Source organism: Musca domestica, unplaced genomic scaffold, assembly GCF_030504385.1.
Source record: "Musca domestica strain aabys unplaced genomic scaffold, Musca_domestica.polishedcontigs.V.1.1 35, whole genome shotgun sequence".
Classification (NCBI taxonomy): domain Eukaryota; kingdom Metazoa; phylum Arthropoda; class Insecta; order Diptera; family Muscidae; genus Musca; species Musca domestica.
Window position 1 is genome coordinate 1821816 of NW_026712315.1, and position 142538 is coordinate 1964353.

The 142538-nt window shown below is 36.3% G+C and overlaps 15 protein-coding genes across 28 annotated transcripts in view; 9 read left to right on the top strand and 6 right to left on the bottom strand.

Moving 5' to 3' along the window:
- Window positions 1-2650: 2650 nt before the first annotated feature.
- LOC101898139 (uncharacterized) lies at window positions 2651-4501 on the bottom strand. The gene is made up of 4 exons (XM_005182133.4): window positions 4399-4501; window positions 3177-3250; window positions 2929-3115; window positions 2651-2858 (listed from the first exon to the last, which is right to left on the bottom strand). Exons 2-4 carry the CDS (start codon window positions 3228-3230, stop codon window positions 2692-2694), a joined length of 408 nt encoding a protein of 135 aa, XP_005182190.1. The 5' UTR covers window positions 3231-3250; window positions 4399-4501; the 3' UTR covers window positions 2651-2691.
- On the bottom strand, window positions 3328-4508 carry LOC101898427 (G patch domain and ankyrin repeat-containing protein 1 homolog). The gene has a single exon (XM_005182135.4). It carries the CDS (start codon window positions 4366-4368, stop codon window positions 3328-3330), a length of 1041 nt encoding a protein of 346 aa, XP_005182192.1. The 5' UTR covers window positions 4369-4508.
- A 1315-nt stretch (window positions 4509-5823) lies between these two features.
- LOC101888862 (RNA-directed DNA polymerase from mobile element jockey) lies at window positions 5824-11509 on the top strand. Of its 8 annotated transcripts, none has more exons than XM_059125858.1 (4): window positions 5824-5938; window positions 6122-6506; window positions 6567-7649; window positions 8175-11383. In XM_059125858.1, exons 2-4 carry the CDS (start codon window positions 6272-6274, stop codon window positions 11375-11377), a joined length of 4521 nt encoding a protein of 1506 aa, XP_058981841.1. In that variant the 5' UTR covers window positions 5824-5938; window positions 6122-6271; the 3' UTR covers window positions 11378-11383. The 8 variants fall into 8 exon arrangements, with proteins under 8 accessions (XP_058981841.1, XP_058981846.1, XP_058981839.1 ...); XM_059125863.1 differs by lacking the exon at window positions 5824-5938 and having other exon boundaries at window positions 5961-6506; window positions 8175-10357; window positions 10437-10634; XM_059125860.1 differs by lacking the exon at window positions 5824-5938 and having other exon boundaries at window positions 5966-6506; window positions 8175-11024; window positions 11114-11270.
- A 34-nt stretch (window positions 11510-11543) lies between these two features.
- LOC101897104 (peptidyl-alpha-hydroxyglycine alpha-amidating lyase 1) lies at window positions 11544-23660 on the top strand. Its single transcript, XM_005182128.4, has 6 exons — window positions 11544-11878; window positions 14249-14459; window positions 14573-14813; window positions 17244-17746; window positions 19119-19607; window positions 22954-23660. Exons 1-6 carry the CDS (start codon window positions 11759-11761, stop codon window positions 23145-23147), a joined length of 1758 nt encoding a protein of 585 aa, XP_005182185.1. The 5' UTR covers window positions 11544-11758; the 3' UTR covers window positions 23148-23660.
- Window positions 23661-24997: 1337 nt separating this feature from the next.
- On the bottom strand, window positions 24998-35549 carry LOC101896818 (probable peroxisomal acyl-coenzyme A oxidase 1). Its single transcript, XM_005182126.4, has 7 exons — window positions 34750-35549; window positions 28944-29103; window positions 28591-28883; window positions 27613-28525; window positions 27432-27537; window positions 25528-25680; window positions 24998-25463 (listed from the first exon to the last, which is right to left on the bottom strand). Exons 1-7 carry the CDS (start codon window positions 34868-34870, stop codon window positions 25203-25205), a joined length of 2007 nt encoding a protein of 668 aa, XP_005182183.1. The 5' UTR covers window positions 34871-35549; the 3' UTR covers window positions 24998-25202.
- Window positions 35550-35782: 233 nt separating this feature from the next.
- Window positions 35783-38187, top strand: LOC101896639 (methyltransferase-like protein 25B). The gene is made up of 5 exons (XM_005182125.4): window positions 35783-36219; window positions 36278-36481; window positions 36545-37353; window positions 37616-37806; window positions 37870-38187. The coding sequence occupies exons 1-5, from the start codon at window positions 36130-36132 to the stop codon at window positions 37950-37952; spliced, it is 1377 nt and encodes a 458-aa protein (XP_005182182.1). The 5' UTR covers window positions 35783-36129; the 3' UTR covers window positions 37953-38187.
- On the bottom strand, window positions 38050-40192 carry LOC101896224 (zinc carboxypeptidase). Of its 2 annotated transcripts, none has more exons than XM_005182123.4 (3): window positions 40045-40192; window positions 39261-39664; window positions 38050-39201 (listed from the first exon to the last, which is right to left on the bottom strand). In XM_005182123.4, the coding sequence occupies exons 2-3, from the start codon at window positions 39627-39629 to the stop codon at window positions 38209-38211; spliced, it is 1362 nt and encodes a 453-aa protein (XP_005182180.1). In that variant the 5' UTR covers window positions 39630-39664; window positions 40045-40192; the 3' UTR covers window positions 38050-38208. The 2 variants fall into 2 exon arrangements, with proteins under 2 accessions (XP_005182180.1, XP_058981819.1); XM_059125836.1 differs by lacking the exon at window positions 40045-40192 and adding an exon at window positions 39749-39934.
- Window positions 40193-42873: 2681 nt separating this feature from the next.
- On the top strand, window positions 42874-51456 carry LOC101889063 (probable peroxisomal acyl-coenzyme A oxidase 1). Of its 3 annotated transcripts, none has more exons than XM_005182171.4 (9): window positions 42874-43016; window positions 43104-43287; window positions 46120-46285; window positions 46348-46640; window positions 46697-47102; window positions 47161-47655; window positions 50667-50772; window positions 50854-51009; window positions 51073-51456. In XM_005182171.4, the coding sequence occupies exons 1-9, from the start codon at window positions 42984-42986 to the stop codon at window positions 51331-51333; spliced, it is 2100 nt and encodes a 699-aa protein (XP_005182228.2). In that variant the 5' UTR covers window positions 42874-42983; the 3' UTR covers window positions 51334-51456. The 3 variants fall into 3 exon arrangements, with proteins under 3 accessions (XP_005182228.2, XP_011291949.1, XP_058981818.1); XM_011293647.3 differs by having other exon boundaries at window positions 42884-42976; XM_059125835.1 differs by having other exon boundaries at window positions 42913-43020.
- Window positions 51457-56992: 5536 nt separating this feature from the next.
- On the top strand, window positions 56993-63467 carry LOC101888884 (probable peroxisomal acyl-coenzyme A oxidase 1). Its single transcript, XM_020036278.2, has 7 exons — window positions 56993-57161; window positions 58997-59156; window positions 59217-59509; window positions 59579-60491; window positions 60552-60657; window positions 62980-63135; window positions 63196-63467. The coding sequence occupies exons 1-7, from the start codon at window positions 57029-57031 to the stop codon at window positions 63454-63456; spliced, it is 2022 nt and encodes a 673-aa protein (XP_019891837.2). The 5' UTR covers window positions 56993-57028; the 3' UTR covers window positions 63457-63467.
- Window positions 63468-66551: 3084 nt separating this feature from the next.
- Window positions 66552-73364, bottom strand: LOC101896065 (probable peroxisomal acyl-coenzyme A oxidase 1). Its single transcript, XM_005182121.4, has 8 exons — window positions 73125-73364; window positions 69306-69465; window positions 68453-68745; window positions 67980-68385; window positions 67411-67917; window positions 67203-67308; window positions 66956-67111; window positions 66552-66896 (listed from the first exon to the last, which is right to left on the bottom strand). Exons 1-8 carry the CDS (start codon window positions 73252-73254, stop codon window positions 66636-66638), a joined length of 2019 nt encoding a protein of 672 aa, XP_005182178.1. The 5' UTR covers window positions 73255-73364; the 3' UTR covers window positions 66552-66635.
- A 2228-nt stretch (window positions 73365-75592) lies between these two features.
- LOC101895898 (probable peroxisomal acyl-coenzyme A oxidase 1) lies at window positions 75593-92392 on the top strand. The gene is made up of 8 exons (XM_005182120.4): window positions 75593-75812; window positions 86687-86846; window positions 90245-90537; window positions 90650-91055; window positions 91119-91625; window positions 91696-91801; window positions 91872-92027; window positions 92090-92392. Exons 1-8 carry the CDS (start codon window positions 75689-75691, stop codon window positions 92348-92350), a joined length of 2013 nt encoding a protein of 670 aa, XP_005182177.1. The 5' UTR covers window positions 75593-75688; the 3' UTR covers window positions 92351-92392.
- A 2436-nt stretch (window positions 92393-94828) lies between these two features.
- LOC101895722 (probable peroxisomal acyl-coenzyme A oxidase 1) lies at window positions 94829-105293 on the top strand. Its single transcript, XM_005182119.4, has 7 exons — window positions 94829-95153; window positions 100782-100944; window positions 101013-101305; window positions 101372-101777; window positions 101837-102343; window positions 102413-102518; window positions 104747-105293. Exons 1-7 carry the CDS (start codon window positions 95021-95023, stop codon window positions 105161-105163), a joined length of 2025 nt encoding a protein of 674 aa, XP_005182176.1. The 5' UTR covers window positions 94829-95020; the 3' UTR covers window positions 105164-105293.
- Window positions 105294-107149: 1856 nt separating this feature from the next.
- Window positions 107150-113873, top strand: LOC101888703 (probable peroxisomal acyl-coenzyme A oxidase 1). The gene is made up of 7 exons (XM_005182169.3): window positions 107150-107336; window positions 111652-111808; window positions 111867-112159; window positions 112219-112624; window positions 112697-113203; window positions 113262-113526; window positions 113589-113873. The coding sequence occupies exons 2-7, from the start codon at window positions 111714-111716 to the stop codon at window positions 113871-113873; spliced, it is 1851 nt and encodes a 616-aa protein (XP_005182226.3). The 5' UTR covers window positions 107150-107336; window positions 111652-111713.
- Window positions 113874-116682: 2809 nt separating this feature from the next.
- Window positions 116683-133232, top strand: LOC101895545 (probable peroxisomal acyl-coenzyme A oxidase 1). Its single transcript, XM_005182118.4, has 7 exons — window positions 116683-116957; window positions 129289-129445; window positions 129510-129802; window positions 129877-130282; window positions 130349-130855; window positions 130921-131185; window positions 132773-133232. The coding sequence occupies exons 1-7, from the start codon at window positions 116822-116824 to the stop codon at window positions 133046-133048; spliced, it is 2040 nt and encodes a 679-aa protein (XP_005182175.1). The 5' UTR covers window positions 116683-116821; the 3' UTR covers window positions 133049-133232.
- Window positions 133233-138830: 5598 nt separating this feature from the next.
- LOC101895370 (syndecan) overlaps window positions 138831-142538 on the bottom strand; it is a 577194-nt gene continuing 573486 nt past the window's right edge. For all 4 annotated transcript variants that reach the window (XM_059125753.1, XM_059125754.1, XM_059125755.1 and 1 more), the window contains one exon: window positions 138831-142538. This exon is cut by the window's right edge and continues 1139 nt beyond it. The gene's annotated coding sequence lies outside the window, so the exon portion shown is untranslated.

The following is a 142538-nucleotide window of genomic DNA, read 5'->3' on the forward strand; positions in this document are numbered from 1 at the left end:
GGTTGTGTATGCATGCCGTGGTGAATTCAATGCGAGTGTGGTGTAATAATTGAATGGCGCTGGCAAGTTTTTCACTTAGTTTTGTATTTTATTTTTCTTTAATGGACAACGACGACGTAAGCGCACGTTTTTTTCTATGTTGTTGTTTTTACGTTTTCTTTTTTATTCTTTTCTCAATTCTCCACTCCACTCAAATACACTGAGAAATTCACTATTACATTTGGCCCCCTCGAATGTGTGGTAAACTTGGTGGCTCCTAATCAATGGGGCTTTTTAAACAACTAGTATTTTAAACATTTCCTGCTGAAATTTTCCAAAACCAACAAAATATGGCACTTTCAAGGAAATGCGTTTTATATTTTCTCAATGATTTTCAAAAAGAAAACAATTCTTTCACAATACAGAACTCTGCTCGTGATTAAGGTACTCGAGTAGTAATCTTTCAAAAGAAGAGATAACTGGGAAACATTTCACACATATGTATGTAGCCATGTAGGTGTGTAATAGGTATCTTGTAGATTTACAAATTGTAACAATTGTTGTTGTTGTTGCTCTTCCTATTTGATTTGTAGTAATCAACCACGCATTTTGTTATTGTTACTTTTTTATGTCGTTTAATCGAGCGTTTTGAAAACGTGTTTCATTAACATTTGTCTGTCTGTCCGTCTGAGCGAGCGAACGAACGAGATAAAATATATAAAACAAGAAATAACACCGAAACGAAACGTAGCTTATAAAACGTTTGTCACAATGCTAACGAGGGTCAGGGGCAGGTTTTGTTTTTGTTTTCTTTTTACTGTTTTTATTTTTTTTACGCGACACGACAGCGACGACGGCACTTGTCTTTTGCAAAGTTTGACAAACGACTGAAATCCGTAAAATGTTTTCTTAATTTACGCCAAGTCAAACAACAAAAGTCCCCCCAATCCCCACTATGGCCCATCGATGAGAAAGAACCATAGAGAATATCAACACACCACTGGCAGGCAGCTCCGCACTTACACACTCACAAAAATGCTTGGCCAACAGGCGGAGCCATATTCACCACATGCCAGCTAGTAAGCACAGAGCGAGAAAAGGTAGTTAACGTATTACCCCCCACCCCCATTCCGCTAAACCAAGTCAAGAGTCAGGTTTTATTACAAAATTTCACCTCACTTTCAAGTGACGTTGCAGCGAGATGAGTTGTGCATGATTGTTGGTTAAAGCGCGCGTGAATGTTTAATGGTGCCGCGTTTTTTTAAGGGAATCGTGAAACTTTCGATCATACTTTCCTGTGGGAACGAGTATTTAGTAGTGGTATCTCCCCAAAAGAAACAGGAACTTTTGTTTTAATACAACCTTTTTCTTTCAGAAGACTTTAAATGTGTAATTTATAAAAAAGCTTAAGACCCTTGTCAAAAAAAAATCGAAAATTATTCCCATAACTATCCAGAATGTCTCTCCATTGCAAATTAGATTTTCTCAAATAACACTAAGAGGTCTTCCAATAGAAAACCGAAAGAACTTCTAATGGGTGCCGTTTTGTAGACCAACAAACTCCCCATACTATTCCCATAGCAATCCAGAATGTCTCTCCATTTCAGATTAGATCTTCTCAAATAAGGCTAAGAGGCTTTTCAATAGAAAACCAAAAGAACTTCTAATGAGAGAGCAGGTGTCGTTTTTGTAGATCAGCAACCTCCCCATGGTATCAGGTTTTATAGATAACTTATTTTTATTAAAATTATTATTAAAATTTTTTCAAAGAATCTAATGCCTGGCTCTTTAGATATGAATGGAACCTATGGACATCACATAGAAAATCTGATGATACGGTCTTCTAATAGAAGTATATTTCCTAATGAAGAACATACGGTCTGGTATTTTCAATGACAAAAGCAGGTATTTTCAATGAAGGGCAGAAACTTTGGTCTTTTTAATGAAGAGCAAAAGATCTGGTCCCACCGTTGAAACATTTTTGGTCTCCCATAGAGCAAAAAATCTGGACAAGAAGGTCTAAAAATGTAATAGTGGACCATAAGTCCCTTATATAAAGAAATATCATAGAGGTGCCAAAAGCTTTCACATAGAAGACCAAAATGTCTTCTGATGGAAGACCAACGGTTCTACACATAGGATATTAAAGGGTCTTCTCATAGAAGACCCAAAGGACTTCTCAAAGAAGACCCAAAGGTCTTCTCGTAGAAGACCAAAACGGTCTTCTTATAGAAGACCAAAAGGTCTTCTTATAGAAGACCAATAGCTCTTTGAGAAGACGTGTTCGCCTCCTTTCATAAAAGAGCAAGTGGTCTTTTCATAGAAGACCAAAAGGTTTTCTCATAGAAGACCAAAATATCGTCTCATTAAAGGCCAATATATCTTCTCACTGAAGACTTAAAGGACATCTCATTTTCTAACCAAAAGATCTTCTCATAAGAGACCACAAGGAATTCTCAAAGTATTTAGAGATGGCCAAAAACGTCTTCTCGAGAAAACCAAGAGGTCTACCCAAAAAATCAACAACTTATTCTCAAAGAAGTCCGAAGAAGTTCTCATAGACTAAAAAGTCTACAATTAAAAGACCAAAAAGTCCTCCTACAGAAGGCCCATAGGTCTTAAATAAATTGATAAACTAAAACTTATAATTACATAAAATAATATAAAACATTTTTTTTATTAAATTTGAATTAATTCTATTTCACCTATTTTCTACAGCATTGGCAAATTTGCTTTGAGCGCACTAAACTCTTTGGGGTCCAACGGTTTCAGATGGGTGCCAGTATACGGATTGAAATGTTCCAAATCACGATGTTTGTTTACCAATATCTTTTGATCCGATTGTAGAATTTGTATTTCTCGCTCGATTTGTTGTTGATCTGGATATAGAAATTTCAAAAAATTAGTATTATTATTTCCATTTCAAATGATTCCCTAAGATAGGTAAACCTTTTTTCAACAATTCCAAAGCCTTTGCTCTGTCCATCTTAACCAACATGCTGCCAATTGTGGTCCACACTTTCTTTTCCGAGTTGTCAGTATTTTTCTCCAGCTCTCGTATGGCTTCACGATTTTGTTGACGGCGTTTGTCTAGGGCAACCAATTCTTGTTTGTTGACCAAAACTTTATCGGCCACCTAAAAAAGAGAACTCTGAATTTAAAGTAAACTCAAGTTTTCCAATAACATGGTCTCCCACCTCTTCCGTTGATTTCAAGATTTCCATACATTTTTGCTCCGTAGTTTTAGACATTTTGGTGGTTTAATTTATTCCTAAAATTTGTAATATTTTCATATGAAAAATGGTTATTGTTATAATTTGGGGCACACAATGGCATCCCACATGGCACCTAATTTAGTTCGTTTCTTAGACGCCTATCTCGCTTCCATTCCCTGATTTTTTCTCTTTTGATGTCATTGCGATTTCTGGGCTTCTTTTTATAATAGTCCGAGTTGTGGCGCTTTATAGCCCTCAGATCATAGGCCTGAAAATGACTGACTTTGGCTGGATCTTGTTCTATGCCCAGACCAGTACGTTGTTTACGTATAACTGTCTTGACGGGATACAAGCGACCCGTTTGTGTGGGCCCCAAACCACTTTCTTTGTCCCAACCTTGTTTTACCATCAATTGGAGGCCTTTATTCCGTGGTGGTATATTGAATTTTTGCAATTTATTACTAGTGGTTGGAGCTTTTACATTAAATTGATGAACAGTGGACGTTTCATGTTCACGTTTCGTGGTTTCGGCAAAGGTTCTTTTGCATATTTCACAATAAAATGGTTCAATGTCGTCGATTTCATCTTCACTGCTTGTGACAATCTCTTCTGGGGGATTTTCTAATATTTTTTCAATATGAAAATGTCCTTTTCTTCTGGCCATATCCATGGCAGTTTGCCCACTTTTATCCTTAAGGTTTTTATCAACTCCCAAGGAAATCAGAAATCTTACCGCCTGCTCATGGCCTTCGCAGGCTGCCATCATTAAGGCTGACCAGCCATAATTATCACAGACATTTATATTTTGATTTCTATAGTCGAGATTCTGTAGCTCTTCCACATTATTCTCCATTGCAAATCGATGATATTTTCCCACCTCAAAGGGGGTTCTTCTAACTAAGGGCTTAACCTCCTCTCTTTCGCTGATTTTTGATTCTGAGATGGTGTTGCAAACATGTTCCTTCCTTTGCCTCGTTTCTTCACATAACAACTCCTCATAGAATGCCTTAACTTCACTACCATCAACTCCGTGAATTTCATATTTTTCTTTGGTTCCTGTGTGCGTTCCATGCTGGGTCCCACGGGTACCTTCTTTGACAAATCGTTTCAATGGAATATGTAGTGTAGCTAAGGCTCGCCAGTTGGGATGCAATTGTTCACCCGTATGGTCCATATTAGTGTGGTGAAATTAAGTAAACTATACCCATCAATTCAATGAACTTGAGTTGTGTCGTTGGAGGCAACCAGACGTTGGCGAATGAAAGAACAAGCAAATGGTAGAAAGCGTAGCGAATCAAGGAAAAGGGAAAAGGCAAACGTATGTCCATTGTTGACGAATGAACAGAAGAAGCAACTGATATCATAACAGCTGGATAGGGTTCACACTGCGTGAGAAAAAAAGAAAAAGGTAGGATCACAGCCATTGGTAAAGTTATAAGGCAAGTGTGCAAGGTTTGGTTGGATGAAAATTTAGGGTGTAACCATGGTAGAAGAATACAGGTAGCCGGATCGAAACAGCTGCTGGGACAATGAACTGTCAAACCGATTTTGGAATGGAAAATGTTGAATGAAAAATTATTTAAATTTGTAAAATTTGTTGAAAAATTTATATTATAACAACAACCGATTTGCGTCGTATAAGAAATTATTTAAAAACATCCTTATTTTTGATAAAACATTGCAAAATGTTTTGTCAAAAATAAGTAATTTTTTATGTTTTCTTATACGACGCGAATCGGTGGTTGATATAATATGTATTTTTCAACATTTTTTACAAACTTCAATAATTTTTCATTCAACATTTTCCAACCCAACTTGTGACAAGTTGGTACAACTATTGGTGCGTCTGAGGGATAGTTGTACAACTTTTTCGATAGTTGGTTGAAGTTGGTTGGAAATATCAAAAAATTTTGATAATTTGTAAGTTGGGCCAACTGTTGGTGCGTGCGAGGGCAAGTTGTACCAACTTCAGTGTTTTCTTAATTTATGTCTTGACTTTGGTGAAGCAGCACATACATAAGCTGAGCGCTGAGCGCAAGAAGAGAAACGAAAACAAAACATAATCATAAGCTTTTTCTTTCTCTGCAGTTGTCTTTCTTCTTCTTCCTCTAAAATTATATTAATTCCAAGTAGCGCAAGAGCATCCGAGTTCATGTTGACGCTTCAAAAATACTTTGTAAATGAAAAGTTGTATGAAAAGTTGGTACGTGCGAGGAGACCGACCAACTTTTTCATACAACTTAAAAGTGACAAGTTGGGCCAACTGTTGGTGTGTCTGAGGGCAGCTTATTAATTCTTAATCTAAACGGTTGCAGTGTAAACCTAGTCTATGCGCGCCACTGTCATTGTTGTCAAAAACAGAAAAAAACGATTATTCGATTCATGTCGATAATCCAGCCAAAAGTCGATAGTCGACTTACATATTCCTAAGTGGAATTAACCAAAATCCCAAAGACGGGGGATATGCGCTGAATTTTTAGCAAATTCTTTTCTTCAAACCGAATTAAATGTGACGAAAAAGTGTATAGCACATTATCTTGGACAACGCCATCGCAGACGGTTGCTTTCGCAAGAGTAAAGAAGTGTGAATTTAAGTGCAAATATAATAAAAGTGACGCCATCGATTTTTTAAAAAAAACGCATTTATTAAAAAGAATTCGAAATTCATATATTCATATGAAAAACATTAATAAACTTATTTTAAAGCTTACGCTTTAAAAGAAAAACTTGTGAATTTTAATAAAGTGACGCTTCATAAAAATTACGCATTAAATGAAACATCGAATAAACTATACTTATTAAAATCAAAATACTTATTGTGACGAAAATACAAAAACTGACTATAAACTGTTTAAAAGTGTTATAAACTAACAACAAAAAATTTCTATTTTAAAAAACTTTCATTTTTTCAATTGTTTGAAAATAAGTTTTTGCTAACCTCGTGTTTGAATTTGTGAAACATCTTAACATTGGCGTCGCTGTACCGTTCATATAACGGGATCTCTGTGGCGTCAGTATACAGAAACTGACGTACAGAATAGCACAAAGCTAAATAGTGAAAACTACAAAACTACAACATGGAGGAGGACGTGGTCCTCCCTCCACCTCCTTTGTCGCCGCGTAGGCAAACCACCAAAATAGAAAAACCAAAAACAAACCGTAGCAGAAGTCGAAGTGGAAGTAGAGTGGACGATAACAAGAAGAAAAAATTGGAAGATGACGATCAACAGGGGAGGCTAGCGAAAAGTGATGACGCACCAATCAGTAGCCTTAGTGAATTCATCCCAAGTAATACAGGTAACATCTCTACAGGTAAGACCCCGCAATTAATGGTTAACAGGCCTAACAATTTTAATTTTTTTTATGATCAAGACCATAAAGGTCCCTATGTCGTGTATATTGACAAAATCAGTAAAGATAATGATCGAGTAGGAATAAATACAGTCAGTTTAACGCGAACTATATTCAATTTGAAAATTCAAGGTGTTTTGGATATAAGGAAAATTGGTTTCGGACGTAGTAAAATATTATTAAACAGTGCATCAAATGCTAATCTGCTGGCAGACAATAATACCCTAATCCAAATGGGTTACCAACCTAAAATTTTTTCGCATTTTGTTTCCAAAATTGGCATAATCTTTGGCATACCGGTAGATATTCCTGATGAGGAACTCTCCGCCGCTATAAGTTCCGAAATTCCTATAATAAAAATGATGAGAGTGACCAGGATGGTAGAAGGAACACGTTTGCCTACCCAAAGAGTTAAAATATGGTTCAAAGGTCTTAACCTACCACAAACTGTCAAAATCTATGAATTTCACAGAAAAGAGGTCAAGCATTTCATCCAATTTGGTAGATGCTATAGATGCTATAGACATGAACATACGGCGGAACACTGCAAACAAAAAATAGAGTCATGTAAACGTTGTTTTTCTCCTCATGAGAAAAATGAGCCTTGTGCTGAAAAAATAATCTGTATCAATTGTAAAGGTGATCACAGCCCATTGGAAAGAGGCTGTCCTGCCAGGCAAAGAGCGTACGAAACCAAAAGAATCATGACAATAGAAAACTTGTCCAAAAAAGAAGCTAGAGAGAGATATGCAGGTCATTTTAACTCATATAGCATACTCGATGAGGACATCGACAAAAATTTCCCAACACTAGAAAGGTCCAACAAAAATTCTAAACACCCCAGTGGCAACAACAACACCATTAATAATTACACTGAATCAGCTAACTTCATTCATGCTAGATCATCATATGCAAGAGTAGCGAAAGTTAACAAGAATAGAATTAGAGAGCAGGAAAATGCTAGAAAAAATATGAGGGAGTACAAGGATGCTTTGGAGGAAGGGGAAATTTACTCCTCCCCCAATGGGTCACAAATACGTAAAACCCAAGAAATTCTAGACACTGTGCTAAACAACATCAATGAACTAACATCCGAAAAAATAGGTAAATTAAACGAAGCACAATCAATAACACTTAAAAATATTAAAGATAAAATCTTAAACGAAATACTTAACATTGATGTACTTTTGGTTAATCCTAACAGGAAACCTAAAGAAACTACCAGTATTATCCAGGAGATTATCTCCTCCAATTCCAAATAATCTATTATGACGCTTAAAATACTGCAGTATAACATACAAAGTATAAACAAAATTGAAAATAAAATCATCCTTGAACTCTTTCTTGAGAAAGAAAAAATTGACATAGCTCTTCTAACCGAAACTTGGGTCAGAGATGAAACAAGTACCAATCTTTGCAACTACAATTTTTATGGAAAAAAAAGAGACGATGGCTACGGTGGTGTGGGCATCTATATCAAGCGCAAATTTAAATACTCACTCATTAATTTTGATAATGAACATGAGGTAATTGGAATCTCTATAATGAATATCAAAAATCCTTTCAATATTGTAGTTGTTTATATACCTCCTAATACTAATAGATCTAATTATATAGACATAATTACAGATGTTTTTCAGAAAATCAACTGTCTTAAACATCCTACCTTACTTGTGGGTGACTTCAACGCTAAATCCATTTCTTGGGGAAATACCCACACCGATCCCTTAGGGGATGTGCTTGCCAGGTTCGCGGATATTAACAACTTCTCATGTCTCAATACTGGAGAGCCCACTTTTGTTTTAAATAATACACGTTCAGCCATTGATATTGCTTTTTCCAACAGTACTTTCTTCAACTTTTCTTGGTCAGTCAGACAGAACAAAATTACAAATAGTAATCATCTACCTATCATTATTGAAACTTGCAACAAAGTAGCCATTAAAAATAGTAAAATACTGCATAAAGATAACCTCTACAATGATATCAAAGGTATTATTGTTGAGGACAACTTACAACAAACTAATATCAAAATAAACCAAGCCATAACCCGGAATACAATTGTGGTGGATTCGAATAACAAATATGTTCCCAAACCGTGGTGGAACGCCCAGGTGAATGATCTATATAATGAAAGAGCTGCACTCAGAGAAATCTATCAAAAAACCAACTTATTCACAGATGCCTGTAATTTAGCGAGAATAGAAAGGAAACTTTACAATCTTATAGCCAAATTAAAAAAGAAAAATCTTAAAAAGTTACAAAGCGACATATCTGGAAATGTTCCCATCAAAGAAGTATGGTCTAAAATGAAGAATGTCAAAAAATATCAGAAAATCAAGTCACCCAACAATACCTGGAGTGATGAACAGAACGAAAACTTTTTAAAACACATAACTAGTTCTTCACGTATCTGTTCCAAACCAACTTCTGTTGTTTTTGGAAATATTGGCACAAATAAACCGGAACTTCAAATAAGTGACATGGAAAGTTTTCTTGTCAAAAGGAACATAAATTCAGCTCCTGGACCAGATCGAATTTCATACAACATCATTAACAATCTGGATGCTTCTGAAAAAAATAAATATCTCAATGTGCTGTTGCAACCATGGAAAGATGGCTCATTTCCGAGTGAGTGGCGCAATATTAAAATAGCCCCTATACCCAAACGAAACAAAGATTTATCCGACGTTAAAAATTATAGACCGATTGCTCTCATGTGTGCCCCACAAAAAATACTTGAAGCTGCGATCAAACCTTTAATATTAGAACACATAGAGACTAAGAAAATAGTTCCAAAAAGTTCTTATGCCTTCTCCTTGGGTAAATCCACCACAAATTGTATAAATGACCTAGTTAACACCATTGAAATTCACAAGAAAAACAAAAATACTGTTGTTGGTGCCTGCATTGACATCGAGAAAGCTTTTGATAACACCGATATTGGTAAACTAGCATTAATCCTTTTTAAATCAGGACTCAACACCCATATCATAAAATGGATCTATGATGGCATGTCACAGAGAACATTACTATTGGGTAACAAATCCATATCAGTCTGCAATGGAATTCCTCAAGGCAGCGGTTTGAGTCCCATACTTTTCAACATCTACACGGCTTCGCTACACCAAATAATTGACGATAGCTGCAATCTATTTCAGTTTGCTGATGATTTCTTCATCATCTGCCATGACAAAAACATCAACAACGCCAAAACTACGCTGCAAAGCAAGATAAATGATTTTCAAGAATTATGCGATAAATTATCCTTACACTTCAACATGGAAAAAATTAATACTGTCCACTTTAGCAGGAAACCTCAACAACTAGGTATCATCATTAACAACATCAGACTAAATCAAACAAATTCAATCAAATATCTTGGGGTAACCATTACATCTAGTGGTTCAGCTAAAGTACATATGAATGAATCAACATCGGCTGTCAAATCTAGTTGCAAGTTCTTAAAAATTTTGAGTGGTTGCAAATTTGGTATCAATCCATCTAGAGCGTTGCATTTTTACAAAGCATTTGTCAGATCCAAAATCGAATATGGCGCATCATCCTTATCAAATTTAACAAAAGAATCTGAAAATAGACTCAAAACATGCATTCAAGAAAGTCTCAGAAAAGCCCTTGGACTCATAAGATCAACTCCTACCGCTATTATCTACAATTTATCATGTGAACTACCTCCTAGCTACAGATTTCAACTTGCTACTGCCAAGGAGCTTGCTAAATGCGTTGCTTTTAACCTTCCTGGTGCTGAAATCATAAGAAATAATACAAGCATAAATACCAGCTATGCCAAGGTATGGTCAAAATTTGAAAATATATTATCAGATATTGCTAGTACTAAAGTCCAGGGTTCAAATTCTTTGATAATTAAAGTTGACACTTTCTTTTTCAAGGGAACCAACTTTAAAAAAGCGGAAGCCAATCACGAAATAATTACCGCAATTGCCACTGAAAAAATTAATAATCTTAGGAATGCCGGATATGAGATTTTCTCCACTGACGGTTCAGTCAACAACAATGCCATTGGGGCTGCTTTCTACCATCTTAATACAAATACTACAATGTCTTTTTGCGCCTCAAAAAAACTATCTTCAATGTCAGCCGAAGTTCTAGCTTTTCTCAAAACAGCTGAGTATGCAGAAAACAATGAAATTCAAAAATTTGCCATTCTTACTGACAGCTTAAGTGGTATTCAGGCCATCAGCAACCAAAAGCATAGAAATTATTTGATTGATGCTTTTATAAACAAGATTAATAGTTTTGCCACTGACGTACAAATTCACTACATTCCTGGTCACTCCAACATTCCCATTAATGAAATCGTTGATATAGCTGCAAAAAACGCAATCCAGAATGGAACTAGTCTTGAAATTCCATGGCCCCTAGCGGATGCCATTAATCAAATATCGAATATACTCTGGGACGAATGGAGCAGCGAATATCATTTAATAGCTCAAAACGGTAATTCTCATTTTTATAAAATCTTTCCTTCTTTATCCAGAACACCTTGGTTTAAAAATTGTAAATTTAATTCCTTTTCTCAAAAACAGATAAATCGTGTACTTAGCGGCCATTGTTTTTGCAAGAATACACTAGCCAAAATGAATGTTGTTACATCTAAATTATGCCATGATTGCGGGGTTGATGAAACTGCTTCCCACATTATTTTTGAATGCAGTAAGTATAATACCAAACGGAGATGTTTCCTAACACTATGCGATTTCTTCACTGTTGAAGACTTCGTAAATTCACAAGGCTTAGAGCGTCTGAACATAGTAGCTAAATTCCTCAAAGAAGCTGAAATCGACATTTAAAATATTGCCAACACTGAACATGCCATTAAATCGTAGCAAAGCTACATACGGATACATGGCACTAAACCTTCTATCCCTATAGAAAGTGGGCCAACCAAAATAATACATAAAAAAAAAAAAAAAAAAAAAAAAAAAAAAGTGTATAGCAATAAACCAAAAATAACAATAAATGATTTTGCAGTGGTGAATTGTATTAAATATCATTCCCTTCTAAAAATTCCATATAAATAGTGTTTCCAAACAAAAGATTTAATATCAGCAACAACAAAAACCAGCCACATCTTACATTCATGAAGAATTAAAGAAAAAAAATAAAGAAAGGAACACACACACTCACGTACCCAGCTTAGCGATAACACGTAGCGTACGCCAGATACAATAATGTTAAGCTCAACTCATGCATCACGGTCATTATTTGGAGCAGTACTATATTTGGCCCTAACGTCTTTGCTGCTGCTATTTACCCTGACAATTGTACCAACGGTCAGAGCAACAGATGAGGTAAGTAGTGAAACAACTTGTATATGTTTTGTATGTATGTGAGTGCGTGCGTGAATGTTCCAAGTTGAATATTTGGTAGAATTGGAGTAGTGATTGGAGTCATGCTTCGAGTTGGGGCAAATTATTATTTTTAACAATTTAATATGGTATAGAACTTCAATTCGGTCGAAAATTCTAATTTTGCATTTACCCAAATGTTAACATATGTTTGCTAGTTGCTTGCATCCATTCATCCCATAGTGGTTGCCCGTGATTGTTTGTGTACACTTAAACACAAATCATTTATTTATTTATATTGTCCGTCTTGGTTTACGGTTTGTTTATCTTTTGTTTATGCCTCCTCTGTAACGTCATTTGTTTGGGCCCCGCTGGTTATCTCTTAGATATTGTATATCATAAACGAAAACTGAGGCAATTACACGAGGGGCGGTTGCGAAAGTTGCGCGATTCTTATCTGCGTAAACGTAAAAACTGTTTTTGGGAGAATCTAGTTATTGAAAGGGATAATTTTCAGATTCTTTCTTATTTTAAGATTGCCATTCTCTAGTTGGCTGCCGTTGAACCCCGAATTTAAAACATGAGATTTAATTATGGGCCTTACAAAAAGCACATAATACCTTTTATAGGACCTTCTTTAGATAAAATCCGCATTTAAAAGAATAAGGTCTCCTAGAGATCTTCTACATTTGATGAGCATTCTTTCTTGCACCCATAAAAGATCCTGTAATGATATTTCTTCCCAACCGACAAATAACCTCCCATTCTCTTTGTCCTAAATCTTCTGCCTATCTTCTTCTAAATCTTCTGCCTATATGGTTCTAAGATGTTCTTCGAAAAGAGAAAACCAAGAGAAGAATTACAAAGTGTATTCATACAGGGTGAGATAAAAAAACTGCAACCAAGTCAAAAGCCACCATTTTTACATTTTTTAAATTTTATTGAATCAAAGCAAAAAATGTCGGAAGCAGCATGAAATTTTAAAAAAAAGTTTTGAATTGTTCGAATTGGTCACCTTTGACACGAATTATGGCCTTCAAACGGTCAATGAAACCGTCACACGCTGCCCGAATGTTGCTCTGCGGTATTTTGGCCCATTCCCGGCGATGCGCTTGCTTGAGGTGATCGACATTTTGGTATTTTTAGTGTCAACCTTGCTTTCCAAAATATTTCAGACACAGACAACTAACCTCATATTGTAACCATTCTTCGGTGGCGCGTGCTGAGAGCGATGGTGCTGAGTCCTGCTGGAATGTCCAAGGTCTGCGATCAATATTTTTGCGTGGCTAAGGCTTTTATACACCCTCCAGAATATTTTCGCAATAATATTCGGCATTTATTCTGATGCCACGGTCGATTAATTCGAGCGGAAAGCGACCATCGGCTATTATGGCTGCCCACATCATCACCATGGGCGTCGCTTGAGTTCTGGTGACCAATCGAAGGTGCACATTTTCAGCTGACCTCTTTGGCAAGTAAACACGATAATTTTGTTTGTTTACAAACTGCTGACCAACGAAAAAAAAAACAAATTCGGCAGTTCACCACTTTCGGCCAAGCGAAGCTACTCTTTAGCTCTTTTGAATCTATTTTCTTTCTGTTGCGATGTAAATTCTTGCACTTTTTGAAATGGCTTTACTCCGAGCTCATTTTTCAATATTTGGCGAGTAGAATATTGCGATAAGTTCAGCTAACGAGCCATTATTCGGCCACTGCTACGCGGGTTTCGATCAACTCGCTTCTTTACTTTTCGAATCATTTCTGCTGATGTTGCTGTTTTCTTCCGTCCACTTCCTTGACGTCGGGCTAAGCTATCAGTATCACGGTAACGAGCGATGGTACGAGACACAAAAGATTAATTCACATTTAAATGCTGGAGTGCTCTAACGATAGCCACTTGTGGTTTTCCAGCCAAATATAAAGGAATCAAACCAAAATGCTTTTGTACCCTTGTAAATAATATTATGTGCTGTCACTGAAATAATTTTAACAGCTCTTGGATGAGTGGCTTGAAAATGACAGCTGTCTGAAGTTGGTTGCAGTTTTTTCATCTAACCCTCACAATATCTATATTTTAACCGATTGTAACATCTTCGAAACGTTTAACCTTTACAACATGCTCGCATTTTTGCCCTCTCATCTCCACTAACAAGATTTATATACTTCAAAACAGCAGTAAAAAGGTTATATAAATAACTTTGAAAACAAATCGTATTAATTTGCTTAATAAGCTTTCAACAATTATTGGTTTAGAGCAATAATATGATAATATTTACACGTTAACACTAATTGTTTGTAGACTTTTGTAAACACATTTGAAACTAATGCATATTTATTTAATCTCTATCTCTCTCTCTCTCTCTCTCCCTATAGAAGATCAACTTACAGCGCTATTTTCCTCTAGTAGCCGATGATCAATTGCTAAATAATGATAAACGATTCCTACAAATAATGCAGGGTGGAGGAGGAGTCAGCAGCAATGTCGGCGGTTTGAACAGTGCCAGCATTTCCTCAACCGATACCAGTTTATGGCCGGATAAACCCAAGATCAATGTTCAGCAAGAAATCAATAAGTTAAACATAAGTAAGTAGATCTGTGCAACGTTATTAATACGTCATTGCATTAATTTTATTTTTAGAATAATATTTTTAACGCGATGGAAATTCACAATCTTTTTGTTTGTTTTTAAATTGTAGCATATGTTTATCAATCATCATGGCCAAAAATGGATGTAAAATTGGGCTCGGTTACAGCTGTAAGTTTTGATAAAGACGGTCATATTGTATTGTTTCATCGTTGTGATCGCATTTGGGATCAAAATACATTTACGTTGGGTAATGTGTTTCGTCAACGCAACAAGGGACCCATACGTGATAGCACTGTTTTGGCATTGGATAGAGAAACTGGCAATTTAGCCTACGATTGGGGTAAAAATTTGTAAGTACCATTTAATTTAATGTATAATGTAAATTTGTTACTCGTCGAAAAAATAATTTTAGACCCTATCATGCATAAATATTCCGCATCAACTTTTATAGACAATGTTCACGTTTTTTATATCTTTGGCAATATCCCGTGGTTTCAGCCAGAGAAGGGATTATAGAAAGATTTGTATGTGCGCAAGCGATAAATGAATTGGACAATTTCTTAGAAATTTGCAGTGAGAATTTAAAATTAGACAAGAACAAAACAGAAGAACTAAAAACGGGCATGTAAAATATTTGGAATATGGCCAAATATATAGGCTATACCTATTTTGATTATTTTTGAAAGGTCTTAATCCACCCAAAAAGAACATGAAATCTCAAATTACAGCTTGTTTGGTTGGAAAATATAAGAACTAAAAACGGCCATGTAAACAATTTGGAATATGGCCAAATCCCTTAAACTTCGTTGTTCTGTGTTATAGGGGTTATACCTACAAAGAATCCGAAATCTTAAATTACAGCTGATTTGGTTGGTAATTGAGCAGGAACATTAAAAATATCAAAAATCAGGAGGTACTCTTATATGTGGACTATACCAAAAAGTGGACCTACATTGAATATTTTTGGGAAGGGGTTAAAATGCCCAATGAGAAGTCGAAATATAAAAATACAGCAAATTTGCTTGGGCATGGGACCAAAACAACTGAACTTCCAAAATTCACGAGGTAACGTTATTTGTGGCCATACCAAGAAGTGGATCTACATTAATTATTTTTTGCAAGTAGTGCCCTAAATCTGAAATGTCCTATACCACTTAGGTTAAAGGATACATGGTTGTTTTAACTCCACTTGGCGACCCGCTGGTCCATTGTGTTCATCCTTTCTGAAAAAGAATAAATGGGGATAAATGGAAAGAAGGTGAGGTAAGAAAATGGAGAAGAAGGATAGAGTTAGAAGATAGGGATAAGAAAACTATGATAGTTCAGCTTCGCCGTAATAGGCGTGTTGTCCTTAGTCATTTCAGTCTTCTGGCTAACTGAATCATAGCTGCTGGTTCACATTGAGAGAAGGAGGACAAACCGGGCAGAATTTGCAGTAGCCTCTGTCCGACTCCAAAGACAGTTGGACCTTGGCAGAGTAAGTGCTCTACCGTCTCGGATTCCTCCTCGTCCTGACAGAGACTACAGTATTCGGTATCGTCAAATATGTTACAATGGCTAACGATTTAAACCTTACCAGAGCATTTCTGCATTCCAAAACTGCCATGGACTTGATTGTAAAAGAAATAAGAGCCTTCAAGGCCGCCTGACTATGGACGTATATAGTCACCGGGCTTTCCTAAGAGCAAAGATTTCTGCCTAAAAACGCTGCAGTCGTCCAGTGATTCGAAACTTTGCCTAGGTGATATGTAATCACTGGTTATGGCCCGAAATCCTATGTTCTCCACATACTTAAGTATGACAGAGTGCCCAAAGGACTGACTCTGCCATTGACCTAGTTCATTGAGGACTCAAGGCACATCTTGCAGCTTGTTCCTCTACAAAGAGACTTAAAATTTTAAGTTGAGTAGGGTATGGAGTGCAGATTGGGGCATACTCTTAAACGCAGTCGTAATTAGTAACGATGCTGCTCTTTGAACTTTATCAACCCTTTTATTGAATGCCACAATACCACTTAATTTAATTTGAAATTAGGATCAAAACCTTTATATTATAGATATTGTTTTTTTTTTAGATATTGAGAATGCGAATATAAAGTTGGTATTTGGTTGATTATTTCTGAAGTCTTCAAAATACCGAAAATCAGAAGGTGGCTTTATTGGGGGCTAAAAAAGTGGACTTCCATGAGAAATCCTTTTGGTCTTCTATGAAAGAAGATGGTCTTGGGTCTTTTTGATATGGTCTACTATGAGACCAGAACTTCACCTTTTTTCAAAAAGGAAACGGCCTTTGCCTCCCCTATGTAAAGGAGAGAAATGCTCATATAGGTGGGCTATACCCAAACTTGGACAAATCTATTCCATTATCGATACCACAACTTCTTAAAAAATATCAATATCTGGATAAATTTTCAAAGTTTTATTTTTATTAGAGCGTCCTCTATCGCAATTTCAACATATAGACAGGGACACAGACATGCCTAGCTCGTCATAGAAACAATTAAATTGATCATGAATATATGTTTGTGTAAATTATGAGCTCTTCGAAGGATACTTCGAAGTATTGCAAGCGCAATTAAAAATGTATTTCCCGTTTCTCTACGAAAGTGAACGCGAAGGACAATTATTGGATACAAATTGATTATTTGAAAAAATCATTGGGTTTTGATGTAAGCTTTTTGATCAATGTACTAAGAGTATGTTGTATACACTCAACTCTATAGCGTTTTCTGTAACGTACATTCTACTAACTAAAAAAATTCTCCCCATCTTCATTTTCAGATTCTATATGCCACATGGTCTTACCATCGACCACGAGGATAATGTGTGGATAACCGATGTCGCTCTGCATCAGGTGTTTAAATTTGGACCACGTGGCTCCGATGATAAACCACTCATGAAATTGGGCACGGCATTTACACCGGGTTCGAATAAATCCACCTTTTGTAAGCCAACCTCTGTTGCTGTCTTGGAAAATGGTGATTTCTTTGTGGCCGATGGTTATTGTAATGCACGAATTTTGAAATATTCCAAAGATGGACAACGCATTCTGTCTTGGGGTCAGAATACTTTTTCGGGAACATCATTCGATGTGGCCCCACAAAATTTCTTCGCCATACCGCATGCATTGACATTGGTACCGGAACAGGAACTGGTGTGTACGGCAGATCGTGAAAATGGTCGTATTCAATGTTTCTTCTGGTCAAACGGCACTTTCCATTCGCAGTATCATTCACAATTGATTGGTGATCGTTTGTTTAGTATGGATTATACGCCAGCTCAAGGTGAGTAATGGAATTGAATTTAGACAAATATAATGCGGTGTTCAAGCACATATACAGTGTGAGATGAAAAAACTGCAACAAAGTAAAAGCGCAATAACTTACTTTTTTTTTTTTAATTTTATTGAATGAAAAAAATATTTCCGACATTGAATTTTAGAATAAGTTTAGATTTATTCGAATTGGTCACCTTTGGCACGAATTATGGCCTTCAAACCGCCAATGAAACAGTAACACGTTACCCGAATGTTGCTCTGCGGTATTTTGGCTCATTCCCGGCGAAGCGCTTGCTTGAGGTGATCGAGACTTTGGTATTTTTTAGTGTCAACCCTGCTTTCCAAAATACTCCAGATTGGTATCCAGAGATTTTAGTGGCCATTGTGCGCCGAAAATAAAGCGAGGAACCTCATTTTGTGACAATTCTTGGGTGGCGCGTACTGAGTGCGATGGCGCTGAATCCTGTCGGAATGTCCAAGGTCTGCGGCCAAAATGTTTGCGTGCCCAAGGCTTTAATACACCCTCCAGAATATTTTCGCTATAATTCGTCATTTATTCTGATGCCACGGTCGATTAATATGAGCAAAGAGCGACCATCGGCTGTTATGGCGGCCCACACCATCACCATGGCCGGTGCTTGAGTTCTGGTGGCCAATCGAAAGTGTACATTTTCAGCTGACCTCTTTGAGAACTTCTCCATTTTCGGCCAAGCGAAACGACTCTATAGCTCTTTTGAGGCTTTTTTCTTTCTGTTACAGTGTAAGTTATTGTACTTTTTGGAATTTCAATAGTTTTACCCCGAGCTCATTTTTCAGTATTTACCAAATGGAATATTGCAATATGTTCAGCTCACGAGCCATTTTTTGGCCGCTGCGACGCGGGTTTCGATCAAGTCGCCTCTTTACTTTTCTTTTTACATTTCTGCTGAATTTGCTGATTTCTTCCCTTCACTTCCTTGACGCCGGGCTACGCTATCAGCATAACGGCAACGGGCGATGGTATGTGACACAAAAGTTTTATTCACATTTTAATGCTGGAGTGCTCTAGCGATATCCACTCGTGGTTTTCCAGCCAAATATAAAGAAATCGCACTATCACGCTTGAATTCCATCGCGAATAACTTTTTTTCTGAAAAAATCTTACCAAAGTGCTTCTGTACGCTTGTAAACAATATAATGAGCTGTCACTGGAATAATTGTAACAGCTATCGGGCGAGTGGCTTGGAAATGACAGCAGTTTGAAGTTGTTTGCAGTTTTTTCATCTCACACTGTAATTTTATGAAAAAACTGAGTTTTTGTGAAGTTAACTTACTTTTTTCTTGCAAATGTTTCTCTATAAATAAATAAATTAAAATATTTAAAATTTATTTCATTACAGGTGGCCAATTTGTTGTGGTAAATGGTCCCACCGCTGAAATTGGCGTTAAAACCGAACAATATAACGAAGTACGTGGCTACATTATGGATTTCAAGACCACCAAAGTCATTGGCAAATTTGGTCCCAACGACTTGACATTTTCCAATCCTCATGATGTTGCTGTCACAATGGATGGCAATGAAATATATGTTGCCGAATTGAATCCCACCAAAATACACAAATTCCTGCATAAATCATTGGTTAAAACCGTATCGCTATCAGCAGCTAAACCCAAAGCCAATATAGAGGTTGATGATAAAACTCAAGGTGTAAATTTAACAGTTGCAGCCGGTCTGACAGCTGATGGTCGTATTGGTGTAATGACAGACAATGTGGCTGCGGAACATCATAAGCCAGGGGCCACAGCCATATTGGTGGCAACACTTATGCTTCTCTTTGCCTTTCTCACATTCGCCATGGCTTTACTGATAGCCCGAAGGCGTCGAAGAGGTAATGCTGGGGGTTTAAGTGTCGGTCAACCCAGTGAATTGGTCTATCGCAAATTGGTAGCCTCAGCACAAAATATTTCAGAAGATATACCTTAAAACACAATACAGCACATTGCTAACCATTTTTTTTTTTTTTGTATTGTATTGCATTGAATTTAATATTTAAAACTTTTGTGATTTTGTTTATTTAATAAGGCTGCTACTTAGACATGAAAGATCTATTCATATTTAATTTTTTTTTTGTATGTCCAACTAATTTTGTATTTAAAAGCTTTATATATTTGTATGTACTGGCTCGAATGTCTTCTGTTGTCCATTACGTATTGAGTGGTAACATCAATCTATTTTTTTCCTATCACAGTAGTAATTGTTCTAATTTCCATAGTCATTCCGTTTTATTTTGTCCCATTGGAGTATTGTGAAGTAATTTTTTTTTTTTCAAAAAAAGACTAAAAGAATTGCTATCACATACTACTGTATGGTCCACTGTATGCTACTTCCATAGTCTCTGATCTGTTTTTTTTTTTATAATTTATATACATTTGTATTTATAGTTTAAATTATATTTACATACTTTTTTTGTAATTATATTAAACAATTTATTTTATTTTTCACCTCAATTCTTCATTTTGTATACAACAATATTTTTTGTTTTAACAATAAATGTTTTATTTCCCTCCAACATTGTGTGTGTTTTTGTTTGTCTTTATTTCATCAGTGTTTTGTCTTTTGTTGTGTCCCTGAAATTTTCAAATGCCTGGATCATCCATCGCCATTATTTGGAACTTGTTAGGCTTACTAATCGGAGCATGCAAATGAAACTTTTGCACATTCAACTTTAGCAATGATCAAATCGTATTAACAATTAATTTCAAAATTACAAAATTAACTGAAGAACAAAGTATCGAAACATTTTTCCTTTGAACTTTATTTCACTTCATCTAATACTGATAACAATTTTGGAATATGCAAAATTTCAAGATCAAAATGTTATTTCCAATTTTATGCGGGTAAATATTTAAACTTTTGTGGGGAAGGTATGAGAAGGAGTGACATCAGATCTCTGGTAGAGAGAAACATTTTTAAATATACCAAATTTGAAAAGAATCGCTGACTTTTTTTTTTTGAAGTTATGAGACATAAATATTCAAAATTTTGACCCTTCATGGGGGAGGTACACGCCAGATCTTGTGTTAGTAAAAATATTGGTATGTGTAAAATTTAAAGAATTTGAAATTTTGATCCCTTGGTGGGGAAGGTGCCATAAAGAGTGAGTCTACAGGGTGAGATGAAAAAACTGCAACCAACTTCAGATTGCTGTCATTTCTAAGCCACTCATCCGACAGTTGTTAAAATTATTCCAGTGACAGCTCATTATATTGTTTACGAGCGTACAAAAGCATTTTGGTGAGAATTTTCCAGGAAAAAAAGTTATTCGTGATGGAATTCAAGCGTGATAGTGTAATTTCTTTAGGTTTGGCAAGTGGCTATGGGTAGAGCTCTCCAGCATTTAAATGTGAATAAATATTTTGTGTCTCGTACCATCGCTCGTTACCGTGGTACTGGTAGCGTAGCCCGACGTCAAGGAAGTGGACGGAAGAAAAAAACAACATCAGCAGAAATGGTTCGAAAAGTAAAGAAGCGTCTTGATCGAAACCCGCGTCGCAGGGCCGAAAAATGGCTCCTGAGCTCAACATATCGCAATATTCCATTCGGCAAATATTGAAAAATGAGCTCGGGGTAAAGCCATTGAAACTCCAAAAGTGCAAGAACTTACACTGCAACAGAAAGAAAATAGACTCAAGAGAGCTAAAGAGTTGCTTCGCTTGGCCGAAAGTGGTGAACTGCCGAATTTGGTTTTCTCCGATAAGAAAACATTTGTCCAACAGTTTGTAAACAAACAAAATGATCGTGTTTACTTGCCAAAGAGGTCAGCTGAAAATGTGCACCTTCGATTGGCCACCAGAATTCAAGTGGCGGCCATGGCGATGGTTTGGGCCGCCATATCAGCCGATGGTCGCTCTCCGCTTGTATTGATTGAACGTGGCATCAGAATAAATGCCGGATATTATCGCGAAAATATTCTGAAGGGTGTATTAAAGCATTGGGCACGCAAACATTTTGGCCGCAGACTCACTCAGCATGCGCAACCCAAGAATGGTTACAAAATGAGATTTCTTGCTTCATTTCCAGCGCACAATGTCCACCAAAATCTCCGGATACCAATCCGTTGGACTATTGTGTCTGGAGTATTTTGGAAAGCAGGGTTGACACTAAAAAATACCAAAGTGTCGATCACCTCAAACAAGCGCTAAGCCGGGAATGAGCCACAATACCGCAGAGCAACATTCGTGCAGCGTGTGACGGTTTCATTGGCCGTGTGAAGGCCATAATTTGTGCCAAAGGTGACCAATTCGAACAAATCTACACTTAATCTAAAATTTGATGCTATTACCGACATTTTTTTGCTTTCATTTAACAAAATCAAAAAAAAAAATGTAAAAATTATGGCGTTTGACTTTGTGGCAGTTTTTTTATCCCATCCTGTGTATATATCATCTTCACATCATATCTAGCGTCAAAGAATGTCGGGTGCATATTTCACGTTTTATGAGCGTTTTTGTTAATAAACATTTTTTCAAGGGGACAAAATTGAAGTTACCATAAGGAGTGAACCAATAAATCCCAACTTTACACCAGATCTTGTGTCGGGTTTGAAACGAATCGAAGGTATATTAAGCAAGTTATGAGCGTTTTGATTATTTAAAATGTTGATCCGTTGGTGGAAGAAGTACCACAAGGAGTAGATCAATATGGCAAACGCTAAATTTGATTTTTACGATGTGCCAAGTTCGAAAAGAACCGGGTGCTCGATTTGCTTTCTATTAAGGTTAGGGTTATTAAAAATCTTGATCCTTTCTAGTTCTATGGGGTACATTTTTTCGGTGAAAATTGACAATCCAAAAAGACCTGGGTTCTAAAACCGTTATTTTGATGAGGCACATTTTGGACATTTCAAATGTAGCCATGTGGCTGAGGGTCTAACAAGTCAGCCGTTGGATTGTAAAAAACACAGTGGATTTGAAAGGTTCGAGAGATATTTAAAAAAGTTCCAAACATTTTTTATAATGTCATTTGTAATCTCAAAAATATACAATCTAGCTCTTATCTATCTATCTAGCTCTTAAAACATATCCTTGGAAAGCAATCTACCTTCTGTCGTGGAAATATAGTTCTATTTGTATTACAAAAATAGCTAAAATATTTATCAACCCAAAAAAATACCTTTCAGTTATTTCAAAAATATTTAACCCACAAAAATACCTTTCTTATTTGCATCTTTCCAGGTTGCATGCCATTTGGTAACAATAATCGTCGCCATGCATGGGACTTTCCCGCCAAACCGGATGGCTTTAAATTGGGTGGTCTGCTCTTGGAACGCAACAAACGCAGTGGGTTTGAGAAACTCGATCAAAACGACAGCGATGAAGATGAATCTGAGACACAAACGAATGGCCTTAGCAGTGCACAATTTGCTTAGAATTAAAAAGGGAACGAAACGAACAAACAAATTCCATATGATGATGTATAGAATTATATAGTCCTTTACAAAAAGAGAAGAAGAACCAAACATTGAAGGCTAGCGATTATTTTTTTTTTTTAATTTAAACTTTTACCTTTTTGGAATCTATTGCTGTTTCTCGAAATCCTAATCTGATGGCAGAAGAAAAAATGAATTTATACCAGCGAATAGTAAAAACGAATAGGCTCGGCTTAGAATCAACTAATTGATACGATGGAAGTGTTTTGAGATCCACCACTTCCTGTATTTATTGCCAAAAACAAGACTATGATGACATTCCGTTGATTTTAAATGATTTCTTTTTTTTACAAACTAAACTAACGATCTCCAAATGTGTAAATAAATTATGTATAAACTGATTACAATTCTTTTATGTTAATTTTGAAAATTTATATTTCTATCTGATCCTATTATACAATTATGAAGAAAAGAAAATCCAATATTGAAAATAAACGCATTTAAGCTAAGAAATTTTTGGTGGGGTTTTCTTTCAAAGCAAGGAGACAAGAATAACAAGTAAAAAAGCCGAACACCCTCCACCATTTGGAAAAAAGTTGGAAATTAGAAAAAAAAAACAAGTTTAAAAGTATCAGTCGGTTCTGCCGGCAGACGTATACCTTCAGCCAATGTTCGATTATTAAAATATATTTTGACTTCTGTCATGATTATTCAAATTCTTGACCCTCTATGGAGTGGGTTCTGAAGGAATGGGTCAATATTGTCAATTTCATATCGGACCTAAATAAATATTGCGACGTGTCAGGTTTGGGGTTATATTGGTAACTTCATCATAAAATCCATATTCATAACAAGTTTGTGGATGAGAAAAATTTGCTATATTAAAATAGCAAATTGACAGAAAAAAAATATTGACAATTGTGACCATTTGTGGGTGAGGTACCAGAAGGCGTTCGCAGCTATGTATCATCCTCACAACAGATCTGGTGTAAGCAAAAATCTTTGTATGTGAGAAATTTGAAGAGAGTTGAATGCTTAATTGGCTTACTTTGAGCGTTTGGTTTCTCAAAATCTTGAACCCTATGTAGGGGATGTACCAGAAGAAATGGTCCGATCTCTTCCATCTTTATAACAGATCTTGTGTTGATAGAAATATTGAGATGTGCCACGTCTGAATGGAATTGGATGTTAATTTCGCGTTTTATGAGCTCCATGGATATTCATAATTTTGACCCCTTGTGGGGGAGGTACCAGAAGGAGGGGACAGGTATACCACATCTTCACAACAGATCTTTTGTTAGTAGAAATAATGGAATGTGTGAAATATAAAGAGAATCTGATGATTATTTTGGATTTTATAAACGCTTTGATTATTCAAAACTTTGACCCTTTGTGGGGGAGGTACCACAAGGAATGGTCCGATCTCTATTGTTTTTATAACAGTTCCTGTGCTAAGGAAAATATTCAGGTGTGCCAAGTCTAAATGGAATGTATATTCAAAATTTCGACCTTTTGTGGGGGAGGTGCCAGAAGGAGTGGACCGATATACTGCATCTTAACACCAGATCTTGAGTTTATAAAAATATTGGGATGTGTGAAATTTTAAGACAATCTGATTCTTATATCACAATTTATAAGAGTTGTAATTATTATTTATAAGAGTTGAAATTATTCAAAACTTTGACCTTCAAATTTATCTTTGTCTAGTCACTAAAATAGCATATAATATGCCTGATGAGCCGCTTAACCAAAGGCGAAACGCCTCACAGACTGGTTGATGCATGGGACTTTGCTAGATTTCAATTTCCAATGTCATCTTCTTTGGTCATTAAAAATTCCACACGAAAGCGTAAATTATCAAGGTTAAAAAAATGTATTTGGTGTATAAAAAAATAACAACCATTTTATAACAATGTTCAACAAATATTTACACTAATTTACAATGAATATTATAAAAACACTAACTACAAGAATACATACATACATAATACTATGTACAAAAATTACACGTTTTGGTACTTTTTAGAAAGAAACCAAAAAAAAAAAAAAAAACATTTACAAATTAGCCTTCATAAATGGTTTCAAGTACTTGTGGAATGATTGATTTACAGGTTCCTTATTCAATGGACTCTTTTTGGCTTCTTCGAACATTCTCTCATACACATTGCCATCGTAAACACCCAATGCCGAATCCAAAATACGATCGTGGATACCGAAGCCATCTACCATGGCCACAGCATTGGGACGCAGGCGTTTAAGACAGTTTTGTAAACGTAATTCCAAATTGCTGACATCACTGTCCGTAAGATCAATGAACTGAAGGAGAGATAAAAGAAATAAAAATATATATAATTTTTCATAAATAATTTGCTCTACTTACTCTCAAGAAATCGCCCAGACGATTCAGGCAAGCATCAACGAGATACAATTCCAAAATCACCATTAATACCTCGGCCAAGGCTTTGGAAACTTGTGTAGATAGTTTGGTTAATTCATAGAGGGCAGATGAGGCCAAGAAGGCACGACCATGGAGCTGCAATACATAAAGAGAAATACATAATTTTTTTTGATATAATAAAAAAAATTATGATCATTTTTTTCGAATTTTTAAATATTTCAAATTTAATTTTAATTTCTCAAAAATATATTGAAGATATATTTTTTCGATACAGTCAAAAAAAAAGACAGGTTGAGATGAAAAAATTGCAACCAAGTTCAGACTGCTGTCACTTCTAAGTCATTCGTCCGACATCTGTTAACATTATTCCAGTGACAGCTCATTACATTGTTTACAAGCGTACAAATGCATTTTCGGGAGAATTTTCCAGGAAAAAAGTTATTCGTGATGGAATTCAAGCGTGATAGTGTGATTTCCTTATATTTGGCTGGAAAACCACAAGTGGCAATCGTTAGAGCACTCCAGCATTTAAATGTAAATAAATCTTTAATGTCTTGTACCATCGCTCGTTACCGTAATACTGGTAGCGTTGATCGAAGTCAAGGAAGTTGATGGAAAAAATAGCAACATCTGCAGAAATCGTTCGAAAAGTAAGAAAGCGACTTGATCAAAACCCGCGTCGCAGTGGCCGAAAAATGGCTCGTGAGATGAACATATCGCAATATTCCATTCGGCAAATATTAAAAAATAAACTCGAGGTAAAGCCATTGAAATTCCAAAAAGTGCAAGAACATACACCGCAACGGAAAGAAAATGGACTCAAAAGAGCTAAAGAGTTGCTTCGCTTGGCCGAAATTGGTGAACTGCTGAATTTGGTTTTCTCCGATGAGAAAACATTCGTTGTCCAGCAGTTTGTAACAAACAAAACGATCGTGTTTACTTGCCAAAGAGGTCAGCTGAAAATGTGCACCTTCGGTTGGCCTCCAGAACTCAAACGAATATTATCGCGAAAACATTCTGGAGGGTGTATTAAAGCCATGGGCACGCAGACATTTTAGCCGCAGACCTTGGACATTCCAAGAGGACTCAGCACGCGCCTCCCAAGAATGGTTACAAAATGAGGTTCCTCGCTTCATTTCCAGCGCACAATGGCCACCAAAATCACCGGATACCATTCTGTTGGACTATTGTGTGTGGAGTATTTTGGAAAGCAAGGTTAGCACTAAAAAATTCCAAAGTGTCGATCACCTCAAGCAAGCGCTTCCCAGGGAATGGGCAAAAATACCGCAGAGCAACATTAGGGTAGCGTGTGACGGTTTCATTGGCCATTTGAAGGTCATTATTCGTGCCAAAGGTGACCAATTCGAACATATCTAAACTTATTCTAAAATTTGATGCTATTTCCGACATTTTTGTTTTCATTCATTCAAAAAAAAAAGGAAAAATTATGGCGTTTGACTTTGTTGCAGTTTTTTATCTCACCTAGTATATTGGAGATTTCTTTAAAATAATATGATATTTAGTGCCTTGATTTTTTTTTAAAGAATATTGTCTCAAGAAGTGTTTTTAGGAATATATCCTCAAGGACAATTCTAGCTATTGTCGTGTTTTTTTTTTTATGAAAATAATATTTTCTCAATGGCTATTAGATCTAATAATTTGGATTTTTATTTATTTTGTAAAATACCATTGTGCTTTTTTTAGAGTGTTTTACAGGGACTATCAGAACTATATTCGTGGAGCCAATGGTTGTCAATGGTAGACGAACTAATTTTTAACAATATTTAAGGTGCTATAATCTTCTTTTTTTAAGAATATTTTTCAAAGGTTTATAAGAGTATTAATTGTGTTTTTTTTTTTTTTTTTTCAAAAATAAGTCTACTTACATCAGCAGCTTGGGTTAATTCAATGCCACACATATTGGCGCTTACTTCAGGGCCATAGCCTTGTTTACGACGCTGTTCCATGCGTTCATAGGCAATGCGAACTTTGCTGTAAACAGAAGAGAAAATGTTTGTATTAATAATTAATGATTTTTGATTACGTCCCCTTTTCTTCAGAACTCACTTGGCAGCAACGAACTGGAAGGCTCGCACAATCGATTCCATCGAACCATCAAAATTACGGAACTCCTTTGTTTTGACAGCTTCATTGATGTACGCAACGGTCGGTACCAATTTAACACCGTTCAATGCCTGGCCATAGACCTTCACCAAATAGCGGGCAGTTTGCAATAACATTACCGTATTTTCACCTTCATAAGTACACACAGCCGTGGCCATACCATATAAGGTGGGGAAATTAGAACTATCCATGAAACCATGACCACCACAAGACAGACGACATGTCTCTACACCAGCAGCAGCATCTGCACTCACAATAGCCTTTAGACAACAAGATAACGCATGCATTTCGGGCAAACGATCCAATGCCCCCTTCTCCACCTCAGCTGTAATTGTGTTGTACATATTCCATATATTTTCACCGTTCGCTTTGAACACAATGGCCTTGGCTATGATGGGAAATACTTTAAGCTGTTGTGTCGTGTGATCCATAATTTGTGGTTCCGGTTCTTTGGGATCAATGGGACTTTGGCGACGTACGGCCGAATAACGACAGGCAATTGTTGAGGCTTTTGCCAATGCCATGGCAGCATCACGGACCAAGGCAACACGCACGAACATCATGGTGCCATAGGTTAAGACGGAATTTTTGGGTGGTACATATGTACCATCCGGCAGCACTTGTTGATTCTTCATCAACATGTGATTGAGGGGGATGCGCACATTTTTGAACCCCAAATAACCTTGGTTAACAGATTTCATACTCAATTTCGAGCCAATTTCACCAATATCAATGCCCGGCAAAGGCATGTGGGTTTCCTCGTCACGCACCTGGACAATGAAGGGAGCCAGGCCACGGAATTCGCCTTTGGTAAAGAGTTGAGCAACAACAACGGCATAATTGGCGGTTTGACCCACTAAAGAAAGGAATTATAGATATAAAAAAATATAAAATCAGGGAAGAAATTGTGCTATAACTTACATCCTCCAGGCCACCATTTGTATGATGTAATCGTGGGTGAGTTCAAAACAAATTCTTGTGTCTTTTCATCATAGTCCGCCCGGGTCTCTAGGCCACGCAAAAAAGTACCATGTCCCAATTCGGTTTGAGCATATGTACCAATGATGGAACAGTCCCATGCCTTTGACAACCATTCAACCTGTTGATCCATTGTGCCCTGGCCCATAATGGTCGGTACAAACATAACAAAATGCAATGCCATGGGATTGCCCTCCTTGAGCAAAGCGGTGCCCAGAGAACCGCCCAAGAGGGCACTGGAGAAAAGAAAGCAATTGAAAATAAGTATGAGATCTAAATTATTATTATTTACTCACTTATAGGTCTCGACATTGTCTTCACCATTGTTACGAATCTCACGTATCTTTTCGGCAATTCTTACCGATTTACGTATGGCATGCTCGTAAAGTTCCTTGTGTGACATATAAGAAATTGGCAGATCATCCTTCAGTTCGGGATCGTTGAGGAACATTTCCTCTGTAAAAAGAAACAAAATAGGATTTCAAAAATTCTGCATGTCATTGCAATTTTCTTAGATTTTTGAAAATATTTTTTAAAGAACATTTAGAATGATCATTATTGATTTGAAAATAATGTTTTGAAGGATCGTGAATTGTTTTTATCAACTACAGGGTGAGATGAAAAAACTGCAACCAACTTCAGACTGCTGTCATTCAAAGCCACTCGTCCGACAGCTGTTAAAATTTTTCAAAGGATATTCAGACACATAAACATGGCTTTTTTCAAAAATATTTGATAAGTATTTTCAAAGGGGTCTTTCGACTTAAAAACGAGGATGTCATGAGGAACATTTGCAAAAGATCTTCCAAAGTATAAAAGTAGATTTTTAAAGGAATTTCCGACCCATAAACGAAGACTTTTAAGAGGAATATTCAAAGGAACTTTAGGAATATTTTTTAAAAAGACTTTTTAAGAAAAAATCAAAAGATCTTAGGACTAGCAGCAGTGAAACCTGTCGAGGCTCCTAAAAAGGAGACGACTGTGGAAAGCATATGCTTACCGGAAAAGGTGGCGTCGAAGGAGACGGAAACCAATTCGGAGGAAGGCAAGGCTTCGACGAAGTCATCAGAACCGCAGATCCTGAAAAAAATACGAGAAAGACGTAGTCTGCTTTGAAATATTGTGACTTTGCCATCCCCACCTACCGCAAAGGTGTCAAATGGAAAGAAACAAAAGGGTAGGGCAAAGTGTGACAAGTAGGTGGTCACGAACAAAATTAGGCGCCAAAGGCGACAAAACTCCCCTCACGGTACAACCTTCCGTATGGTATGCTTCGGTCGCGATGAAAAATTACTGTAGGAAATGAAGAACTGTGAGAAATAAAGAGAATAAAGAAAGAAAGTTTTTTTTTTCACCCTCCACCATAGTACAGAGGTTATATTAAGTTTGTCATTCCGTTTGTAACAACATTTGAAGTTCATAATGGATCCTTCAGCCTATGACAGGAAATTGTCTGTGCAAGTCTACATCTTCGTATAGCCCGCATATAACCGTACCTCCAGATATTCAGTATTTTGATAATTTAAGCGACATTATTCACCGGAATTGTTTCAAATTCGGTATTTGAAGTTCGTAATGGATGCTTCAGCCTATGACAGAAATTTGTCTGTGCAAGTCCACGTCCGCGTATAGCCCTCATATAACAGTACCTGCCGATATTCCTTATTTTATTTTTTTCAAGTTTCCCTTTTGCATATTGTAATGGCTTATGACAAAAGTTGCCTATGCAGGTCCACGTCGTGGCATAGAACCTAATATAAAAGCTACATTCGTTGTTTTTAAAATTTTAACCGAATTTTTTAACGGATTTTTTTTTTTTGGAAATTGCCAAATGTTTTCCAAATAGGCCTGGAACTTACAGCTTTTTTACTTGTTTGTTTGTTTTTTTTTTTTAATATTTTTATAAATATTTAAAAAGTGGATTTTTAGAAATATGATTTTTTAAATACTTGCAACCTATATAACTTTTATTTTTTTCAATATTTTATAAACGTCGATTTTTCAGAAAACATTTAAAGCGAGTTTTTAATATTCAATATTATTATTATTAAATATTCAATATTTTAAATATTTTGGATTTGTGTGCTTTTTTTGAATATTTTCAACCCAATAAAGTGGATTTTTAGTAGTTTATAAACGATCTTCAGAGACATGATACAATTAATTCCTTCCTTTGCAACCTACATTCAAAGGACCATCAGAGGGAGCATTTGGAAACACCGCGGAATCGATAGTGAAAAGATAAAAGCAACAACCCACAATCATTAAAAAAGATACATTTTTAGTTGAAGCTCCCCCACCCCACCATCTATGTTTCTTTACAAATTTTTATGGCCCACATAACGAACATTTACATGAGATACATTTTAAGTTAAGTTTTAAGTCATTGTCGACTGACCTTTGCATTAACTGCGAGTCGTAAAACAAAAACAAAACATTCCAACATTAATCGGGCTTTAGAACTTAACATCACACAGGCCAACAAACAGATGTGGTGTAATTAAACTATAGACAAGTTTAAGCACACTGTCCATACAGCACTACCTAAACACAGGCAGGGTCTAAACCGAGGGCTAATAAAGTTATAAGTTAATAGTTTGTTATTTAAATATGTATATACATTTCTATTCTATTGTTTTGTCGGATTGTGGCTGGTGAACTTTGTTTTGTCCAGACAACAATGAACAGAAATTGTTGAGGAAAAAAACTGTTGACTCATGCGCTACGATTATCGCCAACCAGCAAATGCAATTTGGGAACAAGTTTTTTTTTCTCATCATCATCATTTTTATGAAGAATAAAAACAATAAAATATTTAAATGAATATATTATGGAATTTTTCGCATTATTTTTACCATTTCTTCTATAATTAAAAGCAAACTACATACTTTGCACATCGTGTGTTTGCATTGGATGCCGCCAAAAGCACACACACAAAGCAAAAACAATCCTACTTAAAATTTAAACTTTACCCACGGTGTATAGATCGATTTGATTATCTTTGAAGTACAAGATTTATAAGCTTATCAGGAAGCATATAGAAATATTTCAGGAACATGTATGCAGTATATAAAGCCTACGTGTTAAACTAAACTAAATTTCTTGATCTCTATTGGTGTTAATTTTTGCTTGATCAGCCACACGCCATAAAAATACTACATTTTTCAAAATAAAATATCAATTTTTTATTTGGTTTCTTAGCCCTCATGGGGTGATGGTTGTACTTAACCCATACCAGCTACTGAGATAAGATTAGAACATGTATAATAATACCTCCTGGATTTGATAGTTTTATCGTTTAATCAAAGCCAATGTTTTTTTGAACGTTTGACGACAATTTCCAATTGCTATTGTTTGGAAACAAAGAAAATTATATACATGTGCATTTTATAATTGTTAATGCTTGCTAATTTGCACGTATACAGGTTTGAAATATTGCAACTACTTGGAATAATGACAATCTTAAAATTAGGTTTGGAAGGAAGAATGCTCACAACAATTATGAAGATACCATGATGACAATCTGACTATACTTGGTTGAATACTCAAATATGAAACTTTTAGGAAAAGAATACAAATAGGGTATGAAGGTGGATAAGAGGACAATCAAGATAATCAAAAATAAATTTTGTAATCGTTTCGATGATCTCAAGGGACGAAAATTAAACAAAAACACATAATTCTGGACCATATATTTATATATGTCATACCATCGTTATTGAATTCTAGCTTGAAAGCAAGGGATTTACTGTACATACTGTTCTTATTCAATTTAGACAGCCATACATTCGGACCGGTTTTGACATCCTTTAGGCAATGTTTAATCATTTTTGTTAACCCTAATTTACCAAAGATTAAGGCGTTCTAAATACTTTATCAGGGGGTGGGACTATTCTACCAAAGGACTACGAATCGATTATGTGTTCTTCCTATATTGTGGGCTTGTCAAACGTAACCAACGAATGTCTTGTTTCTTCTTCTTGGTTAGCTTTGCGGACTAGTGTGGCGGCTTGCAAATATAAGTTCAACGCAGTGGAAGAACATCCAGAGTGGAAGAACATCCAACTGTCAGGATACTGCCCTGAGAACTGCGACAGGGTACCACCTTATGACGCCAGTGGACCATCTACATGAGGAGGCGAATGTCCTTTTGGTACCTCAGCATAACCGTATGTTTTCATTGAAGTACCTGTTTGGGTGTTATTGTGGGGCTCATTCAAGCCACCATATGGGCATGATCTGGAGAGAAGGTCAGGCATGTCTAAGTGGCACTCATACTCATTACAATTCCAGTAAGAATGCGATTCTCGGAGTCCACCATCATGATGCAGGCGATATAGTCCCGCACAATATGCTGCACCAAACCTACCCCACTCACCCCATAAAAAAGGTCACTGGTTTCAGCTTTTTAAATTAGACGAATATTTGAACCTGGAGTTAGAAGCGGGTTATCAGAAATCGAACAAAACATATGAACCTGTTATAGCAACAACAAAGCCTTTTTTGGTGGGAAATGATTTCGTAAATCCTGGTCTTTGGACAAATAAAAGGCACATCTCACAAACAATCTTGAAAGAATTTCTTAGTACTTATAATTGGATTTCTTTGTGTAGTTTGAGGGACGAAAGGTACATTGACGCATGAAGAATCCCGGCATGAAAAGAAAAGCGTGGCTAAATGTTGACGAAAATATACATTCATTGGTGGCCCTATACACAGATAGTGTTATTCTTTGGCATTTATTTTCTTCCAACAAAAAAGGAGAGTATGCCATTCTGGGATGTAACCGTCATCCGAATGAATAGGTCTGAACGTGCATGGTAAATTTATATAAGAGAATTCCATCGAATGATGTTATCTACTCACACCGCTGAAAGTTACCCTCCCACTTAGACACGAAAAGGCTCTTGTGTCAAAGAAGAAAAATCTGTGCTTCAGAAACAAGAATGGGGGGAGATCTAATAGGGGCTTTTACACTAAGCCTATCGGCCGGACTTCATACCTTTTCGCCATTTTTGTATAGCACGGTTTGATATTAGGAAGCCCTAAAAGGAAGCCTTAATGATTCGATTCTACGGGACTATTTTAAATGGATAATCAATTTTCTCCTATTTTTTAAAAAAACACATCTATGACAAATTCGAAAGACTTATCTTAAAAATGCAATACTTTTAAACAAATAGATATAATCAAAGATCGTAAAACCATTTATATAATTCAAACTAAAAAGTATTTTTTTATGCCATTGCTTAAAAAATGGGCCACATATTTCCATAGACACTTTCATTTTCAATCGGCTGCCTATTTTAATATTTACATATATCGAACAAATGACATGTGTTAGGAACTGGAAAGTCCGTTGATCCCAGTTTTTTGAATAATTAAAAAATATAACAAAATAATTATTCAATTAAAACACGCGTCTTTAAAAAGTCAACGGTATAAGCGAATGGAAACAGGTTACAATTTGACATTAAAGTGGGATTATTTTATGTTTTTAATCCAAGTCTTTGAATATCGGAGGATTTGTGTCAAATTTCCTTTAGCGAGGCGGAGAGGGCTAAGTTCAATACGTTACTACGCAAGTTTATTTGATTATTGTTTTGTCCCTCTATTATTAAAACAAAAATTATTCAAATATATATACATTCGTTCGAAATTGATGATCCATTAATTCAAGTAATGAACTTTACAAAATGCACTTATCTCTGGTCCTAATTCGAAATCGACTTTTCCGTTTTATATTGCCAATTTTATACAAATACAAAAATTTGCCAGTCACTTGCAATTATCTGCAAATCAGCAATATATTTTAATAGCAAACACTTGATTCTATACGAAAACAATTACAATTGCTTAAAGGCGTTTTAAATACTGCTTAATGCTTGGCAAAACTTATCGACAAATAAAAAAAAAAAATAATAAAAGCAAATCCATAAAAATTTCGGTCAAGTACAAATTGGGGGACAAACTATTATTATGGTTTTTGAATAACAACGAGAATATTTCTATTATCATATTTTGAACAAAGGATCCTTATGATACGATTAGTAAAAGGTCAAAAAGATCGTCAATATCACAGTTACAATTTTAAATATTTACCCAAAGCCAGAATTTGTTCATATTTTTTTTGGCCACCCTTCCACCAAACAGTGAACTCCTCTGGAACAAATGTGGCAGTATTGCGTTCTTTTTGCAAGTCGGGATTAATTTTTACACTCATTATCACGCTTTGGTTTCAGTTAATGACTTTTGTTGTTTTTTTTTATTCGTTGGATGCAGTTTCACAACTTTTTCACAATCCACCCAGGCACATACACACTCGCGGGCACACTCCGTCACTTCGTTGAGACTTTAGAATCAGTGCGTTGAATGCAATAGTTGTTCAACAATCTTGTTTTTTACTTAAATGACTGATCTCGTAACGCGCGAGTTAACCCGCTAAAGCTGTCTAACTTGTTGTATGGTCAGTCGCAATCTAAACGAACGACATAGCTTTGTGGCAACAAGTTAATAACACCAGTAATATTCTCTCGGACAGAAGTTAAGCGTAAGTAATTGCAGTAGCAGCGCGATACAACAGAGACCTTTGACTGGATTCTACATTCAAAAATGGTTATGTACTTGATAACAGCTGGGTGAACTGAAATGTGTCACAGGGGTGAAGGGAAGGCACAATGCTTATCAAATATTCCCAAATATGTTGTGATCTATCTTTGCTTCTGTGTTACTGTTCCAATTAAGACCATTCATTGGTGGTCACTTATCTCAAACACAATCAATCTCCTCATTTGAATCTTTCTCATTTCTATATTCTTAAAAATATAATACAAGGAGGGATTATAAAGAAGAATCTTGAACGATTACATTAAAAACTTGAAACTTTATTTCATAACACTCAAGCAATCCCTGTTTCAGTTTTATGTGAAAATAAAACGACTATTACAACAATTACAATTCTCTCGTTTCGTTTCCATACGAAGTTCAAAATATTACTCACTAAAACGAGCAGTTAGAACTAGTTAAGTGTCTTTTGGGATATTTAATGAATTTATTTACAAAGCCATGGGAAAATCTGTCAAGATCGCTGTATTTAAATATTTAGGGGTGGGAGGCTTCAGCGGTTTCATGGAAATAAATTTCGAAATCATCTATTTCTATTTATCATAATTTATGAATAAGGAAATGAACTAGCTCCTTACGCGCAAAGCCATTCAGTAAATACACTTGTTCAATTCAAACAGCAAGAAGAAAAACAAAGAACAAATTGTAAACATTGCACAACAGCTGCTTACGAAAAGTGATGCCGAGTCATTTTAAATAACGGCGTCAACTCGTTCAACAAACAGACGCATGCTGTTGCTTATATTTTCCATGGTACAATAAGGGAGTAGAACAGAAATTCAGACTGAGTCTATGCCCGCTTCCTGTCAAAATTATGTTGTGGTTTTGTCCAATTTGTGAAATAAGGGAATGTAAACAATGGAAACACAAGCCACATTACAAGCTAAATTAAATAAATGTCTACAAATTATTAGAAAATATGATTGGTTGATTAACTCCTATGTTTTGGTAAGTTTAGTCCAGATCTGTACACTTTTTCGGCTGAAGTAATCATCATTTCTTTTAGGATTTCTATGTTAACGATCACTGGGGGAAGCTACCACCAGCTTGGCGTTTATACTTTGAGGAACTACCACCCGAACAGTTGTGTTACCTTCTAAGTTCTGATAGCAATCAACAGACTGGAACAACTAAAGTTTGGCCACTAAGTATACTGGCCTTAAAGGAGGCATTTAAGGGACTTTGTATAGATCGAAAACAGAAATGTAGGGTAAGGTCCTTGGAGTAATCATCAACAAATTTGATACCATTAATAATATTTACATCCTAACAGGAATCACTTCCAAGTAGTCCTCTCTTGGATCACGCCAAGCTAAAGCACGTCTTCAACAAGGGTGTAAAACCCAAGAAACGTCATGAACTGGAATCGATGGCCTCGCTCTGCAAACAAATATGCCAAGAAAATCCCGTGGACTTTGTGGTTGATTTCGGAGCCGGTTTGGGACATTTGGCAAGAAATCTAGGCTATGCATATAACATAAAAGTATGCTGCCTGGAAATGCAAAGCAAATTAAATAAACAAGCCTATGAAATGGATGAAAATATGGAAAAATTAAAGAAGAAATATGTTCCTGATATACCAAGTCAAAAACCTGAACATGTCGATCTATGCCTAACCGCAGATATGAACCCTGAAGAGTTCCTCGAAACAATTGAAAGGAGTATGCGAATAGAAAATAAAGATTATACTTTTGGCATCATAGGCTTACATCCTTGCGGGGATTTGGGTGCAATACTAATGCGTATGTTTTTAAAATGTAAACAGGCGAAATTTTTAAATTTTGTTGGCTGTTGTTATATGAAGTTGTCAACTGCGGAATGTCGGGCGGCAGATTGTGGTTACCCATTGAGTAATTATTTGCGAAGTAATAACACAAGATCCACGTTAAGTTATGAGGCCAGAGAGATATCCTGCCATGCCATTGAATTGTATCATGAAAGATTGTCTTTAAAGGATTATGAGTACCTGAAAGTCCATTCATTTAGAGCGGCAACCGAGAGAATTATTGTCAAACATTATCCGGAATTAAGACACACCCGGCTGAGCAGTGTCAAACATTTACCTGACATGAGTTTTTCAGAGTAAGGATAAATCTATTGATTTATTATTGATATTAGTATGCAAATTTACATGATTATTCATCTATAGAAACTATTGAATTGTATCATGAACAAAATACCTTTTGAATTTCAAAAGATATTTTTTGAAGGTCTTCCAAGACCATTAAAAGATTTATTCATGTTAGACCTTTTGAAGTTCATCTACCTTTATATATCCATAGAATACCTTAAGAATATCTCCTCCCCATTGATATTTTAATGTAATTTCTTCTTCTCTTTCAAGTTACTTTTATAAAGCTGTTAAGGGTCTACCTTGTTCCACCATACCACTGTGCGACCTGAATACTTGCACCACTCAAAACGATCTTTTTCACTGGAAAAATATTGTGATATTTTATACGTTGCGTTTGTTCTTTGCCCCTCTGATAGAAAGTGTTATACTCTATGATCGAATGTTGTTTTTAATGGAAAATGGTATGACATTTCAATAATCAATCATTTCCTTGGAACTTTTCTAATTTTTCTTGTTTATTTTAGGTTGCCATGTACAAATAAATGCCATATTTGATCCAAGACTTTCGCCAAGGAATCACATTACAACCGCTTTGAAAAGCAGATGACAACAAACAGCATTTAAATGTTATTAGAAAGAAAAGCAAAATTTGTTTTGACTGTGTTGTTGTCTACCTTTGTTGGAACTATAAAATTGCATAACAATTATATATCTTTGCAGTTATCTTTTATTCGTTTTTACAATGTTTGTGAAGAATATAATAACAATATATGTATATGTTTATAAAAAATAATGAGATTACACACAACTAAGATATCAGTAAAAAAAAAATCAAAAAAATATACGATTTCAAATGGCATACTTTATTTAAAATAACCCTTGGCAGTGGCTCCCTCAATAATGGTTTTAATTGCAGCAAAGGCTTCTTGAGATGTTGGCAAAATCTCTTCAGCCGGCAGTATAAACATATCTTGGCTATCGGGTGGTCCACGCAGTTCAAAGGTATAGGCAATGGGTATTTTATGCTCAGCATAAGCCCAATCCATGCTACCACCACTGGAGGGATAAATTGTTTCAATGATACTGCCACTCACATAATCACGTCCAGTCAATGATTTAATTGCATCGGTGGCCTGTTGTCCCAATTCCTTTAGATCATCATAATTCTCCACACGATCCTTGGTATAACCATAGGGGAACATAATCATCTGCGAATAGGAATGCAAAGCCAAGTAAGCTTTTATTTGTTCCTTTTGGACATTATCTTCAATGAATTTTATAATTCGCTGAGTTTCAATTTCCGAGCCAGCAGATGGGCCAGCGAAATCATAACGTGTTGGATCGCTGCTGCTGCCGGTGGAATTCCAATGATCGGGATAGTTACGATTGAGATCAACACCACGGGCAGTGCCAAAAAGTTGGCGATTTTTGCGCCACATGCGATCATGTTCGAAAGTGTATTTATAGCCATCGGGATTAATGCTGGGGAATATAAACCAATTGTAGTTTTTAACCAAATTCTTGATGGAATCTTCATTGGAGGTGAGCAATTGATTAATCAAATATGTGGCGGCGGCCGGAGCAATCCATTCTCTGGCATGGATACCAGATTCAATGAAAATGCCTTTGTTGGCAGGATTATGGGAGATTTTAACACCTTTAATGGACACACCTTGTGTACTGGAGCCTATATCGAGAACAGTAACGAGATTAGGATATTTCTTGGCCAACGATTCCAACCACTCATAAATTGTTTCCAAATGGAAGTAGTGATACCAATCAAATTTGGAAAGATCCGTGCCAGCAGGCAAGACGGCAGCATAGTTCTTATCGATTTTCTCTTGGAAGTTGTAGGTCTAAAATAAATGTTATTATATATTTTGTATGTATGTAAAGAACTAAATGCTCTACTTACCAAAATACGATGTTTGACTTGATAGTGTTCCAGCAAATCTGCCAAATCAGCAACCTTATGGGCAGCCACAAGTATCGACAGCTTTTGCCCCACCTCACGGGCATGGCCGATAAATGTCAAGCTATCACTTTGCTCCTCGAGTTTTTTAAACAATTCCACATGTTCCTCCGTGGCCAGCTCCACATTATAGATACGATAATGGTCATAGCGAGCCAAATTCTTAAATGGCTCCACACAGCGATCATCTTTGGTGCAGTAGGCAGCACCCTCAGCAGACGACTTTAGTTCAGACATGGCTAATAGAAGAATGAATATGGTTCGAGTTAAAAGTCTAAATATATTCCATTGTTTTTCGTTGTCGCCTCTCATCTTTATTCTCCAATATGTGTTGTGGTTTTCTCTTACTGCAAAAGAAAACAAAATAAACAGAGAATTTTTTATCCAGCTGTGTGTGTTGTAAATGTGTTGGTGTCACTTTGTTTCTTTACCGGTGACAATTAGAAAACCTCTAAGAGTGGGGTCCAATGAAAAGTACTAAATGCTCCAAAAGTCAGATAATCAGTTGTTTTTGTTCTTATCTCTTGACTCTGACCGGCGATTCACAAAAACAATAAACATTTCCAAATGTGAAAAAAGCTTTCAAATCATATTTGTCGTGTTTTGTTTTAGCTTCTAAACAATGAGCTCTCTTTCTATTTCTTTACCCCGGCAGAATATATTTTTGGTAGATTTTTAAAGTAACGCTGGGTGTTAGGGAATATGTTTTTAAGAACTTTGTAATTACCTTGAACTCCTTGAACATGTGACGAACAACAAATTACTTTGGAGGACGTAAACAGCTGCTTAGCGAGAGAAGAGATGACAAGTAGAATTGCCAAAATTTAAGGAAATGCAAAAAAAGGATAACATGTTATCAGCTGATAGATGTTTGCAGCGGTGCAACTTAATAATGCTCTGTGGCATATAAGGCAATATTTACACTACAGCTGGTGTAATAGAATGCGTTAATGAAAAGACAAAAAGATGACGAATCTGCATAAAACCATTAAAAAATGTTAAATACATTCATACATATATAGGGTGAGATGGAAAAACTGCTACCAACTTCAGACTGCTGTCATTTCTAAGCCACTCGTCCGACAGCTTTTAAAATTATTCAAGTTTAGAAGCGTCCAAAGCATTTTGGTGATAATTTTCCAGAAAAAAAATATTTTTTAGAGCACTCCAGCATTTTAATGCTAGGAACACAATTGGAGCGAACGACGAATTTTTTCGCGGCGTATGTTCGTCGTCAAAAATAAAACACATATGTGTATATGGAAGTGCACACAATCACGGCACCGGCGAAAATTTCGTCGGTCGCCGCGAACTCAATTAGCTTTATTTCTATTTCATACGAACAAAACAGTACAAGGTGGCCATACTTGTACGAATTTTATGTGTTTTAGTAAATAAAGTTACTTTTTACTTTAAAATTTGTTATGGTCACTCTACTATCTGTTACTCGTATAAAAAAACATAATTAATTTGTTTATTTATTTGTGTACATGCGCCTGAGTGAAGATGGATATCAGTGAATTTATAATAGAGAAGATGGACATAAGTGAAATTATAATAGAGAACGTAAAGAATTATGTGTTCTTGTATAATTCATTGTGGTCAACAAATGAGCAAAAAGTAAACAACTTCATCAGCTGTTTTATAATTTCGTCGGTATTGTGTTCCATACGACGAATTTTCGCGGCTCATTTTGTCGCCGCGTAGGGCGAAATTCGTCGTCCGCTCCAATTGTGTTCCTAGCATAATGTGAATCTTTTGTTTCTCGTAACATAGCTCGCATGGCAGAAGAATACAGGTAGATGCATCAACGCTCGGGAGCATTGATATGTCAAAAAAATTAAAATTTTTTTCAAATATAAGTACGTCATTCGGAGGCTATTATAATTTGCGTTTTTTACAAATTTAAATAATTTTTCATTCAACATTTTCAATTCCAAAATTGGTTTGACAGTTCATTGTCCCAGCAGCTGTGTCGACGCGTCTACCTATATTCTTCTACCATGCCAGTGACTGCTCATTATATTGTCTACAGGCGTACAAAATCACTTTGGTGAGAATTTTCCAGAAAGAAAGTTATTCGTGATGGAATTCAAGCGTGATTTTTTTGTATTTGGCTGGAAACCCACAAGTGACTATCGTTAGAGCACTGCAGCATTTCAAAATGAATAAATCTTTTGGGTCTCGTACCATCGCTCGTTACCGTGATACTGGTAGCGTAGCCCGACGTCAAGGAAGTGGACGGAAGAAAATATCAACAGAAATGGTTAAAAAAGTAAAGAAGCAACTTCATCGAAACCCGTGTCGCAGTGTCCGAAAAATGGACATTCGGCAAATATTGAAAAATGATCTCGGGGTAAAGCCATTGAAATTCAAAAAATTGCAAGAACTGAAGGTGGGAATACATAAAGCGCTTAACTGACTGGTTTAAGTCATCAGCTGGTTTCTTCGGAAATGAACAAATGAGCCTAGGGTCAAAATAGAACTAAGCCAACCTTAAACTCATTTGTTCCTCTACGAAGAAGCCAGCCGACGGCTTAAGCCAGCCAAATTAGCGCTTTATGCATTTCCACCTTTACACAGCAACAGAAAGAAAATAGACTCAAAAGAGCTAATGAGTTCCTTCGCTTGGCCATGAAGTGGTGAACTGACGAATTTGGTTTTCTCCGATGAGAAAACATTCGTTTTCCAGCAGTTTGTAAACAAACAAAATGATCGTGTTTACTTGCCAAAGAGGTCAGCTGAAAATGTGCATCCTGGTGATGGTGTGGGCCGCCATAACAGCCGATGGTCGCTCTCTGCACGTATTAATCGACCGTGGAATAAAATAAATAATCAGAATAAATGACGAATATTACCGCGAAAATAATCTGGAGGGTGTGCTAAAGCCCTGGGCACGCAAACATTTTGGCCGCGCACCTTGGACATTCCAACAGGACTCATAACGCGCCACCCAAGAATGGCTACAAAATGAGGTTCCTCGCTTCATTTCCAGCGCACAATGGCCTCCAAAATCTCGGGATACAAATCCGTTGGACTATTGCGTCTGGAGTATTTTGGGAAGGCACGAAAAAAATACCAAAGTGTCGATCACCTCAAGCAAGCGCTTCGCCGGGAATGGGCCAAAATATCGCAGAGCAACATTCGGGCAGCGTGTGACGATTTCATTGGCCGTTTGAAGGCCATAATTCGTGCCAAAGGTGACCAATTCGAACAAATCTAAACTTATTCTAAAATTTGATGCTGTTTCATTCAATAAAATTAAAAAAAAAATGAAAATTATGGAGTTTGACTTTGTTTCAGTTATTTGTCCAACCCTGTTCTTTCTACATTTATTTGTTAATAGATTTTTCATACAGATTCCTTTTGTAATTATCCAATTATTTTTGTCCAATTCGAACCACTATAGCTAGTCTTTAGACACATCAAAGATTGGTTATCGTACATTTACGAGACATATAGTTGAGATAGTCAAAATAGAATGGGAGAAGTAGAAAAAAGCTTTTGGTCATTACGACGCTCTTGCTGTAAGAGCGAATGGATTCCCAAGAGCAACATAAACAATTGAAAAATACGCTTCAGTTGTGGTCTATAGCTTTGCATGGTAGATACGCCACTCATAAGTTCTCGGTACTTGTTTTAGTTCTCCATTCTGTCTGGTAAAAAATGCGTTTAACTAGATTAGTTTTTCAATTGGCAGTGGGTATTTGGTCAAAAATTTAATTTAGTTGGATTTTAGATTTAATTGTTTGCACTTCATTTGGCATTCTGTTCGATTGATTGTAGAGACGTAACGCGTCGTTAATTCATAGGCGAGAAATGGCAACAAGTGACAGAGGCAGCAGTATTATTCCCAAGACTGTCAACCCCGATATCCAAGAAGAACGAAATGCGGCAACTTTTAATGTTGAGGATTTTGCTCTCTGGTGGCATGGTGGTGAAGAGAATTTGAAACGAAAGAGATATGTGGGTGAGTTAATGAGAAGAAGAGTATGCAATTTATAGCTGAGAAATGAACTGTTTGTACTTTGATCTCTTTTAAAGAAATACAATTCGAATTCAAATCAAAGTCGACTTGAAACAGAGCTCTATTCACGAAAATTATTACAATGTTAAAAATCTGTTTTACAAATGAATTTGAGAGATATTATGGGTTAAGGTGAGAATGCATAAAAGACTTTTTTGACTGGCTTAAGTCATCGGCTGGCTTCTTCGGAAAAAAACACAGAAGCGTAGGGCCAAGTCGAACTAAGTCAACCTAAAATCCTTTGTTCCTCTACGATGAAGCCAGCCGATGATTTAAGCCAGTCAAAAAAGTCTTTTATGTATTCTCACCTTTATTCCCCTCAAAATGTAAGTAAATTCAATGGCTAAGCAAAACCGGAAGATTCTGGAGAATTATTTGAAACTGTCAATTTTATATTTGACATCCTTATCGAAGTTTCCTTCAGATTTTAAGTGGGCAGACATATCGAGAAATATAATTGGCGCCCAATTAATAAATTTTTAAAGCAGATGTATTTTTTTGGTTAAGTTTGGATCAGAAATGTGGTAACTGGACAAGGTCATGAGATACGAAAGGTTAATACATATTTCTTACGAAAGAGGCGCCTAATTAACATTGCAATTACATAATATAAAGTAGCATGTTCAGAAGCTATATGTAAATTCTAAATTCTACTCTACTGGATCATTATGAAGAATTTTGATGGATTTGATGATGTGGCGCCCAATTGATAAATATTTAAAGCAGTTGTATTTTGTTGCCAATAAGGTTAGATAAATTTCAACAGATGAAGTAATGTAACTAATACATCACCTGAAGAGAGTTGAAGAAGATCATGGAATACTTTAAAGCCAGAGGGTAATACATTTCTTAGAGCAAAATTGTTTGTTCACACTGAATGTTTTTTTAAATGTCCTCAAAGAATGACTTTTTTAAAGTCCATCGGAACGGCGCCCTATTAAATAATATACAATTGTCTGCCCAAAAGTTATCTGTAAATTTCGGATTCGGCTACTGGATACTTGTTGGAATGATCGGTCCGATATAACTGTGAGATGAAAAAACTGCAACCAACTTCAAACTGCTGCCATTTCCCAGCCTCTCGTCCGATAGGTGTTAAAATTATTTCAGCGACAGCTCATTGTATTGTTTACAAGCGTAAGAAATCATTTTGGTGAGAATTTTCCAGCATTTAAATGTGAATAAATCTTTTGTGTCTCGTACCATCGCTCGTTACCGTGATTGATGACTGGTAGCGTAGCCCGACGTCAAGGAAGTGGACGGAAGAAAATAGCAACATCAGCAGAAATGGTTCGAAAAGTAAAGAAGCGACTTGAACGAACCCCGTGTCGCAGTGGTCGCAAAATGGCTCGTGAGCTGAACATATCGCAATATCCCATTCGCCAAATATTGAAAAATGAGCTCGGACTAAAGCCATTGAAATTTTAAAAAAAGTGCAAGAACTTACACCGCAACGGAAGGAAAATAAACTCAAAAGAGCCAAAGAGTTGCTTCGCTTGGCCGAAAGTGGTGAACTACCGAATTTGGTTTTCTCCGGTGAGAAAACATTCGTTGTCCAGAAGTGTGTAAACAAACAAAATGATTGCGTTTACATGCCAAAGAGGTCAGCTGAAAATGTGCATCTTCGGTTGGCCATGGTGATGGTGTGGACTGCCATAACAGCCGATGGTTATCAGATTAAATGCGAAAATGTTCTGGAGGGTATATTAAAGCCTTGGGCACGCAAACATTTTGGCCGCAGTCCTTGGACATTCCAACAGGACTAAGCACCATCGCATTCAGCACGCGCCATCCAAGAAAGGTTACAAAATGAGGTTTTTCGCTTAATTTCCAGCACATAATGGCCAACAAAATCTCCGGATACCAATCCGTTGGACTATTGTGTCTGGAGTATTTTTGAAAGCAATGTTGGCACTAAAAAATACCAAAGTGTCGATCACCTCAAGCAAGCACTTCGCCAAAATACCGCACAGCAACACTTGGGCCGCGTGTGATGATTTCATTGTTGCAGTTTTTTTATCTCACCCTGTACATATGTAGAGCTTCAAAATTTGGTATATTGGGTATTTTGATGATTTTCGCCACATATTTCCAGAGTTTTGACTAAAAATTGGTATTTGTAGTTCGTAATGTGTTCTAGTTTCGGTGGCGGAACTTAGTATACATGGGTCCACGTTTTGTCATAGCCCCCATATATTCGATATTTTGATGATTTTTACCACATTTCCAGGGATTTGTCTTAAAATTGGTATTTGTAATTCATAATGGTTTCTAGCTCCGGTGGCAGAACATTGAATATTTAGATCCACGTTTTCCTAAAGCCCACATATAACGATACCCACCGATATTCGGTATTTTGATAATCCTAGTCACATTTACCCATAAAACTGTTTCAAATTTTGTATTTAAGAAGATTTGGTAGATGATAATCCTTGAAATATAAAGTTGTCTATGGAGGTTTCCGTTTTGGAATGGCGCAATTCAACCGCCTCACCCACTTTGTTTTTTTTTTTTTGAAAAGTTTAACAACATTATAGTTTAAAGTGGAACACGTTTGAATTCAGATACTTTTATATAAAAATGTTTTTTTTACCCACAGATGGAGGGTATTAAAAGTTCGACCCGGACGAACATAGTGTTTTTTTTCTTATTTATTTTGTAACTTTGTATCAATAAATGCTTTCTGAGTTTATTTTAATTATCAACAAAAAAGTGGCGCCCGAGTGATATCAATGTAAAACTGTTTAAAACTGTTGTCATATCTTACCATTTCAGAATCCTCGGTATTTGCCGATATTGATGAAAACAAAACTGTGGCCAGCATACAAAGCCTCTCTCACGATGAAATCTATGCTGCCGCAATGGAAGATGCCCTCGCATTGGCGGGGAAATTGCGTAAATTACAAAAGGAATTAAATCCGGGAGGAAAAGACATTTGGCCGTAAGCGTTGAGGTGGATTTTTATCTCTTTAAATAATTAATGAAATTGTTGTTCCCTTTCAGAGGTCTCTTTAGTGGTCCCGAGCTGTGGGGTGCCATGCCTGGTGGCAACCCCTTTACTGTACATTTTTCCATGCTGGTCGATGCCATTCGTAATCAGGGCACGGATGAACAATTTGAAAAGTTTGGCAAGCGGGCTGAGAATTTGGAGATATGTGCGGCATTTGCCCAAACGGAGTTGGGTCATGGAACATTTTTGAGGGGCCTGCAGACCAGGGCAGATTTTGATAGTAAAACCGATGAATTTGTTTTGAATACTCCCACAATTACGGCGTACAAATTTTGGCCTGGAGGATGTGAGTAGGGACGAATATATTTTCAAGAATTGAATGGTATTTAATTCCGTTTCCAGTGGGTCATTCGGCCAATTATAGCCTGGTCATGGCAAATTTGTATATCGACAATAAACCCAAAGGTGTGGCCATGTTTATGGTACCCATACGTGACGAGGAGACCCACATGCCCCTGCCGGGCATTGATATTGGAGATGTTGGTAAAAAACTGGGATTCTATGGTGTTAACAATGGCTATTTGGGTATGAAAAATGTAAGGATACCACGCACGAATATGCTGATGCGCCATGCCCAAGTAGAGGCCGATGGAACGTTCATACAAAGTCCGGCAGCTGCTTTGGGCTACTTTTCAATGGTATTTGGACGTTGTTGGATATCGGCCAACAATACAACAATGTTGGCCATTGCTGCCACCATAGCGACCAGATATTCGGCGGTGAGAAGGCAGGGCTCCATTAATCCCAAGTTAGAACATTTTTAATTATTACAATTAAAGAAAATAAATTGAATGTATTTTTTTCAGACAACCTGAGGTGAAAATCATGGACTATGTGACCCAGCAAATGAAACTTTTCCCCGAAATTGCCACCTGTATTGCCGATCGTTTGGCTGCTTTGAAACTACGTCAACTCTACCACCAAACGGAGAGGGACATAAAGAAGGGGAAATATGATGGTTTGGGGGAAATTCATGCCCTGTCATGTGCCATGAAAGTAATGTGCACCTCGGACTCGGCAGCGGGTATTGAACGCCTGCGTTTGGCATGTGGTGGTCATGGTTATTTGGCCTCCTCGAATCTAAGTAATTTGTATTCCACCGCAACGGCTGGCTGCACATATGAGGGAGAGAATACCGTGCTGCTGCTACAAGTTGGACGCTTCTTGATGAAATCTGCTCAGCAAGTAATGGCGGGGAAACCGTTGGCTCCAACAGCATCATATTTGGCGAAAATTAAGATGGATCAATGGAGTGGTTCCTGGGAGAATATTGTTGAGGCTTTAGAGTGTGCAACGGCAAAGTAAGTGGTTCCTTTGGCAAAGTTATAGCTTGGCGTACAAACATTCCACATTTCTAGCTTCGATTTTCCTTGGGGAAATGTCCATAGAAAATAGCTTCGATAGTTCTTCAAAAAATGGTTCTTGAAGGTTAACTACGGACTTTCAAGAAATATCCCCCTAAAGATCCCCTATAATAGCTCCAGTGGTGCATTGAAAGATATTCTTCGGCATAGCTTCGAAAAATATCCATCAAAAATGTATCCGATTGCCCTTTGAAAAATATTCGTTTATCCTTGGAAAAATGTCCACAGAAAATAGCTTCGATCGTCCTTAAAAAAATGTTCTCAAAGATCTAATAAGATCTTTCAAGAAAATTTTCTATAAAGATATACTATTATAGCCCCAGTAGTCCCGTGAAAGATTTTCCTCAGCATATCTTCGAAAAATGTCCATCGAAAACTGGATCCGATAGTATTTGAATAATATGTGATTATCGTTAGGAAAGTTTCCATACAAAATAGCTTCGATAGTCCTTCAAACAAATGTTTCTCAAGGTCTTTCTAGAAAATTCGCTATAAAACTTCACTAATTCACTCCTCAATATAGCTCCGAGTCCCACGAAGGATATCGAAAATGAAAACCATAATCCTTAATAAAAACGACTAAGTATTCTATGGCTTCAATAATGCTCTACGTGTTTTTTCTTAAATCATTAAAAAAAGTGGCGCCCAATAAATTTCGATTTAAAATTTTTGTTCCATCCATTTTCTTGCTGTGTTCTTTTAGCTAACTTGAGAGCGCAAAAGACACTAAAGTTCTCAGGGGTTTAATTTGACAGTCTCACGATAGTCCTTCAAAAAAATATTTCTCAGAACACACCTTGAACACTCGGATGATCCTTGAAGAAATTCAAAAAAAAAGAAAAAAAAAAACAAAGTTTATAGCTTAGATGGACCATGAAAAATCCTTAAAAATCTAATAAACCCGTAGATAAATTTTCTTTAAAAAAACCATCTATCGTATGGCAATGTCCTTGAAAAATATTTTTCAAAAAAATCCAGTTATAGAAAAATTTAATTTTTAGATAAATGAGTCCATAAAAATTATTCATTAAAAAATTCCCATTTTTATTTGAAAGAGTCTTTGAAAATATTGTTTAAAAATCCTCGTTTATTAATCAAAGGGTCTTTGAAAAATATCCGTTAAAAATCCACGTTTATTAATCCGTTAAAAATCCACGTTTGCAATAAAATTTAGTCTTTAAAAACCCACGACCGTAGATCAAAGGTTCCTTAAAAAAGTAAATCCTTTATAAATTCAAGCCTTTTGATCAGAGGATCCTTGAAGAAATATTAAAAACAAAAACACGTTGATAGTGTTCCAAAAAAATATTTCAAAAAATGATTCCATTTTTAGATAAAGGAGTCCTTGAAGAATATTCTTTCCAAAGGGTAACCAGTAAGGAAAAGTCAAAAGTCGACTATGCTTATTAAGTAGAGCTCCCATAACAAAAGAATGTATTTGAAGTACCACCTACCAACATTTGGCTTTAGAGCAGTTATGGTTTGGTTTCAGAGGGAACTAATATATGGGAGGAATATCCAATTCTGAATCGATTTTCACTAAATTTGACGGAGACATTTTAATATTTTATACCAAATTACATTGTTATAGAATGTATGATACCACTTCGAAAAGGGTTATATTAAAAAAATATATATATTGGAGCCGAGTTTCACAAAATGGCAACGTACGTCCCGAAATTCACTCAATATTTGCCCAATAAAGCTTGCAGATCTCGTTAAATGTATTTTCGAGCTCTCTATAAGATATATGGTACCAAAAATCATTGTTGTCGAATGCATATTACGCATGTGAGTGACTTTAAACCGCAAATCAGATTAAATATATATGTATATTGGAGCTATAGCTATATTAGAACCTATTTTCTCCAAATTCGATGTACTTACTTCTAGACTAAATTCGGTCGGATGTATGTACCAAAATTCAGAACTTTTGCGCTGATATTGGCCATTTGGTGCACAATTAACCCAAAATCGGTTAAAGATATATATATGGGACCTATATCCAAATCTGAACCGATCTTGATAAAATTTGATACACTTATTTCAAAGCAGTATCTGATATCTGATACCAAAGATCATTGTTGTGGAATGCATATTACGCTTGTGAGGGACTTAAAACCCCAAATCGGATTAAACTTATATATGGGAACTATAGCTATATCTGAACCGATTTACACAAAATTTGAGGTACTAGTTTATAGGATGAATTCAGTCGTAATTGCCAAATTTCATAATGATATCAGATAAAGATGTATGTGGGAGCAATATCCTAATCTGAACCGATCTCAATAAAACTTATTTTCCAGCAGAATCTGATGTCCGGTACCAAATATCATTCTTCTGGAGTGCATATTAGGCATGTGAGGGACTTTAAACCTCTAATCGGATTAAACATGTTTATGGGAGTTATAGCTATATCAGTACCAATTTTCAAATTTCAAATTTGAGTAACTTGGTTCTAGACTGATTTCGGTGCGATGTACCAAAATGCAGGTCATTTAGACTTATATTAGCCATTTGGTGCACAATTAACCCGAAATCGGTTCAAGATATACGGAAGCTATATCTAAATCTGATCCGATTATCGACAATTTCAATAGGGTTCGTCCTTGGGCCAAACAAATATTGTTTGAAAAATGTCATCTCAATTGGATAATAAATGCGATCTGCATTTTTTCCATAAGAATACATGGACTGACATGCATAAATCAACTCAGAAGGTGATTCTATGAAGATCCTCAAAAGTAACTATGAATCTATCTCGCTCCCTTCTTCCTGTTACAAACAAATGCATAAAGACATAATACCCTTACCATTTTGTGGTGTAGGGTAAAAAAATACACATTGATAATTTAGAAAGTTCTTGGCAGAAATTTTCAAAAAGGCCACGGCGATAACTCAGAGAGTCAACAGAAAACTATTTAATTTTTTAATATCCCATATAGTAAAACTCATCAGGCTTTGAAGAACATAGCGGCCCGCATGGAAGCTGGACAAACCCAAGGTGAAGCTGCCAATAATACGGGTATTGAATTGACCCAGGCTGCGGAGGTAAGGCTCTTGATTTTACATTTTTTTTAAATAATATTAAAAATTTGTTTATTTATTTGAATAAAATCTCAAAACTTTCAGTTGTATGGTCGTTCCTTCATTGCCGCCAATTTCTTGCAAGAAGTGACCGGCATCAATGCCAAAACCCGGTCACCGGCCCTCAATAAAGTTTTGGAAAATATTTTGGAGTTGTATTTGGTTAAGGCGGCTCTGGACAACATGAATAATATATTCCGAGTAAGAACAGTGAATAAAATTCTTTTTCAATATTCAAATTCAATAATGAAATCAATTTTTCAGATTGTCAAAATTACCGATGAAGATGTGAACTCCTTGCAGGCAAGTTTGGAGAAGTCGCTGAAGTCAATGCGCCCCAATGCTGTGGCCATCTGTGATGGTTTTGATTTTCCCGATCGTAATCTTTTATCGACTTTGGGCTGTTTCGATGGCAATGTTTATGAGCGCATCTTTGAGGAGGCCAAAAATTGTTCCCTGAACAAGGAGCCGGTGCCGAGAGTCTTCCATACGCATTTGAAGCCATTTATGAAATCGAAGATGTAATGCATTTTTTGTAAATTTATTGTGGAATTTTTGATCTATTTTGAAATTGCTTAATTTTGTTATTGTTATAAATTATTTTGTGTATTAGTGTAATAAAATATTACTCAGTAGATCCTGCCTAAATACAAAAGAGTAGTAACTTATTGAGAGAGTATCAACGGCCAGTAGAAAAATGGCTAAAGCAAGAATCTTGAGAATTTCCACGAGGGTCAGTCTTGGTGCATAGCCGTGTGATAAGGTTGGGTTTTTGGAAATTCGTACTAAAAGGGTACGAAAAGTACTAAAAAGATACGAAAAGTCTAGAGAGGTACGAAAAATCTTTGGAAATTCGAATTTTGAGCTCACAAATAGTTCGAAAATAGTAGTTCCTTTCTTAAATAGTATCATTCGAACATTAAGGTTACAAATAGTTCTAAAATGGTACTGAATTTTTTAAAATGGTACCATTTGGTATTATGTGAACGAATCGAGAAAAATAACTTGAACTTTGTTATGAGACTCAAGGTTGGAAAGTAAGTTCGATATATATGAGAGTGATTTTGGAAATGTGTACGAACTGTACTAAATGGTACTTAATTTGGAACAATTTGAGTTAGGGTCAACGAATGAAGCTGGAATCTTAAAATTTGGCACGCGGGCCAGTCTTGGTGCGTGGGCGTCTGACAAGGCTGGGGTTATTGGAAATTCGTACTAAAATGTACGAAAAGTACTGAATGTACCTAATAGTCTTTGGATATTCGAATATAAAGCTTGCAAATATTTCGAAAATAGTACTTCGTTTCTAATATGGTACTATTCGTGCTTTAAGGTTACCAATAGTTCTAAAATAGTACGAAATGTCTAAAATGGTACCATTTGGTATTATGTAAACGGATAGAGCGAAAAACTTAAAATTCGGTATGAGAGTCATAGTTGGAAAGTTAAGCTGGGAATACATAAAGCGCTAATTTGGCTGGCTTAAGTCATCGGCTGGCTTCTTCGGAAATGAACAAAGGAGCCTAGGGCCAAAATCGAACTAGGTCAACCTAAAACTCCTTTGTTCATCTACGAAGAAGCCAGCCGATGACTTAAGCCAGCCAAATATGCGCTTTATGTATTTCCAGCCTTAGTTTGATACAACAAGGTGGTTTTGGAAATTTGTACCAAGTCTGCGAACTGTACTAAGTGGTACTAAAATTGAAACGGTTAGGTTAGGGTGAATGGACGAAGCTGGAATTTTGAAATTTTGTATTAATGGTCCCTGTTGATGGTAGGTTCATGAAAAATAGGTGGTTTTGGAAATGTCTACTACAAGTGCACGGAAAGTACTAAATAGTACTAAAATTGGTGCAATTTGGTTTAAGTGAACATATAGTGCTTGAAATCAAAATTTTGGTTTTAGGTTAGTTATTCATGTGTAGCCTGGACATATGGGGGTGTTTTTGGAAATGCGTACCATAACTGTACGAAAAGTACTGAATGGTACTATTTTTTATTTAATAACGGGTAAAGGGATAGAGATTAATTTCTGAAGTTTGACATTTAGGCAACTGTTGGTATCTATGTTTGAGATATGGAAATTTGTGTGAATTCTACAAAATGGTACTAAATTTGGGACATTTTGGTTTAGTGTGAACGGATGAAGCTGGAATTTCAGGGTCCTTGTTGATAGCAGGTTTATGAAAAAGTGATGGATTGGAAATGCCTACTTCAAGTGCCCGAAAAGTACTTAATTGTACCATACATGGTGAAGTGAAAAAAACTGCAACCAACTTCAGACTGGTGTCATTTCTAAGCCGCTTGTCCGACAGCTGTTAAAATTATTCCAAGCGTGATTGTGTGATTTCTTTATATTTGACTGGAAAACGACAAGTGGCTATCGTGAGAGCACTGCAGCATTTAAATGTGAATAAATCTTTTTTGTCTCGTACCATCGCTCGTTGCCGTGATTGGTGACTGGTAGCGCAGCCCGACGTCAAGGAAGTGGACGGGAGAAAACAGAAACATCAGCAGAAATGGTTCGAAAAGTAAAGAAGCGACTTGATCGAAAAATGGCTCGTGAGCTGAACCTGTCGCAATTTTCTATTCAGCAAATATTGAAAAATGAGCTCGAGGTAAATTCATTGAAATTCCAAAAAATGCAAGAACTTACACCGCAACAGAAAGAAAATAGACTCAAAAGAGCTAAATAGTTGATTCGCTTGGCCGAGAGTGGTGGTTTTTTTTGTCAGAACTCAAGCGCCGGCCATTGCGATTGTGGGGGCCGCCATAGCAGCCAATGGTCGCTCTCCGCTCGTATTAATCGACCGTGACATAAGAAAAAATGCCGAATATTATCGCGAACATATTCTGGAGGGAGCTTTGGGCATGTAAACATTTTGGCCGCAGACCTTGGACATTCCAACAGGACTCAGCACCATAACACTCTGAACGCGCCACGCAAGAATGGTTACAAAATAAGGTTCATCGCTTCATTTGCAGCGCGCAATGGTCACCAAAATCTCCGGATACCAATCCGTTGGGCTATTGTGTCTGGAGTATTTTGGAATACAAGGTTGACACTAAAAAATACCAAAGTGTCGATCACCTCAAGCAAGCGCTTCGCCGGGAATGGGCCAGAATACCGCAGAGCCACATTCGGGTAGCGTTTGGCCGTTCGAATCCCTTTTTTTCGGTATTTTCATGATATTAGCGACATTATTTAAGGGAATTGTTTTAAAGTTCGTAATTGAGGTTCCTAATGGGTAGTTCAATCTACGACGTAAAATTGCGTATGCAGGTGCTCGTCTTCGTATCGCCCCCATTTAACGGTTTTCACTTTATTTGTCTATGCAATTTTTATACCCTCCACCATACTATGGAGGGTATATTAACTTTGTCATTCCGTTTGTAACTCCTCGAAATACTCATGTCAGACCCAACAAAGTATATATATTCTTGATCAGCGATTTAGCCATGTCCGTTTATCTGGCTGGCTGTCTGTCTGTCCGTCTGTCGGTTGTAATCACGCTATCTTTCGAACGAATTGAGAGAGAAGGTTAAAATTTTGCACACATGTTTATTTTTCCAGTAGGCAGGTTAAGTTCGTAAATGGGCCAAGTAGGTCCACGGTTTCATATAGCCCCCATATAACAGTACCTTCCGATATTCGGTATTTTAATGATTTTAGCGACATTATTCATCGGAATTGTTTCAAATTTGGTATTTGAGATTCGTAATGGATACTACAGCCTATGACAGAAAATTGTCTGTACAGGTCCACGTCTTCGTATAGCCCCCATATAACGGTACCTCCCAAAATTCGGTATTTTGATGATTTTAGCGCCATTATTTACCGGAATTGTTTCTAATTACGTATTTAGAGTTCGTAATGGGAACTACAGTCTGTGACAGAAAAATGTCTATGCAGGTCCAGGTCTTCGTATAGACACCATATATCAGTACCTGCCTATATTCGGTATTTTGACGAGTTTAGGTACAATACCCACCGAAATTGTTTGAGATATCGTATTTGACGTTAGTAATGGATGCTATAGCCAGTGGCAGAAAATTGTCTATGCTGGTCCAAATCTTCGCACAGCTCCGATATAATAGTACCTCCCTATATACGATATTTTAATGATATAAGCTACATTATTCACCTGTTTATTTCAAGTTTCGAATTTGAATATGGTAATGGCTAATGGCAAACAATGCCTATGTAGGTCCACGTCGTATAGACCCCAATATAACGGCAATATTCGGTATTTTTAAAATTTAACAGATTTTTTTTAAGGATTTTATTTTCTTTTTAATTTCTAAATTCGTTCCAAATGGTGGTGGTGGTATTCAAAGTTTGGCCCGGCCGAACTTACTGCTTTTTAACTTGTTTTGGTTAAATTTTTCAAGTTCCGTCCAATAGTCCAGCCCGGCCGAACTTAGGAGCGTTTTCATACCCTCCACCATACATAGTATGGAGGGTATATTAAGTTCGTCATTCCGTTTGTAACTCATCGAAATAATAATTTTAGACATAACAAAGTATATATTCTTGATCGGCGTATAATTCTAAGACGATTTAGCCCTGTCCGTCCGTCCGTCCGTCTATCCGTCTGTTGTAATCACGCTAGAGTCAAAACGAATAAAGATAGGAAGCTAAAATTTTGCACAGATCAGTCTTTGATCTGCAGGTAGGTCAAGTTCGAAGATGGGATTTATCGGTCCATATATCGTATAGCCCCCATACAACGGTACCAACCGATATTCGGAATTTTGATGATTTTGGCCACATTTTCCAATGGAATTGTCTGAAAATCCACACAAGGAGTTCTTTTTGAGCACCTTACCCTCTGGAAGAGAATTGTTTATAAAGGTCTACGATATCGTATAGCCCCCATACCACGGTACCCCCCGATATTCGGTATTTTGATTATTTTAGCCACATTTTCCAACGGAATTGTCTGAAAATCCACACAAGGAATTCTTTCTGAGTACTTTATCCTCTGGAAGAGAATTGTTAATATAGGTCCACGATATCGTATAGCCCCCCATAGAACGGTACCCCCCGATATTCGATATTTTGATGATTTTGCCCACATTTTCCAACGGAATTGTCTGAAAATCCACAGAAGGAGTTCTGTTCGAGTATTTTACCCTCTGGAAGAGAATTGATTATATAGGTCCACGATATCGTATAGCCCCCATACAACGGTACCCCCCGATATCCGGTATTTTGATGATTTTAGCCATATTTTCCAACGGAATTGTCTGAAAATCCACACAAGGAGTTCTCATATAACTGTACCCTCCCTCCAACCCCCCGCCGATATTCAGTTTTTTGATGATTTTAGCTAAATTTCTCAATGGAATTGCTTAAAAATCCATATTAGAAGTTCTTTTCAAGCACTTTCTCCCTGGAAGATAAATATCTGTATAGGTTCAAGATATCGTAGAGCCCACATAAAAGCCCCATATATTCAATATTGTAATGGCTTGTGACAAAAGTCTCCTATTCAGGTCCACGTCTTCGTATAGACCCCAATATAAGGAAAATATTCGGTAATTTTAAGATTTTTACAGAATTTTTGTCGAATGTTTTTTTTTTTTTTGAGAATTTCCAAATTCGTTCCAAATGGTGGAGGGCTTTGGCTTTTTTATTTGTTACTTTTACTTTTTTAGGAAGAATTTTCAACGATTACAATGCTATAATCGCGAACTTTGAAAGAATGATTCTTGAAGAATTAATTTATTTAAAGTCTGAAGGTGACTGAACTTAAATAAATTAATAAAATCGAAATTTTGATTTGTTACCAACACCGAAAAAATAATACTTTCCAAAAAGTTAAATAATTAAATACACTCATATATCTGAGTTAAATGTTGCGGTAGGAAGCGATCAAAATCAAATACAGATTATAAACTCGATTCAAAGAAACACATGTGAGAGCCAAGTAAATATTAGCATTTATCGAAACGACAGTAAACCCATTTTTTAATGGGGATTTTCCCAATACGGCGAAAATTTAAAAAATTCCGGAATTTTTTGTTCTGAACAATCTATGTGTTATTTTCAAGATAATGAATACCTCACGCAATGTTTTTTTTTTTTTTTTTTGATTTAGAAACACCGTGCATCTATTTAATTTCAAATTTCAATACTTTTTCAATATTTGTCTGAAATTCAGTACAAATTCCAGTTTTGTAACATAAAGTCGTATCTTCGGTGCGCGTGTCGAAAATGAATTTCCTTGGAGGCAAACAAATAAATCCCGATTTGCAAAATGAAAGAAATAAGGCGACATTCGATGTGGAGGAATTTGCCAAGTGGTGGTACGGCAGTGAAGAGAAATTGAAATTTAAACGATTTTTGGGTAAGTTTTTCGACTGAGAGAATTCTTGGAATTGTGGAGTTTTTTAAAGCAATTTTAGCTACAATTGTGGATATTCTAAATTTTTTTTGACTACAAATCGTGGATGACTTATGAAATATTTTTTTCAATAAGTTTTCGAACATAACATAATAGATTGGAATCTGATGTTAATTTCGACTTTTATGAGATTCATGGATATTCAAAATGTTGACCCTTTGTGGGAGAGGTACCAGAGCAAGTGAATCGATATATCCCATCTTCACATAATATCTTGTTTTAGTAGAAATAATGGAATGTTTGAAATATGAGGAGAACCTGATTTTTTTCGGATTTTATGATCGTTTTGGTTATTCAAAACGTTGACCCTTTGTGGGGAAGGTACCAGAAGAAATGATCAGATCTTTACCATCTTTCCAACAGATCTTGTGTTGATGGAAACATTAAGATCTACCAAGTCTGAATGGAACCGGATGTTAATTTCGAGTTTTATGAGCTTCATGTATATACAAAATTTTGACCAGAAGGAGTCCGATATAGTCCATCTTCACACCATACCGTGGGTTAATAAAAGCATTGTGATATGTGTGATTTAAAACAATCGGACTCACATCACATTTTGTAAGAGTAAAAATTAGTCAACATTTTGAAACTTTGTGGTGGAGGCACTTTATGGAGTGGGACAATATTGCCCATTTTCGCCCCTGACCTAGCCCTGATGCAAATATTAGAATTTGCAAAGTTGAAGCAAAATCTGACTTTTTTATTTTTTTGAAAAGTTCGACCTTTTGTGGGAGATGTACCAGAAGGAGTGGACCAATATTACCCATCTCCGAAAAATAATCGTCAAAAATAAACAGGGTTAGATAAAAAACTGCAAAAAAGTCAAACGCCATAATTTTTCCTTTTTTTGTTTTAATTTAATTGAATTAAAGCAAAAAATGTCGGAAATAGCATCAAATTTAGAATAAGTTTAGATTTGTTCGATTTCGAACATATGGCCTTCATACGGCCAATGAAACCGTCACACGCTGCCCGAATGCTGCTCTGCGGTACTTTGACCCATTCCCGGTGAAGCGCTTGCTTGAGGTGATCGACACTTTGGTATTTTTAAGTGCCAACCTTGCTTTCCAAAATACTCCAGACACAATAGTCCAAAGGATGGGTATCCGGAGATTTTGGTGGCCATTATGCGCTGGAAATGAAGCGAGGAACCTCATTTTGTAACCATTTTTGGTGGAGCGTGCTGAGGGCGATGGCGCTGAGTCCTGTTGGAATGTCCAAGGCCTGCGGCCAAAATGTTTGCGTGCCTAAGGCTTTAATACACCCTCCGGAATATTGTCGATTGCATTCGAGATAATAATTTCGAGATAATATTCGGCCTTTATTCTGATGTCACGGTCGATTAATACGAGCGGAGAGCGACCATCGGCTGTTATGGCGGCCCACACCATCACCATGGCCGGCGCTTGAGTTCTGGTGCCCAACCGAAGGTGCATATTTTCCGCTGACCTCTTTGGAAAGTAAACACGATCAAACACGGTCTACGCTACCAGTATCACGGTAACGAGCGATGGTACGAGACACTAAAGATTTATTCACATTTAAATGCTGGAGTGCTCTAGGGATAGCCACTTGTGGTTTTCCAGCCAAATATGAGGAAATCACACTATCGCGCTTGAATTCCATCACGAATAACTTTTTTTCTGGAAAATTCTCACCAAAATGCATTTGTACACGTGTAAACAATACAATGAGCTGTCACTGGTATAATTTTAACAGCTGTCGGACGAATGGCCTAGGAATGACAGCAGTCTGAATTTGGTTCATTCTTTTAGATTCCTACATCCTCGACGATGTGGACGAAGATATATTTCGCACTCAACATTTGCGACACGATGAAATTTATACCGCCGGCATAAAGTCCTGCGTTAAAGTCTCCAAGAAGTTAAGGAAATTACAGGATCTCCTCAGACCGGGACAAAAAGACATTTGGCCGTAAGTATTCCTCCAATCACTGGCTTTGTATTTTCCTCAAAATTTTTATTTTCCCCACAGAGGTCTCTATTTATCTTCGAATTTATGGGGTGCCCTACCACCGGCCAATCCATTTTCCGTCCACTATTCAATGATTGTGGATGCCATCCAGAAATTGGGTACAGCCGAACAATATGAAAAGTTTGGTAAACGTGCTGAGAATCTTGAGATTGCCTGTGCCTTTGCTCAAACGGAATTGGGTCATGGAACATATTTGAGGGGTCTGGAAACCCGGGCCGATTATGATCCGGAAAGGGAGGAGTTTATTTTAAATACACCCACCATGACATCGTACAAATGGTGGCCAGGGGGATGTGAGTATTACGAAGTTTTTAATTTGAGCGAAGATTAATTTATTCCCTCCCCCTTTTCCCTATTTACAGTGGGTCAAACTGCCAACTATTGCATTGTGGTGGCCCAGTTATACATTGGCAACTGCCACAAGGATCTGGCCTTATTTATGGTTCAAATACGTGACGAAGAAACGCATATGCCTTTGCCTGGCATAGATATTGGAGATGTCGGCAAGAAGATGGGATTTCCCACTGTAAATAATGGCTACTTGGGATTGAAAAATGTTCGCGTACCACGGAACCATATGTTAATGCGTCATGATCAAGTGTTGCCAGATGGCACCTATGTCAAGGGACCCAACACGGCTGTGAAATTTCTACCCCTCCTCATAGGACGCTGTGTGGCAAATGAGAGCAGTGCATCGCTGTTGGCAATGGCTTGTACCATAGCTAGCCGATATTCGGCAGTGAGGCGTCAATGTTCCGTTGATGCCGATTCCCAAGAAGTACAAATTTTGAACTATCAAACCCAACAAATGAAAATATTTCCCGAAATCGGCAATGCCATTGCCTATAAGCTGACCTCCAAGAAATTATGGCAATGTTATTATGAAACTTCCCGGGACATAGACGAGGGGAACTATGATTCCTTGCCGGAATTGCATGCCCTGTCATGTTGCCTGAAAGTTTTGAGCACCAGTGATGTGGTGAATGGAGTCGAGCGTTTACGTTTAGCCTGTGGTGGTCATGGTTATCTCAGTTCTGCCAATTTGGGCAACATGTATGTAGATGGCAGTGCGGCATGTACCTATGAGGGAGATAACACGGTACTCCTACTGACAGTGGGAAGGTATTTGTTGAAAAGTTATGTCAAGGCAATTGCCGGAGAAGAGGTACCTTCTTTGGTGGCATATTTGCGGAATACTGTGGAGGATTTGGCATCCCATAAATGGACGGGAACTTGGGAAAATATTCTTCGAATTTTGGAAATTGTTGCAGCAAAGTAAGAGTACGAATTATAATAGCAAGCATAACATTTTTATCATTTGTTTAACTTTTATAGCAAAATTCGTTTAGCCTTTGAACGCATCGAAAAACGTTTAAAATCCGGCCAAACGGAAGCGGAAGCTTTTAATAACACCGGCGTTGAATTGATAAAAGCTGCCGAGGTAATTATTTTGAAATAAATTTAGTTTTATACCATTGAAGGACCTGGGAAAATGTTTTTAAATGTCGCAAGTTGTGACCCTATGTGGGTGAGCTACCAAAAGGGGTTGGCAGATATATATCGCCTTCACAACAAATCTTGTACTAGAAAAAATGTTTGTATGTTTGAAATTTTATTTTTCAAAATTTTGAATTTTTGTGGGGGAGGTACCAGAAGAAATGGTCCGATCCCTACCGTCTTTATAACAGATCTCGTTTTGATGGAAATATTAAGATGTACCAAGTTTGAATAGAATCGGATGTTAATATAGCGTTTTTTGAGCTTCGAGTATATTCAAAACTTTGGCCCTTTGTGGGGTAGGTAACAGAAGGAGTGGACCAATCAGAGCAGACGTTGTGTTAGTAGAAATAGTGGTATGTGTGAAATATGCAGAGAACCGGATACTTATTCCCTATTATTATAATCGTTTTGATTATTCAAAACTTTGACCCTTTCGATCCCCACCATCTTTTTAACAGATCTTTTGTTTTTAGAAATATTGAAAAGTGCCAAGTCTGAAGGGAATCGGATATTAAATTCGCTTTTTATGAGCTTCATGTTGACTTGAATTGTTGACCCTTTGTGGGGAGATACCAGAAGGAGTGGATCGATATATTCCATCTTCACACCAGACCTTGGGTTAGTAAAAAATATTATTATGTGCGCAATTTGATGTTAATCGGACACTTACTCACATTTTATAAGAGTTATAATTATTCAAAAGTGTGACCCTTTTTGGGTAGGTATTTGATGGAGGGGACCGATATTGTCCATTATCGAAACTGGCCTAGCACTAATGCAAATATTTGGATTTGCAAAGTTGGAGAAAAATCGGATTATCATTTCTCTTCCCGTGCAGTAAATTTTTCTTTGAAAATATTGATATTTTGTGGGAGAGGAACCAGAAGGAGTGGAGCCGTATCAAATTATATATACCCTCGCTAGCCATATGGCTGAGGGTATAACTAGCCATATGTCTGAGGGTACAAAAAAAAACTGTTTTTAGCTTGGTTAGGCCTTGGAAAATATCTTTGAAGTATCCACTTCAAGTTTAGAGATATTTCTTTTGAAAATCTTATTTATAGGTTATAAACCCCTTCAAATATATTTTCTAAAAATTCCCCTTTTATAGATCTGAAAGTCCTTGAAAATGTTACTCAAAAATCTTCTCTTACAACTCTTAAAGTCTCGGAGGAAGTTAATTAAAAATCCACAATTTTAGATTTGAAAGTACTAGTCAGTCATATGGCTGAGGGTTTAAAATAATACTCTTTAAGGGTACACCCTTAGAAATATATTCATTTAAAAATCCCCGATTATGTTCTAAAAGTCCTGGTTTTTTTATATACCTACGTTTTTAAATTTAAACCCCTAATAAATGTGAAAGCAAACGAATTTTTCTGCCAATTTCTCTTGGTTCTATATGCCGTTATTACATTGCATGCGTAACAATAACAGCAATCCATCGCGGGTTGATAACACAAAATCCACCATTAATTGATGACTGCAACGGGTTTGAGACATAATTTCGAGAAATTTAATTCCTTGTTTTGTATGGAAAATCCAGACTATGTGCCTAGGACAATTATTTAGAAAATATTACAATAAAAATCCAATCCATCACCTAAGGGTCCTAGAAAAATCTTGATAGCTTTCAATGCCCTAGAACATAATCCTTTAAAATCCATATTTATAAAATCCCCAGAAACTATTCTTTACAAATCTGTATTATTTCTATAATTTTCTGGAAATCAATTAAAAATTAATAAAAAATACACATTTATAGCTATAAAAATACGATGAAAATATTGAAAAAAAAATAAAATTTCTTACAAAAATTTTCGTTAAAAATCGATGTTTATAACAAAAATTAAAAAAAAATATATAAAAAATATATATTAAAAAATATTCTTTAAAAAATCCACGATTAATGCCTGAAAATGCTTTAAACATTGCACCGAAAACTCTAAAAAAAATCTTTAAAAATCCATGTTTATAACTTTGAAATTCCTATAAAGTTTTCTTTTTTTTAAATCCACGTTTATAGCTCTGAAAATCATATAGAAATAATCTTTAAAAATTATAGCCCTCATTTTATTAAAAAATCATATTTCTGCTATGAAAATTTTTACAAAAATAGTCTTTAAACATACAAGCTTATAACTGTGCAAATGCTGGGATATCCTTTGAAAACTATTCTTAAATAAATACATTAATTAAAAAAATATTTAAATAGGCCCTATTCCCCTTATTAATTTTAAAATATATTTCCCTTTCATTTCAGTTACATGGCCGTGTTATCGTAGCCTCAATATTTTACGAAGAAGTTAAGGGTTCCAGTGCATCTTTCAGAAGTCCACAACTCAATAGAGTTTTAGAAAATCTTTTCGAAATATTTTTACTCAATATAATTCTCAAGAAGCTGAGTGATATACAAAGAGTGAGTAATCAAAGTTTTCAATATTTTTTCTTTATTATTTTTATCGTAATTTCTTTCAAGGTTATTACTATTAGCGAAGCTGAAATTCTTGATTTGGAAAAACGTTTGGAAACATCCCTAAAAACAATACGTCCCGATGCGGTAGCCATTTGTGATGGTTTTGATTTTCATGATAGAAATATGTCGTCGACCCTTGGTTGTTACGATGGCAATGTGTATCAGCGTATTTTTGAGGCGGCCAAATCAAATCCATTGAATGCCAAGCCAGTTCCGGATGTATTTCATACACATCTCAAGCCGTTTATGAAATCGAAATTGTGAAAATAGAGAGTTTATTTTTTTAATAAAAATGTATGCTTTTGTGGTTTATAGTTATACAAAGTCATTTATATCCGATTAGAATCAATATCTGGGTGCTGTAATACATTTAATAAACATAGATCATGTTTGAAAATAAACAATTTTATTTGCCAACTTCTGTTGACGCTTTATGGCGCTATTACACTACGGACTTGAAATAATAATAATAATCCAACACGAATTGATAACACGAGATCCTCTATTAATTGATAACACGAAAGTATGTTCTCGAGAAACTGTGCTGTTGGGAGAAACTCATTCTTCATCATTTAGGGAAAAGCTAAGCTCAATGACTGAGTGTGAGTACACACGCCCGTCTGTCTGGCAGGTGCGCACGATAATTCTCGAAGGAAATCGAAACAGAAGTCATAATATATTTAAATAATCGAACATTAACTGAGGGTATACATCTGTCGGCAAAACATTTTAACTTGTTTTTTAGAAGCAATACAGCCATATGTCATTAGTAGTTTCTTATATAGAACAAATCCCTTTAGATATTAATTATAGAAAAAATCCGTATTAAATCATCATATATCACGTTTGAATAAATAAATTTATCTACCAACTTGTCTTGGTACTGCAAGTGCAAAAATACCCATAATCCATCACGGATTGATAACACAAATTCCACTGTTGGATGACATAAATATTTTTAAGGAATTTCCTGAAGGAGAAAAAATTCAACTTCTAATATATAGCAGATTTTTTCTATGAAATATTCCGCATCAAGTTGTAGGATTTTTTTTTTCTGAAAAAAAAATCCAACTAGGGGGACCGAGAAAATTGTTTTATTAGAAACAAGTTAAAAAGCAGTAAGTTCGGCTGGTCCGAACTTTGAACACCCTCCACCATTTGGAACGAATTTGGAAATTTTCAAAAACAATAAAATCCGTTAAAAATTCTGTTAAAACCTTAAAAATACTTAATATAGCCGTTATATTGATGTCTCTACGACGTGGACCTACATAGGCTTTGTTTGTCATAAGCCATGAACATATTCAAATTCGAAACTTGATATAAACGGCGAGTAATGTAGCTAAAATCATCAAAATATCATATATAGGGAGGTGCCCTTATATCGGAGCTATACGAAGACCTAGACCTGCATAGATAATTTTCTGTCACAAGCTGTAGCATCCATTACGAACTTAAAATACGACATCTCAAACAATTACGGTGAGTATTGTACTTAAAATCGTCAAAATACCAAATATAGGGAGGTACTGATATCTGGACCTGCATAGACATTTTTCTGTCACAGACTGTAGTTCCCATTACCAACTCTAAATACGTAATTGGAAACAATTCCGGTGAATAATGTCGATAAAATCATCAAAATACCGAATATATGAAGGTACCGTTATATAGGGGCTATACGAAGACGTGGACTTGCACAGACAATTTTCTGTCTTAGGCTGTAGTATCCATTTCGAACTTCAAATATCAAATTTGAAACAATTCCGGTGAATAATGTCGCTAAAATCATCAAAACACCGAATATCGGGAGGTACTGTTATATGGGGGCTATATGAAAACGTGGACCTACATGACCCATTTATGAACTTAACCTGCCTACTGGAAAAATAAGCATGTGTGCAAAATGTTAGCCTTCTATCTCAATTCGTTCGAAAGATGGCGTGATTACAACATAAAATGAAGCGAGGAATCTCATTTTGTAATCATTCTTGGGTGGCGCGTGCTGAGTGCAATAATGCTGAGTCCTGTTGAAATGTCCAAAGTCTGCGGCCAAAATGTGTGCATGCCCAAGGCTTTAATACACCCTCCAGAATATTTTCGCGATAATATTCGGTATTTATTCTGATGCCACGGTCGATTAGTACGAGAGGAGAGCGACCATCGGCTGTTATGGCGGCTCACACCATCACCATGGCCCGCGCTTGAGTTCTGGTGGCCAACCGAAGGTGCACATTTTCAGCTGACCTCTTTGGCAAGTAAACACGATCAATTTGTTTGTTTACAACAACGAATGTTTTCTCATCGGAGAACACCAAATTCGGCAGTTCACCACTTTCGGCTAAGCGAAGCAACTCTAGCTCTTTCGAGTCTATTTTCTTTCCGTTGCAGTGTAAGTTTTTGCACTTTTTGGCATTTTAATGGCTTTATCCCGAGCTCATTTTTCAATATTTGCCGAATGGAATATTGCGCTATGTTCAGCCAACGACCCATTTTCGGTCACTGCGACGCGGGTTTCGATCAAGTCTTTTCTTTACTTTTCGAACAATTGCTGCTGATGTTGCGGTTTTTTTTTCATCCACTTCCTTGACGTCGGTCTACGCTACCAGTTACCAATCACGGTGATGAGCGATGGCACGAGACACAAAAGATTTATTCAAATTTAAATGCTGGAGTGCTCTAACGATAGCCACTTGTGGTTTTCCAGCCAAATATAAAGAAATCGCACTATCACGCTTGAATTCCATCACGAATAATATTTTTTTCTCGTCAAATATGTTTTTGTACGCTTGTAAACAATATAATGAGCTAACACTGAAATAATTTTAAAAGCTGTCGGACGAGTGGCTTAGATATGACAGCAGTCTGAAGTTTGCAGTTTTTTTCAACTCACCTTGTATAGAGAAAATCCAACATCAAAATCCAAGGGAATATTTCGCTAAAAAATTCCCCACTCATAGAGAGAGCCTGTAGGATTTTTAGGCAGAAAAAAAATCTGACCCCATGTTCGGAAGAAATTTTATTTTAGATAAAATACAACCACAGTTCTTTGGAAGAAAAAATCCAACGTCAAATACAGAGAAGATTATTTTCTATAAAAATCCCACGGAATGTTTTCTGTATTGAAAATCCAATATCAGAATATAGAGCAAAATGGCAGATTCGAAAAAAAAACTATCTTATGTCCTGAGGGAATGTGTTTTTTTATAGCAAAAATCCAACCTCATATCCGGAATAACGTTTTTTGTGGGAAAATCAAACCTCAGACATTAGAGAAATCCAACAACCTTTAGAAAAATTCCAAAAACACTCCAAACAAAAAAAAATGTTTTTTTTATGATTAAAAAATTGTTTAAATATTTAATTTTTATAAAATTTAATTAAAATAAATGTCAAAATAATACCAAAATTATTTACAAAAAGACACGACTTCGCTTTGATCTTTACATCTTAGCTTTCATAAATGGTTGCAAATGTGTGTAGATAACATCGGGTACAGGTTTCTTGTTTAGCGGACTCTTTTTGGCCTCTTCAAAAATGCGTTCATAGACATTACCATCATAGGAGCCCAAAGTGGATTTCAGATTTCTATCATGAAAATCGAAGCCATCACAAATGGCTACGGCATCGGGACGCAGGGCCTTAAGTACATCTTCCAGTCGTGTTTGCAAGGCACGCAATTCCATGTCGGAAATATTGGCAACCTGGTGGAGGAAATGACATATATTAAAATGCTTTTCTGACAAGGAATCTTCAAACTTACTCTCAAAATTTCATGCATATACTTCAGGGCAGTATTAACCAAGAATAATTCCAATAGATTTTCCAAAACTTTATTAAGGGCAGGGCTGCGATTTTTGGCATTGGGTCCTGTGACTTCTTCCAAGAAAGTGGCCGCAACGAAGCAGGTGCCGTGTAACTAATATTAAAATGAGAAAATGTTTTCCATTAAAAGGATATATTATATGGGAAAAAGGATTTTTAGTTTCATAGGAAAATTTAAAACTAACCTCGGCTGCCTGGGTGTATTCTATGCCGGTATTGTTGGCAGCTTCTGCCTCAGTTTGGCCAGCCTTAAGGCGAGCAGTTAAGTTTTCAAATGTTATGCGGATTTTACTGAAAAAATTAATAGAGAGAGAGAGAGAGAAAGATAGAGAGAGAGAGGGAGAAAGAGAGAGTAACGATCCTGTTTCAAATATTTCTCTCAACTCCACTTACTGTGCTGTGGCAATTTGTAAGGCCTGCAGAATATTTTGCCAGGATCCCGTCCATTTCTCAAGACCATTAACTTTGATGGCATCTTGCAAATAGGAAATTGTGGGTACCAAAGGCTTGCCAGCCATGAGCATGCGACATGATTTCATTAGGAATCTACCAACTTGCAATAGCAGAACTGTGTTTTCACCCTCATATGTACAGGCAGCAGTGGCAGCCGAATATAAATTTGCCAACTGAGCTGAGGCCAAGTAGCCATGACCACCACAGGCCAAACGTAAACGTTCCACACCATTTGCCGAATCTCTGGAACATAAAGCCTTCAGCGAACAAGCCAGGGCATGCATTTCTGGCAGGCGACCAAATTCACCACATTTGATATCTTCGGCCGTTTGATCATACAATTGCCATAACTTGGTTGATGATAGCCTGTAGGCAATGCTGGTGGCAATTTCGGGGAACAGCTTCATTTGTTGGGTAACATGATCGATGATTTGGGGCTCAGGTTCTCTGAAAGGAATCGAATTGATGATGAAATATGGAGACAAGAAAGAAAACCGTTTTTCACCTACTTGGGATTAATGGGACTTTGTCTGCGCACCGCCGAGTAGCGTGTGGCAATGGTTGAAGCCATTGACAACATGGTCGAATTGTTGCGCACAATTAAACAACGAACAAAGACCATGGTAAAATAGGCCAATACTGAAGCAGGACTCTTGACATAAGTACCGTCGGGCAATACCTGGGCATGACGCATCAACATATTTGTTCGTGGTATCCTTACATTTTTCAAACCCAAATAGCCATTGTTGACACCAGCAAAACCCATTTTCTTGCCAATATCACCCACATCAATGCCCGGCAATGGCATGTGAGTTTTTTCATCACGCAGCTGGACCATAAACATGGCCACACCCTTTGGGTCATTGTCGATATAGAGATTGGCCACCACAACACAGTAGTTGGCGGCATGACCCACTAAAATAAAATCAATTATTTTTTAATTTGTTTCAAAATTATTTTCAACGTTTTTGGTGGTACTTACATCCACCGGGCCACCATTTGTACGATGTAATGGTGGGTGTATTCAAAACAAACTCATCCGTTTTGCGATCAAAATCCGCCCTGGTCTCCAAACCTCTTAAAAATGTTCCATGCCCCAATTCGGTTTGGGCATAGGCTCCGGTAATTTCAAAATTCTCAGCTCGCTTGCCAAATTTTTCGTATTGTTCATCGGTACCCTGTTGGCGAATACAACCTACCATCATGGCGAAATGTACTGAGAATGGATTTCCCGACGGCATAGCTCCCCATGCATCTGGGCTACCATAGAGGGCTCTGAAAAGAAATTAGACTTTTAATAGTGGTTTGGGCAAAGCAAATGGGAAGCGGTTCTATTAAAGCAAAAAAAAAAAAAAAAAAAAAAAAATCAGGGGTCGAATTCTTGACTTATGAAAATGTGACATGGAAAATATTTCCACACTTGTAAAACTACCGAACGGGAAGACAAATGCAATTGATGTAGGAAAAAGCCTACCATTGAATATATTGAGTATTGAAAACCGGCTTCTACAGACCAACTTGGAATGAAAACATGTTTCACATCACAATCGGACTTTCCAACATTGATCTTCATCTAGCCACAAAAATTGCATCATATATGTCTGGTGAGCCGCTTAAACAACGGCGAAACGGGTCGTAAACTGGTTAGAACTTCGCTAGATTCCAATTTTCAATGCCATCTCCTTAGGCCATGAAAATCTCAGCTCGAAAGAGAAAATTATGGACAAACATTTCCTTTTAGAAACTTTTTTCAATTCCGATTTTCATAGAATAACAATTAGACACTTGGTCTTCGCTGGTCCTGCATTATGTAGTGAAATATTCATTGTACTTACGGCCAAATATCATTGCCACCCGGATTCACTTCCTCTTGCAACTTGCGCAATTTTTTGGCCAATTCAATGCCATTCTTGAGGGCGTCAGCGAAAATTTCTTCATGTGACCAATCTTGGAAACTGTTACGCGAATCGTCCAAATCCTTAAAGATGTATGATTCTGAAAGGAATAGAAATTGAAAAAAAAAAAAATAAATGATTGGAAATTTTCTAGAGAAGGAAGAACGTTAATTTGAAGAATATTTGTGGATTTTTATGAAAAATCTCTTCAAGGATTCTTACAGAATATTTTTAAGTCCAATAAAATCTTATAATTTCGGTAATTATGAAAATTTTCGGTTAGCTAGCGAGGAAATCAAGACCTTACGATAGATACCAATGTTGTCTACTTTAAGTTCTTTTTTTATACCCTCAGCCATATGGCTATGGAGGGTATGTATCATTCGATACCGGCGAAACGTGACTTATCGAAATAACGGTTTTAGACCTTAGGTGTCTTTGAACCAAATCCATTTCACGATATTTGGAGTCAATCTAGCGATGTCCGTCCGTCTGTCTGCCTCTCTGTGTGGGAGTATTTTTTATATTTGGTCCAAATTTTGTACATCGTAATATTGTTATCAAACTTAGATCGAGTTCGGAGATGGGCAATATCTGTGAATTCCTTCTGGTACCTCTCCCACAAAATGTCGAAATTTTCAAGAAAATATTTTACTGCTCAAAAAGAAAAGAGATGATCCGATTTTACTTCAACTTTGCAAATTCTTATTTTTGCATCAGTACTAGGTCAGGTGCGAAAATAGACAATATCGGTACCCCTACACAGAGGGTTACAATTTTGAATAATTAAAACTCTTATAAAATGTAATGTTAGATTCCGATTTACTTCAAATTACGAATATAACAATATTTTTATTAACACAAGATCTGTTATGAATATGAGAAATATCGGTCTACTCCCCTACAAAGGGTCTACCTACCCCACAAAAGGTCGAATTTTGAATATTCCTGAAGCTCATAAAAAACGAAATTAACATCCGATTCCATTCAGACTTGGTACATCTCAATATTCCTGTCAACTCAAGATCTGTTATAGAGATGGTAGAGATCGGACCATTCCTTTTGGTACCTCCCACACAAAGGGTGAAAGTTTTGAATCACCAAAAAGATTATAAAATCCGAAATACGCATCCGGTTCACTTCATATTCCACACATCCCTTTATTTCTACCTACACAAGATCTGCTGTGAAGCTGGGTATTCCTGAAGCTCATAAAACGTGAAATGAACATCCGATTCCATTCACACTTGGTATATCTCAATATTCCTGTCAACTCAAGATCTGTTATAATAATGGTAGAGATCGGACCATTCCTTGTGGTACCTCCCCCACAAAGGGTCAAAGTTTTGAAAAACAAAAACGATTATAAAATCCGAAATCAGTATCCGTTTCTCTTCATATTTCACACATCCCATTATTTCTACTTTCACAAGATCCGCTGTGAAGCTGGGAAATATCGGTCCACTCCTTATGGTACCTTCCCCACAAAGGATCAACATTTTGAATACCCATGAAGCCCATAAAACGCGAAATGAACATCCGATTCCATTTAGACTTGGTATATCTCAATATTCCTGTCAACTGAAGATCTTTTATAGAGATGGTAGAGATCGGACCATTCCTTTTGGTACCTCCCACATAAAGGGTGAAAATTTTGAATCACCAAAACGATTATAAAATCTGAAATAAGTATTCGGTTCTCTTTATATTCCACACATACCTTTATTTCTACTTACACAAGATCTGCTGTGAAGCTGGGAAATATCGGTTCACTCCTTATGGTACCTGCCCCACAAAGGGTCAAAATTTTGAATACCCACGTAGCTCATAAAACGCGAAATGAACATCCGATTCCATTCAGACTTGGTACATCTAAAATCCGAAATACGCATCCGGTTATCTTCATATTCCACACATCCCTTTATTTCTACCTACACAAGATTTGCTGGAATTTATGATTTCGCATTAAATTGGATTAAATGTTCGATTTTCTAGCAATTTTGGCCATATTAATATTTTTATCGGTATTAGATGAAGCAAGAAAATGGAATACTTCGGTAAACTATATCTGGTACCTCACGCACATTTTTTCAAAATGATCATGTATTTCATATAAAGTGATGGAAGTAACCAATATAGTCGAAACCTGGTATGTCGCAATATTTATATCATATTTATTTGGGTCCCATACGAAAAGGACAATATTGGCCCATTCCTTCGGAACCTATTCCATAGAGGATCAACAATTTGAATAATCATAACAAAAGTAACAAGTAAAAAAACATTAAGTTCGGCCGGGCCACCTTAGGGTAAAGGAAACATTAGAGCCTATATACCAATTTTTAGACATATTCATGGGAAAATGTGCCAAAAGTCATCAAAATACCGAATATCGGGAAATTTGGCTATATGGGGCTAAACAAAAATGTGGACCTATACATACAGTGTTTCGCCAAAAGAGCTAGAACCCATTAAGTCCAACAAATACCAATTTTTAGACAAATCCGCGAAGAAATGTGGCAAAAACCATTAAAATACCGAATATCGGGAGGTACCTTTATATGGGGGCTATACCAAAGCGTGGACCTATACATGTAATGTCTTGCCACACGAACTAGGACCCGTTATGACCTACAAATACCAATTTTCAGACAAATCCGTGAAAAATTGTGGCATAAATCATCAAAATACCGAATATCGGGAGGTACCGTTATATGGGGACTATACCAAAACGTGGATCGATATATCTCATTTTCAATACCAACCATTCTAAACACAATACAAATTGCTCTGCTAAATTTTGGCGCTCTACGTCAAATAATGTGGGCTGTATCGCGATTTCAACGGACAGACAGACAGACGGATTGACAGATTGACTTAGAATTTTATGCTGATTATGAATATATATACTTTATATACTTTGGGGTCTAAGACGAATATTTAAGGATATTACAAACGGAATGACAAAGTTAATATACCCTCCTTTCCAAGGTGGAGGGTATAAAAATATAGTTAAAAATTCGAACATTGGCTGAGGGTATACATCTGTCGGCAAAACCGACTGACATTTTGGAAAGCAAGGTTGGCATTAAAAAATACCAAAATGTCAATCATCTCAAGCAAGCGCTTCGCCGGGAATGAGCCAAAATACCGCAGAACAACATGCGGGAAGCGTGTGACGGTTTCACTGGCCGTTTGAAGGCCATAATTCGTGCCAAAGGTGACCAATTCGAACAAATCTAAACTTATTCTAAAATTTGAAGCTATTTCCGACAGTTCTTGCTTTTATTCAAGAAAATTCAAAAAAATGTAAAAATTATTGCGTTTGACTTTCTTGCAGTTTTTTTATCTCACCCTGTACAGGAGACATTCACTACATCATCCAAATATTTTCTTGATCAAAGTCCTCCATTGTTGACGTCAAAATGGTATTTGGCACGTATCAATTATTGTTGGAGATAGGGGATATCCCCTGAAAAAAATCTCCATCACGGATACATAGTTATTAACATTCTTGCTGATTTCAAGATAAACCCACACGGCTCCAATCAATTTTTTCAAGCAGTACCACTTGACTTGCTATTTGGTATCGTAAAGATAACACAACTAAAATGTGTTAACAAATATAATATTTGTTATTTGAATAACACCGCGAAGACATATTCACTGCACACTGCCTGAACCACTGACTGATCGCTGCCATAACAGAGTAATCCAACTTCTCGATATCAATTTCAAAACAATCACTTATTTACTCACCAAAAAATCTCTTGAATTTCAATTTCTCTTCGCCACCATGATACCACAGAGCAAAATCTTCCACATTGAAAGAGGCCTTCGCGCGCTCTTTTTGTAAATCCGGATTTACAGTTTTCGGTATGATACTCATTTCTTCCGACTGGGACACACGACGTCTAACTTTTTGAACTTCAGCAGGCAAACTAAAGCAAAAAACTAGTGTTGGGGGCCTTCTTCGGTGTGCGTCCGGCAACGGAGTTTGCTCTTTGAACGACACCAAGTAAACGCTAAGATTTGGCATTATCTTGACGCTCATTGATAAGACAAGGAAAAGCTTTCGCTACGTAAGTGATCAACGGTATACGTGACGGTCTAACTTTCTCTCAGTCTCTCTTGAGATTTGTAAGAAGAGATAACCGACCGCACTCCCCAACTCTCAGTTGTAAACATTTATTTGTTGCATTGCATGTGGGGTCGACTGGGGATCCATGGTGGGGAGAAGAAACTTTCAAAAAAAATGCTCAAAATTAAATTGAGAAAATTGGATAAGAGAAATAATTTCTCTTCTCTGTCCATAGTCGATGTTGGACTATGAACGGTTTAGTAAACATTACAATGACTTGGCAAATTTGTATTGACTGTGTTTAAAAAAAAATTACAAAATATATTTGCAATTTTACAAATAAAAACCAGTAAAGAAAGTCTTAAAGTCGGGCGGGGCCGACTTTATGATACCCTACACTACTTTGCTAATTTAGTAGAGCTCGGCATAACAATTAAAAGTTTTTATGGGAGAACTCAATCATACACGCTATGATTATAATTATAATTTAAAGTTCAAAGGACTAAATATGCCGAAGCATTTGTATCTTTTAAATTCGGACTTGTGTTGCCCATTTGGTGCACAAATAATTTAAAATCGGATAAAAACATATATGGGAGCTATAACCAAATCGGAACCGATCTCGATAAAATTTAGCAATGGTATTTCTGAGCTGTATTTGATATATTTTCCTGAATATCGTTGTTACGGAGTGCATATTACGGTTGTGGATAACAAATACAACAAATGGGATGAACAATTTATATGGGAGCTATAGCTATATCTGAACCGATCTTCAACAAATTTGGCATACTAGACTCAATTAGGTCGCATGTGCCAAATTCCATTCTATTTGGGCAAATATTAGACTTTTGGTGCACAATAAAAAAAAAATCGGACGAAGTTATATATGCGAGCTATATCCAAATCTGAACCGATCTTGTTAAAATTTAGCAATGGTATTTCTGAGCTGCATTTGATATATTTCCCCAAATATTGTTGTTACAGAGTGCATATTACGGCTGCGGAGGACAAAAATAATAAATCGGATGAACAATATATAGGAGAGCTATAACTATATCAGAACCGATTTCGATCAAATTTGGCACACTTATTTTCAGGCCTAATTTGGTTGTATGTACAAAATTCCATCCTATTCGGGATGATATTACACGTTTGGTGCACAATAAAAGGCAAATCGGACGAAGATATATATGGGAGCTATATCTACATTTTAACCGATTATCTCCAATTTCAATAGGGTTCGTCCTTGGGCCAAAAAAATGATTTGTGCAAAATTTCATCTCAATCGGATAATAAATGCGACCTGCATTTTGTTCACAAGAATACATGGACAGACGGACGGACGGACAGACGGTGTGACATGCATAAATCAACTCAGAAAGTGATTCTATGGAGATCCTCAAAAGTAACTATGGGTCTATCTCGCTTCCTTCTCCATGTTACAAACAAATGCACAAAGACATAATACCCTTACCACTATGTGGTGTAGGGTATAAAAAAAGACATTTTACCATTGTATAACACTTTTCTTTTCAAGTATAATACTTTAAAAAAAAGTTATCATTTTCGAAACTTTACTCATCAAAGAACACCAAAATAAGTTTTGAAATGCAATTTGGCCATTTTACCCTGTATAAGAGATTATTGTTATTGTATGACAGTTTTCTAAAATTAAGGCAATTTTTTTAATTTAAAAGACGATTTATAAAACTTTTCTGAAGATGACCTTGCATTTGTTGCATATGAAATAAACAGCTGTGATTATTGTGTATTAATAAAACGAGATTTCTCTTACTCTTGTTAAAAATTGAAAAAGCATATGTTCGAGAAAATCAGATCAGCTGTTGACGATAAGCCACTTAATTGTGACTTCTATATATATATATATATATATATATATATATATATATATATATATATATATATATATATATATATATATATATGTACATAGAAACTGTGATAAGAATAATACAATTTTAAAAGATTGTCTTTTGTTGTTATTGGCATTTTTCTTTTTGCAACAGAGAAATCATGAGTACTTGTTTTATATAGAATGAAAGCTTCCTAAAGAGCAAAGAGCACAATTTACCACGGTTGGGCGTTCATCGAAATACTCTCATCAACATGTTGGTACTTTAGTTTGTGTTCGAAAGGCGGCGGTAAACAGTGGAACGTTATTTTATAATCTTAATATTTTTAATAGAATAAAACAATAGTAGAATTCTATAACATAAACATGATTCCAAAAACAATTAATCCCGATTTACAAAAAGAACGAAATGCGGCATCCTTTAATTCGGAAGATTTTGCTTTATGGTTTCATGGCGGCGAGGAAAAGTTGAAATTCAAAACAATGATAGGTAAGTCAAAAACATAGGATTCAAGTGAGTGCTATATATTAAAGTTATGGGCACAAATCCAGTTTCCATAAATGATAAACAATTTAACTTAAAATTGGTTTTTAAGAATAAAATATGAAAATAAATATTAAAGAAACATTCACAGAAAAAAATTATCTCGAGAAAGCAAATATGTTCAAAAATAAGTTTAGTTCGTAAGAGGCTAAGTCTATAAATTATTTTTACTTGAAAGAGACCAGTGTAAATTTAAAATTAATTAGAATTAAATATATTTTATTTTTTAACTGAACATTTTCAGTCACTGCCAGTTCTCTCCAGTATGGTCAGAGTTCCTTGAAAACCTTTTATGACCAAAATTCAATTTTTGTCAAGGAACTCTTATTCAGTAGTTTAATGAAAAAATCATAATTTTTAATTTAAAAAGTCAAAAATTTTGGGGAAAATTTCCTTGGATATTTTTTAACAATCCACTATTTATGCCCAAATGTTTTTTTTATACCCTACACCACATAGTGGTAAGGGTATTATGTCTTTGTGCATTTGTTTGTAACATGGAGAAGGAAGCGAGATAGACCCATAGTTACTTTTGAGGATCTCCATAGAATGACTTTCTGATTTATGCATGTCAGTCCGTCCGTCCGTCTGTCCATGTATTCTTGTGAACAAAATACAGGTCGCATTTATTATCCGATTGAGATGAAATTTTGCACAAATCATTTGTTTGGCCCAAGGACGAACCCTATTGAAATTGGAGATAATCGGTAAAAATGTAGATATAGCTCCCACATATATATTTTCGTCCGATTTGCCTTTTATTGTGCACCAAACGTGTAATATCATCCCGAATAGGATGGAATTTTGTACATACAACCAAATTAGGCCTGAAAATATGTGTGCCAAATTTGATCGAAATCGGTTCTGATGTAGTTATAGCTCTCCTATATATTGTTCATCCGATTTATTATTTTTGTCCTCCGCAGCCGTAATATGCACTCTGTAACAAAAATATTTGGGGAAATATAGCAAATACAGCTCAGAAATACCATTGCTAGATTTTATCGAGATCGGTTCAGATTTGGATATAGCTCGCATATATAACTTCGTCCGGTTTTTTTTTATTGTGCACCAAAAGTCTAATATTTGCCCAAATAGAATGGAATTTGGCACATGCGACCTAATTGAGTCTAGAAGCTAGTATGCCAAATTTGTTGAAGATCGGTTCAGATATAGCTATAGCTCCCATATATATTGTTCGTCCGATTTGTTGTATTTGTTATCCACAGCCGTAATATGCACTCCGTAACAACGATATTCAGGGAAATATATCAAATACAGCTCAGAAATATCTTTGCCAAATTTTATCGAGATCGGTTCCGATTTTTATATACCTCCCATATATGTTTTCATCCGATTTCAAATTAATTGTGCACCAAATGGGCTATACAAGTCCGAATTTAAAAGATACAAATGCTCCGGCATATTTAGTCCTTTGAACTTTAAATTATAATTATAATCATAGCGTGTATGATTGGGTTCTCCCATAAAAACTTTTAATTGTTATGCGGAACTCTACTAAATTAGCAAAGTAGTGTAGGGTATCATAAAGTCGGCCCCGCCCGACTTTAAGACTTTCTTCACTGGTTTTTTTTTTGTTACAATCCCCAATTCTTTTGCAGAAGTCTTTGGTCTGGAAGTCCAGGAAGACTATTTTCCAAAGAAAAAAAGTAATAATTTAATAATTTATGTTCAGAATAATTTTGGTTCAGAATGTCCTTGAAATACTTCTGCCAAATATTATTAACTCTGAATCAGGAAGATTCCATAACATATTTTCAAAAATATACAATTCTGGGTCAGGAATTTTTTACGAATTTTAATGAAAAACCAGTTCAAAATATCAGTCGGTATTGCCGACAGATGTATACCCTCAGCCAATGTTCGTTAATTTGAAATATATTTAATATATTTTGACTTCTCTTATGTAATAGGTTCCATACAAATGGGCCAATATTGTCCATTTCGTATCGGACCTAAATAAATATCATATAAATATTGCGACGTGCACGTTTTGGACTATATCGACTACTTCCTTCTTATTCCTTCCTTAAAATGTGCTTAAGGTTTCAGATATAGTCGACCGAAGACCAAAATTGTGACCCTTTGTGGCTGAGGTATTAGAAGGGGTTTGTAGATGAAGATGATATAATCTTCACAACAGAAGGAGTGGACCGATGTATTCCGTGTTCACATCAGACCTTGGTTTAGTAAAAACATTGTGATCTGTGTAATTAGGAGACAATCGGACTATTACATCACATTTTATAAGAGTTATATTTATTCAAAATTTTGACACTTTGTGTGGGGAGATATTTGATGAAGTGGACCGATATTGTTCAGTTTCGCACCTGACCTAGCACTGATGCAAATATTAGGATTTGTAAAGTTGGTGCAAAATCGAATAAACCTTTCCTTTGTGTGCAGCAAAACATTTTTATACCCTCCACCAAAAAAAGGTATGGAGGGTACATTAAGTTCGTCATTCCGTTTGTAACTCATCGAAATACTCATGTCAGACCCAACAATTTATATATATTCTTGATCAGCGTAAAATTCTAAGACGATTTAGCCCTGTCCGTCCGTCTGTCCGTCCGTTGTAATCACGCTACAGTATAAACGAATTAAGATAAGAAGCTAAAACTTTGCACAGATCTATCTTTTGTTTGCAGGCAGGTCAAGTTCGAAGATGGGCTATATCGGTCCACGATATCGTATTGCTCCCATATAACGGTACCCCCCGGTATTCGGCATTTTGATGATTGTAGCCATATTTTTCAATGGAATTGTCTTAAAATCCACACAAGTAGTTCCTTGCGAGTAATTTACCCCCTGAGAGAGAATTTTCTATACAGGTCCACGATATCGTTCATCCCCCATATAACGGTACCCCCCGATATTCGGTATTTTGATGTTTTTACCCACATTTTTCAACGGATTTGTCCGAAAATCCCCACAAGGAGTTCCTTGTGGGTACTTTATACCTAGGCAGAGAATTATCTATATAGGTCCACAATATCGTATAGCCCCCATGTAACGGTACCCCCACGGTATTCGGTATTTTGATGATTTTTGCCACATTTTTCAATGGAATTGTCTGAAATTCCACAAAAAGAGTCCCTTGTGGGCATTTTACCTGCTCAAAAAGAATTGTCTATATAGGTCTACGATATCGTATATCCCCCATATAACGGTACCCCCCGATATTCGGTATTTTGATGATTTTACCCACATTTTTCAACGGAATTGTCTGAAAATCCACACAAGGAGTACCTTGTGGGTACTTTATACCTCGGCAGAGAATTATCTATATAGGTCCACAATATCGTATAGCCCCCATATAACGGTACCCCCCGATATTCGGTATTTTGATGATTTTACCCACATTTTTCAACGGAATTGTCTGAAAATCCACAAAAGGAGTTCCTTGTGGGTACTTTATACCTCGGCAGAGAATCATCTATATAGGTCCACAATATCGTATAGCCCCCATATAACGGTACTCCCCTATATTCGGTATTTTGACGATTTTAGCCACTTTTTCCAATGGAATTATCTGAAAATCCATACAAGGAGTTCCTTGTGAGTACTTTACACGCAGACATAGATTTGTCTTTATAGGTCCACAATATCGTATATCCCCCCATATATCGGTACCTTCCTATATTAGATATTTTAAAGATTTTAAAAGAATTTTTATTGGATTTAATTTTTTTTGAAAATTTTCTAATTCGTTCCAAATGGTGGAGGGTATTCAAAGTTCGGCCCGGCCGAACTTACTGTTTTTTACTTGTTTTTTTTTTTTTTTTAAATTTTGACTTTTCGTGGGGGAGGTACCAGTAGGAGTGGGCCATTGCCCCTCTACGAACTCCATCTAAGTTTGATAATAATATCATGATGTACCAAGTTTGAACCAAATCGGATACTCCCTTCGAGAGTTATCGTGCACACCAGCCAGTTAGCCAGGGACGGACCCCTATGAGGCACGTTTTGGCCGTATCAAATTATATACAGGGTTGCCCATATTCGACGGACCTTTGGGCCCATTCCAATCGACGAGGCTCGTCCGCAGGCAACATTCTTTGCGTCAATTGAATTTTGTATTTTGTACGGGAACAAATGCAAATCAATCCGAATAATCCGTTGTAAAGTGGATCGAGCCATGCCCAACTGCTGAGAACGGCGTTTTTGGGATGTTCTTGGGGACCTCTCAACACTGGCTCGTAAGGCAGCGATATTCTCGGCCGATCGCCTTGGTCGACTTTTATATGGCCTCTTCGGATCAGAAAGAGCCTTACCAGTCGAACATTTTTCGTATAAACGCTTAATGGTGTTCTTAGAAGGCGCACATCTCACATTTTTTTTCACAATTGACTTCTTCTGTTGAATGTAAATTTCAACTATTTCAGAGCGATCGCGTGGCATTGGTATTGGTTCATGGTAAAAATCTGCTTGGACTGACGCTTCAAACGCGGTATGTCATTAAGCGATGTGACATCTCTGTCAAAATTTATGGCGTTGCCAGATGAATCCGTCGAATATGGGCAACCCTGTATATGATCTCTAGCCATATGGCAGAGGATATAAAAATATGATGAGATTCTCCCTTCGCCTTATATGGGATGTATTTTTCCCAACATTTTCACAGCTTGTGGGCAGGCACCAGAAGGTTTTACCGTGTTCTGGAACAGGGAAATATTTAAATATCAGAATTTGAAAAAATATCTTGATAATAGGATCTTAAGATTATTTAATTAATTTGTGTAATTATTAATAAAACTCCCATTTTTGCTCGCTTCTTTACAATAATATTCTTCTTCTTCTTCTAACAAAAATATTTATGCCTATGCAAATAGTCAAGACTCTTACTTGCGACGTTGGGAATTGGGTTCCGAATGGGTATTGGGACCCGATTGAGAAAAAAATTAATAAAAATTAAAGTAAGAATTAGAATACGAATTTGTAAAACTCTCAACTATTTTAAAATGCATTGACATTTTAAAAAAGAAAGTCTTAAAGTCGGGCGGGGCCGACTTTATGATACCCTACACCACTTTGCTAATTTAGTAGAGCTGCATAACAATTAAAAGTTTTTATGGGAGAACCCAATCATACACGCTATGATTATTGTTATAATTTTAAGTTCAAAGGACTAAATATGCCGAAGCATTTGTATCTTTTAAATTCGGACTTGTATTGCCCATTTTGTGCACAATTAATTTGAAATCGGATAAAAATATATATGGGAGCTATATCCAAATCTGAACAGATCTTGATAAAATTTGGCAAAGATATTTCTGAGCTGTATTTGATATATTTCCCTGAATATCGTTGTTACGGAGTGCATATTACGGTTGTGGGTAACAAATATAACAAATCGGATGAATAATATATATGGAAGCTATAACTATATCTGAACCGATCTTCACCAAATTTGACATACTAGCTTCTAGACTCAATTTGGTCGTAAGTGCCAAATTTCATTCAATTTGGGTAAATATTAGACGTTTGGTGCACAATCAAAGGTAAATCGGACGAAGGTATATATGGGAGCTATATCCAAATCTAAACCGATCTCGATAAAATTTAGCAAATGTATTTCTGAGCTGTATTTGATATATTTAACCAAATATTGTTGTTACATTAGGGCTGCGGAAGACAAAAATAACAAATCGGATGAAAGATATATATGGGAGCTATAGCTATATCTGAACCGATTTCGATCAAATTTGGCATACTTATTTTCAGGTCCAATCTGATCGTAAGTACAAAATTCCATACTATTCGGAATGATATTACACGTTTGGTGAACAATAAAAGGCAAAAAGATATATATAAGAGCTATATCTAAATTTTGACCGATTATCTCCAATTTCAATAAGGTTCGTCCTTGGGCCAAACAAATAATTTGTGCAAAATTTCATCTGGATAGGGCAATAAATGCGAACTGTACTAAAATACATGGACAGGCGGACGGACAGACGGACGGACGGACATGCATAAATCGACTCAGAATGTGATTATATGCAGATCATAAAAAGTAACTATGGGTCTATCTCGTTTCCTTTTGCCTGTTACAAACAAATGCACAAAGACATAATACCCTGACCACCTTGTGGTGTAGGGTATAATTATAATGTGACTAAAGGAAAGTTTATAAAATCTTGCAATGAGAAATATATGGTCTGTTCCAGAAACTGCAAGATTCTGCTAGTTTGTCAATTTTTTTCGATATCATAAAAGGGAAAATCGGTTGTCGTAGTAAAAATGTTAACATTCTTGCAGTTCTGCAATAGACCAATATTTTTTGAAACTTGGAATTTTTTTTAGAATGCACCGATAATATTTAAAATTATTATTAACATGACTATTTATAAAAAACTTGATAATATGACAATGTTTATCAAATCTTGCAATGAGAGATATATTTTTTAAAATTTGCACCTTTTTTTTTTAGAATGCACCGATACTATTCAAAATCATAAATATGAGTACGTGAAAGCTTGTAAAATCTTGATTCCGCTGCAAGTTTTACCATATCACTGTTATGGTTTATCAGCAGTCTTATATTGTTCCAAAAGCTTAAAATTATAGCATGTGAATAAACTGATTACGACTAGTCATGCTGATAATGCAGAAATTCATCTATCGAGGTGGTAGTGACTTTTAAATATCTAAATGTGTGTCAGATATCGAGTCCCGATATCCATATGTGAGGTAAGATTTTTTATAAAAAAAATTCTAAGGCGGTTGAAAGTCAATTGACCAGATTTTCATCACAAATGAAACAAGCAGGAATCACTTGTGGCCATAATCTCTCAAGAGGGCTAAGGAGAAAAACAAAAACAATTTCATTAGATAGACTTATGTATAATTGGAACTATCGAATTCCGATTACCATTGAGAATGCAGGACTTTTTGATTGCAAATTTCGGCTACTTGGATAATCGAAAATATATAATTTTTTCATTTGGACTGATTATCGTTATTTCAGATCTCGTCTCTTTAAAAATATAGCTACACCAATAATCGTACCAATTGCTCTCTTGCAATGGCTCTTATTTAGAAACATAATCAAAGCTCTTACTGTTTCGGTCATTAAATACATCGATGCAACCATAAAACGCTAAAATTTTGGATAACTTATTTAATTTTCGGGACGATAGCTTAATTCGCTAGATTTTCTTGAAATCAGAAATTCTTTAAAAAGATTTGTAGCCAGGTGCACACAAATGCTGCTCCACAAAGTTTGTGTGAAATATTATTGGAATTTTCGATAAGATTTGATTGCCGTATTTGATCAAGTATTTTGTTTATTAATACTTTAAGATTACTATAACGTTTCAGGGGTAAAGTTAACTATTGCTTGGGAGCGTACACTACACTATGCAACAGTAGCATGTAGCTAAAACGGTGTACAGTAATTTATAAATTGATACCCAATATACCAGAGTTACGAGAAATCATAAAACCAAAATTTACACAAATGTTCGAAGCAAGTTTGAATATACAAGACAGTCTGGCGACGGATGTAAACCCTCACTAGGTGGTTTGATCTAAGTTCAGTTTATCAGAGATTTGCGTCTGGTACCAGAAGGACAATCTATATTCACAATATGTAATATGAACGCAAGTATATAGAGAGAAACAAGTTAAAAAGCAGTAAGTTCGGCAGGGCCGAACTTTGAATACCATCCACCTTTTGGAACAAATTTGGAAATTTTCAAAAAAAAAAAATCTTTAAAAAATTTTTGTTTAAATTTAAAAATACGGGATATAGGCATTTTATTGGGGTCTATACGATGTGGACCTACATAGGCATTGTTTGTCATAAGCCATTACCATATTCAAATTCGAACACTTGAAATAAACGGAGAATAATGTAAATAAAATCATCAATATATGGTATATAGGGAAGTACCGTTATATCGGATATTGTCTGTCTTAGGCTGTACTATACCTTTGGAACTTCAAATATTAAATTTGAAACAATTCCGGTTAATAATGTCGCTAACCATCAAAATACCGAATATCGGGAGGTACCGTTATATGGGGGCTATACGAAGACGTGGACCTACATGGCCAATTTACGAACTTAACCTGCCTACTGGAAAAATAAATATATGTGCAAAATTTTAGCCTTCTATCTCAATTCGTTCGAAAGATAGAGTGATTACAACAGACAGGCAGACGGAGAGACAGACAGACACACAGACAGACAGACGGACATAGCTAAATCGTCTTAGAATTTTATGCTGATCAAGAATATATATATAATTTGTTGGGTCTGACATGAGTATTTCGATAAATTACAAACGGAATGACAAAATAAATATACCCTCCATAGTATGGTGGAGGGTATAAAAATGAGATTTTCAAGCAAAATTGCGTAAAAGTGTCCAAAAATTTACCATTTTTTTTGGGGGGGGGAGTGGGGGTATTGCCGGCTAAGTCGATGATTTGTATTTCTGTTATTACTATTCCTACTGCTTATGCCCTACACCACACTATGGTCAGGGTATTATGCCTTTGTGCATTTGTTTGTAACAGAGAGAAGGAATCGAGGTAGATCCATAGTTCATTTTAATGATCTGCATAGAATCACATTTTGAGTCGATTTATGCATGTCCGACCGTCTGTCTGTCCATGTATTTTTGGAAACAAAGTACATTTATTGCCCGATCCAGATGATCGCAAGCCAAAAATACATGGACAGACAGTCGGACGGACATGCATAGATCGACTCAGAATGTGATTCTATGCAGATTATCAAAAGGAACTATGGGCCTATCTCCTTTTCTTTTGCCTGTTACTAACAAATGCACAAAGACCTGCTGGTGTAGGGTATAAATACTAATGGCCATATTTCTCTATCACGATTCGAAAAATAGTTCGAAATAAAAACACCCATGCCTTGGATATTTTCCATTTTTATACCCTCCACCAAAAAAGGTATGGAGGGTATATTAATCTCGTCATTTCGTTTGTAACTCATCGAAATAATCATTTTAGACCCAACAAAGTATATATATTCTTGATCAGCGTAAAATTCTAAGACGATTTAGCCCTGTCCGTCCGTCTGTCCGTCTGTTGTAATCACGCTACAGTCTAAACGAATTAAGATAGGAAGCTAAAATTTTGCACAGATCTCTCTTTTGTCTGCAGGCAGGTCAAGTTCGAAGATGGGCTATATCGGTCCACGATATCGTATAGCCCCCATATAACGGTACCCCCGATATTCGGTATTTTGATGATGTTAGCCACATTTTTCAATGGAATTGTCTGAAAATCCACACAAGTAGTTCCTTGTGGGTACTTTATACCTCGGCAGAGAATTATCTATATAGGTCCACAATATCGTACATCCCCCATATAACGGTACCCCCCGATATTCGGTATTTTGATGATTTTACCCACATTTTTCAACGGAATTGTTTGAAAATCCACACAAGGAGTTCCTTGTGGGTACTTTGTACCTCGGCAGAGAATTATCTATATAGGTCCACAATATCGTATAGCCCCCATGTAACGATACCCCCGATATTCGGTATTTTGATGATTTTACCCACATTTTTCAATGGAATTGTCTGAAATTCCACAAAAGGAGTCCCTTGTGGGCATTTTACCTTCTCAAAAAGAAGTGTCTATATAGGTCCACGATATCGTATATTCCCCATATAACGGTACCCCCGATATTCGGTATTTTGATGATTTTTCCCACATTTTTCAACGTAATTGTCTTAAAATCAACACAAGTAGTTCCTTGTGAGTACTTCACCCCCTGAGAGAGAATTGTCTATACAGGTCCACGATATCGTGTATCCCCCATATAACGGTACCTCCCGATATTGAGAGAATTGTCTATATAGGTCCACGATATCGTGTATCCCCCATATAACGGTACCTCCCGATATTCGATATTTTATGATTTGACCCACATTTTTCATCGGCAGATAATTATCTATATAGATCCACGATATCGTATAGCCCTCATATAACGGTACCTCCGATATTCGATATTTTTATGTTTTTAGCCATATTTTTCAACGGAATGGTCACAAGGGGTTCTTTGTACACAAGGGGTTCTTTGTGAGCACTTTGCCCCCCGAAAGAATTCTCTATATAGGTTAACGGTAACGTATAGCTCCCATATAACGGTACCCCGCGATATTCGGTATTTTGATGATTTTAGCCACATTTTCCAATCGTATTGTCTGAAAATCCACACACGGAATTCTTTGTGAGTACTTTACCCCTGAAACGGAATTGTCTATATAGGTCCACAATATCGTATAGCCCCCATATAACGGTACTCCCCTATATTCGATATTTTGATGATTTTAGCCACTTTTTCCAATGGAATTATCTGAAAATCCATACAAGGAGTTCCTTGTGGTACTTTACACGCAGACATAGATTTGTCTTTATAGGTCCACCATATCGTATATCCCCCCATATATCGGCACCTTCCTATATTAGATATTTTAAAGATTTTAAAAGAATTTTTATTGGATTTTATTTTTTTGAAAATTTTCTAATTCGTTCCAAATGGTGGAGGGTATTCAAAGTTCGGCCCGGCCGAACTTACTGCTTTTTTACTTGTTTCTATTTTCATTTAATTTGAAAAATACTCATATTTTTTCCTTTGAATTCTCATTCAAATCGCCATTTAGAAACAGGTCTTAAGTATTTTTGCCAAATAAAATGTGGCTAATAAAGTGTTTTAAATTATATTTGAAGAATGTATAATACATTTTTTTCTTTAATTTCCAATTGTGTTTCCGATTGTATTTTTTCCAATTGTATTTTTCTATTTTCAGAATCCTATGTTTACGATGATATGAATGAGGATTCGAAAAGATTTCAAAATTTATCACACGAAGATATTTACACCACAACCATTAAGGATTTCATAAGATTGGCGAAAAAATTACGCAAATTACAGGAGGAACTTAATCCTGGAGGAAATGAAATTTGGCCGTAAGTATAACTGATTCGAGTACAAACACAAATTGCATTAGAAAAAGAAAATTGAAGTTTTTGTAGAGGACAAAGGCAAAGGAAAAACCAGTAAAGAAAGTCCTAAAGTCGGGCGGGGCCGACTTTATGATACCCTACACCACTTTGCTAATTTAGTAGGGCTCGGCATAACAATTAAAAGTTTTTATGGGAGAATTCAATCATACATGCTAGGATTATAATTATGATTTAAAGTTCAATGGAATAAATATGCCGAAGCATTTGTATCTCCTAAAATTCGGACTTGTATTGCCCATTTGTACACAATTCATTTGAAATCGGATAAAAATATATGTGGGAGCTATATACAAATCTGAACAGATCTTGATAAAATTTGGCAAAGATATTTCTGAGCTGTATTTGATATATTTCCCTGAATATCGTCGTTACGGAGTGCATATTACGGCTGTGGGTAAAAAATACAACAAATCGGATGAACAATATATATGGGAGCTATAGCTATATCTGAACCTATCTTCACCAAATTTGACATACTATCTTCTAGACTCAATTCGGTCGTAAGTGCCAAATTTCATCCCATTTGTGCAACTATTAGACGTTTTATGCACAATAAAATGTAAGTCGGACGAAGTTATATATGGGAGATATATCCAAATCTGAACCGATTTCGATCAAATTTAGCAAACGTATTTCTGAGCTGCATTTGATATAATTCCCCAAATATTGTTGTTACAGACGGCTGCGGAGAACAAAAATAACAAATCGGATGAACAATATATATGGGAGCTATAGCTATATCTGAACCGATTTCGAATTCAAATTTGGCATACTTATTTTGAGGCATAATTTGGTTGTATATGCAAAATTCCATGCATTTCGCGCTAATATTAAACGTTTGGTGCACAATAAAAGGCAAATCGGACGAAGATATATATGGGAGCTATATCTAAATTATTACCGATAATCTCCAATTTCAATAGGGTTCGTCCTTGGGCCAAACAAATGTTGTTTGGAAAATTTCATCTCAATCGGATAATAAATACGACCTGCATTTTGTTCACAAGAATACATGGACAGACGGACGGACAGACGGACTGACATGCATAAATCAACTCAGAAAGTGATTCTATGGAGATCCTCAAAAGTAACTATGGGTCTATCTCGCTTCCTTCTCCATGTTACAAACAAATGCACAAAGACATAATACCCTTACCACTATGTGGAGTAGGGTATAATGACTCTATTTCTTTATTACACTCTCTCTCACTCTCTCTCTCTCTTTCTCTATATTACTTATTATTTAATAGGATACATTTCAAATCAAGTGTATGAGAAATATTTAAAGTTTTATAATTTATACTATATTCAACCAAACGAAAAAAATTCGGTAAAATTAAAATGGTCATAATTTAGGTGATTAACGAAATTTATCGGTAAGTTAGCGACGAATTTAAAGTAGTCGCTAAGACCTTCCGATAGATACCACTGTTGTCAACCTTAAATTATTTCTTAAATAAAATTTTTGGACTTTAAAGTTACCGATTTTTGTCGGTAACTCAAAAAATGAGTTAGAGAATCGCACTACTGATCTGGATCTGGTTAATTATGCACCAAGTGGCCAATACCAGTCAAAATCACATGGATTTTGACACATCCGATCGAATTCAGTCTAGAAGTATACATGTATATACATTTTGGTGCAAATCGGTTCAGATATAGCTATAGCTCCCATATACAGATACAACCCAGAAATACCTCTGCCAAATTTTATGAAGATTGGTTCAGATTTGGATATATATCTTCAACCGATTTCTAATTGTGCACCAAATGGCCATTTTCAGTCCAAATTGCCTGAATTTTGGCACATCCGACCTAATTCGGTCTAGAAGCAATTACATCAAATTTGGTGAAAATCGGCTCAGATATAGCTATAGCTCTAATATATATTTTATCCGATTTCGGGTTTAACACAACAATGGTTTTTGGAACCAGATATCTTATAGAGCTCGGAAATTACTTTTCCAAATTTTATCGAAATTGGCTCAGATATATCCTTATTGCGATTTCAGGTTTATTGTGCAAATAATGGCTAATACCAGGCCAAATGGAGTGAATTTCGTGCCAATTAGTGGAACTCGGCACCGATATATATTTTTTATACCCTCCACCAAAGTAATACCTCGAAATATACATTTTAGACCAAAGTATATATTCTTGATCAGCACAAAATTCTATGTCGATTTAGCGATGTCCGTCCGTCAGTGAAAATCGCTCTAGCTTCCGAACGAAATGAAGTAGGTTGATAAAATTTTACTCAATTGTGTATTATGTCTGCAGGACTTTTGGTATTGAAAATGGGCCATACAGGTCCACGTTTCGGTATAGCCCCCATACAACGGTACCTCCCGATATTCGGTATTTTGATGATTATAACGACATTATTCACCGGAATTGTTTCAAATTTGGTATTTGAAGTTGGTAATAAATACTACAGCCGAAGACAGAAAATTGCCTATGCAGGTCTACGTTTTCGTATAGCCCCCATATAACGGGGGGCTGATTTAAGCGTCATTATTCACCGGAATCATTTCAAATTTGGTATTTAAAGTTCGTAATGGATATTAGAGCCTATGAGAAAAAATTGTCTGCGCAGGTTCACGTCTTCGTACAGCCCTCACATAACGGTGCCTCCCGATATTCGGTATTTTTATGATTTTAACGACATTATTCACCGGAATCATTTCAAATTTGGTATTTGAAGTTGGCAATGAATACTACAGCCTAAGACAGAAAATTGTCTGTGCAGGTCTACGTCTTCGTATAGCCTCCATATAACGGCGCATCCCGATATTCGGTATTTTAATGATTTTAACGAAATTATTCACCGTTTTTTTAAGTTTCGCATTTGAATATTGTGATGGCTTATGACAAAATTTACCTATTCAGGTCATATAGACCCTAAAATAACAGCAATATTCGTTACTTTTAAGATGTTAACAGTATTTTTAATGGATTTTATTGTTTTTGAGAATTGCCAAATTCGTTCTAAATGGTGGAGGGTATTCAAAGTTCGGCCCGGCCCAGCCCAGCTACATTCGGTATTTTTAAGCTTTTAATAGAATTTTTAACGGATTTTATTGTTTTTGAGAATTGCCAAATTCGTGGAGGGTATTCAAAGTTCGGCTCGGCAGAACTTACAGGCTTTTTACTTGTTTTTAACTCGACTCATCGTGTCATTGAGAGAATTTCAACCATGTGAATGAGAATTATTCGAGTTTTTTTTTATTTATACTTTCCAGAAGATAAACTTCTGATTTAGATTTTGGTTCATCGTTTCATGGGAATTTTTCACAAAGTGAATGAGAATTATTTGTTTTTTTTTTTTTTTTTATTTGAAGAACCGTGCTGATAGATCCCATTTTGAGCGGGGCCATTCCTGCGGGTAATCCATTCGCTGTACACTTTGCCATGGTTGTCGATTGTATTCGAAAACAGGGTACCGACGAACAGTTCGAGAAGTTCGGCAAGCCGTCGCAAGAATTACAGATCAGTGGAGCCTATGCCCAAACGGAATTGGGCCATGGAACCAATCTGAGGGCTTTGGAGACTCGGGCCGATTTTGATCGTAAAACCGATGAATTTGTGTTGAATACACCGACGCTATCTTCGTACAAGTGGTGGCCTGGAGGATGTAAGTGTGTCGGAATCATATATTTAAAAATTTCAATTAAATTAATTTAATTTTTATAACATTTTCAATTTAAATTAAATTTTTAATTTACATGAAACTAAATTTTTCCCAGTGGGTCATTCCGCCACATTTTGCATTGTGGCGGCAAATCTTTATATCGACGGCAACCCTAAGGGCGTGGCCATGTTTTTGGTACCCCTGCGTGATCGGGAGACCCACATGCCCTTGCCGGGCATAGACATTGGTGACATCGGCAAGAGAATGGGTTTTGCTGGGGTCAACAACGGATATTTGGGTTTGAAAAATGTTCGCATACCGCGCACCAATATGTTGATGCGCAATGCCAAGGTCCATAGAGATGGTTCGTTTGAGGAGAGTCCTGCGGCTGTTTTGACCTATTTCACAATGGTCTATGCTCGATGCTTTATTGTACGTAATATTGCCCTGATGTTGTCGCAGTCGGCAACCATAGCTACGCGTTACTCGGCCGTAAGGAGGCAAAGTCCCATTAATCCAAAGTATGTTTTCTACCAAAATTCGAAACAATTTTTTTCACATCATTTTGGAACTCTTTCTATCAGACAACCTGAACCCCAAATCATGGACCATGTTACCCAACAAAAGAAATTATTCCCGGAAATTGCCAACAGTGTGGCCTATAAACTGGCTTCGGATAAATTGTATCAGTTGTACGAACAAACTTCTGAGGAGATTAAGAGAGGTGAATTTGGCAGTCTTCCAGAAATGCATGTGCTCTCCTGTGCCATGAAGGTGTTGTGCTCCAAAACCACCATGGCCGGGGCGGAAACTTTGCGTTTGGCCTGTGGTGGACATGGCTATTTGGCCTCCTCGAATTTGGGTTATTTGTATGCGGATGCTTCGGCTTCCTGTACCTATGAGGGAGAGAACACAGTTCTGCTCTTACAGGTGGCTCGCTTTCTGATGAAATCCTACCGACAGGCCTTGGAGGGTAAACCCGTGCTACCCAGTGTCAACTATTTGCAGGAGGCGGTGAGACAGAAATATGCACCCAAATGGATGGGGTCGTGGGAAAATATGGTAGAAATATTGCAATTTACCGCTGCCAAGTAAGTAGCTCCTTACATCCGATAGAGAGAGAGAGAGAAAATAATATCACAAAAATATTTTTTTTTTCAGTAAAACCCGTTTGGCCTATGAAAACCTGACCGCCCGCCTTAAGGCAGGGCAATCCACGGGTGAGGCCAACAACAATACTGGTATTGAATTATCGCAAGCGGCTGAGGTAGGTTTTTGTCTAAAGAGAGAGAAAAATTCACATTTAAAATTTCTCCCTCTCTCTCTCTCTTTTACAGTTACACGGTGTGGCCTTTGTTACCAGGACATTTTTGGAAGAGGTTACCGGCACCAAGGCCCAGCAACGCAATAAGGCCCTCAATAAAGTTTTGGAAAATCTTTTAGAATTATTTTTACTTACCAATGTCCTGCAATATATGAACGAAATTTTGAGGGTATGTGGGAAAAATTCTCTGAGCAATTTCTTCTCATATATTTTACGTATCCTTTTTTGTAGGTCATTCAAATTTCCGATGGTGAGCTACGTGTCTTGCAGAGCCGTTTGGAAAATGTTCTGAAGGCTCTGCGCCCCGATGCAGTGGCAATTTGTGATGGCTTTGATCATCATGATCAAAATTTGAGATCCACTTTGGGTTCCTATGATGGCAATGTCTATGAGCGTATCTTTGCCGAGGCCAAAGAGGGTCCGTTGAACAAGAAACCAGTGCCGGATGTAATTTTTAGTCACATGAAGCCCTTCATCCAATCAAAATTGTAAAATAAAGATGTAATTTTTAATAAAAAAAAAATAAAATTAAAACAAGCTAAAAAGCAGTAAGATCGGCTGGGCCAAACTTTGAATACCCTCCGCCATTTGGAACGAATTTGGAAATTAAAAAAAAATCCTTAAAAAATTCTGTTAAATTTTAAAAATACAGAATATTGCCGTTATATCGAGGTCTATACGACGTGGACCTACATAGGAATTGATTGCCATTAGCCATTACCATATTCAAATTCGAAACTTGAAATAACCGGTGAATAATGTAGCTGAAATCATTAAAATATCGTATATAGGGAGGTACCGTTATATCGAAGCTGTGCGAAGACCTGGACCAGCATAGACAATTACGAACTTCAAATACGAGATCTTAAACAATTTCGGTGGGTATTGTACCTAAACTCGTCAAAATACCGAATATAGGGAGTTACTGATATATGGGGCCTATACGAAGACCTGGATCTGCATACACATTTTTCTGTCTCTAGTTCCCATTACGAACTCAAAATACGTAATTTGAAATAATTCCGGTGAATAATGGCGCTAAAATCATCAAAATACCGAATTTTGGGAGGTACCGTTATATGGGGGCTATACGAAGCCGTCGACCTGCACAGACAGTTTTCTGTCATAGGCTGTAGCATCCATTACGAATCTCAAATATCAAATTTGAAACAATTCCGGTGAATAATGGCGCTAATATCATCAAAATACCGAATATAGGGAAGTACCGTTATATGGGGGCTATACGAAGACGTGAACCTGCCCAGATAATTTTCTGTCATAGCCTGTAGCATCCATTACGAATCTCAAATATCAAATTTGAATCAATTCCGGTGAATAATGGCGCTAATATCATCAAAATACCGAATATAGGAAGGTACCGTTATACAGGAGCTATACGAAGACGTGGACCTGCACAGACAATTTTCTGTCATAGGCTGTAGCATCCATTACGATTCTCAAATATCAAATTTGAAACAATTCCGGTGAATAATGTCGCTAAAATCATTAAAATACCGAATATCGGGAGGTACCGTTATATGGGAGCTATACGAAGACGTGGACCTGCCCAAATAATTTTCTGTCATAGGCTGTAGTATCCATTTCGAACTTGAAATACCAAAGATGAAACAATTCCGGTAAATAATGTCGCTAAAATCATTAAAATACCGAATTTCGACAAGACCTACATGACCCATTTACTTGAACTTAAACTGCCTACTGGAAAAATAAACATGTGTGCAAAATTTTAGCCTTCTATCTCAATTCGTTCGAAAGATAGCGTGATTACAACAGACAGACGGACATGGCTAAATCGACTTAGAATTTTACGCTGATCAAGAATATATATAGTTTGTTGGGTCTGACGTGAGTATTTCGAGGAATTACAAACGGAATGACAAAGTTAATATACCCTCCATAGTATGGTGTAATTAGAAATATATTTTTTTACAAAAATTATGTATTTTAAGCCCCAAGTTTATAACAGAATATTTTTCAAGGACCATCAAAACTATAAACGATGTTTTTCGGAATATCTTTAACAAGGATAATGAGAGCCAATTCCTGTGAATAATGTCGTTAAAATCATCAAAATACGGAAAATCGGGTGGTATAGTTTTTAGGGGGGGGGGGGTTGGTATACGATATCGTAGACCTATAAGTATACATAGATAGACCTATAGTATGTATATAAAGTGCTCACAAGGATTTTAAGCCAATTTCAATGAAAAATGTAACTAAAATCATGAAAATTTGTGGTATCGTTATATGGGGGTTATACGATATCATGGGCCAATATAGCCCATTTTCGAACTCCACCTTTCAGTAGATAAAAGATTAATATGTGCAAAATGTTTGCTTCCTATTTTAATTCGTTGTGACTCAGACGGACGGACTGGTCTAAGGTGTCTAGAATTATTATTTCGATGAATTATGGTGGTATGGTATGGTGGAGGATGTACAAATATTTTTTCAGGAATTATCAGAGTATTATCGAGAAATTTGAGATACCCTTTTACAAGAATAAATAGATAAATAGTTTTCACCATCTTGATAAAAAGTTTTATTTTAGAAGGAATGTTCGTGGATTTCAGTGAATTTATTTATTTGAGAAAAATATTTAAATTTTTGAAGAATATTTTCTTAGAACTGTCGGAATAACGATCGTGGATAATTAGAGGACCTAACGCAATTGCTATTTGGATACCATTTTTGGAGTCTCCTTTGATATTAATATCGTGCATTTTTGTAAACACTTTTGGAGAAACCTTTGGTCATCGTCCACTGTTTCCTTTCACTTTTATTTAAGTCTTTACTACCACATAATATATCTGTTCCAAGCCTCTTATCTTCTCACCACAGTGCAGATTTTTCTGTTACGCTCTCGCACCGAAAAGCTTTCCGTTCAGTGCTCAACAATTGTCTTTATCATCTACTCTTTAAGTATAAAAGTTTTCGCCTCAGTGCACCGGCCATTTAGTTGAAAAATAAAAACGCTAGTGTCAGCACTCACTATTCGATTCGATTCGAGAGTGGTCGTAGATTGTTGCCGGTTCGGTGGTGTGTTTTAGCGAGTGTGTTGTAAAACAAAAACAATTGCCGGAATAGAAACCTCGAGTATTACCTCCACATAGTCATAAACATTCTTTAATTCTTATCAAAATGACTTCAATCGTTCCATCGACCCCTAATCCCGACATTGTCAAAGAACGTCGTAATGCAACCTGCAACAGTGAGGAGCTGGCCCAGTGGTTCCATGGTGGTGCAGAGAAATTGAAGAATAAACGTGAAATTGGTAATTTTTGGAAAATTAATATTAATGATATCGATATCGGGTGATCGATAATGGGGTGGTGTGATAGTTTTCAAATAATCTTAAATAATTATGATAATATTTGCACATTCGGTCGGGTGTTGACACATGCCATGCCAAGCATTGAGTGGGGCTCTGTTTGGGTACGAAGTTATGTTTACAGTCTAAAGGTCGCTTTGAGTGCGTTCTCTGTTATTGTTTTTCTATTTGAATTTGAGAGATAAAATTCGTATATTTTACGAGATAGCTGAGATGAGATGGCATTACAATAATCGGCAATTCTCCTAAAGTTTGAGAAAACTTTCAAATGGGTGGTAGTTGTTTATAATAAAGAGCTAAGTCTTCCGCAATGCGAAGAGAATGGACAAAAGTTGTACAGTGGTGAAGAAATACTTTTTAAGACAAATTAAAAACTGTCAGTCGGTTATGCCGACAGATGTATACCCTCATCCAAAGTTCGTTTTCTTTGAGCCTTTTTATACTCTCCACCATAGTATGGTTAAGTTTGTCATTCCGTTTGTAACACCTCGAAATATACATTTTAGACCCCACAAAGTACATATATTCTTGATCAGCATAAAATTCTATGTCGATTTGGCGATGTCCATGCGTCTGTGGAAATCACTCTAGCTTCCGAAGCAATTGAAGTAGATTGATAATTTTTTGATAATAATTTTACTCAAATGTATGCAGGACTTTTGGTATTGAAAATAGGACATGTAGGTCCCCGTTTTGGTATAGCCCCCATATAACGGTACCTCCCGATATTCGTTATTTTGATGATTTTAGCGACATTATTCACCGGAATTGTTTCAGATTTGGTATTTAAAGTTTGTAATGGATACTACAGCCTATGAGAGAAAATTGTCTTGCAGGTCCACGTCTTCGTATAGCCCCCATATAACGGTACCTCCCGATATTCGGTATTTTTATGATTTTAGCGACATTGTTCACCGATTTTTTTTTTAAGTTTCGCATTTTAATATTGTAATGGCTTATGACAAAGGTTATCAATGTAGGTCCATGTCGTCGTATAGACCCTAACAGCTAAATTCGGTATTTTTAAGATTTTTTTTAACGGATTTTATTGTTTTTGAGAATTGACAAATTCGTTTCAAATGGTGGAGGGTAGTCAAAATTCGGCCCGGCAGAACTTACAGCTTTTTTACTTGTTTTCACAAAATCTTGAACTCTATGTGGGGGAGGTAACAGAAGGTGTGGATCGATATATCCCGTCTTCACAACAGACCCTGTGTTAGTATAAATAATGGGTTGTGTGAAATATGAAGATGTGTCAAGCGTGAATGGAATCGGATGTTTTTTTTTTAGCATCATGGATATTGAAAATGCTGGCACGTTTTAGCGGTATCAAATGATATGTACCCCCACTAGCCATATGGCTAGGAGAATAAAAATAAATTATAAGATCTTCTGGGATAATAAGATACTCATTTAAGAAGGCCTCTTAAAAATCTCCAATCTTTAGAAGAATTTCTGAAGAGCTCTAACCTGTGTCTTCTAGATTTAACTCTACGGAGCTTTTTTTTGAAAAAAAAATTCTGAACTAATCCAAAGGTCAAGAAGTCTATATAAACGAGCTAGCTCTCCTGTCCAAAAATACACCCTAACCTCCAGTTCGTCTAAAAGGATGCTCTGGCTCGTCTAGACAAACTCCCTGGCTTCCAGCTCCACGAATCCATGGAATCCATGTCTATTAAGACTCTATGCAGCTCTATCTCTTCCTTAAAAGGACTTTATATACTACCCGACCTCCAGCTCGCCCAAAATAACTTCCTGGCCTTCAACTCGTCTAAAAGGACTTTCTTTCTATAAATACTTCCTAGCCCTAAGCTATTCTAAATATATTCATTGACCTCCAGCTTTTCTAGAAAAACCCCTTGGCCTCCAGGTTGTCCCTAAAAATTGCCTGGTCTTCAGCCCGTCTGAAAAAGGCAGTCTGATCCTTTAGCCTGTCCATAAAATCCCTCTGGTCCGTCTAAAAAGACATCCTGATTCTTCAGTTCGTCCATAAAAGCTACCTGACATCCATCTAGTCTACAAAGTCTCCCCGGCTTCCAAATCGTCTAAAAAGTCTTCTTTGCTACCAGCTTGCGCGGAAATCTCCCAAGTCCAAAATAGATTTTAAAGACTCTTTGACATACAGCTACCCTATCAGCGTCTATAAAGACTGTCTGGTCTACAGCTTGTCTATTAAGAGAATCCTGGCCGTCTATATGAAGTCTTCCTGACCCACATCAAGCTAGCCTATTTAAATACTTCCAGCTAGTATATATGAAGATTTTATGTCCGGGCTTCAGAGCTCGTTTAAAAAAATAATAAGCTTCAGGTCGTCTAAAATATATTTTTTCTGGTTTCCAGCCCGTTTAAATCTCCTTTCGGGTATATGGCTCATCAATAAAACGTCCATAACGCGAGTCCACTCAGCCTTCCTATAAACAATATCTGAACCTCAAGTTCGCCTACGGAGGCATGGGATGTCTCAACTAGTCTAGTAAGACTACCTGGCCTTCAGCCCGTTTACAAAGACTTATTGACCTCCAGCTCTCCTATTAAGCCCACAACGCTCTTCAGCTCTTCTATTGTTCTTTAACTCCTTTGTAAGACTCAATGGGTTTCCAGCTCGTCTTTAAAGACTAACTAGGCCTCCAGCATGTCTATAAAGGTTCTTGGATCTGCTGGGTTATCCAAAAAACTATGTTGCCGTTATTTCTGCCTCCTTGGCCACTCATGTCATTTGTAAACCTTATGAGGATATTCTTCGTTTGAAACTATCTGAATTTTGGTTCCTCACTGTGCCTCCAGCTCGTTTATAAACACTGTAAAGATTTCCTGGTGCTCTAAATCGTCTGTAAAGATTAGCAAGCCCTTTATGTTTTTCCACACCCTTCAGTTCATCTATAAAAACTACTCTGTATAGATCCCAGGGGCTTTAGCTCTTCCGTAAAGATTACTAATCCATTTAGTTTTACCTTGACTTTCATCTTATCTAGAAAGACTTCCCAAGTTCACTGTTCGTCCCAATGCTTCCTGAAACTCTATATCTTCCGTAAATACTCGTGGGGCCTCCACATGGGATTACATCAAGATTTCCCTCGGGATATCCAAAGCTTTCTTTCTGTCATCGATAAAACTTTTCCTTCGCTCACCCATAAAATATTTCCTTCTCTCCGCCTCCGCATGCCCTCATTTTGGTGTGATTATGAAAAAAACTGTTCCTACATTTGAACCGAATTGCATTGTAATTGCTAATAAATTTTAATTGTTGTTGTTGCAATTTTTAGATGTTTTGGACTAATGCCGACTGGCATTGATTTGAAACATGCGACTTCGTTGTTATCTGATAAAAATGTTAACAATATTTATTTTTTGTAGTTAAGTAGAGTTTTTTTGATAATGTGAAACACTCATTTACCCGAATGCCGGTGACTAGCTGACTGTGTATATGACACGTCATATATTCGGGTACATACACTTCGGATTGATAACAGTGGGCCTAAATACAAGGGTCAGTGTTTATCAGAAGATTATTGTAGGTGCATGACAATAAAAACGAAATCTATTAAATATATTTAATCAATGATTAAGCCTTTATATGTTATGTCAATATGTAGGTGTGTTCACATTGGGGTGTGTAGAAAGTAGGTAACACAGATAGGCGGGGTGTGAGGTGTGAAGGGAAGAAATCAAAAAATTACAAAAGTTTCTATCCGTGGGTCAAATAGTTTATATAGACAAGTTGGAGAACCAAAAAGTATTTTTAGGTAAGCTAGAGGATCAAGATCTTGGTCAGGAGCCTTTTTGTATGGCCTGGAGGATAAGGACATTTTAGGAAAAAGTTAGTCAGGGAGATTTATAGACGCAGAACAGTCCCTAGAGACGAGCTGGAGGGACCGGGAGTCTTTGTGGACGATCTAGATGGCCAGGAAGATTAATAGGTAAGCTAGAGGGTCAGAGGCTTGGTAGGCGATCTGGGTGTTCAGGAATCTTTATAAAGGGGCTGGAGGATAAGGGAACTTTTAGTAAAAACTAGATACTCAAAGAAATTTATAGACGCAGAGGAGTCCTTACAGATGAGCGAGAGGGACCAGGAGTCTTTATAGACGTTCTACATGGCTAGGGAGATTTATAGGTAAGCTAGAGGGTCAGAGTCTTGGTAGCCGATTTGGGTGGTAAGGAGTCTTTTTAAAGGGGCTGGAAGATAATGAACCTTTTAGAGAAAAAAAAGCGGATAGTCAGGCCAATTTATAGACGCAGAGGCGTCCTTGGAGAAGAGCGGGAGGGGCCAGAAGTCTTTATAGACGATCTAGTTGGCCAGGGAGATTTATAGGTAAGCCAGAGTCTTGGTAGCCGATCTGGGTGGTAAGGTGTCTTTTTATGGGGGTTAGGGATATTTATAGATGTAGAAGAGTTCTTAGAGACAAGCTGGAGGGCCTGGGGGTCTTTATAGACGATCTAGATGGCCAGGGAGATTTATAGATGTTCAGGTGTATTTTTAGAACAGCTGGGGAAGAGAGAATCCTTTTAGAGATGTTGGAGGGCAAGGGAGTCTTTTTAACAAGTTGAAGAACTAGGAAGTCTTTTTAGACGATCTAGATGATCAGGGAGATTTATAGATATTCAGGAGTCTTTTTAGAAAAGCTGTGGGGACAAGAAGTCCTCTAAGAGAAGCTGGAGTCTTTTTAAATAGTAGGAGGACTAGGAAGTCGTTTTAGACGATCCAGAAATCAAGGGTGATTTATAGACGCTCTAGAGTCTTTTTAGAACAGCTGTGGGGACAGAAAGTCCTCTAAGAGGAGATGGAGGGTAAGGGAGTATATTTAAATAGTAGGAGGACTAGGAAGTCGTTTTAGAGGATCCAGAACTCAAGGGTGATTTATAGACGCTCAGGAGTCTTTTTAGAACAACTGGGGGACAGGGAGTCTTTCTAGAGGAGCTGGAGGGCAACGGGGTCTCTTAAAAAAGTTGCAGCACTCGAAAGTCTTTTAAGACGATCCAGATCGCCAGGGAGGTTTATAGACACTCAGGTTTCTTTTTAGAACAACTTGGGGACAAAGAGTCCTTTTAGAGAAGTTGGAGGGCAAGGGAGTCTTCTTTAACAATTTGAAGAACTAGGAAGTCTTTTTAGACGATCTTGATGACCAGGGAGATTTATAGATATTCAGGAGTCTTTTTAGAAAAGCTGTAGGGACAGGAAGTCCTCTAAGAGGAGCTGGAGGGTAAGGGGGTCTATTTAAATAGTAGGAGGACTAGGAAGTCGTTTTAGCCGATCCAGAAATCAAGGGTGATTTATAGACGCTCAGCAGGGGACATTAGAGCAGCTGGGGGACATGGAGTATTTTTAGAGGAGCTGGACCTAGGTATTTTTATACAGACAATTCGTAGACAAAATTTAGAGAAAGACAGGGAGAATTTAGGGGAAGCAAGCAAATCTTTTTTACAAATTGGAGGACTAGAAAGACTTTAAAGGAGTTGGAAGGCCAGTGATTCTGACAATTCGTAGAATTTGGATTAAATCAGGGAGCTTCGCTACTTAAAACACTATTTGGGAGAGAAATGTCATTCTCAACTATTTCGTCCATTCTTTTTCAGAACACGAGCTTTTCAAGGGTCTTGAAAAAGGCTATGGCCTCAAACATGAATATCTCGATCATGAGGGTGTCTACAATCGGGCTGTGGAACAAGTTGTTATTGCTTCCAAAAAGCTCAAGAAATTACAACAGGAAAGGAATCCCGGAGGAAATGATATATGGCCGTAAGTATTTGATCCTATATACATTTTAATTTTCTGAAAGTTCCATAATAACCTCTAAAAAATTTCAGAAAGGGTCTCTATGATGTCTATAGCCATGGTCTGTTTCCAGCCAACAGTCCCGTCTCCACACACATTACCATGTTTGTGGATGTGATCAAGGGTCAGGGTACAGCAGAGCAGGTGGAGAAATGGGCCAAGGCAGCGGAGAATTGTAATATCATTGGTACATATGCCCAGACGGAGTTGGCTCATGGCACCAATGTTAGGGGTATTCAGACTCGGGCCGATTATGATCCAAAGACACAGGAGTTTGTATTGAACACGCCCTGTCTGCAGGCCTACAAATGGTGGCCTGGAGGATGTAAGTTGCATCTTAGTTTTTTTTCTCAAATTTTTATTTATTGAACATTTTTACCTCCTCCGCTAGTGGGTCACACTGCCAACCATGCCAATGTTGTGGCTCAGTTGTACATCAACGGTGAACACAAGGGCATACAAATGTTCATTGTCCAGGTGCGTGATCTGGAGACTCATATGCCCATGCCAGGTGTGGATATTGGTGAAATTGGCAAAAAAGTGGGTATGGCTGCTGTGAATCAAGGCTTTTTGGGCCTCAAGAATGTGCGCATTCCCCGCGAAAATATGCTCATGAAAAACGCCAAAGTCATGCCGGATGGTACTTTCATTGAGAGTCCTGTGTCGAAATTGTCCTACATGACAATGGTCTATACGAGGTGTCTAATTGTCAATTTGGATGCCACTTATCTATTGGAGGCTGCCACCATTGCCACACGCTATTCGGCTGTTAGACGACAAAGTCCAATTAATCCAAAGTAAGTTGTCATTATTGTAGAAGGAAAGAAGATATTTTTCAAATTCCTCCCGTTCGTAGTGAACCTGAACCCCAAATCATGGATCATGTAGCCCAGCAATTGAAATTGTTCCCTGAAATTGCCACCGGCATTGCCTATCACATATCTGCCGAACACATGTGGGAGTTGTACAATCAAACGGTCGACGAAATCAACAATGGCCAATACTCGCGACTTCCTGAAATGCATGCCCTCTCGTGTGCCCTTAAGGCCCTCTGCACCACAGATGCCTGTGCTGGCATTGAACGCCTGCGATTATCCTGCGGCGGTCACGGCTTTATGGCTGTTGCCAACATAGGTAATATCTATGGCAATGCCGTTGCCGCCTACACCTATGAAGGTGAAAACACAGTACTGCTCCTGCAAATTGCCCGTTTCCTGGTGAAATCCTGGTCCTATTTGGTGGAGGGTAAAAAAATGTTATCCAGTGTCGAGTATTTGAGGCAAGGCCTGAAAAAGGATACCTTCCCCAAATGGAACAACAGTTGGGAATGTATTGTTGAGGCCTTGAAATACACTGCAGCCCAGTAAGTTGGAGGCATTTGAAATGGGAAGAGTTCTGGCAATTTTAAAATGAAATCATATTTATTTTACAGCAAAACTCGCATAGCATTTGAAAGCTTCTCGGAACGAATGATGGCCGGTGAAACACAACCAGAGGCATTTAATAACAGCAGTATTGAATTGTTGCAGGCAGCAGAGGTAAGGGCAAATTTCAGAGTAAGATGCCAGGGAGTCTTTGTAGACTAATTCGAGGCCCTGGGAAACTACAAGGAAAGCTGGAGACTGGGTAGTTTCTATTTAAACGAGTTGGATCCAAAAGATGTTTTATAGACGACATGAAGGTCAGGGAGTATTTGCAGACGACCTTAAGGCCAGGGTATTTGTAGACGAGCAGAAGGGACAGATATTCTTTGTAGACGAGCTGGAGGCCAGAGGGAAATTGTAGACGAGTTATTTGTAGGCGAGTTAGAGGCCACATAAACGTTAAAAGAGTCGTTATAGGAGTATTGAAGGCCAGAGAGTCTCTGTAAATTTGTTGGAGAACAGGAAGCCGTTTTAGAAGACTAAGTGGCCAACGAGTCTCTTTAAACGAGCTTGAAATCAGCGAGTCTTATTAGACGAGCTAGGGATCAGGGAGTCTTGGTAAACGAGCTGGAGACCAGGAATACTTTTAGACAAGCCAGAATCCAAGGAGATATTTTAAATGAGCTGCAGGAAGTAGAGGCCAGGAAGTCTTTTAGACGAGGTAGAGGCCAGGCAGTCTTTTTGGACAAGCCCCAGACAGAAGACTCTTTTTAGACAAGCTGGAGTCCGGGGAGTCTTTTAAGATGAGGTCAAGGCCAAGGATTCTTTTTAGACGAATGTTAGACCAGCTGGAGTCCAGGTCGTCGTTTTGGGCGAAATGAATGTTAGGAAATTCCTAAAGACGAGATGAAGAACATGGACTCTCTATAAATTCGCTGGAGGTCAATACGTCGTTTTGTGCAATCTAGAAGCCAGACAGTATTTTCAGATGAGAGCTACAGACGGGCTCTGGATACCTTATATTGTCGAGATAAAGACAGGATATGGAGTTTTTAAATGCCATCCGAGGTGTTGTTAAATAGTTGGGCTGGAGGCCATCCAGGGAGTCGTTAAATATATTAACAGATTGACGACGGAGTCTTTAAATAGACGAGTTGAAGGTCGTCTAAGTAGTTTTAAAATAAAAGAGCTGGATTCGGGACCGTGTAGTCTTTAAATAGGCAAGCTGACGGTGGGTACGGGGAGTCTTAAATAGACCAGCTGGAGGTGGTTCCCGGTATTCTTTAAAGAGACAAACTAGGGGCCGTCCAGGGAGACCTTAAAGACACGAGTTGAATGCCGAAAGGGAAGTCTTTGTATAGACGAGCTGGAGGCCCGCCAGGGAGTCTTTCAATAGACGAGCTGGAGGCCCGCCAGGGAGTCTTTCAATAGACGAACTGGAGGCCCGCCAGTGAGTCTTTCAATAGACGAGCTGGAGGCCCGCCAGGGAGTCTTTCAATAGACGAGCTGGAGGCCCGCCAGGGAGTCTTTCAACAGACGAGCTGGAGGCCCGCCAGAGAGTCTTTCAATGGACGAGCTGGAGGCCCGCCAGGTGGTCTTTCAATAGGCGAGCTGGAGGCCCGCCAGGTGGTCTTTCAATAGGCAAGCTGGAGGCCCGCCAGGTGGTCTTTCAATAGGCGAGCTGGAGGCCCGCCAGGTGGTCTTTCAATAGACGAGCTGGGGGCCTACAAGGGAGTCTTTGTTTAGACGAGCTGGGGGCCTGCAAGGAACTCTTTGTATAGACGAACTAGAGGCCTGCCAGGGAGTCTTTTTGTGTAGATGAGCTGAAGGCCCGCCAGGGAGTCTTTCAATAGATGAGCTGGATGCCCGTCAGGCAGTCTTTCAATATAGGAGTTGGAGGTCCGCCAGGCAGTCCTTGTATAGACGAGCTGGAGGCATGCCAGGGAGTCTTTGTATAGACGAGCTGGGGGCATGCCAGGGAGTCTTTGAATAGACGTGCTGGAGGCCCGCTAGCGAGTCTTTGAATATACGAGCTGGAGGCAGTCCAAGGAGTGTTCTAATAGACGAGCTGAAGGCCATCCAGATAGTCTTCGAATAGACGAGCTGAATACCGTCCGAGGAGACGGAGAGGAGAAATTCACAAATTGATATTCGGAATTTTGAAATGTGGGCTTAACACCTTTGGACAACTCTCATGAAAAGTCCCCAACTCTATGGTTGTTAAGGCCTGGGCCCAAAATTGAAAAGTCCCAATCTCTCGCACTAAAAGTTATAAAAAACTAGGGCTAAATTGAAAGGTCTTGAGCCACAACTGAAAAGTATTGGTACTCAGTCTCAGATCTAATAAAAATTCATAAACATAATTCGAAAATCGTATTCATTCCATATTTCTGTTTTAACAGCTCCATGGTCGTCAATTCGTTGCCGAAACATTCTGGAAACAAATCACCGGTCCCAAGACAGCCAATCTGTCCAAACCCACGAAAGCCGCTTTGGACAATTTGGTTGAATTGTATTTGGTCCACACCGCCCTCAGACATATGAATGATATTCTACGTTTCATTTCGTTGACTGAAGCCGATGTGAAATCGTTACAAAATCGTTTGGAAGCTGTCCTCAAGAAATTGCGCCCCGAGGCTATTGCCATTACCGATGGTTTCGATTTCAGTGATGGTGTTCTGAATTCCGTACTGGGTGCCTATGATGGTAATGTGTATGAGCGTATCTTCGAAGCAGCCAAAATGAGTCCCATGAATCAGAAACCCGTTCAAGATTCCTTTGAGAAGCATTTGAAGCCGTTTATGAAATCGAAAATGTAAATGTGTATGTATATGTATTCCTGTGTATATATGTAGTTAATTGGTCTGTTTTTGGTACATATATTTATGTACGGATTAACTTTTTATATTTAAATAAAATAAATAGTTATAAAATAAGAGAGAACAAAAATTTCAGTAGTATTTTGATTGGAAGAATATGTTTGCATTTAAGGACTAACAATGCTCTGTGAGAATTAGAAATTTTCTGATATTCCTAGAGACCAAGAGCTGATTTTCTCACTTGAAATGATTTTTTTTTTCTTAATTTTTGGGTGCGATAGAGGCAGTATCAACATTTCTACAGGAATTCTGGGTATACATTTGACACTAGACTGAATACAATTGAATTCTTTAAAATACAGCGAGAAGTTAAATCAAAATTTCTAAATATTCCAAAAATTGAAGTTTGAATTGTAATAAGAAAACATACAGGGTGAGACAAAAAAAAACTGGAACAAAGTCAAACGCCACAATTTTTTCCTTTTTTTTTAAATTTTATTGAATGAAAGCAAAAAATGTCGGAAATAGCATTAAATTTTAGAAAAAGTTTAGATTTGTTCGAATTGGTCATCTTTGGCACGAAATATGGTCTTCAAACGGCCAATGAATCCGTCACACGCTGCCCGAATGTTGCTCTTCGGTATTTTGGCCCTTTGGCGCTTGCTTGAGGTGATCGACACTTTGGTATTTTTTAGTGCCAACCTTGTTTTCCAAAATACTTCAGACACAATAGTCCAACGGATTGGTATCCGGTGGTCATTGTGTGCTGGAAATAAGGCGAGGAACCTCATTTTGTAACCATTCTTCGGTGGCGCGTGCTGAGTGCAATGGTGCTGAGTCCTGTTGGAATGTCCAAGCTCTGCGGCCAAAATATTTGCGTGCCCATGGCTTTAATACACCCTCCAGAATATTTTCGCTATAATATTCGATTAATACCAGCGGATAGCGACCATCAGCTGTTATGGCCGGCGCTTGAGTTCTGGTGGCCAACCGAAGCTGCACATTTTCAGCTGACCTCTTTGACTAGTAAACACGATCATTTTGTTTGTTTACAAACTGCAGGACAAGGAATGTTTTCTCATCGGAGACGGAGAAAACCAAATTCGGCAGTTCACCACTTTCGGCCAAGCGAAGCGAATCAACTTTTTCGCTCATTAGGGTCTATTTTCTTTCTGTTGCCGTGTAAGTTCTTGCACTTTTTGGAATTTTTCGAGCTCATTTTTCAATATTTGCTGAATGGAATATTGTGATATTTTCAGCTCACGAGCCATTTTCTGCTGATGTTGCTGTTTTCTTCCGTCCACTTCCTTGATGACGGGCTACACTACCAGTATCACGGTAATGAGCGATGGTACGAAACACAAAAAATGTATTCACATTTAAATGCTGGAGTGCTCTAATGATAGCCACTTGTGGGTTTCCAGCCAAATATAAAGAAATTACACCCTCATGCTTGAATTCCATCTCGAATAACTCTTTTTCTGGAAAATTCTCACCAAAATTTTTTTGTACGTTTGTAAACAATATAATTAGCTGTCACTGGATTAATTTTAACAGCTTTCGGACGAGTGGCTTAGAAATGACAGCAGTCTGAGCTCCAGAACTGCAAAAAAAAAAAAAATGAAATTGTTTATTACCATAACCGATTTTTCCTTTATGATAACGAAAAAATTCCAAATCTCTTAGATTCTTGCAGATTCTGGAACAGAGCAACAGTCTCAATATGTTTATCCACGTAGCCCCCCCCCCTAAAAAAAAAAAAAAAACTTCAAACATGTTGGTTTCTCAACACTATGCCAATTTAACTCACAGTGCTTATCTCCAAGAAAAATTTTGATTTTACTTTAAGAACTTTCTTTTTCATTGGATTTATCGGAGCTGCAGAAAGCTTTTTCGAGAGAATAACAACAAACATAATCGCTTTCATATTTAGAAGTGAAATACAACAATTGTCCAAAATAATATTTTAGTTAGCTGCAAACATTCTTCTCCATCGATTTCAAATACCGTGGAGTACGAGAACAATTAATCGTAGATATGGAAAGTTTTGAAATTCCAAAAACCATAAATCCTGACATTGCCATTGAGCGAAAAAATGCCAGCTTCAATTCGGAGGAAATGGCAATTTGGCTCTATGGTTCCAAGGAGAAATTGGAAAGGAAAAGGATAATCGGTAAGTTGCAATGGAGATATATAATGAGAATGCATTTTAAAGTTGGATATGGATTTTACACCTTGGATCCTCAGCCATATGGCTACAGAGGGTATATATCATTTGATACAGCCAAAATGCGACTCATCGAAATAACGGTTTTAGACTCTAGGTCTCTTAGGGCCAACTCCGTTTCATGACATTTGGAATCGATCTAGCGATGTCCTTCCGTCAGTCCATCTGCCTGGCTGGTGCATACGATAACTCCTAAAATTTTCAAGTCCTGGTCGTGTGAGAAATTGGACAGTATCGGTCCACTCCATCAAGTACCTTCATCATTCATCAAGTGAAATGGAATACTTCGGTCTTACCCACATTTTAACATTTTCTAAAAATTATGTAGCCCAAACTTGCTTCGTCGAAGTATTAATATCACATTTATTTAGCTCCGATACGAAATGGCCAATATTGGTCTATCCTTCGGATCCTACTCCATAGAGGCTCAACAATTTGAGTCATCATAGCAGAAGTCAAAATATATTTAAATAATCGAAAATTGGCAAAAACGGCTGATACTTTGCAACTTTTTATGCCCTACACCACAAAGTGGTAAGGGTATTAGGTCTTTGTGCATTTGTTTGTAACATGGAGAAGGAAGCGAGATAGACCCATAGTTACTTTTGAGGATTTCCATAGAATCACTTTCTGAGTTGATTTATGCATGTCAGTCCGTCTGTCCATGTATTCTTGTGAACAAAATGCAGGTCGCATTTATTATCCGATTGAGATGAAATTTTGCACAAATCATTTCTTTGGACCAAGGACGAACCCTATTGAAATTGGAGATAATCGGTAAAAAATTTAGATACAGCTCCCATATATATATATTCGTTCGATTTGCCTTTTATTGTGCACCAAACGTGTAATATCAGCACATAGAAGCAAATTAGGTCTGAAAATAAGTATGCCAAATTTGATCGAAATCGGTTCAGACATAGATATAGCTCCCATATATATTGTTCATCCGATTTGTTATTTTTGTCTCCGCAGCCGTAATATGCACTCTGTAACAAAAATATTTGGAGAAATATATCAAATGCGGCTCAGAAATACCTTTGCTAAATTTTATTGAGATCGGTTCGGATTTGGATATAGCTGCCATATATAACTTCGTCCGATTTACTATTTATTGTGCACCAAACGTCTAATATTTGTCCAAATGGGATGGAATTTGGCACATACGACCGAATTTAGTCTAGAAGGTAGTATGCCAAATTTGGTGAAGATCGGTTTAGATATAGCTATAGCTGCCATATATACTGTTCTTCCGATTTGTTATATATGTTACCCACAGCCGTAATATGCACTCTGTAACAACGATATTCTGGCAAATATATCGAATACAGCTCAGAAATATCTTTGCCAAATTTTATCGAGATCGGTTCCGATTTGGATATAGCTCGCATATATATTTTTATCCGATTTCAAATTAATTTTGTACCAAATGGACAATACAAGTCCGAATTTAAAAGATACAAATGCTTCGGCATATTTAGTCCTTTGAACTTTAAATTATAATTTTATTCATAGCGTTTTTGATTGAATTTTCCTATTAAAACATTTAATTGCTATGTGGAGCTCTACTAAATTAGCAAAGTGGTGGAGGGTATCATAAAGTCGGCCCCGACCGACTTATGAAATAGGTTTGCTGTTGAAGAAAACTAAAAATCCAAATCTATAACTGACCAAATTTTCCGTTTAAAATTATTTTGACAAAAGTTAATTTACTTTCCATTATCAAATCTAAAAAAATGATACTGCATATTGCTATACGAAAATAACTTCAATGGGGGGGCCAAAAATATTTTGTAGATTAACCACGATAATCGGTGCAATGTTTGGCTAAAGTTTCGAAGCGAGTGTTTCTACACAAGCACAATCTTTAAAGGGTCATTCAATAAAAATTATTTACGTCTAAAGAAAAGGAAATTAATTCTCTAACCCATTTTTTGAGTTACTTCAATAAAAACTGCCAGGCCTCCAGATGTTTTATAAAGACAACCAAGCTTGTCCATGGGTCTTTAGCCTTCTGATCAACCATCTTGCTTATAAAGAGTCTCTTTGCCTCAAATCCTCCAATCAGACCTACTGATTTTCTCCCTGGCTTCCAACACGTCCATGAAATTTTTCATTAATCGAAAAACCTTTCCTGAGCCTTCAATTTTAAAATGTCAAAGGCTGTCCAACATCCAACTTCTTTGTAAAGATGGCTTGGCCTAAAACTGGGAACAAGTCTTGAGTTCTTCCGTAAATATTTTCAGTTCTACAGGACATCCGTATAGACTTGTAGCCTTCCAACTTGTCGAAAAGAATAAAAAAAGAATTGTTTTTCTATCAAGACTCGTTGGACATCCAACTCCCCTATGGAGATTTGAAGGTCTCCAGACTTTCTATGAAAATTCTCTGGCATGCAGCAAGCTCATAACATTTCCGGGCCACCAACTTGTTCATAAAGTCAGATCGGTCTAAGGCTCTTCGTTGAGGACGGCCTAGTCTCCAACTCATCCATAATGACTGCCTGGCTTCCAGTTGGCTTACTCAGCCAGTTGGCTGGACTCACGGAGTCCAGTTTCTGTCTATAAAGACTACTATGACTTCAGTTTTTTTGGAAAGACCAAAAATTATATTTTTCTTTATAATAATCGATTCCTTTCAATTGATTTTTAACATGAATATTTTCCAAGACCATTTATATGGGAAAATGTATAAATGATGCTTTAACGCTCATTTTTTGATGATTTAAAAGAACTAAGAGAAATTAGACTGGCGAGAGAGCTCTTATTCTGCTTTAAAATGCGTCTCTCTGGCTCTTCAACTCTCTCTCTGGTTCGCCAAGTTTCTCCTGGCTTGACAACTTTCTTCTGGCTCGACAACTCTCACCTGGTTCGTCAACTCTCTCCCTGTTTTAGGCCCCGGCCAGTTGACAAGGCATCTCCCTGGCTCTTCAACGCTCTCCCTGGTTCGTCAACATTCCACTGGTTTTCAACTGTCTACTAGCTCGTAATCTATCTCGTGATTCGTCTTAAACTCTCTCCCTAGTTTGTCAACTTTCCCCTGGCTCATCAACTCTCTTCTGGCTCTTCTACTTTTCCCTGGCTCGTCAACTCTCTCCTGGTTTGTAAACTGTCTCCTGGTTCGTCAACTCTCTCCTGGCTCGTCAACTGTCTCTGTTTCGTCAACAATATCCTGGTTCGTCAACTTTTTCCTGATTCGTCAACTTTCTCCTGGCTCGTCAATTGTGTCCTGATTCGTCAACTGTCCACTGGGTCATCAACTCTCTCCTGTTTCGTCGTCAACTCTCACCCTAGTTTGTCAACTTTCCCCTGGCTCATCAACTCTCTCCTGGCTCGTCAACTTTCTTCTGCCTTGTCAACTTTCTCCTGGCTCGTCAACTCTGTCCTGGTTCGTCAACTGTCTCCTGATTTGTCAACTTTCTCCTGTTTCGTCAACTCTTTTCTGATTCGTCAACTTTCTCCTGGCTCGTCAACTGTATCCTGGCTAGTCAATTGTGTCCTGACTCGTCAACTCTCTTCTGGTTCGTAAACTCTCTCATGGATCGTCAACTCTTTCCATGGTTCGTCCACCCTCTCACTGGTCCGTCAACACTCTTCTCCACAAAGAGACTCACAGACAATTCAGCTCCACTACATAGACTCACTGACTTTTCAGATCCTCCAGCTCCTCTACGTCGACTCGCTGACCCATCAGTTCCTCAACACAGACTGGGTGACCAATCAGACCCTCTATAAAGATGCGCTGACCCATCTGCTCCTCTGTTTAGATTCTCTGACCCATGAGCTCCGCAACACAGACTCGGTGCCCATTAAGCTTCTTTACATAGACTTGCTGATCCTTCAGTTCATCTACATAGACTCGCTGACCCTTCTGTATGTCTACATGGGCTCGCTAACCCTTCTGCTCGTCTATGTAGTCTCGCTGATACTTCAGTTCACCTATGGAGATTCGCTCACTCTTTAGCTCATCTGTACAGTTTCACTGATTCTTAATTTTGTTTTTGTGGCTAGCTGACCCTTCAGCTCGTCTAGAGAAGCTTGCTGATCCTTAAGCTCCTCTAAGAAGGCTCTCTGACCATTCAGATCGCGTATGGAGGCTCGTTGACCTTTTAGATCGTCTTTGGAGGCGCGCTGACACTTCAGCTTATTTGTAGGCTCTAGCTTATCAATAGATACTATCTGTCCTATAGTAACCTATAAAGAATCCAGGGTCTCTAGATCTTCTATAAAGTTTTTTAAAATATATCCCATATTCTTTTCAGAAAAAGAAGCATGTGAACTTGTGGGAGATCCATTGGATGCGGAGTTTGCATCCTATTAAGATATGGCATCAATGTCAGTGAAACATGCCATTGCTGCGGCTAAGAAATTGAGATCGCTGCAAGAACGTTTTAACCCGGGAGGTTCTGATATTTATCCGTGAGTAAATTTAGCTTTTCAGAAGTGAAAAATTTTTTAAAATTTCGTTTTTTCCTAGAGCTCTGATGGGTGATGAAGCCATTACCGCTCTAATACCCAGTGGCAACCCTCTGAGTGTCCACATCCTTATGTTTACCAGGGCCCTCAGGGAACAAGGCACCGATGAGCAGTATGAGAAATTTGGTCGAAGAGCGGATAACAACGAGATTATTGGAACCTTTGCACAAACCGAATTGGGTCATGGCACCTATTTGAGGGGTTTGGAGGCAAGGGCTGATTATGATCGCGGAACCGAGGAATTTGTTTTGAATACACCAAAATTGTCATCGTACAAGTGGTGGCCTGGAGGATGTAAGTGGTATTAAAGTTCTTATATTTTTCGAATTTCTTAAGATATCTTGGATTTCCAGTGGGTCAAACTTGTAATTATTGCATTTTTGTGGCCCAGCTCTACATCGATAACGAAGCCAAGGGCATGGCCATGTTTGTGGTCCAGATAAGAGATGAAGAGACACACATGCCTCTGCCGGGTGTGCATGTAGGAGAGATTGGTAAGAAAATGGGTTTGAACGGAGTGAACAATGGATTCCTGGGCTTAAAGGATTACCGTGTGCCCCGCCTGAATATGCTGATGAGACATCAACAGGTCTTGCCGGATGGTAGGTTTGTTAAGAGCCCTGTATCACAGGTCTCATATTTCCCTATGGTATTTGTGCGATGTATGGTTGCAAGGCAAAATTCTAATTACTTAGCTCAGGCAGCCACCATTGCTACAAGGTATTCGGTTATACGACGTCAGAGTCCCATAGAGGAGGGGTAAGTGAAAAGATTCCTTCTAAGATCTAATTTTAACAAAAAAGAAAAAAAAACTCTCTACTTTCCTTCCAGGCAACCCGAGCCGAAAATCCTCGAACATTTGACCCAACAAATGAAAGTTATACCTGAAATAGTTACAGCCGTGGTCTATCGCCTGGCAGCCGCAAATTTACAAAATATGTACAATGAAACAGCAGAGGCTGTATATCGCAAGGATTTCTCTCGCCTTCCCGAGCTGCATGCCTTGGCTTGCATTCTCAAGGTTGCCACCTCGTATGATTCGACTTATGGCATAGAACGTCTACGTCAAGCATGCGGTGGTCATGGTTATTTAACAGCTGGGAATTTGGGTAATATTTTCGCCATGGCAGCCCCCGCCTGTACCTATGAGGGAGAGAATTCTGTGTTATATTTGCAAGTGGGAAAAATTCTCATGAAAAATTGGTCCCAAGTTTTGGCCGGAAGAGAACTCATGCCTAGCATGGCCTATATTTCGGAATGTTCAAAGATGACCAGTTTTCCCCAATGGACTGGGTCGTGGGAGTGTTTGCTCAAGGCCATACAATATGCCTGTGTGGGGTAAGTTGTGAGGTCTAAAGATTTGGACTTAAAACTTGAAGCAAAATTCCTTCCTCAGATCCATACGTCTGGCTTTCCAGAGCTACAATGCCCGCGTGCAGTCTGCCCAGAGCCAAACTGCTGCTGTCAACTACTCCGGTTTGGAACTTACCAAAGCTGCTGAACTACATGGTCGTTCCTATGTGGCTGGTAATTTTTATCAGCAGATTGTAAACAGCCCCAATAAACATCAGCGTTCTCCCCAATTCCAAAAGGTTTTGGAAAATATGTTGGAGTTACATTTGATCCAGATATTCTTCCGACATTTGGGTGATATTTTGAGGGTAAGTTTTTGGAGTTACAAGAATAAAAAATCCAAACTTATGACCTTTTTATTCCTTTGCAGTTCATTCGAATTACGGAAGATGAAATATCTGCGTTGCAACGACGTCTGGAAGAAGTTTTGAAGGAATTACGACCCGATGCTGTGGCCATAACGGATGCCTTTGATTTCAATGATAAAATTTTAAGTTCCGCCTTGGGTTGCTATGATGGCAACGTGTATGAACGCTTGTTTGAGGCGGCCCTAAAACATCCTTTGAACAGAAAATCAGTACCGGATTTCTTTGAAGCCCATTTGAAGCCATTCATGAAGGAAAATGCTGATAATGCTAAGAAATCGAAATTGTAGATTTTTTTTTTTTTAAATATAAAATAAATAAGACTACAACCTGTTCTTTGCATCGAAATATTGGTTATCAATTTTGTCTGTAAAATAAAAAAAAAATTAAAAAAATGCATAAAAAATTTCAAAAAAAAAATTTTAGAGAAAAAGTGGATATCAGAAAATTCTCTACGAAAAAAGTTGCTATCGAAGTAATTTTGTACCGAAATGTTTTTTATCGGATAATTTTTTGAAATATTTTTTATCGGGAAACTTTTTTTTTAGAAAATGTTGTCATCGGACAAATCTTTTATAGAAAACATTGTTATCGGACAACTTTTTTATTGAAAATGTTGTTATCGGACAACTTTTTTATTGAAAATGTTGTTATCGGACAACTTTTCTATAGAAAACGTTGTTATCGGACAACTTTTCTATAGAAAACATTGTTATCGGACAACTTTTCAATAGAAAACATTGTTATCGGACAACTTTTCAATAGAAAACATTGTTATTGAACAACTTTTCTGTAGAAAAAGTTGGTATCGGACAACTTTTCGACAAAGAATATTGTTATAGAACAACTTTTCTACAGAAAAATTTGTTATCGGACAACTTTTCTATAGAAAACACTGTTATGTATTGATAAAGTTGTTATCGGGCAACTTTTCTATTGAAAAAGTTGTTTTCGGACAACTTCTCTATAGAAAACGTTATTATCGGCAAAATTTGTTTTCGGATAACTCTTCTGTAAAAAAGCATTGTTATCGGACAATTTTTCGATAGAAACATTAGTTATCGAAAAACTTTTCGACAGGAAAATTTTTATCAATTTTTCGACAGAAAAAGATGTTATTGAACAACTTTTCGACAGAAAAAAAGTTGGTATCGAACAGAAGAAGTTGTTGTCGGACAACTTTACGATAGTAAAAGTTGTTATCGGGAAACTTTTCTATAGAAAACGTTGTTGTCGGACAACTTTTCAATGTAATAAGTTGTTATCGGACAGCAAAACATTTGTTTTCGGACTAATTTCCTATAAAAACATAGTTATCGGACCGCTTTCCTATAGAAAAAGATGTTATCGAAAATTTTGTTACAGAAAAAGATGTTACAACTAACTTTTGTAGATAAGGATACTGAAGACGTTGTAAGTTTTCTATAGCAAACGATGGTATCGAAAAATCTATTATAGAAGAGGCTGTTATCGGGATTTTTTTTCACCCTATAGGTTTCGTACAGAACAAGTTGTAATCAAACCACTTCTCTATGGAAAATCTTTAGATATTATTGGCATTGTTTAAATTATTTTCAATATCTTGGTTTGGACTTTACCCCTATCGATCGATATCGTTTGGAGAAAAAATTCAAACTAAAACTTAACGCAACAACCATAACAGTGGGCATGTATTAAACCTTGTTTGATGACATCTTTTTTCTCAATATTGAGTTTGACTCTTCGGATGCTACAGCATAGTTTGATTCGAAAAACATGTTTTGGAAATTTCAGTTCGGTATTTGTGAAATAAATATCTGTTCATATGATTAAAGAGTTTTGAGATGTCTTTCGAACTCTCTCTCTCAATCTAAATGCTAACGCCTAGAACCATAGACAAATTAAAGTATAGACTAAAAAGTTGTCTCATCTGTTATCTTCGAAAAAAGTGCTTCAATAGATGTCGTTCATGCTGTGAGAGAGCAAAAGTCTATTCACTCAATTCTCTCAAAATACAAAATATTGAATATTTTTATGATTCTTTATTATTTATCAATTAAAAACGAAACAGTGACTTTGTTTATTTTTACATTATCCAAATATGACGTGAAATATAAAAATATAGAACTTAAATAGCAAAAAATGAATAAATTGTTTTCGAAGTCGAGTGACTTCACTAGCCCTGAGTGACTTGACTGGCCCAAGATCAACAATAGTGACATCTGCCGGAAGGGGTAAATTTTAAAACTTTTTAGTCTATACCTTAATTTGTCTATGCTAGAACTCGTTTCAATGAATATTATCTCTGATTTAAATTTCAGGATTATCCCCAATGAGGTTCCTCCTTTTGACAATAATTTTTTTTCGATTTGGTCTAATACATCTGACATTGCATTGCTTCATTTTTTGACAGCAAGCCTATTACAGGGGTGCTCAAAACCGTGTTCTAGAACATGAAGAGAAAAAAGAGATAATTTAAGAGAAAATTAAAATTCTGTTTTTCTTTATATTTTACGGTTCTATTTAATTGTTTTTAAACACGAATGTTTGCCAAAATAGTTTATAAAGCAAATGGATAAAAATATTTGTATAAATAATGACTTAACACTGATTTGTTCTTGTTTTAAATAAGCAAAGAGAAATTTGACTGAAAAGAGATATTTCTTTTTGAGCACCCCTGCTATTATCAATATCAGCGGTGCTCAAGAAAAAATACTTCCTTTCAGTCAATTTTCTCTTTGCTTATTTAAATCAAGAACAAAACAGTTTTAAGTCATTATTTATACAAATATTATTTATCCATTTGCTTTATAAATTAATTTGGCAAACATTCGTGTCTAAAAACAATTTAATAGAACCGTAAAATATAAAGAAAAACAGAATTTTAATTTTCTCTTAAATTATCTCTTTTTTCGGTTCATGTTCTAGAACACGGTTTTGAGCACCGCTGCAATATGCATGTACATCGGTACATTGTTTTTATTTTCTCTATCAAATGCAATTATTTCTCTTTTCAGCAGCTGTTTTTTCATAAGCTTTTTTTTATTTCCCTCAGAAAATAAGCTTTTTTCTATTTGAAAGTTATTGGTACTCTTAAAGCTTAAATGTAAATATTTACCATAGGAAACCTGTTAGTCGACGGCGAGCGACAAACGCAACAAGACGAATCGAACGGGTCGAGTGCGACGCTAAGTGGTTGTGTTGAAATTATCGAAATTATTTTAGTGAAATTAATTTAGGAAAATAAAAATAAAACAAAATGAATACAATCGAAATTCCCAAAACAGTGAATCCTGATTTGGCCATTGAACGCAAAAATGCCAGCTTCAATCCGGATGAAATGGCCGCTTTCTTTTGGGGACGCAAAGAAATTGTCGATATGAAACGTATGATTGGTAAGTGGGTTACAAAAAATAATAAATCATATGACAACAACAACAAACAAAACTATAATGATCACAGAGTTCCACAAAGAATTAATGAAAGAGATGATAAGTGTGTTATCTGACATAAGAGCATGTTGTGAGAGTGTTTTTTTTGTATGAATCGATGCTCTTTGTTGTTATCTCTTAAGCGAAACGACCTTTTGAGGGTGGACATGAGAAAAATAATATATATAATAATAATAATAATATAATAATATCTATAATATTTTGCATTACAATTTCTATGTAAAATGAAATTAAAAACAAGTTTAAAAAAATACCAGTCGGTTTTGCTGACAGATGTATATTCTCAGCCAATATTCGGTTATCAAATTTTATTTGACACCTGTTACGATTATTCAAATTGTTGACACTCTGTGCCGTAGGTATCAAAGGAATAGACCAATATTTTCCATTTCCTGTCAGAACTAATGTGTCGCTTTTTTTGAGTGCTCAAAAGCTTGAACCTTATGTGGGGAAGGTACCAGAAGAAATGGTACGATCTCTATCATCTTTATAACAGATCTTGTGTTAATATAAATATTGATATGTAGCTAGTCTGAATGGTATCAGATGGCCATTTCGCGTTTTATAAGCTTCATGGATATTTAAAATTTTAACCCTTTGTGTGGGAGGCACCTGAAGGAGTTCGCAGATATATCCTTTTTTCACAGCAGATGTGATGAAATTTCAAGATTTTTTTTTCGGATTCAATGATCCTTTTGGTTATTTAAAATATTAACCCTTTGTGGGGGAGGTACCAGAAGAAATGGTTTGATCTATACCATCTTTATAACAGTTGTTATTTTAATAGAACTATTGAGGATGTTTATTTCATGTTTTATGAGCTTCATGAATATTCAAAATGTTGACACTTTGTGGGGGAGGTACCCGAAGGATTGGACAAATGTATTCCATCTTCACACCAGACCTTGGATTAATAAATATATTGTGATGTGTGTAATTTGAAGACAATCGGAATCTTACATCACATTTTTAAGGGTTACAATTATTCCAAATTTTGACCGTTTGTGAGGGAGGTACTTGATGGAGTGGACCGATATTGTCCATTTTTGCACCTGATCTAGCACTGACGCAAATATTAGGATTTGCAAAGTTGGAGCAAAGTCGGATTATCCTCTCTCTTTCTGTGCAGAATATATATTTCTTTGAAAATGTCGACCTTTTGTGGGGGAGGTACCAGAAGAAGTGGACCGATGTATTCCTTCTTAACACCAGGCCTTGGATTAATAAAAATATTGAGATGAGTGAAATTTGAAGACAATCGGACACTTACATCACATTTTATAAGAGTTGTAATTATTCAGAACTTTGACCCTTTGTGGGGAGGTACTTTATGGAGTGGACCGATATTGTCCATTTTTGCACCTGACCTAGCACTAATTCAAATGTTAGGATATACAAAGTTGGAGCAAAGTCGGATTATCCTCTCTCTTTCGGTGCAGAATATATATTTCTATGAAAATGTCGACCTTTTGTGGGGGAGGTACCAGAAGAAGTGGACCGATATATTCCGTCTTAGCACCAGACCTGGCGTTGATAAAAATATTGGGATATGTGAAATTTAAAAACAATCGGACTCTTACATCATATTTTATAAGAGTTGTAATTATTCAAAACTTTGACCCTTTGTGGGGAGGTACTTTATGGAGTGAACCGATATTGTCCATTTTTGCACCTGATCTAGCACTAATTCAAATGTTAGGATATACAAAGTTGGAGCAAAATCGGATTATCCTCTCTCTTTCTGTGCAGAATATATATTTCTTTGAAAATGTCGACCTTTTGTGGGGGAGGTACCAGAAGAAGTGGACCGATGTATTCCTTCTTAACACCAGGCCTTGGATTAATAAAAATATTGAGATGAGTGAAATTTGAAGACAATCGGACACTTACATCACATTTTATAAGAGTTGTAATTATTCAGAACTTTGACCCTTTGTGGGGAGGTACTTTATGGAGTGGACCGATATTGTCCATTTTTGCACCTGACCTAGCACTAATTCAAATGTTAGGATATACAAAGTTGGAGCAAAGTCGGATTATCCTCTCTCTTTCGGTGCAGAATATATATTTCTATGAAAATGTCGACCTTTTGTGGGGGAGGTACCAGAAGAAGTGGACCGATATATTCCGTCTTAGCACCAGACCTGGCGTTGATAAAAATATTGGGATATGTGAAATTTAAAAACAATCGGACTCTTACATCATATTTTATAAGAGTTGTAATTATTCAAAACTTTGACCCTTTGTGGGGAGGTACTTTATGGAGTGAACCGATATTGTCCATTTTTGCACCTGATCTAGCACTGACGCAAATATTAGGATTTGTAAAGTTGGAGCAAAATCGTATTATCGTTTCTCTTTTTGTGCAAAAAATATTTTTTGAAGATTTCGACCCTTTGTGGGGAGGTACAAGAAGGAGCCGACCAATATATACCATCTTAACACCAGACTTTGGGTTGATAAAAATATTAGGATGTGTGAAATTTGAAGACAAGCGGACACTTACATCACATTTTATAAGTGTTATATTTATTCAAAGTGTTAACCCTTTGTGAGGGAGGTACTTGATGGAGTAGTTCGATTTTGTCCATATTCGCACTTGACTTAGCACTAACGCAAATATTAGGATTTTCAAATTTGGAGCAAAATCGAATGATCCTTTCTCTCTCTCTCTCTCTGCAGTCAGATATTTTTTATTGGGGGAGGTACCCGAAGAAGTGGACCGAAATTTAATATCTCCGAACTCGGTCTTAGTTTGAAAATAATATTGCGATGTACCAAGTTTGGACCAAATCGGATACTCCGTTCGAGAGTTGCGCACTAGCCAGCTAGACAGACAGACAGACGATCGGACATCGCTAGATCGACTCCAAATGTCCTGAAACCAATTTGGTCCAAAGAGACCTAGCACGTTTTGGCCGTATTAAATGATATATATCCTCTCTCTAACCATATGACTAAAGGGTATAAAAATAGAGAAAATAAACCTTCATTCGGCAGAATTTGCTTTCAGGTCATTTGTATCAAAAATGGAATGGAATTTGTTTCGAATCGAAATAATTCTGATCACAAAAATTTTGACATATTTACATATTATTGTGTAGTGACAGGCCATGTTCAGTATGGCGCAATTATCTTGTATAGATCTTAATTATTAGAAACTTATTTTAATTTTCTATAAATCGATGACAGGCAATTAAAAAATAGTTTCTAATAATTTTTTATGAACATAAGTAACCACGGTCCCCTCACTGGACAAAGAAAATCTAATGAATTTCCAAAGTCCGATAGCTAAACATGGCTGAGTTGTCGTAGAGAGACAAACTAAAACGTGAATCGAAGCTAATGAAACAATCTATCCAATCACATTGGACATGCTAGATATATATGGGAATTATATTTGAAGTGACCAACGGTCAATATACGATTTTCGGTATATAGTTATATAAACTTTTTTTTCAATGAATACTCTGAGGCTTTGTGATTTCCAATACATATTAGAATACCACCCTGAAAATCACTGAATCATGTATAAAATTTAAATTTTGGTTTAATTTGTTAGGTGAGTTTCATTGAAGGAAACCAATTAAATTTAGTCATTCAGATGTGAAACAAAATTGGAATATTTCTAAAATTATAAAATCAAATAAAAAGGTTACAGACTAGAGTTTTCGTAGCACAGTGTTTCGGATTAGTATGTCAGTGGTAACAAATCTACAAACTCTCGATGAAAGAAGTATGTCAATTTTGAAATCTGACAACTCATTATTTGGCAGGTAATATTTTAAGCTATACTTCGATTTAAATTTAATTTCAAAATAGCTCTATAAACCATAATGGTATTATTTTATATTTAAATTCAGAATAAGGTACAGAAATTTAAAGCCGAATACATTTTTTATTCAGAGTATTTATTTTTCAATACTTATTTCTTAAAAAAAAATTGTTACTCTCAGTTATTTTTCTTCGACAAAGTTAGCCTCTTTTGACATGCCTTAAAAATGTTGGTCCAATATGAGAAGTAAATTGTATAATAGAAATAATTTTCGAAAAAAAGGCTGCAGTTTGTTTTTAAAGAAATATTCAAAAACTTTTATCTTTCAAATTAACAAAAAACAAGTAAAAAAAAAACATTAAGTTCGGCTGGGCTAAACTTTTAATACCCTCCAACTTAGGGTAAAGGAAACATTAGAAGAAATGTGGCAAAAACCATCAAAATACCGAATATCGGGAGGTATCGTTATGTGGGGGCTATATCAAATCATGGACCTATACATACAATGTTTCGCCAACAGAGCTAGAACCCATTATGACTACAAATTCCAATTTTAGACAAATCCGTGAAAAAATGTGGCAAAAATCATCAAATTACCGAATGGGGGTTATACCAAAACGTGGACCTATAATTACAATGACTCGCCACACGAATTGGGAACCATTATGATCTACAACTACCAATTTTCAGAGTAATTCTTGAAAAAATGTGGCAAAAACTATCAAAATACCGAATATTGGGAGGTACCGTTATATGGGGGCTATACCAAATCATGGACCCATACATGCAATGTTTTGCCACACGCACAGGGACCCATTATGACCTACAAGTACCAATTTTCAGACAAATCCGTGAAAAAATGTGGCATAAGTAATCAAAATACCGAATATCGGGTGGTACCGTTATATAGGGACTATACCAGAACGTGCACCTACATGTATTTTATTAATTTTAAGGACATTTTTCACGAGAATTGTTTTAAATTTGATATTTGAAGTTCGTAATGGATACTACAGCCTACGAGAGAAAATTGTCTATGCCGGTCCACGTCTTCGTATAGCCCCCATATAATGGTACCTCCCGATATTCGGTATTTTGATGATTTTAGCTACATTATTCATCGGAATTTATGTTTGAAAATTTGTTATTTGAAGTTCGTAATGGACTGCGGTATCCCAAGGAAGAAAATTGTCTGTGCAGGTCCAAATATTGCAAATATTGAAAAATGAGCTCTGGGTAAAGCCATTGAAATTCCAAAAAGTTTAAGAACTTACACCGCAAATAAGAGATAATAGACTCAAAAAAGCTAGAAAGTTGCTTCGCTTGGCCGAAAGTGGTGAACTGACGAATTTGGTTTTCACCGATGAGAAAACATTCGTTGTCCAGCAGTTTGCAAAGAATCAAAATGACCGTGTTTACTTGCCTAAGAGGTCAGCTGAAATGTGCACCTTCGGTTTGCCACCAGACCGATGGTCGCTCTCCGCTCTCGACCGCGGCATCATAAGAAATTCCGAATATTATCGCGAAAATATTCTGGAGGGTGTATTAAAGCCTTGGACACGCAAACACTTTGGCCGCAGACCTTGGACATTCCAACAGGCTTCAGGAACATTGCGCTCAGCACGCGTCACCCAAGAATGGTTACAAAATGAGGTTCCTTGCTTCATTTCCAGCGCACAATGGCCACCAAAATCTCCGAATACCAATCCGTTGGGTTTTTGTGTCTGGAGTATTTTGGAAAGCAAGGTTGGCACTAAAAAATATTAAAGTGTCGATCACCTCAGGCAAGCGCTTCGCCGGACATGGACCAAAATACCGTAGAGCAACATTCGGGCAGCGTGTGACGGTTTCATTGGCCGTTTTAAGGCCATAATTCGAGCCAAAAGTGACCAATTCAAACAAATCTAAACTTATTCAAAAATTTGATGCTATTTCAGACATTTTTTGCTTTCATTTAATAAAATCAAAAAAAAAAAAAAAAAAAAAACAGTAAAGAAAGTCTTAAAGTCGGGCGGGGCCGACTTTATGATACCCTACATCACTTTGCTAATTTAATACAGCTGCGCACAACAATTAAACGTTTTCATGGGAGAATTCAATCATACACGCTATGATTATAATTATAATTTAAAGTTCAAAAGACTAAATATGCCGAAGCATTTGTATCTTTTAAATTCGGACTTGTTTTGCCCATTTGGTACACAATAAATTTGAAATCGGATAAAAATATATATGGGAGCTCTATCCAAATCGGAACCTATCTCGATAAAATTTGCAAAGATATTTCTGAGCTGTATTTGATATATTTCCCTGAATATCGTTGTTACTGAGTGCATATTACGGCTGTGGGTAACAAATATAACAAATCGGATGAACAATATATATGGGAGCTATAGCTATATCTGAACCGATCTTCACCAAATTTGACGTACTAACTTCTGGACTCAATTCGGCCGTAAGTGCCAAATTTCATCCCATTTGGGCAAATATTAGACGTTTGGTGCACAATCAAAGGTAAATCGGACGAAGTTATATATGGGAGCTATATCCAAATCGGAACCGATCTCGATAAAATTTAGCAAATGTATTTCTGAGCTGTATTTGATATATTTCCCCAAATATTGTTGTTACAGAGTGCATATTACGGCTGCGGAGGACAAAAGTAAAAAATCGGATGAATATTATATATGGGAGCTATAGCTTTATCTTAACCGATCAAATTTGGCATACTTATTTTCAGGCCTAATTTGGGTGTATATGCAAAATTCCATATAATTCGGGCTGATATTACACGTTTGGTGCACAATAAAAAGTAAATCGGACGAAGGTATATATGGGAGCTATATCTACATTTTGACCGATTATCTCCAATTTCAATAGGGTTCGTCCTTGGGCCAAACAAATGATTTGTGCAAAATTTCATCTGGATAGGGCAATAAATGCGAACTGTACTTTGTTTACAAAAATACATGGACAGACGGACGGACGGACATGCATAAATCGACTCAGAATGTGATTCTATGCAGATCATCAAAAGGAACTATGGGTCTATCTCGTTTCCCTTTGCCTGTTACAAACAAATGCACAAAGACATAATACCCTGACCACCTTGTGGTGTAGGGTATAAAAATGTAAAAATTATGGCGTTTGACTTTGTTGGTGTTTTTTTATCTCACCCCGTATACCCTAGTTTTAACTACACTTTCGACAATTTAGAGTACGAAAAATTCCAGGCCATTGTTTTTCATCCAAGCCGCTATTCGCCTCATGCGGCTCCGATTTTTTTTTTTTTTTGGCTATGTGAATTTTCCATCAATTCATTAAAATTTCCATCCATTCATCGAATTTGGAAAAATGTGCTGTCGTGTCTTGGTGCAGTAAAAATAGCACTGAGAAAGTTTGATTTTTATCAAATTCTTTAGTTCTTCACAAGGTGGAGGGCATTGTGATAAGATTACACACAAAATGGAAAGTGTTGGTATTTTGAGTTTTAATCTCAGAGTACGTTGCGATAACAGTCAATTGTTTGTTCTAACGTCCACGTACAACAGATTAGGCCGCACAGATGGTTCAAAATGTTTATAACATCTATAATCTTTGAACTCAATTAAAAATTTATGCTTGGTCACACTTAATATTCAAATGAGAATTTTTATAGTAAGGACTAGCTAAACCCGGTGCGCTTCCCTGCCCCTTTTGATTTTATATGCATTCAAAATTTAATTTACGAATTTATGTTGAATAAAAAAAAAAATTAAAAATTAAAAAAAAAACAAGTTAAAAAGCAGTAAGTTCGGCCGGGCCGAACTTTTAATACCCTCCACCATTTGCAACGAATTTGGAAATTTTCAAATAATAAAATCCTTAAAAAATTCTGTTAAAATTTTAAAAATACCGAATATAGCCGTTATATTGGGGTCTATACGACGTGGACATACATAGGCATTGTTTATCATAAGCCATTACCATATTCAAATTCGAAACTTGAAATAAACGGTGAATAATGTAGCTAAAATCATCAAAATATCGTACATAAGGAGGTGCCGTTAAATTGGAGCTGTGCGAAGATCTGGACCAGCAAAGACAATTTTCTGTCACAGGCTGTGGCATCCATTACGAACTTCAAATACCACATCTCAAACAATTTCGGCGGGTATTGTACCTAAAATCGTCAAAATACCGAATATAGGGAGGTACTGATATATGGGGCCTATACGAAGACCTGGACCCGCACAGACAGTTTTCTGTCACAGACTGTAGCTCCCACAACGAACTTCAAATACCAATTTTGAAACATTTCCGGTGAATAATGTCGCTAAAATCATCAAAATATTGAATATAGGGAGGTACCGTTATAAGGGGGCTATACGAAGACATGGACCTGCACAGACAATTTTCTGTCTTAGGTTGTTGTATCCATTTTGAACTTCAAATACTAAATTTTAAATTACTTCCGGGAAAAAGGTAGCTAAAATCATCAAAATACCGAATATCGGGAGGTACCGTTATATGGGGGCTATACGAAGACATGAACTTGCACAGACAATTTTCTATCTTAGGGTGTAGTATCCATTTGGAACTTCAAATACCAAATTTGAAACAATTCCGGTGAATAATGTCGCTAAAATCATCAAAATACCGAATATAGGGAGGTACCGTTATATGGGGGCTATATGAAAACGTGGACCTACATGGCCCATTTACGAACTTAACCTGTCTACTGGCAGGTGTGTGCAAAATTTTAGCTATCTATCTCAATTCATTCGAAAGATAGCGTGATTACAACAGACGGACAGACGGACATCGCTAAATCGACTTAGTTCGGTCTGACATGAGTATTTCGAGGAGTTACAAACGGAATGACAAAGTTAATATACCCTCCATAATATAGTGGAGGGTATAAAAATATTGCCCTACTTTAATGCGTTAATAAACAAAACCATTAGTAAAGCAGTAACATGACATGCATACACGAAGGGTTTGTCCTTCGGATTTATTTATTTCATAGCAAATACCAAGCGTGCAGGAAACTGCAATTTTTTGAAGTTGAGCGGCATTTCTATTTCAATTAGTGAATTCGAGGTATCAACATGCTTCCCCGTACTAAGCGTATTTCAAATTAATTGTTGTGTTGTTTTTTTAGTGTTAGCCTAAGGCGTTGTGGGTCAATGGTTCTTATTAAAATCATATCCCAATCTGATCCGATTTAAATATAATTTTTTATTCTGAATTTCATTGGAATCGGTCATATATATCGTGTTTGGTACATAATATGTATGAAGTCGGCCGAAATATATATGTTAGCTATACCCAAACCTCAACCGATTTCAATATAATTTGGCAATTTTTTTTCTGGTGCCAGATTTCGTCTTTCTCGCTTTGGGTGCATCAAATATATGAAATCGGCCGAGAATATAGAAGAAGATATATAATCAAATCTTAGCGAATTTGAATATAATTCGTTAAATTTATTTTTGTACCAAATTTAGTCACCCATGGCGAATTTCATTGGAATCGGAAAGACGTAGCGTGTTTTGTGCATCAAATATGTGAAATCGGCGGAAAATATATATGGAAGCTATATCTAAATCTGAAGCGATTTTAATATAATTTGACTAATTTATTTTCTAATCAAAATCCCATCACACATTCATTCGAATCGAACATACATATCGTGTTTGGTGCATCAAATAAACGAAATCGGTTGAAGATATATATGGGAGTTATATCCAAATCTGAACCGATTTCAATATAATTTGATAAATTTATTTTCGGATCATATCCCTTTAAACATTCCAAATTTGATTGGAATCGAACATTCATATGGTGTTTGAGGCATCAAATGAACGAAATCGGTCGAAAATATATATGGAAGCTATAACCAAATCTGAACCGATTTCAATATAATTTGGGAATTCAATTTTTTAGATAAAATCCATCACACGTTTCAAATTTCATTCAAAAATGGACATTATCGGTTCACTCCTTACCTTATGGTACCTCTCCCACGAAGGGTCAAAATTTTGAATAATTATAACTCTTATAGAATGTGCCTTCAAATATCACACATCCCAATATTTAAATTAACCCAAGGTCTGGTGTTAAGATGGACAATATCAGACCTCTCCTTTTGGTACCTCCCCCACAAAAGTTCGGAAATTTCAAAAAATATATTTTCTGTACAGAAAGAGAAGCGATAATTCGATTTTGCTCCAACTTTGCAAATCTAAATATTTGCATCAGTTCTAGGTCAGGTGCAAAAATGGACATTATCGGTCCACTCCTTCTGGTACCTCTCCCACGAAGGGTCAACATTTTGAATAATTAGAAATTTTATAGAATGTCATATAATAGTCCGATTGTCTTCACATTTCACACATCCCAATATTTTTATTAACCCAAGGTCTGGTGTTAAGATGGACAATATCGGACCTCTCCTTTTGGTACCTCCCCCACAAAAGTTCGAAAATTTCAAAAAATATTGTTCTGCACAGAAAAAGAAACGATAATCCGACTTTGCTTCAACTTTGCAAATCTTAATATTTGCTTGAGTTCTAGGTCAGGTGCAAAAATGGACAATATCGGTCCACTCCATCAAGTACATCCCCCACAAATAGTCAAAATTTTGAATAATTATAACTCTTTAAAAATGTGATGTAAGAGTCCGATTGTTTTTAAATTTCATACATCCCAATATTTTTATAAACTCAAGATCTGGTGTTAAGATGGAATATATCGGTCCACTCCTTCTGGTACCTCCCCCACAAAAGGTCGAAATTTTGAATATCCATAAAGGTCATAAAACGCGAAATACAATTCTAGTGCCATTTTAGCAAGATTTTAGTACTTTCCAGGATTTAATATATTTCAGTACCCTTTTTTGTGATATTTTCCCTATCAACAACAACTTTAATGTCAATTCTACAATTCTCTTTACACTCCCTCAATTAAGTATTTTTAGTGTCCGAAATTTGCGTTTGAACTCAATATTGCACATCATTTTAATTTTAAATAACACTAATCAACTGGAATTTTACTGAGAAAAATTGAAGTGTTAAAGTTCGAGCGGGGACCTTTTAAAAAACGCCAACATATTTCATTGGAATTTTAAAATTTAAAAAAAAAAATCTCCTGCGGTGATACGTATGTCAAATAATATAATTCTTCATGTCTATTACTTTTTATACCCTACACCACAAGGTGGTCAGGGTATTATGTCTTTGTGCATTTGCTTGTAACAGGTAAAAGGAAACGAGATAGATCCATAATTCCTTTTGATGATCTGCATAGAATCACATTCTAAGTCGATTTATGCATGTCCGTCCGTCCGTCTGTCCGTCCATCCGTCTGTCCATGTATTTTTGTAAACAAAGTACAGGTCGCATTTATTGTCCGATCCAGATGAAATTTTGCACAGATCATTTGTTTGGCCCAAGAACGGACCCTATTGAAATTGGAGTTAATCGGTCAAAATTTAGATATAGCTCCCACATATATATCTTCGTCCGATTTACCTTTTATGGTGCACCAAAAGTGTAATATCAGACCGATTTATATGGAATTTTGCATATACGCCCAAATTAGGCCTGAAAAAAAGTATGCCAAATTTGATCGAAATCGGTTCGGATATAGCTATAGCTCCCATATATATTGTTCATCCGATTTGTTATTTTTGTCCTCCGCAGCCGTAATATGCACTCTGCAACAACAATATTTGGGGAAATATATCAAATATAGCTCAGAAATACATTTGCCAAATTTTATCGAGATCGGTTCAGATTTGCATATAGCTCCCATATATAACTTCGTCCGATTTACCTTTTATTGTGTACCAAACGTCTAATATTTGTCCAAATAGGATGGAATTTCGCACTTACGACCGAATTGAGTCAAGAAGCTAGTATGTAAAATTTGGTGAAGATCGGTTCAGATATAGCTATAGCTTCCATATATAATGTTCATCCGATTTGTTATATTTGTTACCCACTGCCGTAAAATGCACTCCGTAACAACGATATTCAGGGAAATATATCAAATACAGCTCAGAAATATCTTTGCCAAATTTTATCGAGATCGATTCCGATTTGGATATAGCTCCCATATATGTTTTTATCCGATTTTAAATTATTTGTGCACCAAATGGGCAACACAAGTCCGAATTTAAAAGATACAAATGCTTCGGCATATTTAGCCCATTTGAGCTTTAAATTATAATTATAATCATAGCTTGTATGATTGAATTCACCCATAAAAACTTTTAATGGTTATGTGGAGCTCTACTAAATTAGCAAAGTGGTGTAGGGTATCATAAAGTCGGCCACGCCCGACTTTAAGACTTTCTTTACTGGTTTGTATATAAAGGTACACTTCATTGTCAAAAGAAACCGTATATACAATTCCAGCTTTAAAGGTATAATGTACGTACTATTTGGTACCATTTAGTACGATTTTGGAACAGAAACAATATACTATTCTAAAATTATTCTCTTTTTATGCCAGAGGAAGAACTCTACAACGATTTGGATGATCCGCTAGATCATGAATTTGCCTCCTATGAAGAAATGGCCTCGTTGGCCGTCAAGCATGCCGTCAATGCCACCAAGAAACTGAGAGCCATACAGGAACGTATACATCCCGGTGGTTCGGAGGTTTATCCGTAAGTTCGAGTTCAATCCTCAGAGAATACTAAATTTGTTAATATTGTTATTTTTAATTTTCAGAACCCTAATGGGTGGTCCAATTGGTGCGGCGCTAATGCCAGCTGGTAACCCCTTGGCTGTGCATCTTGTCATGTTTACACGCGCCCTTAAGGGTCAAGGTACCCCCGAGCAATACGAGAAATTTGGCAGACGTGCCGACAATTGTGAAATAATTGGCACCTATGCCCAAACTGAGTTGGGTCATGGAACCTTTTTGCGTGGCTTGGAGTCCCGGGCGGACTATGATCGTAAAACAGAGGAGTTTGTGTTGAACACTCCTACACTGACATCATACAAATGGTGGCCAGGAGGATGTAAGTCAAGGGCATGTTTGATATTTGTTTTGAAAAGTTTTAATTATCTTCTTATTTTCCCCATTTTTTGGCAGTGGGCCAAACCTGCAACTATTGCATTTTTGTGGCCCAATTGTATATTGACAATGAGCCGAAAGGTATTCAAATGTTTGTGGTCCAGGTGCGTGATGAAGAGACCCACAAACCCTTGCCGGGTGTACATGTTGGTGAAATTGGCAAGAAGCTGGGTATGAATGGTGTAAACAATGGTTTCTTGGGTCTGAAGAATTATCGTGTTCCCCGCACCAATATGTTGATGAAAAATCAACAGGTCTTGCCGGATGGTACATTTATCAAGAGTCCAGTGTCCCAGCTGTCCTATTTCCCCATGGTATATGTGCGCTGTATGGTTGCCATTAGCAATGCCTTGATGTTGGCCCAAGCAGCCACTGTGGTGACCCGTTACTCAGTGGTCCGGCGTCAGAGTCCCATTGAGGAGGGGTAAGGGTTTTGAGACTTATTCTAAGAATTTAGGAATCTAAGGGTTTCTTTTATTCGATTTTCCAGGCAACCTGAACCCAAGGTCTTGGAACATTTGACCCAACAAATGAAAGTGATACCCGAAATTGCCACTGCCATTGCCTATCGCCTGGCCGCCGGCAATTTACATTTCATGTACAATGAAACGGCGGAGGCCATTAATCGCAAGGACTTCTCACGTCTCCCCGAGTTGCATGCCCTGGCCTGTATCCTCAAGGTTTCCTGTTCCTATGACTCCACATATGGCATTGAACGTTTGCGTCAGGGATGTGGTGGTCATGGCTATTTGACAGCGGCCAATTTGGGTAATTTATTTGCCGTATCCACAGCTGCCTGCACCTATGAGGGTGAAAATTCCGTCTTATATCTGCAGGTGGGCAAAATCCTCATGAAGGTGTGGGCTGATGTTTTGGAGGGTAAAAAGTTAATGCCCACTATGGCATATTTCACAGAATGTGCCAACCGACCACAGTTTCCTCAATGGACTGGTACCTGGGATTGCTTGGTTAGAGCGCTGCAGTATGCTTGTGTGGGGTGAGTTTTGAAGGGGTGATGGGAAAGGAGAATTTAAAAATAACATTTATTTTTCCTGTTTTTAGGGCCACCCGTGTTGCCTACAAGAGCTACTCGGCCCGCCTCAAGGATGGACAAAGCCAACCTGTGGCCGTGAACAACACTGGCTTGGAATTGACAAAGGCTGCCGAATTACATGGCCGTGTCTATGTGGCCTCCAATTTCTATGAGGAAGTCATTAACGGGCCCACAAAGAGTGAACGTTCGCCACAATTCCAAAAGGTTTTGGAAAATCTATTGGAATTGCATTTGATTCAGACCTTCTTCCGTCATTTGGGTGATATTTTAAGGGTAAGTGGAAAACAATATTTTTTTCAAAGACTCGTAGGATTCTTGAATATATTTTCCAAAATTCGTAAAGGGGATATCCGAGCCGCACTCGAATCCTGCTGTCATTTTTCCTTATCATTTGACATTAACATGCCATGATGCCAAGCTGCTTATACAGAATGAGATAAAAAAACTGCAACAAAGTTTTTTTTTTTTAATTTTAATTGAATGAAAACCAAAAATGTCGGAAATAGCATCAAATTTTCGAATAAATTTAGATTTTTTCGAATTGTTCATTTTTGGCACGAATTATGGCCTTTAAACGGCCAATGAAACCGTCTCACGGTACCCGAATGGTGCTCTGCGGTATTTTGGCCTATACCCGGCGAAGCGCTTGCTTGAGGTGATCGACACTTTGGTATTTTTTAGTGCCAACCTTGCTTTCCAAAAAACTCCAGACACAATAGTCCAAAGGATGGGTATTCGGAGATTTTGGTGGCCATTATGCGCAGGAAAAGAAGCGAGGGAACCTCATTTTGTAACCATTTTTGGCGCGCGTTGAATGCGATGGTGTTGAGTCCTATTTGAATGTCCAAGGTCTGCGGTCAAAATGTTTGCGTGGCTCCCTCCCTCCCTCTAAAATATTTTCGCGATAATATTCGGCATTTATTCTGATGCCATAGTCGAATAATACAAGCGGAGAGCGACTATAGGCTGTTATGACGGCCCACACCATCACCATGGCCGGCGCTTGAGTTCTGGTGGCCAACTGAAGGTGTATATTTTCAGCTGACCTCTTTGGCAGGTAAACACGATCATTTTGTTTGTTTACAAACTGCTGGATAACGAATGTTTCTCATCGGAGAAAACCAAATTCGACTGTTCATCACATTCGGCCAAGCGAAGCAACTCTTTCGCTCTTTTGGGTCTATTTTCTTTCTGTTGCGGTGTATGTTCTTGCACTTTTTGGAATTTCAATGGCTTTACCCCAAGCTCATTTTTCAATATTTGCCGAATGAAATATTGCGATAAGTTCAGCACATGAGCCAGTGTTTCGGCCACTGCGACACGGGTTTCGATCAAGTCGCTTCTTTATTTTTCGAACCATTTCTGCTGATGTTGCTGTTTTCTTCCGTCCACTTCCTTGATGACGGGCTGCCAGTATCACGGTAATGAGCGATTGTACGAGACACAAAAAATTTATTCACATTTAAATGCTGGAGTGCGCTAATGATAGCCACTTGTTGGTTTCCAGCCAAATATAAAGAAATTACACCCTCATGCCTGAATTCCATCACGAATAAATTTTTTTCTGAAAAATGTTTACCAAAATGCTTTTGTACGCTTCTAAACCATAATAATTTCAACAGCTGGCACAAGAATGGCTTAGAAATGACAGCAGTCTGAATTTGGTTGCAGTTTTGTCATCTCACCCTGTATATCGTCTCCTTAGAGCTATAATCATCGATTTTATACAGATTTTTTCTAGGCCTGACAATTTTACAATGGTTGTTTTTCAATAATTTTGGCTTTTGGGTTACGGTTACTTTAAAATCTTGATCAGTTATTTCCATTTTTAAAAACTTCTTTGTCTTTTTTTCATTTTAGTTCGTTCCAGTTACGGAAAATGAAATCGCTGCCCTGCAAATCCGTTTGGAGGAAGTTCTCAAGAAATTGCGTCCCGATGTTGTGGCCATTACCGATGGTTTTGAATTTCACGATAAGGTACTGAACTCTGCTCTCGGCTCCTATGACGGCAATGTCTATGAACGTTTGTTCGAGGCTGCCTTGAAACATCCGCTGAACAAGAAACCTGTGCCGGATTTCTTTGGAAAATATCTGAAGCCTTTTATGAAGGAAAATGCTATGAAATCCAAATTGTAAAATAAATTGTGAAAAGTGTATCTTACATTCCCATTTCCATTGTCAATATGTATATATTTTCTGAAATACCTCCCTTGGTAATTCCTGGTACATAGCTTTAAATTTAAGTTTAAAACAAAATGTTTGTACAGTTGTTATTTTATACTTTCTTTCTATTAAATAAAAAAATAGCTTTTAAATACTATATTTCATATTTTTACCTACGACAGGCAAAAGCTGGGCTTAATTCTAGTTCTATGAAAATGTGAAATGAAAACTTTTATAAGGAAAAGAAATGTCAAGTTAATAATTTTATAATGGAAATTTTTTTCATTTTATATTTTCATAGAACAAGAATCCAGTCCCAGCTCTGATTTCAGGATAAATTCCATTGCAGCAAAAGTTGAGAAAGCAAGTCTTCATCTGGATTGGGAATAAGTCTTAAGCAATACTTTATAAAAAATTTGTTTTTTTTCCAAAGTCATCTGATTAGGTCCTTCCTCACAAAACCAACGATTTCTGTCTAGTAGGACCTTTCATATAATATTCTTGCTTAACTCGAAAAAAATAAGCGACCTTTCAGAAATTTCCTTTAAAAAACTATTCTTAGAAAGTTCAACAAAAGTTAGAGATAGCCAGAAAATCCTAGTAAATTCTATGAATCTCACAAATTTCAACAGAAAATCCTAGAAAAATTAACAATAAGAAAAACGGATTATTTAAAATATTCTTAAAAAACTGAAGATTTTTGGTAAGACGGTATTTTAAGATGTGTCATTAAAAAACCGACGACTTTGTATCCAAAAATCCCAACTAAAAATATTCTTAAAAATTTTTCCAATGAAGTTGTTTGAAAAGAATTTCTTCAAAATCCATGATTTCAAGCAGTGAACTTTTAAAAAATTTTGTTAAAAAAGACTTATCAATGATTTTGTCACGATTATTTTATGAACAATATTCATTTTTTATGAAGAAATTCCTTAAAGAGTTTAACAACAACACAATAATATGTAATAATTGTGGTGTAATTTTGTTCAGAAAAATCTTTAGTTGCAAATTAATTTTTTTTTCAAAAATTTCTTGATATTGGTAAGTAGATTTTGAAAAATTCCAACCAAAGTCTTTGATAATTAAAAAAGATGTACTTTTTTTATTAAAAGTCATACAAAAATTAACTATTTTTGCTAGTAAAGAAGTTTTAGACAAATCCTTCATTTTTGGAGTGAAATCTTAAAAAAAGAAAACTTAAAATAATCTACGACTTCCGTAAAGAGGCCCTCAAAGATATTCCAAAAAAGTAATATTTTTTAAGGATGTCCTAAAAAACTGTTCTTTAAAACAACCCAATTTGTTCTTAAGAAATTTCAAAAAAAAAAAAAAAATCGTGGCGCTTGTCGCGATAAGCTAATTCTTGAAAATTAAAAAAAAAAAAAATTATTACAAGAATGTCCCAAAATTATTGGCGATATTGGGAATGAAATCTTGATTATTTAAACAAGTTTATTGGTCAGAGGTCCGTAAAAAACGGGATCCTATATATATTTTAAAAATCTATTATATATATATATATATATATATATATATATATATATATATATATATATATATATATATATATATATATATATATATATATATAGGAAGATTTTGCAAGAGGGTAATCCGCAAATAATTAAAATTTTAATAATAATTATATATATATTTTTAATTTCATACAACCAGGAACTTGTTTAAAAAATCCTATATATATATATATATACTAGCTGGCCCGGTCCGCGTTGCCGGCCCCTACTTTTAGTTTTTAATGCATATTTTTTAAGGCATTATAGAACACTGATCTGAATGATTTCAAAATAGTCAAAGATAATTGGTCTTTTACACCCATTACCTTAAGATAGGAATTATATTATTTTTGTCATTTAAATTGTGTGTTGGAGAACCCATAAAGTCCATATTTTTCTTCATAGTATAATTCAATAACGATCCAAAAAATAATATTCGTGATTTTTTCATGTTTCTGCCACAATTTGATATTTCGGAGTTCAAAGCATGTAGACGTACATCCCACTTCTACGTTCCCAGCCAATATTCTCTTGAGAGTTAAAAATTCAATAGTATACCAAATTTTTTTTTCTGACCAAACATTGGTTAGGAATGTGGATTTGCGGGTACACTAATGTGGGAACTATACTTAATAAAATGCCTATGTGGACAATTATCTGTAAGACGATTCTCTATCCCAGAGTAGCCTAAATACAATTTTTTAGCCAAATCAATTAATGAATGTGATCAAGACCAAGATGGACTCTACTCCAAAAGTCAAAATATTATGAGAAGAGGTTTTTTACACCCGTAGAAACAAAGATGTCAAATAAAGGCCTGAAAAATGAAAGAAAAATGTCGAAAACCCCGAATATAGCTTAAATTATATAATGGTTATACCAAAACGTGATCATTTTTTGCGAGGATGGTTTCTTCTCAAATTACCAACTTTTGCTAAAATGCATATGAGTAAAATATGGTTAAAATGTAAACTATACTTGAAAAAGGAGTGTACCCTTATCCGGGGGTCATATATCGTGACCTGCAAAAGCGATTTAAGATATCTTGAAAGTTTTTTTTTTCCTAAATGTCCAATTCGCTCTACCATTTTGCTCCAATGAATTGCATTTTGAGTTCTCATTGGGCGGATTATTGTAATATGAAAGAAATAGGTTCACATATAAGGGTTATACCAAAGCATGGTCCTATTCTTATAATTATTTGAAAAAATGTGTTGTTCTTCTTAAAATCTCAAATTACCAACATTTGATATACATCTGATATATATTTTGAACAACTGATTATTCATGAAACCCCTAGGAAAAATTTAAAACTCTATGGTAACTTTTGCGAAGTATAGAGCAAAATATTTGAGGCCCTTTGTGTTTGGTTAAACTATATAAAATGGACCCTAAAAACGTTTGATCCCCCCTTTTTGGGATTGTTATGTACCAACCAAACTGACTACTGATGATAGCGCATAGTCACCGTATAACGTTTCATGGGAGTTAAGGTTACTTTTAAGGTTTCGGAAGAATTTTCCGAGGAAATGTATCCTTTTCTTTCCAAATTTTCAATTTGCTCCACTATTTTATATAGTTCGCATATAACAGTGCTCTTCATATTCGGTATTTCACTGGTTGCAGTCCCAATGAATTTTGCATTTTAAGTTCTCATTGGATGGATTATTTCCATATCTAGTCAATTTCCATTGAATTTTTTTTTTCGATTTTTCCCGATTTGAGAATTTTTGCCATGAGATCTCTTTTATCGTGTTTTTTAGCGATTTTGAAAAAGTAATTATCTTTTAACATTGGTCTAACCGCGTTAAGTTGTTTCGATATCATTTGACTGACTTCCATGCAACCCGCCATCAATTTCAGTTCTCAAGAAATCAAGTCAATTAAATAAATTGGTATTAATATTCGAATTAAAAAAAAAATAAAAAAAAAACACTACAAATGTACATTAGAAAAAAGTAAGTCAAAATGGAAAAAAAATCATGCAAAATAAAACATTACTATTGTACATTTGAAAAGTCAAAATTAAAATTTTAATATATCACATTTTTACGCGATTTTTTTGAATATTATCCTTTTCGGAAAAGAGACAATTCCGAATTTGTATGAATCGTTAAAATCGGATCAGCGGATCTTGAGTTATAAGCGTAGTAACTAACACAACTTACATTTATATATATAGATATATATATATATATATATATATATATATATATATATATATATATATATATATATATAGCGAATAAATTCTTTAAAAATATTTCAATACAATCTTGGTAGCCATCCAAAAGTATTTTTGTTTAACAATATCCTGTTCTTTTATGAAATTCACTAATGAAAAACAGACCTGGACTATGCAGCTTTCGGAGAGAATTATTCAAAATTATTCACATTTCAGCCATATAGCTAGAGAGCGTATGTATCATTTGATACGGCCAAAACGTGCCTCATCGACCATATCCGTTTCAGGACATTTGTGGTCGATATAGCGATATTCGTTAGTCCTCCCGTCTGTCTGGCTGGCTGGTGAGCACGATACCACTCGAAGGGAGTATCCGATTTGATTCAAAATTGGCACACCGCATTATTATTATCAAACTAAGATCGAGTTCGGAGATGACTAATATCTCCTTCTGATACCTCCACCATAAAATTAAAAGAAAATATTTTACTGTACAGAAAGAAGGATAATCCGATTTTGCTCCAACTTTGCAAATACTAATATATGCATTAGTGCTAGGTCAGGTGCGAAACGGGACGACATCGGTCAACTCCAAGTACCTCACCGACAGAAGGGTTAAAATTTTGAATAACCATAAAGTTCATTAAACGAGAAATGAAAATTTGATTCGATTCAGACTTGGCACATATCAATGTTTCCATCAACAGAAGATATGTTATAAAGGTGGTAGAGATCCTACCATTTCTTCAAAGAGTCAAAGTTTTGAATAACCAAAACGATCATAAAATCCGAATTAAGCATCGGGTTATCTTCAAATTTCACATATCTCGTTATTTCTACTAACACAAGATCTGGTGTTAAGGTTGAATATGTCGAAATTTACATTCGATTCCATTCAGACTCGGTACATCTCGATATTTCCATCAACACCAGATCTGTTATAAAGGTCGTAGGGATCGGACCACTCCTTCTGGTACCTCCCCCACATAGGGTTCACAATTTTGAAAAATCAAAACGCTCAAGGAAAATCGAATAAAGCATCCAACTCTTATCAAATTTGACACATACAAACATTTTTACTAGCCCAAAATCTGTTGTGAAGATGATATACATATATCTGGGAACCCCTTCTGGTACCTCAGCCACAAAGGGTCACAGTTGTCAATACTTTTATCAGTCATAACATGCGAAACATCATCAGCGATTTTGTACAACTTGCTATACCAAATATTTCATTCAGAAACCTGAGATGAATATTGAATTTATAATTTCGCTTAAAATTGGATGTAAATGTTCGATTTTCTTGTAATTTTGCCCATACCAGTATTTTTATTTGTATTTGATGTAGTATGAAAACGGAATACGTCAGTCGACTATATATGGTACCTACCTCACTTACATTTTAATATTTTCCACAAATTATCACATATCTCATATAAAATTGGAGGAAGTAACCGAAATACTCCAATCCTGGCACTTCGCAATATTTATATCATATTTAGTTAGGTACGATACGAAATGGACAATATTGGTCTATTCATGTGGAACCTACTCCATGGAGGGTCAAACATTTGAATAATCATAAAAAATAAAAATATATATTTAAATAATCCAACATTGACTGCGGGTATACATCTGTCGGCAGGCATGACTTTAAGATTCCTTAATTAAAAAAATCAAGAAAACTGTGGATGAGGGTGGAACCTGCGATGTGAACGTTCAAAACACCGGTACACGCGTCTTTTATTTTTAGCTCTACTTTCATGCAATTATTACAAAATTTGAATATTTTCGCATAGTGTTATATTTAGTGGATGTGAGTTAAGATAGACAATTTTAGCAAATTTTAAAGCATACTTTGAGGCGTCTATTTGAAAAAGTCTATATATTTGTATGATAACAAGAGAAATGTATTACAAACTTTATTAAAAAAAATGCAGCTGAATGAAATGACACTTCCACGTTGTCCATGTTGATTTTGAACCTCCATCGATCTTCCGTCCAAGGTCTGTTATTATACCCTTCCTCCTCCTAAGAATTAAAACCACCAAAAGAATTTTAGTTTTTTTTTTTTTATTTTTTTTATTTTATTCGTAAATTTTACTGTTTTTTTTGTAGAGTTTTTATCTATATATAGTTTCCATCCGTCGTTTTCTTATCGATTTTATTTTTCTTTTGTTTTATTCTAATAATAATATTTATTATTTTATTATTTTTTTTTTTTTGCAAATTAAAACCAATTCTGTTTGTTTTGTTAAACATTATTCAGTACATTCATACAAACTGTGGTTGTTGTTTTGAGTTTTTGTTTTGTTTTTGTTTTTCGTCTTTGCATTTCGAATTGTTGAAATAGAAAAGAATTGTGAGTAAGGATTCAACTGAAATTCGGTTGTCATGACATTACTTCGAGAATAGAAAATAAAATTTAATTTTACAAATTTAAACAATAATAATTACTGGTTACAATAAAGAGAGAGAGAGACAGAAAGATGGAGTATGTATGGGTGTATGTTTTGTAGCTGCTATATATTTAGTGGAAAATTATACAGAGGCGTTGTTGTTGTTGTTTTGGGGGATTATTAATAACATTGGAATATTGTTGAAGACGGGAAGATAAATGTTGATTTTATTATAAGAAAAAAAAAAGAAATGAAAATACATAGTAGTTGTGTATATATAAAGTTGGTTGGTTAATGAGGGTATTATAAAACTAAAAAATATATATATATATTGAAGAGTAAATACAAAAATTATATGTGAGTAGTTGTTTTTAGTAGTATAGGGGTTTATATGTTTGAAGATAATGGTCAATTATTTGTGTTTCTTCTTTGAAAATTTAAAAAAAAAATGGTTTTTATTATTGAATATGAATAATTGACCAGTTTCTTTTTGAAAAAAAAGAAAAATAATAAAAATCAAATACAATGTTTAGGAAAAATTACAAATTGTTTGGATGGAGTTTAGCAACAAATGTGGTTAATTTTGTTTTTCTTTTTTTTACAAACAATTCATGGCTAAACATAACTTAAATTATATTCATTTATGTAATGTTGTTGTTGTTTTTCTTTTAATACATAATATAAAAAAAGTTATTAAATCTGTTGTAAGGATTATTATTTTGTTTAGTATGGCATTTCATGTGGTTGTTGTTGTTGTTGATTTTTTTATATTAGTTTTAACAAAGCAAAACATATTTGGCTATAAGAAATAATATTTTATTATTTATTTATTTTATTTTTAGTTTTTTTCTTTTCTCTTTGTTAAATCAACAACATAATTTTTTTTTAATTCTTTTAAAGAAGAAGAAAAAAAAAATAAAAATTACATATATATTTCTTTGTTATCTTCCACACATATATTTAATTAATTTTTAATATTATAACAATTACAAAAAAAGAAGAATATTCTGTAAGATGCCAGTGTTATGTTTTTGATGGTATAATAGCTGCCATTTTTTATATAGCTGTGTTGTTATTGTAAATTATTAGCTTAATTGTATTAAATTAGAAAAAGTTAAATTAAAAATTATTTTGATTATTTGAAAAAAGCACAAAAAACACAATATTTTTTTTTTGTTTTTTATTTAATAATTATGGAAATTATATAGACGTGGTATGCTTTAAGAATTATATAATTAATTATAAATGTAAAAAAGGCGCATTGATTATGTTAGGGCGTGTTTTGATTATGTGTTTGGGTGTAAATGGGGAGATTTTTATTTTCAAAATATTGCAACAAAGAAGTTTATGTTTTCTTGAACTTTATAATGGATTTCTATATATCTGGCGTCAAGGACTACTTCGGCTATTATTATTTATTTATTTATTTTTTTTTTTGGAGATTTGTGAGCTTTGCAAGAAGAATTTGCTTTCAAAAACATTTTGGGGATCATGGGAAAAATGAAATATTTTGATATACATTTTTTTCAAGGAAATTTCTAGAAAAAATTTATTTAAAATCATTTCATATTTCATATTTGTTATCGGAATTAGATATTTTTTTAGAGTTTTCATAAAAATTTTCACAAAATAAACAGGGTTCGTCAGAAAAAGTTATTTTTTATCTAGTCCTTATTTCTTTAATTGTCTAACCTTTATATTCAATATATACCCTGTATATTCAATTCAATTTAAAAAAAAATATTCAAAATTCTAAAACTCCGTTGAAGCGTGAGGAGATTGATTTTTAAGTATTTTACTCGAATCATTCAAATATTTTTTTATTTTAATGAAATTTTGTTGGGACTTTTTTTTAAAGGAAGTGAAAATCTCGAACCACAAAAACGAATTGATTGTACCACATTTTTGTGATTTCGAAGAAAAAATTGGGTCCTCAATTCAAGTATTTGATGTGAATCATGTTAGAAAAAAATAAAAAGTACTAAAAAATAACTCAATTCATATCAAAAAAAATATTCAAAATTCAAAAACGCCGTTGAAGGGTAAGGGGTTTAATTTTTAAATAATTTACTCGAATCATTCAAATATTTTTAATTTTATGAAATTTTATTGGTATTTATTATTAAAAACGTAGTGAAAATCTCAAACCACAATAAAGAATTGATTTTTCAACATTTTTGTGATTTCGAAAAAAAAAATTGGATCCTCAATTTAAGTATTTGATGTGAATTATGTTAGAAAAAATTTAAAAGTACTAAAAAAATAATTGGCGACCCCTTTATATTCAATAAAAATTAAAAAAAGTACTAACAAACTATTTTGAATTTTCTTCTCTGGTCGTCCTCAACAAGACGAAAAAATCTCGATTTAGAGGTCTTCTTTTAAGATGTCACTTCAAATTCGAATGATACATTTCGTCACGGGGAGAAAATTAGAACAAATTTTTAATTTTTAACCGAAATTGATTTGTTTTGGTCTTATTAATAGAAAAATATGTTTTTAAAAAAATTTTGTGATACTTGAAAATTTTGAGTTTTGAATTTAAAATTACTTTTTTTTCAGTAATACACCAAATATTCAAAACTCAACATTTTCTCGGAAACATCTTTTTTCTCTTAATAAGGCCAAAACAAATCAATTTCGGTTAAAATTTATCGAAAGGTACACATAATAAAGCATTTTTCATAACGTATTCAAATTCGAATGATAAATTTCGGCACGGGGAGAAAATTCATTTATTTTGGTCTCGTTAACCAAAAAGAAGTTTTCCAGAAACTGTTGGGATATTTGAAAATTTTGAGTTTTAAATTTGAAATTACTTTGTTTTCAGAAATACACTCCGAATACAAAACTCAAAATTTGCAAATATTAAAAAATTTTCTTGAAAACATATTTTTCTTTTAATAAGGTCAAAACCAAATCAATTTCGGTTAAAAATTTATTGAAAGGTATACAGAATATCGATATCGAAAGGTATACTTGAGAGTGGTGAATAGAAGTTAAAAATGGAACCCACTCTATTCAAATCAAATTTGAATTCTTTCGTTTGCAGAGAGAGACAAAGACAAACTGGCTATTTTATGTAGTTCTGAAATTCCCTTAATATTTGCAATATTTGAAGTCTTAAACTTTGGTTTCCCAATTCGTTTCTTGCAAAAATCACCCATCTCCATAAAATAAAAAAATAACATTTAGTGGAAAAAATTTACTCTAATTCATTGATTTATGGGTTTTATTTTATTGTTTCCTTTTTTCGATATCTAATTTTTCAAGTGAAAAAAAAAAAATTATCAAAGGTTTGTGAAAAAAAAGAACATCCAAATATTTGTGTTTTTGTTTCTTGTTTTCAATCATATGTTCTTTGT

Bases quoted from the DNA above. Each gene is read 5' to 3' on its own strand.
- LOC101898139 (XM_005182133.4), bottom strand. From the start codon at position 3,230: ATGTCTAAAACTACGGAGCAAAAATGTATGGAAATCTTGAAATCAACG. The intron at 3,116-3,176 runs GTGGGAGACCAT...TCTCTTTTTTAG, and splicing joins TCTTGAAATCAACGGAAGAG to GTGGCCGATAAAGTTTTGGT. The intron at 2,859-2,928 runs GTTTACCTATCT...TTCTATATCCAG, and splicing joins TTTGGAATTGTTGAAAAAAG to ATCAACAACAAATCGAGCGA.
- LOC101898427 (XM_005182135.4), bottom strand. From the start codon at position 4,368: ATGGACCATACGGGTGAACAATTGCATCCCAACTGGCGAGCCTTAGCT.
- LOC101888862 (XM_059125858.1), top strand. From the start codon at position 6,272: ATGGAGGAGGACGTGGTCCTCCCTCCACCTCCTTTGTCGCCGCGTAGG. The intron at 6,507-6,566 runs GTAAGACCCCGC...TTTATGATCAAG, and splicing joins TACAGGTAACATCTCTACAG to ACCATAAAGGTCCCTATGTC. The intron at 7,650-8,174 runs GTAAATTAAACG...ACATAATTACAG, and splicing joins ACTAACATCCGAAAAAATAG to ATGTTTTTCAGAAAATCAAC.
- LOC101897104 (XM_005182128.4), top strand. From the start codon at position 11,759: ATGTTAAGCTCAACTCATGCATCACGGTCATTATTTGGAGCAGTACTA. The intron at 11,879-14,248 runs GTAAGTAGTGAA...CTCTCCCTATAG, and splicing joins CGGTCAGAGCAACAGATGAG to AAGATCAACTTACAGCGCTA. The intron at 14,814-17,243 runs GTAAGTACCATT...CTTCATTTTCAG, and splicing joins TACGATTGGGGTAAAAATTT to ATTCTATATGCCACATGGTC.
- LOC101896818 (XM_005182126.4), bottom strand. From the start codon at position 34,870: ATGAGTGTAAAAATTAATCCCGACTTGCAAAAAGAACGCAATACTGCC. The intron at 29,104-34,749 runs GTAAATATTTAA...TTCTTTTTACAG, and splicing joins TGAACAAATTCTGGCTTTGG to AGGAAATGTTCCTCAACGAT. The intron at 25,681-27,431 runs GTAAGTAGACTT...TATGTATTGCAG, and splicing joins AATTAACCCAAGCTGCTGAT to CTCCATGGTCGTGCCTTCTT.
- LOC101896639 (XM_005182125.4), top strand. From the start codon at position 36,130: ATGGAAACACAAGCCACATTACAAGCTAAATTAAATAAATGTCTACAA. The intron at 36,220-36,277 runs GTAAGTTTAGTC...CATTTCTTTTAG, and splicing joins TGATTAACTCCTATGTTTTG to GATTTCTATGTTAACGATCA. The intron at 36,482-36,544 runs GTAAGGTCCTTG...ACATCCTAACAG, and splicing joins ATCGAAAACAGAAATGTAGG to GAATCACTTCCAAGTAGTCC.
- LOC101896224 (XM_005182123.4), bottom strand. From the start codon at position 39,629: ATGAGAGGCGACAACGAAAAACAATGGAATATATTTAGACTTTTAACT. The intron at 39,202-39,260 runs GTAAGTAGAGCA...CATTTATTTTAG, and splicing joins AAGTCAAACATCGTATTTTG to ACCTACAACTTCCAAGAGAA.
- LOC101889063 (XM_005182171.4), top strand. From the start codon at position 42,984: ATGCGTTTAACTAGATTAGTTTTTCAATTGGCA. The intron at 47,103-47,160 runs GTTAGAACATTT...TATTTTTTTCAG, and splicing joins CAGGGCTCCATTAATCCCAA to ACAACCTGAGGTGAAAATCA. The intron at 51,010-51,072 runs GTAAGAACAGTG...TCAATTTTTCAG, and splicing joins ACATGAATAATATATTCCGA to ATTGTCAAAATTACCGATGA.
- LOC101888884 (XM_020036278.2), top strand. From the start codon at position 57,029: ATGAATTTCCTTGGAGGCAAACAAATAAATCCCGATTTGCAAAATGAA. The intron at 59,510-59,578 runs GTGAGTATTACG...CCCTATTTACAG, and splicing joins CAAATGGTGGCCAGGGGGAT to TGGGTCAAACTGCCAACTAT. The intron at 63,136-63,195 runs GTGAGTAATCAA...ATTTCTTTCAAG, and splicing joins AGCTGAGTGATATACAAAGA to GTTATTACTATTAGCGAAGC.
- LOC101896065 (XM_005182121.4), bottom strand. From the start codon at position 73,254: ATGAGTATCATACCGAAAACTGTAAATCCGGATTTACAAAAAGAGCGC. The intron at 69,466-73,124 runs GTGAGTAAATAA...TATTCCTTTCAG, and splicing joins GAAATTCAAGAGATTTTTTG to AATCATACATCTTTAAGGAT. The intron at 67,112-67,202 runs GTTAGTTTTAAA...TTTTAATATTAG, and splicing joins AATACACCCAGGCAGCCGAG to TTACACGGCACCTGCTTCGT.
- LOC101895898 (XM_005182120.4), top strand. From the start codon at position 75,689: ATGATTCCAAAAACAATTAATCCCGATTTACAAAAAGAACGAAATGCG. The intron at 91,056-91,118 runs GTATGTTTTCTA...TCTTTCTATCAG, and splicing joins CAAAGTCCCATTAATCCAAA to ACAACCTGAACCCCAAATCA. The intron at 91,802-91,871 runs GTAGGTTTTTGT...TCTCTTTTACAG, and splicing joins AATTATCGCAAGCGGCTGAG to TTACACGGTGTGGCCTTTGT.
- LOC101895722 (XM_005182119.4), top strand. From the start codon at position 95,021: ATGACTTCAATCGTTCCATCGACCCCTAATCCCGACATTGTCAAAGAA. The intron at 95,154-100,781 runs GTAATTTTTGGA...ATTCTTTTTCAG, and splicing joins GAAGAATAAACGTGAAATTG to AACACGAGCTTTTCAAGGGT. The intron at 101,306-101,371 runs GTAAGTTGCATC...CTCCTCCGCTAG, and splicing joins CAAATGGTGGCCTGGAGGAT to TGGGTCACACTGCCAACCAT.
- LOC101888703 (XM_005182169.3), top strand. From the start codon at position 111,714: ATGGCATCAATGTCAGTGAAACATGCCATTGCTGCGGCTAAGAAATTG. The intron at 112,160-112,218 runs GTAAGTGGTATT...TTGGATTTCCAG, and splicing joins CAAGTGGTGGCCTGGAGGAT to TGGGTCAAACTTGTAATTAT. The intron at 113,527-113,588 runs GTAAGTTTTTGG...ATTCCTTTGCAG, and splicing joins ATTTGGGTGATATTTTGAGG to TTCATTCGAATTACGGAAGA.
- LOC101895545 (XM_005182118.4), top strand. From the start codon at position 116,822: ATGAATACAATCGAAATTCCCAAAACAGTGAATCCTGATTTGGCCATT. The intron at 116,958-129,288 runs GTAAGTGGGTTA...TTTTTATGCCAG, and splicing joins CGATATGAAACGTATGATTG to AGGAAGAACTCTACAACGAT. The intron at 130,283-130,348 runs GTAAGGGTTTTG...TCGATTTTCCAG, and splicing joins CAGAGTCCCATTGAGGAGGG to GCAACCTGAACCCAAGGTCT.